We start from the raw sequence: 144,179 nt of genomic DNA, 5'->3' as shown, positions 1-144,179 counted from the left end.
GTTTTGTATTTGAAACAATGCAGGTATACAGGTAAGTAAAAAGAATAAAATGGTTATCTCTGTACTTATTTTATGCCAGATTGCTGTCCAGCAAAGACAATAGACATACATTTATTTTCTGCATAGAAAGTGAAAGAGACACAAAAATACCAGACCCTCAAAGTATTTAGGCACCTGTAGGAATTAGTCTCTTAAATACCTTTCAGGGTCTGGGCCTAAATTATTGTGTAAATTCAATTCCCACATGATAAAGCGACAAGTGCACAAGTTCTTACTCTCAATCCCTGTGCTTTCAGCACAAGGCCGAAGTACCTTGCACATTCTTCGAAAATACACTAGAAATGCAGTTTTATATACCAAGAAAAGTAAGGACTAAAACATATGAAAATGTTGACCCATACTTCTATTTTTCTGTTCTCCAGAGTGTGAAATTACTATTCCTACATCTTATTAATGTATAAACCATTTTTTCACTTCTGCGGTTGTCTGATTGGCATTTCCCAACTCTTCTTCTGAGATTTACTCTACTAAGCACAACCAATAGATAAAGTCAAGTGTCATAAATAATATATTCTTAACAGGTGGTCCTTTGGGCCTTGCTTAAAACTAATTAATGAAGACTGCCAGTTATGCTACATTGTCTTGGAGCCTTCAGAAAAATTGAAAGTCAAACACTAAAAAGCAATATTACAGTCCATTGTGGCCAGACAACTCTGACAAATGTCACTGCCTATTTCTTAGTTATTTAAGACACTGGGTAATCTGATTCATTCTGCAATGGGCGAAGGGGGGATGAGAAGAAGATTCTGAAATTACTGAAATGCTGCTGATGGGTAGAACTCCAAAAGATTTTACTTTGCAGTTTATGAAATTTAGGAATGAAGGACATCAAAAGTGTTAGGCCTGACCCTGCAAATCATCACTTGACCCCTCTTGAATGAAGCTGTTCATTTGTGGGTTCAGAGGTTCAGGATCCTTATCCTAAGATGGGGGCCCTGAAACTTCCACTCAATCTAATGGAAACTGTAGTTGCCATGCATCAGCATTCAGTCTTGTTATATAAGGCCCCAATTCATCAAGGTACTTAGATTGCAATAAAGTATTGAGTTCTCTTGCTTGATACAGAGAAACACCTCAGAATGTGCTTAAATCCAGATATGCATCTAGCCCAATTGACTTAAAGATAAGCATGTACCAAAGTGTTTTGCTAAATCACATCCAAACATTTCAAAAATAAATCTCTAAATTGCTCTTGCAACAACATTACATTGTTGGTGTTCAAGGTGTTTAACACTTCACAGAGCCAGCTTCTATATGGGAAATTCCATAAATGCATACACAAAAATATGCATTTCTGCATGTACGTAAGTGTATGGGATTTTATACACAGCATTTTTAGTGCTTGTGTACTTTGGCTCCGATTTTTCTTTCACATACTCTTTTGTGAAGTCTGCCAATGTCAGTGCAATTACTTCAACTTAACCCTGGTGTAATAAAGAGGAAAACCATGCCTATAGCATGTTCCTGACACACCACAGATCTTAAGCACATGTCTACTATTAAGCATATACTTATACAACGAAGTTAATCAGGCTCCACATAGGTGCAAGGGTCCACCCTTTCTGGTTTATACTGAAGAATTGGGGCTTATGAGCTAAATCCATCAGCACTGAAGTTAATGAGATTTATACCACTGACTTCAATGGAGTAGATCAAGCCCTTTATTTGCAGACACTATACAAATACTCAATTTGAATTGGCAGCCCTAAAAGATCAAAGATTTTGAGACTGAGTGATGCATAGAGAAATTACACACATCCAATAACTGCCCACATTCATCAGCTGAAATGCAACAAAGACTGGCATGTGCACTCAGTACCTTTCTCTTGATACAGGATAGTTGGAAGTTACTACAAGTGGAGGTCCACATTCCATCAGCTGTCCACTTAGTAATCAGACCTAGCAGAGAGAAGGTACAATATTTTCATACTCAGTTGGATCTGAAATCTACCTCACTACGTATGAATATTCATGTGAAAATGACTCAGCATAAAAAAACCCTCTTGTTCACTTTTAAATGCACAAATGTAAACATTTACAAATACAGCTCAGTTCTGTCACAAATACGATTTTTCTACCCAGCTATCACAGCAAAGTTGATTATAAGCATGCCTACTGCAAATAGAACAAGAACCTCAGCTCCAAAAAATATTTATGTTTTTAATAGTTACAACAACAAAGGCAGGATTTGAACCTGAGGGGAAGCAGTGTGGTTTAGTTCATGAAAGAGATGTCATTTGTTTTTCCCAAACAATTAACCTGGATGGACTACCATTGCACTACAGAAAAATACTAAAGTAACTCAAGATATTTTGTAAGGACTGTTATAGCTGGGCAGTAGCTATTGCAATTCATGTATTCGTTTGTTCAGTTGTTCACCTGTAAATAGCAATTTACTCTACCCTACTGAAAACACAGTTTGACTCCTACTGTGGTAGATTATGTCTGCTTTCCTAAAGTGCTAATTAAGAAGGAAATTGTAGTTTATAGAAGAACAAAATAATTGTAGGTAATTTTATTATTTATTTTGGGAACTTGATTAAGAAACACTGTCTTCTGTCCCAAAGAGTTAAACCAGAATTTCTTCCTGCAGCCACTTTCTAGTCACATCCCAGCTCCTTATCCAACAGGGCTTCCTCTTCAATTAAGCCTGGCCTCCCCACCAGCCTCTCTCTCCCCCTCCCTCCAATGCAGCCATGTAGCTTAATTAGTGTGTAAGGCCCACTTTAGCCTTTTACAATTTAAGTCATTAGGATGTGGAATGTAGTGTGCTAGCCAGGTAATGTCTTTATTCATACCTTTATGATGGGTCCCAAACTTGTACATGAAGTTAAGTTCCAAGGCTTCCCTGTGTATTTGGCTCGTGGAATTGGCCTGACACAACATGGTGACTTTGAGATCCATTAATAAGTGCTCTACCTGCTATCACACTACATTCCACATCCTAGTGGTTTAAAAAAAACAAACAGTAGGTACTTATGAACAATTTGCACCTTCTCTATCAGCTTCATGTGGCATGAACACTTTAATTGACTATTTCTTTCCCCCTTTTTCCTTCTTCCTCCCACATCTATTTATTTTGGAATTGGACCTTTATTAACTCCATTCATCTGAAGAAATGGTTTGTGCTCACAAAAGTTCATATTTCCATCTACATGTTTTGTTAGTCTTTAAGGTGCTGCTAGATTATTCATTGTTTAAGTTTAAACAAAACAAAGTTTTGATTCAAAATTTTGAATCATTCAATTTTTTCCCAGACAGCTCTACTATTGACATTGCCAACCCCACAGTCACATTGTAAGGATTATTTGTTTAATATCGGAACAGAGGAAATACAAAGCACTGTATAAATTATACATAATATTGAATAAAGCTCAGTTTCTTCACATAGAACTATTCCTTGTCTATACAGGTGTAACAGTGGTAGCCAACAAAATTACTTTTTTATTCCAATACCCTACTCAGCCAGCCACTAAATCTGTGAATCTGCCTCTATTTCTGGAATGCTGCTTCCAATGTCTGAAATAGGCTATGTGACTACCAGATTTTCATATCTGAATCTCAGTAACATTTTATATAATTAGATAAAAAAATCCTTGAATTCACTCTCTATTCATTCTACTATCCAAGCATATGAACTTTTACTATATCTATTGACTGTATCCCAAATCTTCCATTTTCATTATGCTGTCTCCCCTTATCTTTTACAATAATTGGCAATTAGTTACATTAGGCTTTATTTGGGATGTACTACTTCAGGTACAATGGTTAAATGATCTATATCGTAGAATCCTAGAACTGGAAGGTGTCAGCCGATGGTCAGGGAAGTGAGTGGTGTGTGTGTATTATACACCCGAGACTTCAACTGCTGAGACCGGGGTTCCTTTGCAGTGGGCAATCTGGAGAAGGTTGACGGGCGCCCCAAGAAGTTTACAGGGAGAGCTTATTACACCTCAGATTTCAGCTGCTAGGATACAGGATCCCTTCGCAGCGGGCAGTCTAGGGAAGACTGAGATATGCCCCAACGGTTCTGTCACCTGGGACTGACACAATCCAAAACGCCCAAGCTCTTCCTATGCCTGTGCTTTATGACCGGCTGAATTTCTTTTAAATTGTGCTTGGTTCTGTTACAGCAACTGAAGGAGTCAGGTTAAAGCTTAAAGAGTTACTATTTTATTGTTACAGGGTAAACTTAGCTGTTAAATGCTACTACTGTGTTACAGAAAACACAGCCACTACAAAGGACAGGACAGAAATTACACTAAGAAGTCACTTACAGGTACCATGAAACCCTTTTGGTTCTCTGAGCTCTTATTAAATGCATGCAAAATAGACACCAAGCAGGTATATATTCTCACCCCTGCGTTCCAGACTTGGCGTGGCCAGCGTCTTTCTCTCAATCCCTCGGGAAGAAGTAGGGCGAGGTTGGGCATCCCACAGACCTCGGGAGACAATCAATATCTGCCAGCAGGTGTAGATGATTGGAGCTCAAATGGGGTGGGCTACTAAACCCCTTGGGTCACGTAGGCTTCTTCCTGGTCTCAAGGGGCCAATTAGGAAAAATGGCTTTGAATGCCAAGTTTCCCATGAAGGATGCAAAGCATAATTCACACCTGGGAAAATGCAGACAATGGGCACCCCTGGTATGTGATGGGCGAAGATTCCTCTCCTGGGACAGTGCAGGCGTGTCAATTACTGGTACTATCCTTCAGGGCGGCGGGAGGCCCCGGGTCGTCAGCTAGCCCATTTACTGTCTGGTTTCTGTTTATGGTAGAGTCAGGGACGCGTTCCCAGGACATCAAAGGCTGACTACCTTTCTCTTGCTCTCTGGGGGGGGACGGACAAGATGGGGTTCATGTCTGGCTACAGAAGGGACCTCAAGAGATCATCCAGCCTAGTCCTCTGCCCTCACGTCATGGCAGGACCAAATAATGTCCTGGAAGTATATGTTTCCTGTTCTTTATTCTACCCTTGTTTCACTAATGCTCATTTATCTATTTTCTCACATAATATTTACAAAGTGTTTTAAATGTTATTATTCATCTCATCTTCACCTAGGCTGTGTCTACACTGGCATGAATTTCCACGATCGGGGCTTTTTTTCTGGAAAAGACTACTGGGCTGTCTACACTGGCCCTTTTCCGGAACAGTGTTCCGGAATAAGGACTTATGCCCGAGCGGGAGCAGCATAGTTTTTACGGAATAGCGGCTGATTTTTTACAGTAGATCATCATTGCTTTTCCGGAAATTCAAGGGCCAGTGTAGACAGCTCGCAGCTTATTCCGGAAAAGCGGCTGATTTTCTGGAATAAGTGGCCCAGTGTAGACACAGCCCTACTGTATATAAATAAGTAAAAGCCATGCCTGATTCCTGTTTACATTATGTTTACTCATTTGGTGTCAGTGTGAGTGAGAAAGTGTACAGATAGTTAGCCTTCTTTGGTAGCAAAAGTTATTTATGACACAACAACATGTGAAGGATCAGACTCAAAAGGTACAAATAAACTTCGACCCTAAAATTCCAAATCATGTCCCCTTAATCACAAGGTTGAGAGTCACAAGTGAAAATTTTAATAATGTACTCTGGCAAATTACTATTCATTGCAAGTAGGCCTCCCTTCTGATAATTTTGAAAGTCAAGTAATATTATATTTGTTCTCAGATTTATAGTGATTGGAGTAGAGAGGCTAATACTGCCATACCCTACATTAGGAACATTCCTTTGAACCAAAAGCTAAACCAACTGCAACAAAACTGGAGTAATTCTACATAATCATAGAATAAAGGGACCTCGAGAAATCATTGAGTCCAGTCCCCTGCCCTCATGGCAGGACCAAGCACTGGCTAGATCATCCCTGGCAGTTGCCTGTTTAACCTGCTCTTAAATAGCTCTAGTGATGGAGATTACACAACCTCCCTAGGCAATTTATTCGAGTGTTTAAGCACTATAACAGTTAGGAAGTTTTTCCTAATGTCCAACCTAAACCTCCCTTGCTGTAGTCTAAGCCCATTACATCTTGTCCTATCCTCAGAGGCCAAGGAGAACAATTTTTCTCCCTTCTCCTTGTAACACCCTTTTAAAGATACTTGAAAACCGCTATCATGTCCCCTCTCAGTCTTCTCTTTTCTAAACTAAACAAGCCCAGCTCTTTCAGTCATCCCTTATAGGTCATGTTTTCTATAGACCTTTTATCATTTTTGTTGCTCTTCTCTGGACCTTCTCTAATATCTCCACATCTTTCTTGAAATGTGGTGCCCAGAACTGGACACAATACTCCAACTGAGGCCTAATCAGTGCAGAGTAGAGTGGAAGAATGACTTCTCATTTCTTGCTCACAACATTCCTGCTAATGCATCCCAGAATCATGTTTGCTTTTTTTGTAAGTGTCACACACACTAATAGCAGAATAGGCTACATCTAGATTGCATCCCTTTTTCGTAAAAGGGATGCAAATTAGACGTATCGCGATTGCTAATGAAGCGGGGATTTAAATCTCCCCCGCTTCATTAGCATAAAAATAGCTGCTGCTTTTTTTCGGTACAGAGCTTTGCCGGAAAAAAGCGCCAGTCTAGATGCGGATCTTTCGGAAAATAAAGCCTTTTCCAAAAGATACCTTATCCCTTATTTTAAGAGGGAAAAGGAATCTTTCAGAAAAGGCTTTATTTTCTGAAAGATCTGCGTCCAGACTGGAGCTTTTTTCTGGCAAAGCTCCGTGCTGAAAAAAAGCGGCAGCCATTTTTATGCTAATGAAGCGGGGGAGATTTAAATCCCTGCTTCATTATTATTGCGATACGTCTAATTTGCATCCCTTTTACGAAAAAGGGATGCAATCTAGATGTAGCCATACAGTTTATAGATCTGCAAAGTAAAAACAATACTATAGTATTGGTAATATGTCCAAGTCCAAATGTGTTTAATTAAATGGAAGGAAAATGAAAGCAAAAGTACTGCAACTTGAATCTGAGGATTAAATATTTCATTATTAGGTGAATTCAAAGTCTTTTTGCAAATAGAATCTAATGCCGTTTAGGAGATTTACTGAACTTTAATCCCAACCATCACTATTAATAGACTGGTTGCACAGTCAGCTTAACTGAGACACATGAAGGAGATTGTATGTAAATGCTAGTGCCTTCTCTTCACTGATTTATTCCTCTTGTCAATAGACGTATTTTCACATAGTTTATCTCTTGCTGGAGTTTAAACATTTTATTTTGTTATAACCATAGCTGCATTACAAAGGGGTTTGAGGAAAGGATTGTTTTGTGTTTTCTGTATTATATACACAAGTTATCTTTCTGTAATGTTTTTGTTTCTGCCATGGAATAAACACCACTAACACCAACCTAACATACTTTTGTTCCTTATAAAGATAGCTCTGTCCTATCACTAGCTCCCCTTCCCCTACAGGAGAAAAGGGAAAAGCTAAAAGTGGCTAGCTATCCTCATCTCTGGAGGAAAGATTTTAATACAAAACAAATAAAATATCAAAATCTACACAAACTGTATAGTCTAAAATCAGGAAAATGAATCAGTAAGTCAAAGTCTTTCAGAAAAGAACCCAATTTTTTACATTTTTCATTCATCTGCATTTTTATATCAATGAAGATCATACATTCTGGACAATGCTAAACATCGTTTATAAAAATGTTGGTAATAATCACCTGGAATGTATCCCCCTCGGCCCCAAGTTCCATATACTCCCATGCTGTTGCTAACCTGGCTACAGTAGAAGTCTCCCTGATAACGTGAAATCCTTTCATATACATTTCTTCTATTGTCTCAATCCCTTCCTTTTACTATGTCCCATCACCAGGAGATGACACAATGCCACACCACAAAATCAGAGAGAGACCCATGACCCCAATCTCCAACATTGGTGAGACTGCCTCCCTATTGTGAGCTAGTTTACTGACTGTTTAAAAAGGAGCCAGGTAATCCTCTGAGAAAAGACTCATATTTTAATTATTCTTATCCTACATAAGAACATAAAAATGGCCGTACTGGGTCAGACCAAAGGTCCTTTTAGCCCAGTATCCTGTCTGACAACAGTGGCCAGACCAGGTGCCCCAGAAAGGGTGGACTGAAGACAATGATCAAGCGATTTGTCTCCTGCCATCTCTCTCCAGCCTCTGACCAACAGTGGCCAAGGACTCCATTTTATCCCCTGGGTAATAGCCTTTTATGGACCTAACCTCCATGAAATTATCTAGATTCTCTTTAAACTCTATTATAGTCCTAGCCTTCACAGTTCCTCTGGCAAGGAGTTCCACAGGTTGACTACACGCTGTGTGAAGAAGAACTTTCTTTTATTAGTTTTAAACCTGCTACCCATTAATTTCATTTGGTGTCCTCTAGTTCTTCTATTTAGGGAACTAATAAATAATTTTCTTTATCGGCCCTCTCCACACCGCTCATGATTTTATATACCTCTATCATATCCCCTCTTCTTTTCCAAACTGAAAAGTCCCAGTCGCTTTAACCTCTCCTCATATGGGACCCGTTCCAAACCCCTAATCATTTTACTTGCCCTTTTCTGAACCCTTTGCAAGGCCAAAATATCTTTTTTGAGGTGAGGAGACCACATCTGTACACAGTATTCAAGATGTGGGCATACCATAGTTTTATACGGGGGCAGTAAGATATTCTGGGTCTTATTTTCTATCCCTTTCTTAATAATTCCTAGCATCCTATTTGCCTTTTTGACCGCCGCTGCACACTGCGTGGAAGTTTTCAGAGAACTGTCCACGATAACTCCAAGATCTCTTTCCTGATTTGTCGTAGCCAAATTAGCCCCCATCATACTGTACGTATAGTTGGGGTTATTTTTCCCGATGTGCATTACTTTACACTTATCCACATTAAATTTCATTTGCCATTTTCGACGAGGAGTCCTGTGGCACCTTATAGACTAACTGAAGTGTAGGAGCATAAGCTTTCGTGGGCAAAGACCCACTTCGTCAGATGCATGTAGTGGAAATTTCCAGAGGCAGGAATAAATATGCAGGCCAGGATCAGGCTGGAGATGACCAGGTGGATCCAATCAAGGAGGATGAGGCCCACTTCTAGCAGCTGATCTGGAGGTGTGACTTCCAAGAGAGCAGAAGCTGCTTTTGTAGTTAGCAAGCCATTCACAGTCTTTGTTTAATCCAGAGTTGATTGTGTCAAACTGTTGGAGAGATTGACGATATTGCTGGGTGAGTTAGGGGTACCATTGTTGTGGCCCCATGTGGCAGGTAGGATTTTAGACAGCGTACAGTCCTTTTTCCTCTGTAGAGAAGTGAAGTGTGTAGTGTAGATCTCCTGTCTTGTTTTAGTAAAGTCCACTTGTGCAGAAGGTTGGTGTTTTATGAGAGACTCCAGATTGGAGAGCTCTTTTTTGATGTTTTCCTGTTTGCTGTACAGGATGCTGATCAGGTGGTTCCTCAGTTTTTTGGATAGTATATGGCATAATCTCTCACTGTAGTCTGTGCAGTATGTAGATAGCAATGGATTTTTCACCTTCAGTCCATTTGGTATAATGTCCATCCGTTTGCATTTGGAGAGAAAGATTATATCTGTTTGTACTTGTGCAAGTTTCTTCATGAGGTTGATAGATTTCCACTCCATACGGCTAAATGCAGTGCCTTGCATGGTGTCAAGTATCAGAGGGGTAGCCGTGTAGTCTACCCCTCTGATACTATTTGCCATTTTGTTGCCCAATCACTCAGTTTGGTGAGATCTTCTTGGAATCTCTCACAGTCTGCTTCTGTCTTGACTAACCTAAACAGTTTGGTATCATCTGCAAACTTCACTACCTCACTGCTTACCCCTTTCTCCAGATCATTTATGAATAAGTTGAAAAGGATTGGTCCCAGGACTGACCCTTGGGAGACACCACCTGTTACCCCTCTCCATTCTGAAAATTTACCATTTGTTCTTACCCTTTGCTTCCTGTCTTTTAACCAGTTCTCAATCCAAGAAAGAACCTTCTCACTTATCCCATGGCCATGTAATTTACACAAGAGCCTTTGGTGAGGGACCTTGTCGAAGGCTTTCTGATAATCCAAGTATACTATATCTACTGGATCCCCCTTATCCGCTTTTTTCTTAACCCCTTCAAAGAACTCTAACAGATTAGTAAGACAGGATTTCCCTTTACAGAAACCATGTTGACTTTTGTCCAACAAATTATGTTTTTCTACATGTTTCACAATTTTATTCTTTACTATTGTTTCGACTAATTTTCCCGGTACTGAAGTTAGACTTACCGGTCTATAATTGCCAGGATCGCCTCTAGAGCCGTTTTTAAATATTGGTGTCACTTTGGCTACTTTCCAGTCATTAGGTACGGAAGCCAATTTAAAGGATAGGTTACAAATCACAGATAATAGCTCAGCAATTTCCCATTTGAGTTCTTTTAGAACCCTTGGATGAATGTCATCCGGTCCCGGAGATTTGTTAACATTAAGTTTTTCTATTTGTCCCAAAACCTCCTCTAATGACACTTCAATCCGGGACAGTTCCTCAGATTCATCATCCACAAAGGACGGTGCAGATTTGGGAATCTCCCCAACGTCCTCAGCAGTGAAAACTGAAGCAAAGAAATCATTTAGTTTCTCCGCAATGGCTTTATCGTCCTTGATTGCTCCTTTTAAACTCGATCATCTAGGGAACCCACAGGTTTTTTATCAGGCTTCCTGCTTCTAATGTACTTAAAAAACATTTTGTTATTTCTTTTTGAGTTTTTGGTTAGCTGTTCCTCAAAATCTTTTTTTGCTTTTCTTATTACATTTTTACACTTGATTTGACAGTGTTTATGTTCCTTTCTATTTATCTCACTAGGATTGGACTTCCACTTCTTGAAAGATGCCTTTTTGTCCCTCACTGCTTCTTTTAAATGGTGGTTAAGCCACGGTGACACTTTTTTAGGTCTCTTGCTATGTTTTTTAATTTGGGGTATACATTTAAGTTGGGCCTCTATTATGGTGTCTTTAAAAATTTCCATGCAGCTTTCAGGGATTCGGATCTAGTCACTGTGCCTTTCAATGAAAAAAGTCTGATTTGTAATTCAGCCACTTGAAAAAGAATAGGTTGCACCTCTGAAAACAGGCACTATCTGGTCTTGCAGGACCGTAGAGATGCTCCTGGACCAGAGAGCCTGGGAGCTGGGGGCAGGGGCAGCAGGCCAGATCCCCAAAACAGTGAACCCTGGCAGTCCACAGCAATGTGGAACTGGAGAACTTTGGCCACCTACAGCAGCACAGGGCTGGGGGCTGAAGAATCCTGGCCGTCCATGGCAACAAGAAGTCAGGAGCTAGAGAAATCCAGCCACCTACAGCAGTACAGAGTTGGGGCTAGAGAATTCCAGCAGCATGCAGCAGCACAGAACTGGGGAAACTTAGCTTTCCATAGCAGCACAGGACCAGGGAATGACGGCAGCCCATATCAGTACAGGGCTGAGTGGGCAGTGGAAAACTCCAGATGCCAATGGCAGTCAGAGGCCAGGGGCCAATGGCAGCAAGGAGGACAGCCCGGCTACGGAGGGGCTAGAAGAGGTCAGAAAAAGGGGGCCGACTGGCTTGGAACCGGTGACAAGGGCACCTCCCCTGGTCCTGCAAATTCTCTCATTTGGGACTAATCAGGCCCCGATGTTTGCTGGATCAGGGAGGTCCAATCTGTAAATGGTTTATTATACATACAACCTACTCACAGAAAATACAGTACAGAAATTACATAAGAACACTTAGATTGCAACATTGCTTGATTAACTGTAGGTGTATTTTACAAAAAAAGGCACAAAGAAACAGTTTGGGTCTTTTTAGAAAACCAATTATATTTGCCTATAAGCAGACTGATTGCCTGTTTACTGGTATTTCCATGAACTTTCAGAAACCACAGGGTACTGTGTGGCTAATATTGTAGCTTTTGTGTTTGAAATCTAGCAGCATTCCATTTTAATGACTCTCCCCAGTAGAAGGTGGAAGAATTATGAGTGCTATTCTTACATAGCAGAAGAGAGTTCATGTTGCTATACATGAAACACTGACCAGTAAATTCCATAATTCACAGGTGTTTCATTGCACTCATTCATTTCAAGATTTTGGAGACTTAAATGACAATCCATTATTATTAGTTATTTGTCAAAAGTCAATTGTGTGCTGGCACAGGCCGAGATAATCTGGGTGTTACTTTAACTCTAAAAAAATAAGTCTAATTTATCTCTACAGAACTGAATGATACAATTTAAGACTCATTCAGTAGTGATGGAAAGAATGTTAATTCCTCCATCATCATGCAGGACAGGACTCCCTGCAGTGTCTTAAAAGTACTCTTCATATGAGAAAAGAGTGAAAGCAATATTGCCAAGGCATTCTGATAGCATGATAATAGGAGTGTACATCTACCTAGAGATACAGTTTCTGTAGTACTGTGGATGAATACTATACAGAGAGTCTTTATAGTTAAATGGCCTGTAGAAAAATGGAAGTTGCATTCTCCTTAAATCCTCCACTTAAACTTCACTACGGTCAGTTGATAAGTGAGAAACATATTCAGGAAAAACACAGGGGTATTAGGTCTGTACAAGAGGCAATACATTTTCCTAAGGTATTGCCTATTAAAAATAGCTAGGTTTACACAAAAGCTTTTTCCAATTTTTTTTTTTTTTTTGAAGAGGCTTTTCCGAAATTTGTCCTGTCTACCCTGGGCCAAATTTTGGAAAAATCCTCTTTCAGAAAGACAGGGCTTCCAAAAGAATGAATTTGCATTTCTGCAAAAAAAAAAAAAAAAAAAAAAAGAGAGCAGAAGAGCAAATGCATTCCCTAGACTCAGCAGAGTTTTTCTGGGATATTCCAGTATCCCAGAAAACCCCCACAGTGTAGACAAATGTATTTCTGACACACCTTCCTGAAGTACTGTCCCCAACAGTACGCATCCTTTAATGTTGAAGTTTCACAAGCTTGGCTATTGTGCCTGTAAGCACATTCTCCCATGGATGGAGATGCCACCCATCTCATGCAGATATTCTAAGGAATGTCCGTATTTCAGGAATACCTACAAGCAAATAGTATCTGAACAACAGCTGTCCAGGTCTCCTCTGTAAAATGACAGCAGAGCAGTAATGTAGTCACAAGCATGAAAAAAACCAAACATGCATAATAACACTTTTCATTTAAAAACCTGCTTTCTGCTTGAAACTGAGGAAGTCTTCATGGATGCTAAGGGCTCTGAAAGTATCAACTAATCTTTCCTCTCTGGCCAAATATATATTCATCTATTCTGCAGGCACAGATGGTTTTCATATCGCATTGACCTAGCATAATCATCTGTGCTGTATTTGTTTTGCTAAGTGTCTTTTCCAAGAGCCTTTGTTAAAGTCCAAGTCCTGCAGCTTTAACACATGTCACTCTCCATTTACATTAATCTAGTTTAAGTCAGGAGAGGAATGCATTCATTCCCATTAATATTTTTACTCTTCTGTTCATATGGCCAGAACCTCTCAGTCATTTTTTATTCACTAAGCAGTTCACAAACACTTGAAAATATAAACACTTAAATATTATAAAGATTATATGCACTCCCATAGCTGCATCAAAACTGTTTCCAAGTGCCTGGATGCCTACATGTATTACATTCCTCAAGCAAATGCAAATTCACTCTCTTCTAACCCATACAAATTCAAGAGAAGCAAAGATTCCGGTCTGGTTGACAAGACAGGGCACAGGTAGCCTCTTTTTGACCTTAGGTTAGTGATGTATCTATGGTGGATCACCCACTGGATATCCAAAGGCATAATAAAATCTATCATTTGGTTCCCTGATCTCTCAACATTAAGCAGAAATTTCTTAAAGATACATTGAATGGATTAAGAAAAAAAGCAGGAAAAACAAACAACTGCTAGTATATCCTCAAATGCCACAGGAAGTCATTGAGGCCAACAATTTAACAAGATTCAAAAGGGATGAGATGTATATAGATAATAATAGCCACAGTTGTTATAATTATGCAATAACATTTTGGAAAGGTTATTTAAGCACATGCTTCAGGGCTCAAACAAATCTCCAGCTACTAGAAACCAGGTCAAGACATAATGTACAGAGCATGTTATCCCACATCTGCCTTTTGCACGGCTCTTACAGCTTCCCCCCCAGGACAAAATCTTCATCCAGTTTTTTTAATTTAACTGCATACAGTTTTTTTTTAAATAAACCTAAGTAAAGTTAAATTTGAAATTGACAAGCTATTTTAAGGAATCAACTTGAGGTACTTATAATCTACTAAAATTATATAAATTAATTATAAAAAATATATTAAGCATTACACATTTGCTACCCAATTTTAAAGAAACTGAATCCACTGAAGTGGTGGAAGTCACTGATTAAGCACCTGGAATCAGAATCCCTTGATGTGCTAAACAGGTTTAACAGCAGTAGCCTGTTTTGCAGTTATTGGAATACTTACTTCATTTTAGTTTGTTCAATTACTTCTGTTCAATGACTAGTTAAGCAATCTATTCGGAGTTGAAAAAGCAGGAACACTTGATAATCTCTTCCAATCTGTGAATAAAAACTAGGGTGAGATCTACAACCTCTAAAAACATGATAGACATGGTGATCAGAAAGAATTAGCCCAATTAATTCTTTGATTTAAATCCACCTTGTTTCCTCAAACACCTACTACTAGCCACTTTCAGAGAGAGGCTACTTTTGGTCTCATCCAATATGGCTGTTCCTATGTTCCTTTCATAGATACTAAAAAAATTGGATGCTTTTTTGGTAAAAGCCCTCCTTCAGCACACATTATCTGGTCTTGAATAAATGACCAGTTCAGAAAAGTATTCCTAAAATAGCAAATAATCAGCCCTTCTATTGACTTATCCAAATTCCATTTAACTGCAATTTTTGTGAAAGGCAAAGGACAATTTTCTCCAAGTATTCTAGTTAACTGATTATAATAATATGATTCCCACTTTGACAGAGTATCTAGCTATGTTGTATGTATATATCTGTACATATAGATGCACACAAATTTATGTTTTGTGTGTGTGGATATAGATAACACTTCTTCATATTGCCATTAATCCCTTTATCTTACTACTCATTTTTGTCTCCAGTTTTGTTACTATGAGTTTACATTAATGCCATTAGTGCTCAACTCACATTTTTCCACTTAAGTGAAACCAATAGGATGCTTTGGAAGGATGTCATTATTGCTGTAATCCTTTTTGTTTTTCCATGTTCATAAGCAATAGTATCCCTGCTCCCAATTATCCAGAAAAAAGTCCTATTCACCCTCTATTTAAATTATAACAACAAGAATCCTCTTGAGCCAGAGGAAAGAAATGATTATTTTGCATATTGTAGAATAAGATCACAGTCCTTAAGATTAGACGGGCCTTTCAAAGCTTGAAAAGGAAACAATTCTGATGTTTGTTCCATTAAAAATTTAGATAACAGTTCTGAAACCACAGGTGTGCTAAGGTTATTTTGTGCAGAAAGTTTTCTTTGCTAATCCTGATTAAAATTACCATGTTTTAGCATATATAACACACGGGTTATGCAAAGTTTTACAACCCCCCCCCCCCCCCCATCCTCCACACCACTGGCTATACTCAGCCACGTGTTGTACAACGTTTTTTTTATTGAAATTACAGGAAGACAAAGCTGGCTCTCCCTGAGATGGGAGATACTCTGTTTAAGGACACAGCTCCTTTGCTCTGCTCCTGACTCTGATTGCCTGGGGCAGACAGCTCGCCCCCAGGGGAGTGCACAGCATGGGTGGAAGGCAGCTCTCCCAGCCGTGGGCAGATGGAGAGGGTTGGAGATGGTGTGAGGGGTAAGCCAGTCACCTTCCCTTCCCTTCCCATGCAGCCTCCCACGATACAGCCAGTCTGCTCTGCCAGACTGCAGCCATCTACTCTGTGCTTTGGCAGTTGTGCAATGATGTATCTGGAGCTCAAATGCTTCTGTGCAACAGGCTCAGACCCTTGTTATGGTTCATTAACAGTACCCACTGTTCATCTCCTGCGGGCTATACATGTGAGCGGATTATCTAAGACTTTTTTTACACAATCAGGAAAAATCGCGGGTTATACATGGGTGCAGGTAATACACGTGCTTGGGTTATATATGCTAATTTACGGTACATTACATATGAGCAGGATTCTCTCCTCAACCTTCTGAACAGCTAGAAGTGGGGGAAGAGGATGGAGAAATGCTCACCCTACTTGCCTGCTCATAAAACCTACTTTGCACGTACCTATAGAGCTTTAGCAATTTTGTTATGTGAAAACATTTACAACATTTCTTAGAGACAAGAGCTTTTGGAGAAAACATGGCGTTACCATAGTGATATTTTTCTACTCTGAAATGTTACCATGCTGACTTTTTTTTTCTCTTTAGGTTTCTGCAAATACCATTTCTGTTCATTCAAACTGTGAGTTAATCTCTTAACCCTTACTTCATGGTAAATTTTGTTTTGTGCTGGAAATTATTGGCTGCTATATGACTATTTCTAATGAGAGTGGATACAAAGAATTTTTCATTCTGCTACAACTAGGTTGCTCAAAGTTATGTCATGGATTTTCAACTTGATATCTTTATAAGAACAGTGGTCCCCAAATACTGGCATTTCCCTAGCTGTTACTAAGAATCAGGAGATCTAGGTTCTAGCACTGAACCTGCAGTAGATGTATTCTATAATCTTGAGGAAAATACCAAATGCATCTGTGGCATCACATTCATAAAGTGTAGACAAAGCACTTATTACTAGTTCCTCCTTTCTATGGATCTTGAAATCCTTTAAAATATAGGCATTCCCATCCTATCAGCCGCTTTTCCAATCAGCCGCTTTTCCGGAAAAACTTGCCAGCTGTCTACACTGGCCGCTTGAATTTCCACAAAAGCACCGACTTCCTACTATAAGAAATCAGTCCTTTTTGCAGAAATACTATGCTGCTCCTGTTCGGGCAAAAGTCCCTTTTGCACAAAAGAGCTAGAGTAGACAGCTGAGATTTGTTTTCCTCAAAAAAGCCCCGATCGCGAAAATGGGGCTTTTTTTGCGGAAAAGCGCGTCTAGATTGGCCACGGACGCTTTTCCGCAAAAAGTGCTTTTGCGGAAAAGCGTCCGTGCCAATCTAGATGCTCTTTTCCGAAAATGCTTTTAACGGAAAACTTTTTTTCAGATTGCTTTTTCAATGTGCTTTTGCTGTGTGGATGCTCTCTTTCGGAAGAAGTTTTTCCAGAAGATTTCTTCCGGAAAAGCTTCTTCCAAAAAAAGCCTGCAGTCTAGACATAGCCTAAGAGACTAACAAAAATATATAGAATCATGAGATCCAGATACAGATATACCATGCAAACAAAATATACTATTTTTATTAACAGCACTAAACAAATTAAACTGATCACTGGTACATATTTGTGTCTTCAGAAATCTTTAAAATAAAATATAGATTATCTGACGAATTATAATACATGTTCAGTATTACAACATTTCAAAATCTTACCCCTAGGAATAGTCTGAATAATCAAAAATTATTTCAAAGGAGCTGGCTCCAAGATGTTCCATCAGACAAGCCAAATGGTCCAGAAACATATGCCTCACTGTTTCCAGGCCCTCCAGCAACAGAGTCCTTATGGCACAAGTCTCATACCAACATACAGCAAAAGACAATGAAAAATCAATAAAGAAGCAGACTACAGGCAGTCCCCGGGTTACGTACAAGATAGGGACTGTAGGTTTGTTCTTAAGTTGAATCTGTATGTAAGTTGGAACTGGCGTCAGCCGCTGCTGAAACTGATCAGTTTCAACCGCGGCTGAATCTGGATGCCAGTTCTGACTTACATACAGATTCAACTTAAGAAACCCAGGCGTCCCCAAGTCAGCTGCTGCTGAAACTGATCAGCGGCTGATTCCAGGAAGCCTGGGGCAGAGCAGCTGGGGTGCTGCCCGGTTGGTCCGGAGCAGCGTTGCGGGACCAACCCGGCAGCCCCCAGCTGCTCTACCCCAGGGGTTGGCAAGAAAAGCCTGGTCTGCTGGGGGGGGCATTAGCTGCACTCCCCCCCAGCAGACCAGGGAGACGGGGGTGGCGGGACTGCCCAAGTCCTCCATGGCTTTGCTCTGTCTCCCTGGTTTGCTGACCTGGGAGACCCGGAGCAAAGCCGCAGAGCACACGGGCAGCGGGACAGTCCAGGCGCGCCGCGGCTGTCACACTGCTGGCATGCTCCGAGGCTTTGCTCCCCATCTCCCTGGTCTGCTGGTCAGACCAGGGAGACGGGGAGCAAAGACGCGGCGCACGCCCGCAGCGGGACAGCCCAAGCGCGCCCGGGCTGTCCCGCTGCTGGCGTGCTCCAAGGCTTTGTTCTCCGTCTCCCTGGTGTGCAGGGAGATGGGGAGCAAATCCTTGGAGCACGCCCGCAGAGGGTCAGCCTGGGCGCGCGTGGGCTGTCCCGCTGCGGGCGTTCTCTGCGGCTTTGCTCTCCATCTCCCTGGTCTGCAGGGAGACAGGGAGCAAAGCCTTGGAGCACACCTGCAGCGGGACAGCTCAGGTGGGCCCGGGCTGTCCCGCTGCGGGCGTGCTCCGCAGCTTTGCTCCTGTCCCCCTAGTCTGCTGGGGGGGTCCAGCAAAGCCGCTGGACCCCCCCCCCCAGCAGACCAGGGACACCAGAGCAAAGCCGCCGACTGGGCGGCTGGCTTTGTTCGAGTGTCCCTGGTCTGCTGGAGGGGTCCAGCGGCTTTGCTGGACCCCCCCCAGCAGACCAGGGAGACCAGGAGAAGCTTTTCTCACCCCAGAGGACACGGGTGGCGACCCGCCGCCCGTGAGCTCCGGGGCGAGAAAAGCCCCGTTCGTAAGTGCAGATCCGACATAAGTCGGATCCGCGTAAGTCGGGGACTGCCTGTAAACATCAAATTCCTTCAGTGTATTTACAGCTCTTCTTTCAATAGCCACAGCTTCTTCTGACATTGTTCCACTTGTAAGGATGAAAAGCGCTGAAAATTATTTCTTACTTGTGCTCTTGGCATGATCATTAACCTCTTTTTATACATTAACATCACTAGGTTTCAGTGATGAGAGTCCGTTTCACTCCCATTGGAAGGTTTTGCAACAAAAATAGCATGTTACTGCCCACGTTGCTGCCCTGGGAATATCTCAGCAAAATAAATGGAGTGATGAAGGCCTGGAAACTTTTTTTTTTTAATTTACTCTGGCAAAAGCTACAGATAAGATCTCAGAGTCCTGGGGCAACATGGCAGATTTAAGAACCAGTTGTGTCCCCTGGAAAAGTCCCATCCAGTGCTCTTCCTGGGCCTGATCCATAATCTTTAATGGGAGCTGTATTGGATAGTATATGGAGTAAGAATCGATGTAAGAAGTTTGGTTTTGAATTTCTGGGACTTTAGGAGGTCAGATAAGAAGCTTCTTACTACCACAACAGATAGATCGGTGTTTTAAGTTAGAAAAGGAATATCAACATTGGTATTGCTATAATGTTTTAATATGCATGACAATCAGCGGTGACGAGGAATCTAGCCAGTTTAGTTGATCCTGTCAAGCAATCCATACACGTGTTACTTCAGAAGCTCTACGGGAAAGAATTTTCAATAAAAGAATATGAAAAATATCATTTGAGCTTTGCTTCATAATTCAAAAATCAGAGATACTAGGTTTCTTGAAAGATTGAAGACCCATAGATCTAGTTTTTGTGTTGGGACAATGAAGGAACATTTTTAATCTCTTCTCAGTTTGGCAAACTAAGAAATTAATTTGGGAAGCTTGGTAGAGCTGGAGTTTGAATTTTGCAAGCACCAGTTCATCCATTGCTCAACAAAACTAAATCCTTTTTTCAATTCTTTTTTCCTTGACTAAGAAACCACACAAACCCATTCTAATTCTCTGCCAGTTCTGACTCTAACCTAAAACTTTCACAAATATATGTAATTAATTTGAATACCCTGGCTTGGAAAATAAAATAGAAATGGTAAATGTCCAAACAGACAGAAGTCACTGGTATTCTTGGATTTGCATGTGACTTTTTCATATATGGACTTTTGAAAAAAAAAGAGTTAGCTAAACATCGGCAGGGATTTGCCTGAGGTATTCAGAGTTATCAAGAGTTTAATGAAAACGTATTGTTGCCTCTGTTTCACAAATTAATAAAGTGAAGAGAATAGACACCTTTTTTCTACTATATCCTTTGCAAACGTGCATAGAGAATTCTGCCAGTTTCATTTTATTGTCAATATGGAATCACATTGAAGATCTGGATTAACAAATGTCCATGAATGTGTCAGTGACTTCAATAAAAAACCCTCAACTGTTCTGTGTTTTGAAAGCCAACATTTGGCAAACACCAAGAATTCCATTTACAAGAAGTCACTCTGATCAATGTCACTCTGACACTCATAATATGAACCAGGATGTTTATTAAAGAAGGATGTGATTATACTGTTGTATGTCATTTTTCTAAAAAGAGCCATTACAAAATACTTAGAGCTGTTTAACTTACTAAGCTCATTTGACATTTTAAATAAGCACTGACAGTAAATACAGAAATGAAAACAATGGCAGCTGAACTATAGTTTGAGTCATCCTTCAGATAGTTCACCTTTTATTAATTTAGCTGCATAAAGCTGTACAGGGCATGGCATAGCTCCAAAACTAGAAGAAAAACACAGTACAACAACTATTTATGGAATGCTATTGGAGAGCTTGATATGTTCATAAAAACGAAGTAAGTAGACTAAGGCAGGATATTGAAAGTATGGTGTACATTGCTGCCAGAATACTGAATAGTAATGGGGAATGTTCCAATTTTTTCATCCCTGTGCAGAATAAATGCACCAAGGCATGTGTAGATGTGTACCACCAATAGAAACATATGTTGCCATCTGTGGTCCCTGCAGGTACTCTGCTAAACACTTGGGTGGCATTTACATTTCTCCTTGGTAGCCACCCAAGGACTCGGGCACCGGATTGATTTCCTCTGCCCAACTAGAAGGACTGTCAAAATCAGATGGATCATCAAGGATCAATGCGATATAAAGTATTTCAACGATCCTTCTGGGTGGGCAGAGGAGATGATTCCTGTTCACAAGTTAAAGGCAAACATTTTCAAAGTTATAAAGTAAAGCTTATTTTCTTATAGCATGGAATATAGACATTACAAGTGTGATTAATACAAACATTTCATAGCATCTACACTTTAAATGCATTTTATATGTCTAATATCTATTTTAAGCAAAACTTACATACAGGTGACTTTGCCTGGTCTCCAGCTATGAGGCGGTCATGTTTTAACTATTGCCTGCAGTCTGGGCAAGAGCTGTCATTTGGCCTGCCCAGTAGTAGTGAATAAAACTAACTGAAGTTGAATTACTTCAAAACTTGCATCATTCATTGAAACAATGTAAAAAAAACCTCATTACTTGCAGGAAAAAAACCAACTTAAAACAGGATTAATAACTCCTGAATTAAAAAATTGTAAAAGAAAAAGGGAAATAAAACAGATTTTTATATTAATCTAAATACCCATCAAAAGGACATTTCTCAATTTATTCATGTCCATTTTTTAAATTAATACTATCACAGGTTTGAGTTTCACTCGTAAGTACACCAATTTTAAAGATTTTGCTTGTTTGGTGAACTTTCATTTGAAAGATAAGGTAGTGTACAATAGCTAAATGAGTTTTGCATCTTGTTCAACAAGCCCATTGTTTATCCCACTTCGTTGTTTACTAGAAGACCTACCCAGCATTGCTTGAGTCCATAACTCAACTACTTTTTTTTTAATCCTTCATTTATATGGCTCTGAGATGGGGATGGAGAAGGAGGGGTTAAGTAAGCTGGCTGCCCCAGGGACGGTGGACTACCTCAGTCCTCTCTCACCACATGAGCATGAGGCCAGGTGAGAAGTGCCTCTCCATGGGCACTGCTGCTCCCCTAGCAGGGGCTGCTCCAGGGGAGGGTGCATGTCCCTCAGTGGGGGCAAGTTCAGGTTCATCTGCCCCCTGCACTCCCGAGCCAGTGAGGAATGTAGCAAACTGTGTACTTTCCCCTCGCTCCCTGACAAAGAGGAATCGATAGCAACGTCTTAGTACAAATCAGAGGTAATGGAACAAGTTCAGCCACCTCCATTCTCCTTAAAGGGCACATAGGAGAATAGGAGGCTCGTGGCCGGGGAAGTCCCAGAGGGCATAGGGTTCCCCCAACCAGCATCTTTCAGCTACCTGGTGATTCTGTTTCTGTATGGTTTTATGTGAAGCAATCTTATTCCATACACATCCCATTTCCTTGGCACAAACAAACTTTACCTTGCTTTAAATTATGATAAGAGGAGGCTGAATGGTGAATTTGGTGGTCCTAGTTCTTACCGTTTAGGTGGAGCTCTTGAGCAAATGGGCTCACAGATGAATGGACAGACAGATTAACAATGTTTCTAAAGTATATAGTAAGAGCACGTCTACACAGCAGTGTTATTTGGGAATTTTATTCTGAAATAACATAGTCTGTGCCTATACTGCATTTGACATAATAATGTTGAGCTGGAGGACTTTACACTCCGGCTCCTGTAACCCTCATTTTATGAGTAAGAGAAGTTGGAGGAAGAGGGCTCTCTCTCGGACTTCTTGCTGTGTAGACAGTGCCAAAAGCCGAAATAAGCTATATCAATTTAAGCTACGCAATTGACGTAGCTCAAGTCATGTAGCTTTTTTCGGCTTTAGCCATGATGTGTAGACATGCCTTAAGATAATGGAGGGCCTCTCCCAATACAAACACATGAAACGTCTGAGATTACTAAAGAATTCAATTGCACCCCACTGCACCACTCTCTCAAGGCACATTGCACTCTGATTTTCCACGATTGTGGGAAGTAGAACACGATTGTGGGAAGTAGAAGCTTCCTGCCACTATGGAGAAGTGGGGCACAGTGGGCGGGGAAGGTGCCATGGCAGAGAAGAACAGACTGCTAGGCCGCTCCTGCTGCCGTTGTGAGTATGCAGGGAGTGGAGGCTGCCACCCTGTTCCAAGTCCTATAATCCCCCCGGCTGCATTGCTTGGGGAGGGGGCAGAAAAAGGGTGGGGTAGACGTGGGGCCAGTGACACAGGGGTTGCACTGGGCCCTGCTCCTGGGATACTTTGGGGGGTAGGGATTGCCCCAGGCTCTGTGTCTTAGGGATGACCCTGTATGAGCTCCCTTTATGAGCTAGGCCAAGCTATCTTGCCCTGCAGCTCGCAATCTGGTGCCAGGAGCACAAAGCACCATTTTTTTTAAAAAAAGGATACATACATCAACACTTTACATTAATTTCTAGTACAAGGAAAAGGGAGTGTACGTGAGACTACCCATGACTAAGTTGGCAGAAATGGTAATGGCCAAAATAGTGATAGCTGTGGCAGTTTTGGTGATGGCCACAGTACGCGGGTCAGTAAAAGATTAATGCCATGCCTGGTGAAAGCACTGATTAGTTTTAGCAAATCATAGGATCTGCTGTTGATCAAACTAATCAGCACCTTGCCAGCTCTGTCTGGCAAAAGGCAGTGTATAAAGTAAGAATGGGTACGGATTGTTAAAAAAGGAGGACATTCACAGAATCTGCTGAGGAAACCCTGACAAGGGTGGGAAAGTAACGAGATGCTTGAAAGATCTTAATCACTTGGCAAGGGGAGCTTGATGGAGAAATAAGTTCTACAGGATTCTGAGCTGTAGCTGTGTTAGTCTGTTCAGCAAAAACAACAAGGAGTCCAGTGACCCTTTAAAGACTAACAAACTAATGCCCTAATAAATTTGTTAGTCTTTAAAGTACCACTGGACTCCAAGTTGTAAAGGAGAAAGTGGTGACATCAAGGAACACGACTGTGCAGGGAGGTCTTAGAGCATATTGTGGAATGATAGAGTCACAGAACGCTAATGATCCTATGCCTTGGAAAGGGACAGCATGCCACAGTGGTACAAGTGGGTTACTCGGGATTGGAAATAACATTATTCTATAAAATGTTATTAGAATGCAAATGCTGTGAAAAAAATGCAATGCAAGCAGTGCCCTGCGTTCCCTTTTTCTCTTTTTGATGGAATTACAACAGGTCACCACTGAAAGATTTTAATTGCTTTAGTAATGGAAAAGGTGGAGTTAAAACCTTTCCAGATTCAGACTTTCTTCTCAGCTTGAATTTCAAAGAGATGAAGCGACAAAAATGAAATGAACAGTCATTTATATTCATTAGAGAACCTTACAATTAAATTGCATGCATCAGGGAGGACACTTATGGGAGCTTCTGATTATGCACTCGTGCTTCAGCATGGTTTCTCCTTGATGGGGTTACTGTGGTACTAATGGCAGCTCTGGAAGGTCTGATTGTGGTGGCGGTGGCAGTAGAGATGGTAGCTGTCCTGAGCTTGGTAGCTCCAGTGGTTGTGGCTTGCATGGTGGTAGCCATACTGGTGGGCCCAGCTGTAGTGGGCTTAGGGGCTGTACTGGTACCGGTGGATGTGGTAATGGTCCTGCCAGCTACGCAGGTGATGGCTGTTGAAGACATTAAATAAACATTTTAAAAATAGTAAATTTTAAGATGTTAGGATGTACAGCATCAGGCAAACCTTGGCAGAACACTGTCCTACTCATTCTTAGGGTATGTACAAGGGCATCATTTACAACTTGAGGAGATAACTTTCTGAAGAGCACAGGCACTGCTGAAGAGGGGGCTGACCACCCCAAGTACATACTCCTCCAAGATGTTAGGCACGCATTCAGGGTGGCTAGCACTTTCTGCCTTTTGCGCTGCTAAGGTTATACTCTACTTTTGGCATGCCAGCTCAATCAGCACTAGTGCAGGAATGTTTGTGTGATCTTGGAACTACACCCTCAGCCTGAAGTGCATTCACTTAAAGAGTAAACAAATAGGACTGCACAAAGATTACTATGAAATGTATATGGTTTAATAGATTGCATCCTTTCTAGAGATGATTATTATTTAAACTAGCTGATTGAAAATCAGATTTGCTACTATGGAATTCTATTACAGTTTATAGGAGGATTAAAAAAGATAACCAAAGCAAAGCTCTCATTTTTAATTAAATTCTATAGGACTTGTCTATGAGAGATCAATGCTGCTGTAGTTTTATATTGGAATACTCCATTCCAGGAAAGGTAGCAATGCAAACATAAGAGGGAAAATATTACATCATTTAAGAACCCAGGGCCTGATTCTGATCTCATAACAATATATCTTGAGTAATTCAATTGGTGCAATTGCTGTCTTGCTCAATTGCAAATGAGAGCAGAATCAGGATCTAAGACTTCACATGGAGCACTCTAGCTACTTTAATGTAACTGAAAATACAGGCAGTCCCCGGGTTACGCGAGTCCGACTTATGTCGGATCCGTATTTATGAACGGGGCTTTTCTTGCCCCGGAGGACGCGGGCAGCGGGACCGCCCAGACGCGCCGCAGTCCCACCGCCCACGTCCTCCGGGGCGAGAAAAGCTGCTCCACATCTCCCTGGTCTGCTGGGGGGGGGGGGGGGGGGGAGGCCAGCAGACCAGGGAGATACGGAGCAAAGCTGCGGAGGATGCAGGCGGCAGGACCGTGGCGCGTCTCTGTCCCGCCGCCCGCGTCTTCCTGGTCTGCTGGGGGGGAGGGCGCAACTAGTGCGCCCCCCACCCAGCAGACCAGGCTTTTCTCGTGGACGCCTTTAGTAGAGCAGCTGGGGCGCTGCCGGTTGGTCCCGCAGCGCCGCTCCTCGGCGCTACTGGACCAACCCAGCAGCACCCCAGCTGCTCTGCCCCAGGCGTCCTGATTCAGCCGTTGCTGGTCAGTTTTAGCAGCGGCTGAATCAGGACGCCTGGGGCAGAGCAGCTGGGGTGCTGCCGGGTTGGTCCAGTAGCGCCGCTCCTCAGCGCTACTGGACCAACCCAGCAGCACCCCAGCTGCTCTGCCCCAGGCGTCCCCAAGTCAGCCGCTGCTGAAACTGTCCAGCGGCTGACTACAGGAAGCCCGAGGCAGAGTTGCTCTGCCCCGGGCTTCCTGGAATCAGTCGCTGATCAGTTTCAGCAGCAGCTGACTTGGGGACACCTGGGGTAGAGCAGCTGGGGTGCTGCCGGGTTGGTCCCCACAGCTCCGAGGTGCGGCGCTGCGGGGACCTACCCGGCAGCGCCCCAGCTGCTCTGTCCCAGGCGTCCAGATTCAGCTGCTGTTGAAACTGATCAGCGGCTGATTCCAGGAAGCCCGGGGCAGAGAAACTCTGCCTCGGGCTTCCTGTAGTCAGCCGCTGGTCAGTTTCAGCAGCGGCTGAATCTGGACGCCAGTTCCGACTTACGTACAAATTCAACTTAAGAACAAACCTACAGTCCCTATCTTGTACGTAACCCGGGGACTGCCTGTAATCTTAAAAGGGTTCCTGTAAGCATTATTTTAAAACTAGTGAGGGAAAAGATATTGAGGAAGATCAGAAGGGGGCCATGTTGTCTTGTTTTGTTGGGGATCACTAAACAAAAATATATAAATATTTATGATATTTTTTAAATGTTACTTAAAAATGGGATATACTTTGGTAGTAAATGCCATTGTACTGTTGTAATGAGTAATATTGTTTGTCTTGGGTATTCTAAAATTACATATTTAATTCTGATTTAACCAGAGGAAGTAGAGAGGTCCAAAAACAACTTCGAATGCTTCATGATCTCTTTTTCGTTAGAATTTTGAAATAGAAATAAGAGGGCTATATTGAGAATCTACATTAATGCTCTTTTGTGAGAAAAATGCTTCTAGAAGAAACAGAAATTAATATTTTATCATGAAAGTGTTTCAAAACCACCTGATCAAAACAGATCAGGTGAAATCTTGAAAGCTGAAAAGGAATGTTATTGTTCTCAATAATGCTAAAGGGGGCATTTTCAAAAGCACACAAGGGATTTGGCAACACAAGACCCTTAGATCTTAATTAAGACAAACTCCTCAAACCTGTTCACACTTTTAAAAATCTCCACCTAAAATTCTTGAATGATTAAGAAACTGGCAAATATTTGGGTCTCATATGTAGAAGTTAGTGATTATTATAACTGTGATTCCAAGGATAAAAAAATCACACAAATTGCCTGAAATTTGAAGGAAACAAATGCTTTCATGATGCATTTATTTTATATTTCAGAGAAGTAGCCATATTAGTCTGTTCCAGTAAAAACAGCAAGCTGATGTGGTTAGGTCCTGCAATGGTGTCACGAGGGTAGATGTGTGGACAAAGTTGGCAATGGCATCTGTTGGATGGATGGATTCCTAGGGCTCTGTCTAGACTACAGAGTTTTCCAGGGAACTGTCTACTCTTCTGACATTTTTTGCGAGGAAGAAGGGCTCTTCCAAAAGAGGAGGTTTTTCTGAAATGTGGCCCAGTTTACACGGGCCAAATTTCAGAAAAGCCTCTTCCAAAAAAAAGCGTACCTTTTTCCAATAAAAAGCAGCAGTCTAGACGTAGCCTAGATTAGTTTTTCTGTTGTGGGGTGAGAAGTTGGTGAGTATGTGTGTCAGGTTGGGGGATTGTCTAGAAGCGAGGACTGGCCTGCCTCCCAAGGTCTGTGAAAGTGAGGAATTGTTATCTATAATAGGCTGTAGATCCTTGATGATGTGTAGGAGAGGTTTTAACGCGGGGGTGTGTGAGAGAGAGGTTACTTCTAGGTATCCGTCTGGCTTTACCAATCTGTTGCTTCACTTCTCCAGGTGGGAATTGTAGTATTAAAAACAAAGGACCTAACCACATCAGCTTTATCATCAAAGGCTACTTCATGTGCACATCTACTAATTCAATATATGCCAACAATGGCCCCCCTCCACCTCTGCCTTTTATAGTTGTGGACTTCAAAGTTGCAATTCTCAGGCAAAAAAAAAAAAAAATCAAACACAGATTGAAACAAGAAACTGCTGAGCTGGAATTCATATGCAAACTTGACACCCTGAACCAAGGTGTAAATAGACCCATGGAGTGGTTCACACATTACAATCGGTAATTTCCCATTCAAGTACTCTCCCCTTCTCACCACTGTTGGAGATGAGCCACATCCATTCTGATTTAATTGGCATTGTCACACACACCCATCTCTGTATCTTTTTTCCTTCAGAATCTGAAGAAGTAAGTTGTAGCTTACAGAAGCTTATGCCCTAATAAATGTTAGTCTTTAAGGTGCCACTGGATCCCCTGTTTTTATATTAAGGTTCTATTCATTAATGGTTTGTAAAGGGTTACTAGATGGCCAATGAACGTTATAAACAGATTAGAGGTGAGTAGCATATGTTCTGTATGTTTATAAATGCATCAACAGATGTTTTTATAGATGGTTACGACCCATTGTTATAAAAAAAACTATTGGACTCTATTTCTATATACAAAAACTGATTAAATCATCTGTTACATTTTTATTATTAATCTTTACTAAATTACGGATTGATGGAACACTAATACAAAAGAATAACAGTAGTAACTGAGTTACTGATCCTTGAAAGAAAGGAAAAACAGGAATTCTCCCTGAGTTGCTTGGTGCTCAGTAAGAGTAGAAAAGATTCTATCAAGTACATTCAAAAGATTCTATTAAGAGCCTATGTTAGATGCAGGAGAGTGAACAACTGGACATTTTTCTAAAGATGTGTAATAGCTCAAACAAAAGATATGGACTTAATGGAAAAAATCTTGAATGAGGTTTTATAGCCTGTATTATGGAGGAAGTCAGACCATGATGATCTCTTCTGACCCTAAACACTAATATATGAAATATACTCTCTCTAAAACCCATAAATCTTTCAAGAAAAAAAGAATAAATAACCTCTAAACCTTTGAAAGGGAATGCTTGCTCACTGTTGTATTGTCAAAAATGCTGCTATGCTAATCCCCAGTGCCACAGAACTACTGATAAACCAGAGCCATCAGTAGCAGGGACAGAGAAGGAGTGCACCTATACTAATGCTAGCATCATCACAACTATACTGCAAGTGTAGGTGCAGTAAAGGGGCACACCACTAATAGTTAATATAGCACACTCACATACATGTGGGAAGAAGGAAGGTACAACACCAAAGTAATGCAATTCCTATGCTCAGTGCATACATGTAGGCTCCCTCACGCCAGGACGTCACCGTGTTGACTGATTTTAGATACATTGCTAAAAAAGATAAAACAAAATGTGATGAAAAGAATATTTATGAAAGAAAATAAATGACACAAAAATTTATTGCTCATTTTTGTTTCCTGTATCCCTTGAAACATATTTGGTGACCACAGAGCCAGGTCACACTGTGTTATTTTCCAGGACACTGGCTTGTGTGAGGTGACATCAGTTTCCGGCATCAGCTACTATAATGTTCAGTACATATGGCATAAATGTGAAGTGATGCTAAGATTTTATATTCCGTGAAATATGATGTGTTTCATGCAGGGTGTTGATGTTTGTGTACTTCAAAATCAACTGTTTGACAAAACCTTGCCCAGAACTTTTAACTTATTGGAGTCTCCTCTGTCCTGTGCAACACCTTATAAGGTTCTTGAGGCAGGACTTTGTCATGTATAACTCTCCTTCCTTTTTGGTAGTAAATCTTCTCAGTGTATAGTGTATCTACTTTTATAGTGTATCTTGGGGGTATGTCTACATTGAAGCTGGGAGCCAAGGTAGACAAACATGCGCTAGCATGGTGGACAACGTAGCAGGGGCTGCATCACAGACTAGACATTTGAGTACAAGGCTACCAAACCCCTGGATCCAAGCTTGGGTGACTAGCTAGGGTTGCAGCATCCACTCTACTATTTTTGTGGACTAGCTTGATCAGCTCTATTGCATGTCTGTCTACCAGGGTTGAGAGGCATGTTCCCAGATGCAGTGTAGACATATCCTTGGAAAACAATGGTGGCACTTAAAGAGGATGAAGTGCTCTGCTTTCAAAAGTGCGATTGGAAGAAGATATGCAAATTCCTGGGGAATTTGCATATTTTCTTTCGACCATTCCTCATAGTCTAGATGAGCCCAAGCTGTTTAGTCTCACCTCCTCTGGCTGCGTCTCTTCATCTCTCACACATTCTTAGCAACCAGCAGTTGTTGCTATCCTAATTGTGACATCACAGTGAGAGTTCTTCCTGGAGAGGCTTGCAACAGTGAGATAGAAAAGGCAAGTAAGAGCAATTTAAAGCATAGCTAAATGAGCATGCATTACACTTTTATTCATGACATATGCAGCACATATTGTTCCAAAACTACACTGAATTTTTGGCTGATTATGGGCCTGATTTGGAAACACAATTAAAAAATTTGCACCCAGAAATAACTGTAGGTGCAATTCCATTTCAAATCTTTGCCCTTGCATATCACCGGGGCATAGAGATGTTAGAAGAGAATGTTTAGGAAGCAAGTCGAGGACAATAGATTACCATGCCCCATCAGAGCATTGATAAAGTAATCTAGATGTTGAACATTATTCTTGCCCAGCATCATCCATACTAAAGAATTTACACTTTGACAGAAGACTAGCCATTAGTATGTAGAAATCTGACCTATCATCATTTGAACAGACTCTTCCATATGTTAAAAGAGTACAGTACCTTTTTAACCTAACTTTACGCAGTCCAATATAATAAACTACTACCTCTACTGATACCTAGCTCTTAAACAACACTTTCCATCAATAGTGTTCAAAGTGGTTTACAAAAGAGGCCAGCAGCATTATCCCTATTTTACATATAGGGAAACTGAGGTACTGAGTGGTGCAATGAGTTGCCCAAGATCCCAGCAGAGCCTTGATTTGAACCCAGCTCTCGGGCATTCTAGTCCAGGGCTCAGTCTTCTAGACTACACTGCCAAAGAATTTGCTTCATCACCTGTTCTGGGTTGGGGGCTTCTAGGCATCAGTGAAATGATAAAAGCTGCTCAAGAACGGAGTTGTCATTTGAGTAACCAAGGGGTGTCATCAGGGTTCAATACCCCTTCCCCTAGTTTAATTAGTGTTAGAAAGATGCTCACCCTCCAACCACATTTGGTCGCTTCCTTTCCTCTCTCTTTATAAAATAGGAATCCATTCTGGCAGCTGTGCAAGGGTTACCACTGTCCTAAAGCTGCAGGAACTACAATGACCTCTACTTAGGAAAATTGCTCCATGGAGGGGAAGACTAGGAATAGGCTCCTTTTGTAAGTGCTCAAGTGATGAACATGATATAAATACCCAGATAAATGGACAGACTGATGTGAAGTTTCTCTTCCACAGTGACTCCATGTCTGAGGGGATCCTGTTTAAGCTTCTCTGAATCTAAGAGCTATACATCTTGGCTGCGTCTAGACTGGCCTCTTCAATTTCCGCAAGAACACTGACTTCCTACTGTCTGAAATCAATGCTTCTTGCGGAAATGCTATGCTGCTCTCATTCGGGCAAAAGCCCTCTTGCGCAAATGCTTTTGTGCAAGAGGGCCAGTGTAGACAACGCGGTATTGTTTTGCACAAAAAAGCCACGATGGCGAAAATGGCGATCGGGGCATTCTTGCGCAAAACCACGTCTAGATTGGCACAGACGCTTTTCCGCAAAAAGTGCTTTTGCGGAAAAGCATCTGTGCCAATCCAGACGCTCTTTTCCGCAAATGCTTTTAAAGGAAAACTTTTCCATTAAAAGCATTTGCGGAAAATCATGCCAGTCTAGACGTAGTCCTTGATTAACAACGGGTTCTGCATGACGTCACCTAACCCTGCATCACGCAAATGAATAGAGTTTTACCAATGAGTTCAGGGTTGCAGGATCTTGCCCCATCTCAGGATTACTTTGTCTAGAGTTCAATACATTTATCTGACTATATGAGGCATGAGTCTGTCTCAAGTCCATTAATTGGCAAAGTATCATTATTTTATAACTAGTACCTGTTTTCAGGGAAATAAGTAAAATATTGAAGAGGAAGAAGTGGTGCTTGATATCATGATCCTAAATAATATCCCATGGGACTGGAAAATAGGAATTCAGGAATTATTTCACAATTAAGGGGTTTTATCTTTGTAAATAGCAAGGAAAATATTTTACAACTACTCTTTGTCTGTGAAAGCATAGGCCATCAGATCACAAGCTGTATTCCTTTAATGGATTAACTATTGTCTTATGTTTCCCCAATTTCATCTTGTAAATGTCAAATTTCTTCTTATGCATCTGAGGGTCTGATTTTAAAAAGGTATTGTTCTAACGTCTGAGGAGACAAACATGTAACAACATAGAAGGGGAGTGCTATAAGAAATATACGAATAAAAATGGGGCTATTTTATATAGAAAAAAAAGTAAATCTGAGAAGTTTGCCCTGGATTGTGCAAAGACTGAAATAATATTCAGGGGGTAAGTCCAAAAGGAAATTTCCAGCAAAGACAGACACAAATGGTCTAGAATGCATGTGCTAGATGTAAATACAATGTAGGAAACAGAAATTACAGAATACAATGATACGTAAGCATCATGTGCTGAATAATTCTTTATACCCAAATGGAATACATGCATGTCTCACTGAAATCCTAGTTGATAGATTTTGAGACTTGTTGCATAATGATGAGTGTCATTTGTTGATAGAAGCGGAGAAAAGATTAAGCAGAGATTTCCAGGGTCAATCTATTTCCCATCCATTCAGATTTACTATAATATCAAAAGCTTTCTTTGCCAACACAGAGTCAGACACTGACAGTTAAGCTTTAAATATGTTAAGGGATTAGACAAAGTAATATCCTGTTGCTACTGGAGTAACCCCCTTCTTTATTTAGAGTATTTTTGTGCTATCAGTGAAAACTGCAGATATCAAGTATTGCCATTTTTGTATACCCAGCTCTCCCACTGAATGAATGAGTCTAATCAATTTAAAAGGAAATTCTACCACTTACAAGCTTGTTCACGAATAGTTTTTGTTTTTTTTATAGCTAAGCAGCCCAGAAAAGCACATAACTTTTGAAACACAATTTCCAAAGAGATTCATAGGGATCTCATTCACTTTTATTTCATTTAAGTTTGGTACCAAAGGGCTTCTGAAATATATAGATATAAAATTTACACATGCATGTGTGCAGTCAAGTCAGGTAACTGTGTACCCAAGATTCAATTTATGTGCAAATGAGAGGGTGGCACTTCTCATATGTGAAGGAGAATGTTTCAGATGCCCTTTGAAAAATTTAGCAAGCTAGAGAGAGAGAGAGAGAGAGAGAGACTGTTAATTCTGCTTTTGTGATGAATACATGCATTGGTGGAGTTGTAAACAAGTTATATAATGTACATGACGTCACCAAAGTCATTTGAATTGTTGTTGTGTTGGTCCCAGGATATTAGAAACACCAGGTGTGTGAGAGCCAGTAAAAGAGATTACTATATCTACCTTGTGTCTCATTGAAATCCAATAGCTGATGCGGTCAGCTTTTTTGTTTGGTTGTTTTTGTATTCTGAATAACCAAGAGTGGTAGTTGCAGCTACACCATTATTCCCCTACACTGCACCTTTAAGTTTCTAAGGTGTTTGGAGGCACTGTTATTTTCTGACACACAGTTGATATAACATGAAGAGACAAACCTGAGACAAACCATCTCAAAGACCTTTGTGATGTTTTACTGCATGCCCTATTTGAATTTTTATTTTAACTGAACCTAGATGCATGGCCATTGTGTATAGAAAATCATAACAGGTTAAAATAATATTAGGTGATAGAAACACCATCTATAAATCTACTAAGTTTTCACCAGAGTGCTATTATGGGAAATTAATGACTTAATATTTTGCATAGCAAAAATTCAGCTTTTTAAAAAGTGCAAATTAGTGCTGGCAAAAAATATTGGCTCTGTCCTGAGAAATAGCATCCTTGATTCATCACCAGCAGTGTGACAAAGCTTCTACACACACACACACACACACACACACACACACACACACACACACACCTACCTACCTCAGTGGCACTGTGGAGTAAACAGAGCACTTCATTTACCATGACCCATGCTGTTCTTGGCCTTTCTAATAAGACTGCCGGCTCACATAAAGTATTGTGGGGAGTTTATACCATGGGAGCTGGAAAAGAGACCAAAACGCATCTCATATAAATGACCTAAGTTCCATTATATGGAAACAACTTTTAATCCCGACCAGATGGGTTAGATTGTGGCTATGTCTACACTAGAAACCTTACTGCAGCAAGACTGTAAGGATACAGCTGCACAGCTACAAGATCTCTCATGCAGCTGCCTTATGACAACAAGAACTAACTGTCCTGTCAACAGCTGTAGCTATGTCAGTGGGAGAAGCACTGTGCACATTACCCCTTTTGCTGGCAAAACTTATGTAGTTTATGCTTATGCCTCTGTGCTACATACATTTTGCAGACACAAGTGGTAATGTAAGCATGGCCTTAGGCTGACAATCTAAAGACAAAAGGGTCTGAAGCTCATTAGCAATATCTTCACTGAAGATTTATGCTGCAAGGAGGGCTTCTCTCACCGGTGTGGATAAACACACACACCACCACACCAAGTGACATAAAGTCACTAGTTCAGACTCAGCTTCAATTTCCCATTCACTGCATGTTATTTTGTTTTCCAAATGACTTTTCTTCCAAGAGAACAATTGTTATTCTTAACAAATATTACACGTGTAAGTGCAATCAGCTCTCTATACTAAGGCACACATACTTTACAAATTTAGTTCTGAAGCATATCCCGATGGTCCATCGATCATTTCATAGTTTTTATCTACTTTGACTAATTGTTTCAAGGTTCCTTTTGTATTGAGGGATGAATCATACACCACACAGTACAGTGAACACAGATACCTCTTAGGTCTCTACCATTTTTTCCCCCTTCATTGCATTTTAATACTAAATCATTATGGCTAGATACACGGGTTTAAAATTTGATGGCTGCGTGCACATACAATACATTTTGACACTCAGACATATGGAGGTAGTTAATCCCTTTAGGAATTAGAAAATAACCCAGACTCACACCTACTTTTGAGACACATTTCTAACCAGGAATCAATTTGCATCTGTGTTCCCTTTCATTGTTTGCAGTCAGATATATTAAGCTAAAAAGCCTCTCTGGATCAGAGAATACAACTATACCAAAGCCTTGATTCTGATCCCATCTTCTTTTTAAAAAAATAAAGGCGCAAAAACTGGAAAAAAAAACAGTTCTGACATTTGAAATATAAAATATTATATATTTTTTAACATTTTTACTGGTCTTCTCTTTAGCTATAAAGTGTTTCCTGCTAAAACCCCATTTGGTAATCTTTTAGATGGCATGAAAGAGCATAAGTGTGTGTGGAGGGGGGAGGGAGAGGAGAGTCATGACTCACACAGACTCACCTGCTCATTCTTTGTTTTTCATTTCTAGCAAAAGGGAATCAGACAGTAAAAGAAGGGTGTGGGGAGGAACTAAAATAAGGGAAAGTGGTCCCCATATCTGGGCTTAATGTGTCACATCACTCAGCAACTGCACCCACACAGCTACTTCTCCTACCAAAGGTGGGGAGCCTAAGGCCTGGGAGATAGATGCAGCATCCAGCTTTCCTGGATCCGGCCCCTGAGGCTCAGTGTCCCCCAACCCCCGCCACCAGCATTGGGGAGCCCACTCTGGTGCTCCAGAACCTTTTCACCTCCCCATGGGGCTCGAACACACAAAATCTGCGAGCCTGCCCACCCCCCATACCTCCAAGCTCTAGTGTGCGAGGGGAATGTGGGAAGTATCTTTCTCCTTCTCAGTAAGAAGAATGGGCCACATCAGTGTGGAGTTTATTTTTTGTTTGTTTTGCTTCTCACTTGTGCGTAGCTCCCAACTGATTTTGCTGTGCGTCAGCAACGCCCGACCTAAGAAAGGGTCTCCACCTCTGTCCTACACAACTGAGGGCCAGATTTTCAAGACATCACACAAATGTAGGCACTAAGGTTGATCATAAATTACTGTGACCAGGAGCTGAGGAAATTCGGCAACCATCTAATGGCAGCTATAGTGCATAGGTTGGTCAGCTGTTCCCACTGGCCAAGCCCAGGACCCATGCCAACCATACTCTTGAAATCACCATAGCTCTATTCTACCCGAGACAGGCTACATCTAGACTGCAGGCTTCTTTCAGAAGAAACCTTTCCAGAAGAGATCTTCCAAAAAAAAAAAAAATCTTCCGAAAGAGAGCGTCCATACAGCAAAAGTGCATTGAAAAAGCAATCCTAACTAAATGGACACTTTCTCACATTTAAGCTGTTATTACTATGGGCACCAATGCTTTTTCCTCTTTCCTCTTCTTTTGAAAGAACTCCCTCCTCCCCGTCCACATATGCCTTTTTCCAAAATAGCTCTTTCAGAAAAAGGCTTCTGCCTTATCGGAAGGAGTTTTACCAATGCTGGAAAACCCCTCTGTACTTTTGATTTTTTGGAAAGAACGTGATTGCAGTGTGGACGCAAGTGAATTTTTTGGGGAAAAACGGACCTTTTTCTGAAAAAAAACCTCTGTAGAGTAGACATAGCCATAGTGGACAGGCCATGGAAAGGAGTGCAAATGTATGAGGGCAAATTGCTTGTTTGTGAGCGGACTTCCCATGTATTTCAGTGCTGCAATATATTTAAATTAACTCCTATGTGATTGCTATAAGGTTGCTGAAAAATAAATTTAATAGTGACTTATTCTTCTCGACAGCCATCATTGGTGTGCTTTGTTTGCAGATGTTACATTTGTGAAAGCAATTTCAGACTTAATTTAACCTTTACCTAAATAGCATGGAATGAAATATTCTTCTGAAAAACTGAAGTAACTTCTTTTTAATTGCCTCTTTAATCATCAGTACCTTGGTTACAGCAACTCTACTGGAGACAAGCTTCTTTCTCAATTCACAATGATTTATTAAAAATGAGAAAGGTATCACAATATGGATGTTTATGGTTTTTATTGGCACAGGAAAAACATTGTTTTTGTTTTAAAAATATTTAACGTGTACAGAATTTAACAATGAATTAGCAGGTGCAGGAAAGCAGGAACATGACAACATTCGTGGGTTAGGCAAGTGCTGAAGCTTGTGTGAACATAAACTTCGTGCCTCAGCTTCCTCATCTGTAAAATGGGAATGACCACATGGCAATGCTACATCTTTATAATGTACTCTACTCTCTTATCTCACTATATTGCTGCCTGCTCCTTTCATTCCATCACTGTGGGTAATTTCCACCTTAGCTTCTACCACAACCACCTTTTTGTCTTCTTTCACTATGCATGGCTTAGGTAAAGAATGGCCTCCTCAAATCAATTTACATAAGCATTAGTCTCTTCTTAAAATCCATGTTTACTGTGACATTCCCAAAAGCTGTCCAGTGACCATGACTAGACAGGTGGCCTCTCAATGTATCACCAACATCTCTTACTCACTCATCTTATTTAAAAAGAACAAGCAAGCAACAATACAAGATAACTATGAAGCCTTCAGATTGTTTTCCTGTTACTTCACCCCTCCCATCCCCTCTCCCTGCTGTCTAGTCATCTTGTCATATCATGTACCTATTTAGCTGGTAATCTCTATGAACCAGTGTTATGATCATGAGAGATGGGCAGCAGCCTGGGGACTAAGGGGTTAACTGTACCTAGCCAGATATCTGCTTAGCCAATAGAAATACAGATAGGGATTTCAAACTGGGACAAAGGAATTTTTGGTTTTTCCTCCTTTGTCCCAGGGCAGTTTCTCTACAGCTACTGAGTGGGACAGATAAAATGTCTCGCTCCAAGAAAAGACTCTTCACTATCTGTAAGTAGGGTAAAGTTTAGATAAATCCATTAGATTTCATTGTTTTATGGATTGGTAATGGGAATCTGATGTCTGTGCCTTTAAAAATGGGTTTTCCTCTCCTTTGTAACTAAGCTTTTGGCCCACAGGGGTCCCCCCATGAGTATATTAATTGGTGACTTTTCCATCTAGTCATTATGCTTATAACAGGAGTATTGTGGTGATAATAAAAGTTCTCTTTCCTTTCTATTAACTTGGTATTGGTTAATTTGTGCGTCCTAGTTTTACTTTAGGGTTGAGATTTCCCAAGTGATTTCTTCCTTGGTTTTCTAATCATTACTTGGGTGGTGGCAGCGGATTTTTATGCCCAGAAATCTAGGTTTTTAAGATTTTGCGGGGATGTTTTATACCAAAGCCTGGAAAGATAAAGTTTTAGGGTACTTTTGCAGACCCTCACTTCTGCATTTATCGTGACAAAGTGGGGAAAAAGCTTTGACAACCAGGGACTGACATACATTCATATACCACCCAGTACAATCCTGATGCAGACTTTAAGGGATATTCTAACATGAGCAAACAATAGCATTTGATAAGGGTATAAAAAGAACGAAGTTCAGCAAATTCAAACATAAGGAGGCACTCTCTCATCTAAAGTCAATGTTTATATCTCCATTGACATCAAGGAAATTAAGACAATTTAAACCAGCTGAGGATCTGTCTCAAGGTGTCCACAGAGACCTTAACTACTTCCTTGCACATACACTTTATTAGAGAGTCTCTGAATAGATGATCTCAAAATATGCTGCATTTCAGATTATGCAAAGTGGTTCAGTTTCAATTCATTCTGTAGTATTAATTCTAAACCATTGCTGGAGAATAGGCCCACTTGTATAACATATGCAAAACAGACATCCATATGATTGCTATAGATGCTGAATTTCATTTCTGATATATATCAATGTATAATTTTGCATGTTTCAAAGTATTTTTTTAAATCAGCTATTTTACTACTGTACTGTGGTTTTCATGGGGACTAGTGAAAATAAAGGCTTCCCCCCACTATAAAATAAATGATAAAGCATTTTTATTCACATTCACAAGGGTGGTACCTACCCTGGTAAGAAGTGTCAACAAACCTCAGAGTCTTCTGGAACAGAAGAAAGGTGAGCGTTAACATTGCCACAGAGGTTCTTTCCATCTTACGAGCTACTAGGAATGAGAGACTTTTTGGGCTGCTAGCTTATAAAAAGATCAAATATTTCTAAGAGCTGTAGCAATGGATAATTGTGGGCAGCAAAAAGTTTGGAGACAAACAGCTCCTTAAGGCTCTTTATAGCAAATTGGGGATGCCACCACTGTATATAGTATTAACTGTGATTTTTCACATACATTTTTTTAAACAAAAAAGACCATTCGCCTTCTCTCCTAGATTTTTTAATTTATTTGGTTCTTGCCAAGAAAACGTGAGTTACATACTGCCATACAAGTTTTTTAGCTGGATCTGTCTATAACTCTGCACATATATGTTAAAGAATTTAGAAATATGGATATGCTATACATTGGGGAAGGAGGGTGTTACTTTTGTAGCTGCTGCAAAGAAGGAGAGGAAGCACACTGTCCCTTACAGAAAAGTCAGACTTATAGATTCTATTCCATGATGCATGGAAGCCATCAGACATATTCTTAATTTAATAGAAGATGGACTGAGAAGATAAATTTTTGTTTTTAATTTTGCAAAAACTTATAGGAGTTGAAGCTAACAAGGGTAGTTTCAATCCATGCTCCTTCTGACATGAACCAGAGGATGAGTTTGAATACAAGGTTCCAAGTTCAAAACATGAGAGTTCAGAACAGAGTCTCAGTGAGGCAAATTTCTGAGGCAACTTAATGAAAGTTTAGGTGGCTTCAAAAGTTTCTTTTTAACTTACTACTGCTAATGCTTTATTTAACTCCCAGCCAAGAAAAAAAAAAAGCAAACAGCAAAAATTTACTTTCTCTCTTCTACTCCTCATCACTTTTCCAGCTAGAACACAACCCTTTCGCTCCTGCAGTGTGTAAATGGATCTAACTTTCTCTAGTTTATACCAGCATCTCAATTTAAAACTTGCACTATCACCATTTCAGTCATCTCTAAATTTGGCTTCTGCAAGCCTTCCTGATATTGAATAGAAAGATATTCTTCCAGTCAGGAAACAGAAGCATTACGATGTAACTTAGGTTACCAATCAGTTTGAGTTTCAAAATGTGTGTCCCATCAATACCTATAATAATAACAGGCAACATGCTGTTAGTAATCAATCAGAGGTAGGGAGTAGATTAAAAACTGTAAGTAAATGAGGTATAAACAAATAATTAACAAATTTGAAGAAATCACAATCTGCTCATGAATATTGTGAGCAAAGAGGTCACATTGGTTGAGTGAATTATTTGCTGTGAATTATTCACTTATCTCTAAAACTAATTGGATGTGAAGGCCACAGATGGCTAATATGCAGTACTAGCAAATACTTGAATAGTCATTTTTTAAAATCCTGACACTTATTGAAGGGGAAATCAAAAGTACTCTTTTTGTAATCTTGTTTGTGAGCTTCATTGTGTTATACCAGTATAATCTTTTTTATTTTCCCTCGAAGTTCTATACAGAAACACACAGAAGAGGTATATTAAAAGGAAATTAAATATTCTTAGATATCCATCAGCTACACCAGGAAGCTAAAATGAACAATGACTTTCCAGCATAATGAGAGGTTCATAGATGTAGCAGCCACTGGCTTGAAGTGGTTTCCATTATACACACCGGTTACAGTTTGAGTCAATGGTTCTTAGCACCGCCACTATAAAAATTGTTTCAGTGCCCCAAGTTCATAGCAGCAAAACAATCATTTTATTTCTGTAACACTGCAGGACTATGTACTAGCTCTGTTACAAATAAACATACACTCCCAGCAGTAGATTAAAATACAATATTCCTAGCTTCAAATACAAACATGATATGTGAATACAAATGGGATAATCATATTCAGAAAATTATAATCTTTCCAATGATATTTGACATGAGCCATCTTGCATAAAGTATCTCTCAGATATATCATTCATATCATAAGCACATTTTCATAAAGTATATGGAATGCCTTATCACACCATGCCTTTGTTATTTCAAGTCTGGACCACTGCAGTGGTCTCTAGTACCTGTGCTACTGCCAGGGTGGGAGAATTTGAGACTATATTCAAGTGTGGACATAGCTACTATACACTATGTGTGTACTCTTTTGTAGCTAGCCTGTCACTCAAGAAACATCAATCAGTATTCAACTTAGGATTTGTCTACCAAATGAGTTGGCCTACCTTCCTTGGCCGTAAGAAACTTAAAAACTGTACGAGGGGACCATATTAAGTAATTAGCTCACAATTTTTTTCCACAGGATTCATTCTGAGCACAGGATGGTCATCAAGTTTGTATAAGGAAAGAGTTTGCTGTAGGACCCCTTGATTAGAGATATCAGTGGTTAACCGGTCTTCCAGCAGAAGGGGGGCTCATCTGGTGGGGGAGGGGAGAGTCTCTCTAGCCTGGTTGGCACAGTCCCACACTTGCAGGATCCTGTTTAACTAGTGAACTGGTTAAATGTTATGTTTAACCGGATTACTGTTTACATAGGATTTTACATCCCTACCCCTGACCATAAGTATGACGTTTCTTAACTTCCTCCAAGTAAGAAGAACATTAAACTTGCAGGTGAGAGGTTTGGGTTTGTGGGCAAAGGTGGTAAAAATAATAAATGCTCTCTCTTTCTCTCATTTGTATTAGGACCACACTTTGAAGATATTACAGCTCTACATCTGTGCATCTGTTTATACATTTTATGTTAAGTATTTCTAAAGAACCTAATGCCACTATCTTTGAAGCATATATGTTTGTGTAAGTACTTTTACACACAGAGATACCACAATTCACATTCAAATCAGGCATTTGTATAAATAAATGCTTTTAAATCCAATTTCTGTGTTAAAATGCCTGGTGAATGCATCCAATTGTATCATTCCCATGGAGGCATTGAGGCACCTGAACTAGAACTTCTCTGAGGTATTGCCACAGCTCGTAAGTCTAACTGCATCAAAACATTTCAGCATTGAAGTTTTTTACAATTTTCTGTCACAAACAATTATTTTGATTTCCCTTTCTGATTTGGGATGAAAATAAGAGTTAAAATATTGGAATTTCCCATGGAATGGAAATTCTAATTTTCAACCAGTGTTACAGACCAGCCACTGTACTCAGAAAAGGTTTAGAACACTAGTAATTGAAACGTAAGGGGCCACCAGCATCTTCCCTGCACTTACTCTTTTGCTGCTGCTATCACTATGGAACTGTGTCAGTAGTAGAAACAGTAAAATTTGAGGGGGAAAAAGGCCAGCTGAACCCTCTAGCTTTGTCTATTATGTTGTACTGGGAACTGCATCTTCCAGGCCTGAACCATTCAGACAGAGTTTGAGCCGAGTGTGGTGAAGCTCTTGCAGTTATGCATAGGTAGTTGGAACAGGGAACATAATAAATCAGAGCACTTGCAAAACAGTTGAAACAGTGTGATCATTGAACATTAATATGCAAGAACACAGAACTATCTAATAAATTACACACTGAAATTTCTGGCATATCTAGTGAATAACAAACACTAGCAGCGCTGTTGCCATTGAAGTGGTACACTTGCAACACTGAATGTTGTTTATGTAACTAGAATTTGTTTTTAATGATGGGATCTGCTGTCTTCACAAAGGCGCCTTTAACTGTCCACAAGACACTGAGAAATTACAAATGCACAAAGAGTGTTTAGAAAAAGGGAACATCTATTCTCTTTGCATTGTAAGTTCTGTCAAAGTTACTGTTTGTCTTGCCATTTTACATTGTTGTTCATGTCAGTATCACTCATAGCTAATTTGCCTAAGGAAGGTGTGATGTGACACAGAAGAACAGATGTCAGAGCAGCTTTCAGTCTAAGGCCCAAACTCCATGTGAACAGTGATGATAATCCTGTTTAAAAACAATATTCTAAACTAGGAGTCCCCTGCCCAAAGGACAAAACTTGACAAATGTTCTTGTCCACATGAGTGGGAATAAAAGTGGGGAGAGAGGAAAGATAAAAACCATTCTATCAACAGAAACTAAAGTAATAACCATATCAGCTGTTCAAGAGTTTCAGATTTGATGGCTGCCCTACAAAGTGCCACCCATATAACTCCATCAACACGCATTCTTTCATAATTAATTATGACAACACAAACAAGTAGATAAGACAATAAAGGGATGTCTGGTCACCTCTTAACTTTTAAAATGAATGTTACATCTTCTGTTTAATCTGTCCCAACCTGTATTTTGCTCAGATGCCCTTCTCCCTTCCCTAGACCTGAAAGGCTTGTACATCTTCACAAAACAGAAATTGATCCAATAAAAAATATCTACTTTGTCCCCCTACATTGATAAATGCAGAACGGTTGTAGCTACATTTCCCCAGTACATTGATAAATAGCATTTAAAATAAGATACACCCAGTCTTAAACTAAAGCACCTACATTTCTTAACTGAGTAATGATGCCAGGCAACTATACTGGTAATAGAAGTATAATCAGAAATGGATGCCTCTTTAAACACAGTACGGTATTTAAGTTTTCTATATGGTACATAGTTTTCAAGTCATTTCTGTCTGGTTTGAAAAAGGCCTTTTCCTAGCAATCAAAATACTTGAATCTTTTTATGCTGAGCTGAAGAGATAGGTTAAAAATGCATAAGGAATATAACATCCTTGCTTCAGGGTTTAAGCAAATTCCTAATTGCCTGCCAAGAAGAAAAGAATTCCCTAGTTACTCTGCCGCAATATATTGTGCTGGCCAGTGCTGCACATAGAATGGGTGAACAGATGAATCACTAGTCTGATCTACTATGGCAATTCCGATGCACACATGAAAAACCCTGTGGTTCATGCAGCACACTAATGTAAAGTTTGCACACTGCATGTCTTCCTACAGCAGTTGTTTTTCTGTGTTCTTCTTTTACTATTCATTTTATATTACAGCAGCACTTGGAACTCATGAACCAGTAACTCTACTGTGCTTGTACAGAGTTGTAGACAGCCCCAACTCCAAAAAACTCACAACCTAAGTATAAAGTTGGGAAAAAAAAACCACCACCACAAGGAAACAAGGGCTTGGAATCGGGCAGCGTTATAAACTGTAGTTTCAGCCACTAATTGACTAGCCATTGTCAAGTAAGTATAAACATCCAAGAAGAGTTTTGAGGATGGTCTTGAGCGAGGTGACAGCGAACATTTTTAAAGGGCAATATGGGAGAGAGCATGACAATGCATGTTTGTAAGTTTGGACTGTTTACCTCAGCCAGTAACGTACAAGAAACAAACAGTATTGAACAGTAATGACAAAATAAAGTAGCATGGCCTCTGATGCAAACACCGTCTCAAGGCATGCAATGGACTACGTTTATCCTGAGCGCGCACTCAGGAATCTGTTTTCTAATAATTAAGGCTGTGTGTCTGTGACCTCTACTGGCCAATGTGGCTGGCTCCTAGCTGCTTTGGTTCCTACTGGGGCAATTTAGTGTGTGTGTGCGGGGGGAGGGGGGCTGGCTCCTAGCTGCTTTGGTTCCTACTGTGTATAAGAGAGGTGGTTGGCTCAGGACTAGGCCATAGGGTAGGGGTGCAGGGTGTAACTTGAGGGCTCTGAAGCAGCTGGCATGACCCTGTAGGTCCTCCCAGGAGCAAAGGCCAGGGATTTCCTGCACCAACCATCTCCACACCAAGCCCTGCTCCCACAACTCTCACTATCTGCAATTCTCAGCCCACAGGTGCGGCAGAGCCAGAGCGAGTAGCAGGGGCAGTTCAAGGAACCCCCGACTCACTCACCCCCAAGAGCTGCATGAGCATGTTGGCTGCTTCCAGGGAGCTGTGCCGGGCCAGGTATGTCTGCTAGCCCTTCCCACACCCTCTAGGCCACCTTCAGCCTCCCAACCCAAGTTTTAGGTATAGTACAAGTCATGGAAATGTCACAGGCCATTAATTTTGGTTTGCTGCCCATGACCTGTCTAAGACTTACTAAAAATACCCGTGACTAAAGTGTAGTCTTACTGAGCATGCATTTATTTTACTATGCTTCCCAAAATAACCTGCTTTTAGCCTTCTTTTGTTACAGCTTCTAAATGCCAGTCATGCGTGTGCTGCAAGTCAAGCTGTCCATGTGCCTCTAGGTTTCTGTTTGTGAAATTGCTTTAGGGTGTGTGATGCTCACTGAATGCTAGTTCAGCTGTGTGTTAAGTAAACTCCTTTCAGGCATGTAAATGATCTGTTATAAAGCTCTGAATTCTTAAAATGGCTTCTGTCTAAATATAAACTGGATTTAATGATAGCACAACCGGCAGCAATTATGATTTTGCATTTCATTATATTCAGCATTTCTGAAGAGCCTCTGATCATTATCTATACACTTGTATGGCAGGCACTGAAATGCACGTGGATTGTGGCTGAATGCAGTCATCCAGGCGTTTTATTTCTGAATGAGTTTTGCTTTCTAGCTTCCATCTTCTGCTTTCACAAAGAGGTCTGATTACTACATAAATTGTTCTTATTCAGATGCAAATGTTACTTGAATTTTCCAAAGCCATCAATAAAAACTTTGACACAGAGCTAATTTCATAGAGTGATGCACCATTAAAACTGGTGAGATCTTCTCCGGTTAATCAACCAATAAAATACAGTGAAAGTGTCTTGTGTTGCACCTTTCCTGCTAATAAACTTCTGTTGCACTTTGCTGTGCTGCCATCATTGTAAATTAGTGGTTTACAACCTCTGGCTCTGGGGAGCACACAGACTGGGCTCGTCTACACTGGCCCCTTTTCCGGAAGGGGCATGTTAATTTCAACTCTCATAGTAGGGAAATCCGCGGGGGATTTAAATATCCCCCGCGGCATTTAAATAAAAATGTCCGCCGCTTTTTTCCGGCTTTTAGAAAAGCCGGAAAAGAGCGTCTACATTGGCCCCGATCCTCCGGAAAAAGCGCCCTTTTCCAGAGGCTCTTATTCCTACTTCAAAGGAATACTTTGAAGTAGGAATAAGAGCCTCCGGAAAAGGGCGCTTTTTCCGGAGGATCGGGGCCAGTGTAGACGCTCTTTTCCGGCTTTTCTAAAAGCCGGAAAAAAGCGGCGGACATTTTTATTTAAATGCCACGGGGGATATTTAAATCCCCCGCGGATTTCCCTACTACGATAGTTGAAATTAACATGCCCCTTCCGGAAAAGGGGCCAGTGTAGACGTAGCCAAAATGTTTATGCGGGTGAGGGGTTGTAAAAGGTGACTGAAAGTTTCAGATCCCAGAAAAGCAAATCTGTTTTTCCTGATCAAAAATACATGTATACCCCCCACCCCCGGGTTAAAACACAGGGTATGTCTAGACTATATCCTTCTGTCGCCAGAGGGATGTAAATTAGGCATACTGACCTTGCAAATGAAGTGGGGATTTAAATCTCCCGCATTTCATTTGAATAAAAATGGCTGCCGCATTTTGCTAAGTCAGCAGTTTGTCGGCAAAAAGCGGCTGTCAAGACGGGGATCGGGCGACAAAGAAAGCCTTTGTCAGCTGATCTCTTATGCCTCATAAAATGAGGTTTACAGGATTGGACGACAAAGGCTTTCTTTGTCGCCTGATCCCCGTCTTGACGACAAACTGCTGACTCGGCAAAACGCTGCAGCCATTTTTATTCAAATGAAGCGTGGGAGATTTAAATCTCCACTTCATTTGCAATGTCAGTATGTCTAATTTACATCCCTCTGGTGACAGAGGGATGTAGTTTAGACATACTCACAGAAGTATTGTCATTATAATAGAACCCCACATTTTAATGTCCTTTCAAATGGGAAATGACTGTCTAGGAAGTATGCAATTTAGGAAATGACCATCTAGTACTATAAAAGAGTTCTAGGGGTCATATTAGACCACAAACTAAATATGAGTCAACAGTGAGACACTAGCAAAAAAATCAAATGCAATTCTGGGATGTATTAACAGGAGTGTTGCAAGCAAGACACAAGAAGTCTCAGAGGGGTAGCCATGTTAGTCTGTAACTGTAAAAACCATGGTGGAGCTACAGGACAACAAGGTGCCAAAAGGCCTCCTCATTGTTTCTAAACACAAGAAGTAATTCTTCCTCTCTTCTCTGTGCTCCAGTTCTGGACACCACATTTCAGGAAAGATGTGGGCAAACTGGAGAAGGTGCAGAGAAGAACAACAAAACTGATTAAAGGTCTAGAAAACATGACCTAGGAGGGAAAATTGAAAGAACTGGGTTTGTTTAGTTTGGAAAGGAGAAGACAGAGGGATATCACAGCTTTCGGGTAACTAAAAGGTTGTTACAAGGAGGAGAGAGAAAAATCTTAACTGTTGATGATAGGACAAGAAGCAATGGGCTTAAAATGCAGCAGGGGAGGTTTAGGTTGGACATCAGGAAAAACTTCCTGACAGAGTAGTGAAGCACTGGAATTAATTGCCTAGGGAGGTGATAATCTAGATTGTACTTGGTTTGTGAGGGGAGGAATGAGGGGACAAGGTGATGGTACTGAAACCTTAATAGAGCACATTGTGGCCTGTTTATGAATAAACTGTTAAAGTGATATGGAGTCTTTCAAGTCTCGCCTCAGCAAAACTGGACTCTTCACAACAGGTTATGTAGCATGGAAACACTGGAATACTAATGTTTGAGGAGGAATACTGGAGGTGTAGAATGTATACATTATTGGTTTTAACAATCTTAGTAGTAAAGCGTGTGTCTGTACAGCACTTTGGAGCAAGCAGAAACATTCACCCCTTCTCTCCCAGCCCAGCTTGACAGAGTTGGGATAGCAGGGCCCATGCTAGAATGCCAAAAAAGGGTTACACGGGCAGCACTTTAATATTGTGGGATAGGCTGGAACCCGGACTCTGAAGCCTCGAGAAGGCAGTGAGGGCTTCAAAACCTGAGACAAAAGGAACAAAGCTCAGATTAATCCAGGCATGAGAGAGGTTTGTCTTTTCCATTTTGGTGTTAAGCACTCTGAATTTGGTTCATGGAGACGTCACTTATTTGAACCAAATATTTTAGATATCCACTTAGTTTGGAGGCATTTTAGTCTGGTGCTTACAAGGACTAGAGATCTGCCTCAATATTCCTTTTAGGCTCTTTCTACTCTACTGAGTTTTGTTGCCCAAAATGCCTTTTGGGGACAAAAGTGAGAACATTCACATTGCAATGAGACTTTTTTGGGGAAAAAACACCTAGTTTTGGTGACAAAAATTTCCATCCCTACAAGAAACTTTTTTTCACTTCCCTTTCTTGTCAACAAAGAGCCAGTGTAGACCCTGCTGTTTGTTCTGTCAACAGAATTTGCTTCCATCAGTATCCCACAATGCCTGCCCTGATAGGTGTGCTCAGTGTTTTGTGATCTCTTCTGCCCTGCAGGTATGTACCCCTCCCTTGTCAGAGTTCTGGGAAGTATCTGACAGCTGAGTAAACTGCTTGGTTTGGGGAACAAATAAAGAACCATTGGAATGCTTCAGTTCTGCCCTGCATCAGGAGCACAGAAGCAGGTATACTGCTGCTGCAAGGATGTGGGGGGAAAGTGGGGAGACAGGCTGCTGTGCTGCTTTGACATTCCTCAGCACTGAGAGCTCACAGAACGGCTTATGCTACTGCTCCTAGCAGCTGAGAATGCTGTGGGAGAAATCTAAGTGAATCCCAAGAAATGCAGGGATCAGTACTGCCCTCCCACAACACTGTACTGTGGAATACATATCCACAGTGCATTGCTCCCACAGTTGATGATGGTGCCCCCAATGTGAACATGATCTGTTGGCAGAGAGAGAAAGAGTGAACATACTCTGGTGATTTTTGTTTTGTTGACTTTTAGGTATCAACATAAGTTTTGTTGACAAAACTTGGTAGTGTAGACATACCCCAAGGAAAGAATCTAGAAAAAAAAGAGCTTCGGAAATGGGATAAGGAGAAATATGAGCCCCTCCATAAATAAATGCATCTTATTTATGTAGTCAAGTATCAGAGGGGAAGCCGTGTTAGTCTGAATCTGCAAAAGTGACTAGGAGTCCTGTGGCACATTATAGACTAACAGATTTATTGGATGCATGCATCTGATGAAGTGGGTCTTTGTCCACGAAAGCTTATGCTCCAATAAATCTGTTAGTCTATAAGTTGCCACAGGACTCCTCGTCACTTTTATTTATGTAGGTTATATGCATAATTGGTTACCGCAAAGAGAGCCTTCATATAAGCAGCACTAAAGTGTATAAAGAGGAAAAGGGATATTATAAATAAATAAAATAGTGGAGAAAAAATGGGAGTTAAGCAGAAGAGGTGAGACTACCTGCCTCTTTCAAAAATATTTACTCAGATATATATTTTTATCCTGTCCCCACAAAAATGTAAGTAGGTTATATCTGAAATCAAAACCAGCAGGATTTTGTTGATTTTTTTAAAAGCTTTTTCATGCACCCCATGTGTCTGATACCGACATGAAAAAATTACAAGACTAGGTATTACCAGATCAATCTGGTAGAACTATCACTCATTTTATAAACACCTGTAAATCGAATGCTATCTCTTTTAAAGAATAAACCTTTAGCCTATAGCCAAAAAATCCCCAACAACAACAAAACCCTAAAGGCAGTTTTGAAAATGTCCTTCAAATATTCATTGTAGATCAACCCAAGGACCAACCCAAGGACTCTCTGGTGACAGCCTTGTCCTGCCCTTCTCTACTCCCCTTCAGTGCCTTCTGTTCCCTAGGTCACTTCCCCTGTGATTCTTTGCACCCTCCTAGCTCTTGTGGCAAGACTGCAGCCTGACATGTATCAGGCAGGAGCCTCCCTCTTCTAGCCCCCGTGAGCCTGCCCCATACTGCTCTCACAGAGGTGCTTCAATGGGAACCAGGTCCTTCACCTTCCCTGGTCAGGGCTTAACTGCCTCTCTTTGCTGGGCAGCTCCCCATTTTCATGGCTGCCCCAACAAGCACCCTAACTGATTGACCAGGGCTCTGGGCAGGCTCCTTCCAGACTGCATTTGCCCCCTCCGGCCAGTGAGAGTCAGTTGCGCCCCCACAGGGAGGAAGCCAGTGGCTAAGCAATTAAAGGAGTACTCTGCCTTTAGGGCCACCTGGCACACAACCTTTGGAGAGTTGATATATCCTCACCACTGATATATCCTCACCATTTAGGATGTCGCTAAGGGGGAATCGGACCTCAGCCACTCTCCTACAGTCTGGGTTTGGAGATGGGTGCTATTGGAAATGGTCCCAAGAACCAGTATGACAAGTCCAGGGTGGGGAAAACTGCTCGGTTTTTAGTAGGGTCAGAAGTATACTATCCGCACATGGGATTAATATGGGCAGAACCTAGGAATACCTGGGAGGATGGCCACAAGAATCACCACTTGTACAGTGCACAGAAATGGTATCCCCTCAGCACTGGATGGAACAAGGAAATAGAATTTGTTGGAAAGGATCAGCAATGCTCAATGGTCAGGCTGTGGAGGGTGGAAGATGCATGGAAAATTTGGGGTTTGGTTTGGGTAATTTCTCCCTGCAATTTGGAAACTCCACCTATTGGATTTATATACCAGCTGTGCAACCAATTAACCTGACTGGATTCCTGATGGCACCAACTAATTGGACTAAAACAGTACCTCAGCCTACCTGGATAAATTGGAACCCTTTGACATACCTGTTAAAGCAGCTTCAGGCTGAACAATGCCAAGTGCGAATCCTGGAAACCTGAGCCATCCAGGGGACTATTGCATTCCAATTAGGCAACAGAACTGCCTGCAGATTGTGCTTGGATTGATATAGCCTGTACCTTCGGACCGGCCTAAAGAACATAAGAATGGCCATACTGGGTCAGACCAAAGGTCCATCTAGCCCGGTTGCCTGTCTGCCAACAGTGGCTAGCACCAGGTGCCTTGGAGGGGGTGGACTGAAGACAATGATCAAGCGATTTGTCTCATGCCATCTGTCTCCAGCCTCTGACAAACAGAGGCCAAGGACACCATTCCTACCCCTTGGCTAATATCCTTTTATGGACCTAACATCAATGAATTTATCTACCTTCTCTTTAAACTCTGTTATAGTTCTAGCCTTCACAGCCTCCTCTGGCAAGCAGTTCTACAGGTTGACTATGTACTGTGTGAAGAAGAACTTTCACTTATTAGTTTTAAACCTGCTACCCATTAAGTTCATTTGGTGTCCTTTAGTTCTTCTATTATGGGAACTAATGAATAACTTTTCTTTATTCACCCTCTCCACACCACTCATGATTTTATATCCCCCCTCAGTCTCCTCTTTCCAAACTGAGAAGTCCCAGTTGCTTTAGCCTCTCCTCATATGGGACCCGTTCCAAACCCCTGATCATTTTAGTTGCCCTTTTCTGAACCCTTTCCAAGGCCAAAATATCTTTTTTGAGGTTAGGAGACCACATCTGTACACAGTATTCAAGATGTGAGCGTACCATAGTTTTATACAGGGGCAGTAAGATATTCTGGGTCTTATTTTCTATCCCTTTCTTAATAATTCCTAACATTCTATTTGCCTTTTTGACCACCGCAGCACACTGTGTGGACGTTTTCAGAGAGCTATCCATGATAATTCCAAGATCTCTTTCCTGATTTGTCGTAGCCAAATTAGCCCCCATCATATTATATGTATAGTTGGGGTTATTTTTTCCAACGTGAATTACTTTACACTTATCCACATTAAACTTCATTTGCCATTTTGTTGCCCAATCACTCAGTTTTGTGAGATCTTTTTGAAGTTCTTCACAGTCTGCCTCTGTCTTGACTGTCTTAAACAGTTTGGTATCATCCGTAAACTTTACTACCTCACTGCTTGCCCCTTTCTCTAGATCATTTAGGAATAAGTTGAATAGGATTGGTCCTAGGACTGATCTTTGGGGGACACCACTAGTTACCCCTCTCCATTCTGAAAATTTACCATTTATTCCTACCCTTTCTTTCCTGTCTTTTAACCAGTTCTCAATCCATGAAAGGATCTTCCCTCTTATCCCATGACAATGTAATTTACACAAGAGCCTTTGGTGAGGGACTTTGTCAAAGGCTTTCTGAAAATCTAAGTATACTATATCTACTGGATCCCTCTTGTCCATATGTTTGTTAACCCCGTCAAAGAACTCTAATAGATTAGTAAGACATGATTTCCCTTTACAGAAACCATGTTGATTTTTGCCCAACAAATTATGTTCTTCTACGTGCTTAACAATTTTATTCTTAACTATTGTTTCAACTAATTTGCCCGATATGTAAAATGAATAGTGGTAAGGAATTCAGCCACAGTAACCATTAGTCTTGAACATGCTCTTTCCCTTTGTTTTTGTAGCCTAGAAAAAATAGATAAGCATGCAGCTGCTCTTCTTTGTTGTCTCTTTTACCTACCCTCACTAGCTCTGTATAAATATTTCAGATTACTTTTCTTGTAATCTCTGTAACATGCTGATTCAGAAAGTTTGGAGCATAGGAAAATGTTGTTTTAATTAGTAATTCTGTAAATAGTAATTAAGGGCGGGTATAATTGTATTCATTATTACAATATGGGCGTTAACATTACTAAATAAGGTTTTAGGAAAAGTAGTGACAGATGTATGAATTAACATACTAAAATAGATAAAATGGTGTTATTAGTGCCGAATTGTGGCCATTCAGACGTTGTGTTGAATGTCCAAGGTAAACATGCATGGGTAATAAAGAAGTTCCGTTTACCCCATCTATACCTGGGTCGCCTGTTTTTTCTCTAACAATGAAAATGCTAGCAAAATGAAAAAGAACATACACATAAGCCCTGTGGCTTGTGATAATAAGAGGGTAAGGAGTTCTCTGCTCCCATCTGTTGGTCAGCAGGGGAAAGAACCTTCACAGAGTTGCTACATCTGCATAAGCTATTGATCTAGAGCAGGGATCCTCAAACTCCATTGCACCATAACATCCTTTCGGCAACAAAAATTACTTCACTACCAGGGTTCCCTCTAAGTTGTGTTCTTACACGGGCATGCAGAAAAGTTGTCCATCCCACCCCCTCCTACACAGAGCTGCACAGTTGCGTGGCAGGCAGCTGGGGCCAGAGGAACTGCGAGCCACATAGCAGGCAGCAGCTGGCTGCTCCAGTGGCTGGGAACAGAGGACTGCAAGTCATGTGGCAGGTGGCTGCTCCGATGGCCAGGGTCAGAGTTGCTGTGTGGAAACCCAGATGGGAAAGCAGCGAGGTAAATACTGTACCAGTGAGGGAGGCAGTGGGGCCAAGGACAGCAGGGATCCAGCCCAGAAGTTGGCTGGGTTTGGGGGTAAAGGCACTAGCTGGGAAGTAAATTCTGGGGAGCGGAGTAGAGAGGGTGAGGTGCGAGGTCAGACACAGGTCTCTGGGTGATGTGTGGGGGGGGAAGAACAGGTGAGATGTGGGACTGGGCACAGGTTTCTGGGAGTGGTGCTTGGGCTGTGGGTCCTAGGCCCAGGTACTGGCTGTTTGTGTTCGGGGGGCAGATAGAATGGCCCTAGTATATATACTGGTGGCATATGCAGGGCAAATTGCAAGGGTAGGCACAACTACAGGGTGTGTTTGTGGGGAGGCTATTAGCCAGGCCTATATAGGTACCAGCTGACTGTGTATGGTTCTAATGGGGGCACTGGCAGTGGGGCATGCACAGTATCTGTTGGGAGAAGGGGCAAGCTGGGTGGTTTCAGGGTGGGTGGGTGCAGAGTCATGCACCTTGTTAATTGTCTGGTTTTTAGTACTTTTTCCTTCTATAACAATATATATGTAATTTTATTAGTAACTGGTGGATGCCACAGCGGCACAAATCCAAACCAGCGCACATGACGTCAAGATAGGTGCACAAAACAAAACTAACTCTGCTCACGGATGGAAAAATCTTAGCAGGAACACTGTTCACAACCCCAGAATAGAGGACCAAAGCTTGAGCCCGCCCAAGCCCCACTTCCCCGTGGGGAGGGGGAAAAAGCTCAAATCCCACTGCTGTCGGCTGGGAGACAAAATTGAAGCTCAAGGATTTCATCCCCAGGCAGGGGGCTTGTAACCTAAGCCCTGCTATCCAGGGCTGAAGCCACTGGGCATTGAGTTCAGCCTTGGGCAGAGGGATTTGGGCTTCAGGCCCAGGCCCCAGGAAGTTTAAGCCAGCTCTGATGAGCTCATTAAGGGGGTTGCAACCCACATTGAGAACTACTATCTATGGTCTGGGATCCCAGATCTAGAACACAATATGATCAGAGACTCCAAAGAGGAAGGAACTCTGTGTCTTCATCTATTGACTAACACGGGGAAGTATGGATAAAGCTTGATTTGCAGAATGTCGCCAGTGACACTGTGTACAGTAATAGTGAATCAGAATTTGTTCATTGGGTGATAGATTTTTTCTTGATTGGGGTGAACTGAGGGCCCAAAAGTTTGAGAACCACTAGTAGGATCCCCTTCTTTCTGTGGACCACCAGCCAACCACCCATGATGATAAAATGCTTTCTCTAAATACCTTAAATACTAAATTACTCATAGTAGGCTACTGGAACATGAAAACTTAAATATGCAGCTATAACATAAGGCGTATAGATAACCAGTAAGAAAGGAAATATTAGTCATCAAAATCAAAATAATTAAACAAATGACCCACTTTAACTTTATTAGTTTACCAAGCTTCATTTTAAATCAAGTAAAAAACTGATTTGTGTCCAAAACAAAGGTTTCAACATTGTCCTTATTTACGGCAGGAGTGGGGAACCTTTTTTAGGTCGGGGGACACAGATCCTCAGAAAAGTCAGTCTGGTGCCACGCAAAAGAGAGAGACAAAATCTCCCCCAAAATAATCAACCCACCCCAACCTTCACTGATGTGGCCCCCAACTTAGACACCACACTCCCCTGGCACTCCAGCCCAGGCGATGAGAGGAAGGGGACAGGGAAGACCAAGGTTCAGGGCTTCCCACAAGGTTCAGGGCTTCTTCTGGGATCTCAGGATTAGTAGATTTTTGAGCACCCTTATGTTCTGGGGTGGGGCAAAAATGAGGGGTTCAGTACACAGGAGGGGGCTGACAGGGAGTGGGATAGGGATGAGGATGTAGGAGGGGGTAAGGGTAGAGGGTCTGAGTGGGAGGTTGAGTGCTGGAGTGGGCTGTAAGTGGGGATCTGGCTATGAGTTTGAATGCAGGAGGGGGTGAAGGTGCAAGATCTCATCAGGAGTCAGGATGGAGGAGTGGGCTCGGGGTGCGGGGGTATAAGCATGAGAGTTATGGGGGGCGCTTACCTGGCTGCACACCCCCTGCCATTCCCAACCGCTGCTCCTTGGCACTGTGTCCTAGGCACCACTTCCCATTGCCCCAGCCAATGGGCACAGTGGGGAAAGCCTCCAGGCAATGTGTTCCTGTGCTACCAGCCGCTTGCTCTCCCTCCCCTCCCCACATCCAGCTGCTAGGCTTGGGGCTTCCCCCCTCACCATATCCAAGAGGGAAACCAGCACTGGTGCTCCAACCTCGTGGGGCCACAGACCACAGTTTGAGAACCACTGTTCCACAGCAACACTTCACAGAAGACTCTTCGCCAGAAAGCCCCGATGATCAAGCACTAAACATGCAATTCACCCCTGTGCAGAACTCCAGCAAAAGCCAATGCAAACTAATGGGAACTCGAGCTTATTTGGTCCATAAATCTTGTGCTGGCCTGCACAGGGGTAATTTTTACCCTAAGTCCAATTATTTGTACTGGAAATGTACTGATATAAAGAAATACTAGTTTTGCTAATGAGTAAGACGTTGGCCAATACCTTTCATTTTTAGAAGAATGATGCCTACATGACAGGAACACTTAGACCAACTTTTTACTCAAGTTTCAATGTATGCAAGAGATTATAAAAGCCTTTCAAGTCAGCCAACAGCAGGTGGGTTTCTTCATGCCAAGAACAACTTTTCCTTAATGAAAGATGCATGCGGTAGTGCAGAGAAGGCATGAAAACTAATCAAAGTGAAGTAGCTTGAAAAATGTTAGATCAAAAACCCTGGCAGCATTTTGGAGAAAAGGAGAAGGCATTGTGAAAGCCTATTTAACATGCAATTCAAATGGAATGATCAAGGAAAACATATCTGAACTTGATTCTACAACTACACATGCAATGTGTGAACTGCTCACCATCCTGGGTAAGACACAACAATAGAGTGTCCTTAGCATGAAATGGTGATTGACAACTGTTCTATTAGGCTATGTCTAGACGGCCGCTTTTTATCGGAAAAAGCTATGCAAATTGCGCGCCACAATTTGCATATCTTTTTCCGATACTTTTGTCAGAAGAGACTTTTCTGAAATTTGGCCCATCTCCACTGGACAAAATTTCGGAAAAACTTCCTCTTTCGGGAGAGTACTTCTTCCTCATGTCCTTCCGAAACAGTGCATTTGCTCTTCTGCAAAAAATGTTGGAAAAGCAGACACATTCCCTGGACACAGCGAAGTTTTCCATAGCCTAGACATAGCCTTAGATACCCTTTATTTGTACAGCTATCTTGGGGGAAAAATCTGTCCAACCTTGCATCTTAAACATCTCCACTTATCTAAAGGTATGAATGCTGAGGAATAAAATGTGAACTGTTCAGGGTGTAGCAGGAAGGCATAAGAAAGTGAGTGCATGAAACTGCTTAGTAAAAACAGAGTGAACCTCAGGAACGTTTCCCCCCCCCTCCTTATTACAATGTGCCTGAATAAACAGTGATATAGGGGCAATAGATTAGTTCAGTGTCCATGCCTGTTTGATTGTTTTAATAGGGAATAATCTCTTGACATTAGCTGTGGGAGTTCCACCCTTGAAAATATGAAAAAATTACACACAGTAAGACAGTGAAAACATTTGCCATGAATACAGTAGGGTCACATTTGCATACTACAATGAAAATGGAGTAAATAATATTGGAGCTGGAGATCAAGTAGTGTACATCTGATACTTCTGTTCTTTGATATTTATGTTTCAGAAGTGTCCAGAAAGCCCAAACAGAAGCATACTTAGGCTACAACTTTATAAATACATACAAGAATGTGGTCCCTGCTGATAACACATATGAGAGTTTTGAAAAACTTGATGTAGAGTTGGATTGAGATACAAGATATCAGACCATTAAGACACTGATTATAAGAAGTTACTGGTAAAATCTGAGATCAAATTCATATAGAGCATTGATACAGTATAATCACTTACACACACATTACCCAAATACAATAATGCAATTAGCACACAATCCCAATGCTTAAAGCAGTATTAAGCACCTCAATCAGTATTTTTTTGCCAGCAATATAGGAGACAGTTTGGCTAAAGCCAAAATAAGCTACGCAACTTGAGCTACGTCAGTTGCGTAGCTTAAATCGAAATAGGTTATTTCAGCTTTTGGTGCTGTCTACACAGCAGGAAGTCTGAGAAAGAGCACTCTTCTTTCGACTTCCTTTACTCCTTGTAAAATGAGGGTTACAGGAGTCAGAATAAGAAGCCCTCCAGCTCGACATTTTGACATTATATCGATATAACAGCTTCCTGTGTAGACACGGACTATATTAGGGTATGTCTACACTGCAGCATTTTTCCAGAATAATGGCCGTTATTCCAGAAAAACAATACTTGCATTCAGCTATCGTGTTCTTTCAACTAAAAGTTGAAAGAATGGAGGGTTTTTTCTGACAGCAGTAAACCTCTTTCTATGAGGAAGAATGCCTTTTTCAAAAAAAGGCACGTGTGGACACAGAAGAGGGAGTTATATCGAAAAAAGCAGTAACACAGGTGCCCTGGTGGTCACTCTGTCAAAATTAATCGGAATTCTATAGTTCCTGTCTTCTGCCAGCTCTTAACGCTGCAGGCACCCAGGACAAGCCTTGTGGCAGGAAACTGGCCCAGAGAGTTGCACCTTATTGCACAGCTCTGACTGCTACCCAACTTTGGACCCATGGCCCAGCCACCAGCCCCCTGAAACCTCCCTGGCCATCACAGAGAGCATGACCAGGGCTCCCAGGACCCAGCCAGGGGCCAGAAGAGGCAAGCGCCGTTGTGGTCCAGGGCAGAAATCCTGTCTCTCCTGGAGATGTGGAGTGAGGAGGAGACTGCAGGATCTCTGCTCCCGGCAGCGCAACGCCGACATATATGGCTGGACAGCCAAGGCTCTGGCCACAAAAGGTCACCATCCTCAGACTCTAGAACAAGTCAGGAGCAAAGTGAAAGAGCTCCAGCAGGGCTACGCCAGGGCAAGGGAGTGCGGCTCTCACTATGGGGCAGGACCCCACTCCTGCCCTTATTACAACAAGCTGCACCGAATCCTGGGAGGAGGTGCAGCCCCCTTCCCCATCCCTGGTGGTGGACTCAGGTCTAAAGATGCCCATCATCACCCACTCGGGGCTCCCTGGTGACGAGGAGGAGAACAAGGATGAGCTGCAGGAGGAGGAGGAGGAGGAAATGGCCAGCATGGTCACCCTCACCGTGGACCCGGTACTCCAAGGCCTGGATATCTCCCAGGCATCCTCAGGGGGGTGGGTGGGGAATCATCAGGTGAGTGCTCTCCATTATTCACACATGCAGGGTGGGGGACGTGGGTACAGAGGGGACGGGGTGCGATCGTTGCTCGGCCTTCTTGGCATGGACATTGTACTGCACTCCGTGCATGTGGAAGCATATACAGCACCAGTCTGCACCACTCAGACTTAAGAGGCAGCCCCGGAACACCCCCGGCCTCTTGCTGACAGGCTCCGGGGAGCCACACACACGTCTGACCCCGGGGGAGCAGGAGGATGCCTTCCCACCACTATCCATCGTTGGAAGCAGGCTGGGCACACACACGGTCGCACATAGACTGAGGTGTGCCACACACGGGCATGCCTGCACATGCGAGGCATCACCCGCTCCCGTGGACAGCGCTCCCAGGTGCAGGTGTATGTGCAGCTCCCATGGAAGGCCAGGCTGCTCCAGCCCCTCTCCCATCCATGGGATCCCAGTATGGACGGACACTTTCTTTGCCTGCTTGTTTATGGAATGGGGGGCGGGAGCAGGAAGCATGGTCCCCGGCCACCTCGAGGCTCCACTGTGCAGCCCACACATGGCCTTACTCCCAGGGCATCACTGTTCTCTGGCCCAAGGACTGTGAGCTGCAAGCACCAGAGGAGGGGAAGGCCTCAGGGACAGAGTCTGCATGGATGACTGACTTCCTCTCCCTCTTTATTCTTCTACGCTACTGGCCAGAAAGGTAGCACCATGTAACAGGATAATTCTGAAGCCTCAGAATGATAGGTAGGACCATAGGAAATAGGGTGCCAAGGCCCCTGTGGGAATCTGTTTTATTACAATTACAGTAAATTTAAAAAGTATAAAAGTTTGGCTCCAAAAAATCCATAGAGGCTTCAATGGAAAGGAAGATCTTGAGGAAAAGTCTGATTTCTTGGACATCTAAATTTAGGATGCAAAATATAGATACAATAGTTTTCTTATACAGCCTAACTAAGTCACCTAGAATTTCAAACCTTTGCTGCATGAAGGGGGAAAAAAATCTTACTGTATTTTAGAAGTGTTACAGCTTGAATACTTGCAGTTTCTAGCTGCTACTGTAAAATAAACTAGATCATTACATAGACACAAGAGAGGCTTCAAGCTGGTCCAGTAATGAATAAATGCATAGGATGAATATTTGTTGAATAATGTAGCCTGATTTTTTTCTGACTCTCTATAACTTATTCAGCAAAAATATAAATGGTAGTTCAACAAATTATTCATAATTAATTTGACCACCACTGCACACAGTCATGAAGCATAGAATACTAGAACTGGAAAGGAACTCAAAAACTCAAGTACCATCTAGATCATCCCTGATCGATGTTTATCTAACCTGCTCTTAAAATATCTCCAGTGATGGAGATTCCAAACCTCCCTAGACAGTTTATTCCAGTATTTAACCACCTTTACAGTTAGGAAGTTTTTCCTAATGTCCAACTTAAACCTCCCTTGCTGCTGGTTAAGCCCATTGCCTCTTGTCCTGTCCTCAGAGGCCAAGGAGAACAATTTTTCCTCACTCCTCCTTGACACACCCTTTTAGATACCTGAAAACTGCTATCATGTCCCCTCACAAATCTTCACTTCCCATTCTTTATGTGAGAGACTGATTGTTCTTTCCTAAGTGGAGTACTTTGCATTTCTCCTTATTAAACTTTATCTTATTTACTTCAGATCATTTCTACAGTTTGTCCAGAGCATTTTGAATTATGACCGTATCCTCCAAAGCAGTTGCAAACCTTCCCAGCTTGGTATCATCTACAAACTTAATGGCTGTATCTACACTGGCATCCCTTCCGGAAAAGGGATGCTAATGTAGCACTTTGGAATAGGCAAATCCGCGGGGGATTTAAATATCCCCCGCGGTATTTGCATTAACATGGCTGCCGCTTTTTTGCGGCTTGGAGATAAGCTGGAGAAAAGTGCCAGTCTAGACGTGATTCTCCAGAAAATAAAGCCATTTCCGGAGGATCTCTTATTCCTACTTGAAAGGCTTTATTTTCCGGAGAATCACGTCTAGACTGGCGCTTTTCTCCGGCTTATCTCCAAGCTGGCAAAAAGCGGCAACCATGTTAATGCAAATACCGCGGGGGATATTTAAATCCCCCGCGGATTTGCCTATTCCAGATTGCTACATTAGCATCCCTTCTCCGGAAGGGATGCCAGTGTAGACTCAGCCCTTAAGTATACTCTCTATGCCAATATCTAAATTGTTGATGAAGATATTGAACAGAACCAGGCCCAAAACAGACCCCTGCCGAACCCCACTTGTTATGCCCTTCCAGCATGACTGTGAACCATTAATAAATACTCTGTGAGAATGGTTATCGAGGCAGTTATGGACCCACTTTATAATAACCCCATCTAGGTTGTATTTCCCTAGTTTACAGATAAGGCGGTCATGTGAGACCATATCAAATGCTTTTCTAAAGTCTAGGCATACCACATCCATTGCTTCTGTCCATCCACAAGACTTGTTATTCTATCAGAGAAAGCTATCAGATGGGTTTGATATGATTTGTTCTTTACAAATCCATGCTGACAGAGATATCCATCATCTTGTCTTCCAGATGTTTGCAGATGAATTCCTTAATTATTTTCTCTGTTATCTTTCTGGGCACAGACGTTAAGCTGACTGGTCTATACTTTCCTAGGTTGTGCCTATTTCCCTTTTTTAGGTAAGCACTATATTTGCCATTCTCCAGTCTTCTGGAATCTCTCCTGGCTTCCATGACTTTTCATGAATATAAGTACTGAAACTAATGTAACAAAAAAAAAATCTTCTGTTGGTTTGTGAATTTTAAAATTCAAGTAAAGCTTTAACTTATAGTAAAAAGAACGAGTCCTGTGGCACCTTAAAGGCTATCAATTTAATAGTTACATTATTTTCCTTTATAAATTAAGAGATTGATATATGAAAGGCAGTATTAAATTGTGCGCCAATGGTTCCCATATACTACTGATGAGCACTTGTGCTATGATGAGTTTTTAGTAAGAATTACATTAGCCTGAAATCAAATGTTCTATGTTTATGCTATTTGTTTTCCTCCCTGTAATATAAAGTAGAGCATTACATTTATTGGCAAAGGCAGTTTCCTTCATAGAAATTAAATGTGGGTGTTTATGCTAAGCTCCTTGGAAATTTATCCAAGAGATTTTTTTGCAAGGAATGTGAATTTTTCCCCATACAGTACTGATTCTATTTACCGTTTTCTAATGCTTGGATGGACTTTTATATAAAATGCCAGTTAAAGTGTCATAAATTTTCATGCTTGCTTTCTTTAGAACCGCCTAGTATATGTTAACAGGATGCAATTTTCTGTCTATTTTATAGGGACGCTTTCAACTCAAACCCACATGCATTTCCTTATCTATGTTACCACCACCACCGATTACTGAAAAATTTCAAAATCTATTTTATTTGTAGCTGTGTGACTCATCTGTGACTGCAAATAGCAAATATCTCCAACAGCCAGAGATAGGATACTAGATAGGGAGGGTTCTGAGTTACTACAGAGAATTCTTTCCCAGGTATCTAGCTTGCCCTCATGCTCAGGGTCTTCCATACGTGGGTTCAAGAAGAAATTTCCCCCATGTCAGATTGGCACTTGTGGTTTTTTTTGGTTTTGGCCTTTCTCTATAGCACAGATCACAGGTTCCTTGCTGTTTTAAACTAGAGTAAATGGAGAATTTTTTAAATTTTGAAGTCTTTCAATCATGATTTCAGGACTTCAATAACTCAGCCAGAGGTTATGGGTTTGTTAAAGAAGTGAGTGGGTAATGTTCTATTGCCCACTATGTGTAGGAGATCAGACTAGATAATCATAATGGACTTTTCTGGTCTTAAAGTCTAGGAGCCTAACCATTTATACTAGCTGTTTACTTATGCACTGAGGAGGGAAAGCACTCAAGACAGAATTAGGGCCTTGTTGTGCTGGGCATTATAATAAATATGTTGGAAAAACACATGGCTCCTAGACTGCAGTACAAAACAGAACCAGTTAAAATTATTTTGTAATTAGTTGTATTTTTCTTTCTGCTATTGTGTTTGCATTGCTAATACTACAGAAGATTATATTTCTTTAAAACCAACCATTTCCACGTGAGTTCTTAAAGAAACATAAAAACTAGTATTTTCATCTTAAATTTTGTAGAAGCAATAGCTAGCTGACAAAAAGTTGAAATTAATGAGAGAATTGAAGTCTCATGGTACTTTTGTTCATTCATAGTTTGCTTCTATTCATAAAAGCAGGATTTAATATAAATTGGATGCAGTATTTTTCTCCATGCACTTGTAAAAACAAAATAAAATACAGTGTTATTCCAGCTCAATACTGCCTTGTTTACAATAATGCCTTGTCACAACAAATAGTATTGATGGGGTTTGTAACAGTCACACTCTCAGATGAAAGATTAAAAAATTAATATGTTATATTGCAAGCGAATGGTGAGTTAAAATTTGGAGTAATTTTTTTGAAAGCTGGCAAGGTTGTTCCCCACTCTGGCACTTGGAGTGCAGAAAGTGGGACCCGCAAAAGACCAAGATAACCTGCCACTAATGGTTTCTGCCACTAATACTTTCTGTTTAAAAACTCCAAGATTACAAATTCCCTGAACTTGCATTTGGATTGTGGCAGTTTGCCAGCAAAAAGAACCCAGGAAGATGCATTCAGGAATTTCTTCCTGTGAGGTATCCTCAAACTCTTTAACCTTCCAGAGAGAGAGCTTAAAAAACAGCCTGTAACTTTACAGTTTTAGGCACATGCACACACAGAATCTCCTGCGTTTTAAGAGATAATAAAAAATTACTGAAGACCATGAATTGATTCCTAAGGGTAAGTCTAGACGACATGGCTCCATCGAAGGAGCCATGTAGATTTGTTTGTTCGGCAAAGGGAAATGAAGCAGCGATTTAAATAATCGCAGCTTCATTTAAATTTAAATGGCTGCCCCGCTCTGCCGATCAGCTGTTTGTCGGCAGATCGGGGCAGTCTGGACGCTCCCCTGTCGACACGAAAGCCCTTTATCAACCTACCCGGTAAACCTCATCCTACAAGGCATAATGGGGAGGTCGATAAAGGGCTTTCAGGTCGGCATGGGAGCGTCCAGACTAACGTGCTGAGCCGACAAACAGCTGATCAGCGCGACAGCCATTTAAATTTAAATGAAGCTGCGATTATTTAAATTGTGGCTTCATTTCCCTCTGCCAATCAGCCTAATCTACATGGCTCCATCAACGGAGCCATGTAGTTTAGACACACCCTAACAAAACAAAGAAAACTTACTTGGTAAATGTACCTGGTTGCTTGGTGTTACAGAGCAATTTAAAAAGAAAGATTGCTTCTCTAAGATTCAGTTTAAAAGTTAGTGTACAGGGTGGGGCAAGGATCACATACGTTCAGCTCAGAGAAGTCTGAATAACCCAAAAATAATTTTTTTAAAAAGCTAATTGTGTCTAACTAAGTATTCCCTGTTCTACTCACATATCTGTTATTCCAAGGTTTAGTCCTTCCCTAGGCATGGATATTGCTGCATATTACCAGCCTTGTTCCTGGGTCAATACACATTTTCCACCTCTGCTCTGGTCACACAAAGACTACAGCAGGAAGATCACTGCTTCCCATTAAAAAACCCACACATTGTTTTCATTGGCTTTCCTGACTTCCTGCCAATACTTCCTGCTTCTCTAGCATTTCTGGAGTCTCTCTAGGACCCACTACCTGTGAGTTTAACCCTTACAAGCAATTTAGTTAACTGAATGGCTGGGATGTCCAGAAAAGGATAATACCCCTCCCATTCATTACAAAAGTAACAAACAAAAAGAGAGCCAAAAGGAAAGAATTAGGAACATGTAAGCCAAACTAGGGTGTGCTACAGTGACTCCAAAAAGAAGAGGCTGGAGAAACACCTAGGAAAATGAAAAAAGAGAAAGTAGCTGGGCCAGTGATGTATACTAGTGGATGCAGCAAAGTCAGAAGGAAGGGAATGTAGCAAGCAACTTACACGCTTGTATAGTAATAACATTACAAAAGGGAAAATGTTGGATGAATGGCATAAAAAGCTTTGTGGTGCCCATTTTTAAACTAGCAGAATATGATATCTCCTCTATGTTATCATCCACTTAATCTGAAATCACATATTATGAAAGTGACTGAAATGCTTATGGAAAAGCAGTTGTATGGAGTAGCTGAAATTTGGAAGGATTAGTATGGATTTGTGCCAGGAAAGACTACAATTGATGCTACATTGGTATTTGCAAATTTCAAGAGACTGGAAAGAAGGACTGCAGTGATCATAAATGGAAGATTAACAAGTGTGTGTTGGGGAGAAATGAATGACTCAATACATGGACTGAGTATCACTGAACCTCAGGAAGACCAAATCTGCACAATGAGCTTTGGATGAAAGCTATAGAATTCACTGACCCCCAAAAAGAGAAATGGTCAGAAAGAAGACAATTTCTTCTGTTTGAAATAGGATTTGAGAGTATATAAAAACAAAGCTTAACAGACCTATCCAATTGACAAACAAAGGATACCACAGGGAATTCTGTGGAATCATCTTTCATGATGAAAACCCAGTTTTACTTTAATTGGGAAACCAGTACTGGAAAAGGAATAGCCAATCAAAAACTGTATACAGAGCGATATGGACAGACAGAGAACATTTAGACTTCGGGGAAAAATAAATATAAATACGAATGTGTTTCCCCAAATATTTTATATTTAGAGTGGCCTCCTAGTTACTATTCTTCAGTTTTATTTTAGTAAAATTAATGACATTTTAAAGTAATTTTCTGTGGGGAGCTAGGAAGCCAAGATTGGCTCAGGGTAAATTACAATTTCAATTTCCCCAATCTGTAGCCCTATGCCCCCAGAACAGGAATGGAGAACCTGCATGTGGCCCATTAGGGTTCTGTTTGTCCCACAAGACATTTTGTTTACCATTGCCCAAGCACAAGGTTGCCAGAATCTGCTGGGTTTTGTCCACTTAGTTTTTTTTCTCTATACTGGTACAGGTTGAATCTCTCTACTTGGGCACTTTCCAGCAACATCCATGGTCCAGCATGATTTTACTTAGCTGGATGTCCACTTTTCATGACCAAGTTTCCTTTGGTCCCATCAATTTTGTTTACAGCCACCAGTCCTGGCTCTCAGCATTCTGTGCTGTTATTTAGCTCTAATTTACCCCTAAATGTCTTCTAGATGCCCAATAAGCAGTGAAAGTTTTGGTAATACTGACCTCCCAAGGTTTGGCAAATTGTCTGGTGCGGCACTGGTCAGATCCTAACAGTGCCAGAATACAGAGGTTCAACCTGTATTACAAAAGTGACACACGCTTAAAGGAAGGGCATGTGAAGTGAGGTGCGTGCTGACTGTACATAACATTATAAGAGCCATGCACTCTCTCTCCATCCAAACAGCTGTTTCTGTTCAATTATCACACCCCACAAATTCTACTTACACAAGCACAGTTATCAAAACTACCCTATCCTAGGAGATTGTCTGAGTTGCAACAATCTCACAGCCCATTCAGATGAAGGGCCACTCATGCGGTCTACTCACCAGCCTAGGTTGCCCTTCACTACTCCAGAACATAACAGGACTGATGCTTTTCTGGCTTCTGGTGGAACAGGCATCTCCTTCCGTTCTCAGGAATACTGGATTCAGACTATTACCATTTGGATCATAAAATGTCCTATAAAATGTTGGTTAAGAGATATTGGTTATAAAATATAGTTATTATAGCTTCTCACACATTTGGAGCAAGCCTGTATTGAAAACTGACAATAATGAGAAGAGAGGATGCACAAGGAGATAATTTGGATCTCTCAGTTGATTCCGGAAGACCAGTTTCTGTAAGTAAACACTCAAACAGTACAGCCTATCCAAGCTAGCTGCATGGCATTAGCTTCAGGTTAAGTATCTCTTGAAGGACATATTTGGAGCTGATACAGTTGGAGGGCCACATACACTATAATTGTTGTTGATGTAGAAAGTACTCCATAGCTGTAGCCTATTATGATGCCATGGTCCAAATGATCTTCCTAAATATTGACTGCCTATACCAGGCCAAAAATAGTGTGTGTATATCCTTGAATAGTAAGCAAAGGTGAAGTGCCTTGCCAAAAATAAAAAATTCTACTACAATTTTGTGGCTACGAGTGAGTCAGCATAGGTTACAATGGACCTAGGCAGGGACCTTCTCAAAGCAAACTGCTGTTAGAAGTATGGGTCTCTCCAGAGTCTCTCTGGCCTGTGGGTTTTTGGACTGCCCAAGAATCCAATCCCTTTGTCCAGACAGACAGAAAGAGTATCATATTACTGGACACCCCCTTTAAGATTACTGCCCAGGATTGTGTTATGGGATGTATTCATCTGCTTGGAAAGGTTCCCTCTCATGTATAGCTTCATTCTCTAGAGCAGTGCTTGTAGCCAAACACCACATTCAATAGAGGGCAGAAGGTTGGCACAGCTTAAGCGACCTGGCAGCTGAAGAATGGGTAATATTTTGGAGAAGAGACACCTCAGACAATTTTGAAGAGATTTGGCTGGTTATTTTTGAAATCTTTGATTAATTCCTAATGAGTGTAAGCAACATGTCACTCTCCTGTCTTCTTCCTACCCACTTTCTTCCTTTCCATTCCTTTACTTTTTTTGTTCTTTTTGTCCTTTTTTCCCCTCCCACTGGGCGGGGGGGAGGGGGGAGGGAAATCAAAGGATAAAGTTAAAAAGGTAGTGGGCTAATTATTAAAGAGATTTCTGAAGTATTTAGATAAGAAGTGTCTTTTCACACTAGTCTCTTCAAATTATCTATTATTTGAACTCTCACATGCAAGTTGGATACACAAAGATTTCTACTGCAGTCTCCTTGGATATCACAGGACATGCTAACTCAGGGATTCCCTCAAGATACCTTCAGGTGAGAAAAGATATTGGGTCTATTAATGGTTTTCCCCAGCAGTAACTTCACTTTACTGAATAATTCATGTTGCATAATTATCTTCCAGGTTCCTGTCAGGAAAACTAATCACCATGTTATTACAGTGCCAGAAAGGGTAATTAAAAATTGATTGCCATAGCTGTCAAATTTCCTCCAAAGCAATGACAAAAGATTTAGAATCAAGTACTTAATTTTTTTTCTGGTGTTAGACCTGAAATTCATGAAAATAAACTATACAACATTCTGAAACTGTATCGAGCTTTTTAAAGATCCAACATGGATCTCATTTATGGTAGAATTGGTATGCTAACTTAGTTTGTTAAATGGAGGTGTTATTTTCCTTCTAAAACAAGGACTGAAAGCAGCATTTCATTTAAAAAGGCAATAAGAATGCCTACATTGCCTGAGGCATGTGCAGGCTATGAAATCTCTGCTGCTTCAATTACAAAATCCTTCCCAGGCTTATGGAAATATCACTCAGCCATTTGATTAAGGGTCATGCACAGTAATCTGTTTCTTATCAGTTTACTTTTCATGATCACTAAAAGGATGTTATATTCATTTGGTTTCTTTCCCTGCAGCTAGTGGAGCACAAAGTACAGGATGGCTTTACATTCAACATATGTGACTAAACATATGTATACATATGTGTTAAACATTATCGAATAGCTGAGAAATCGGTAAGAAGATTTCTTGCAAGAATATTGCAATGCCTTTAGTCTGAGGCAAATGGAACCAAGGATGTTACTGTCTATTGTGCATTATGCTTCCTTGTCACATGTCCCAACACAAATTCTCATCTTAATTTTGGTCCTAATGAAATTGATAAGCTAATTGAACTGGCTAGCATTTTCTGAAAGGAAATAAAGGATTCTTAAAAGCTTACTTTTAAGGACCATCCCCCTCACTGGTTCCTTCACGCAACAAAATTATTTACATAGTCCATTTGCATGATTGAAAAATGTGATCAGATAAACAGCATGTTTTTACACAATCATCCTTAATTGACTAGAAGTCATAGAATCATAGAATACTAGGACTGGAAGGGACCTCGAGAGGTCATCGAGTCCAGTCCCCTACCCTCATGGCAGGACCCAGTACTGTCTAAACCATCCCTGATAGACATTTATCTAACCCACTCTTAGATATCTCCAGAGATGGAGATTCCACAACCTCCCTGGGCAATTTATTCCGGTGTTTAACCACCCTGACAGTTAGGAACTTTTTCCTAATGTCCAACCTAAACATCCCTTGCTGCAGTTTAAGCCCATTGCTTGTTCTATCCTCAGAGGCCAAGATGAACAAGTTTTCTCCCTCCTCCCTATGACACCCTTTTAGATACCTGAAAACTGCTATCATGTCCTCAATCTTCTCTTTTCTAAACTAAACAACCCCAATTCTTTCAGCCTTCCTTTATAGATCATGTTCTCTAGACCTTGAATCATTCTTGTTGCTGGACCCTTTTCAATTTCTCCACATCTTTCTTGAAATGCAGTGCCCAGAACTGGACACAATACTCCAACTAAGGCTTAATCAGCACAGAGTCAAGCAGAAGAATGACTTCTCAGGTCTTGCTCACAATACACCTGTTAATGCATTCCAGAATCATGTTACTTTTTTTGCAACATCACACTGCTGACTCATATTCAGCTTGTGGTCCACTATAACCCCTAGATCTGTCGTACTCCTTCCTAGACAGTCGCTTCCCATTCTGTATGAGTGAAACTGATTGTTCCTTCCTAATTGGAGCACTTTGCATTTGTCTTTATTAAACTTCATCCTATTTACCTCAGACCATTTTTCCAATTTGTCCAGATCATTTTGAATTATGACTCTATCCTCCAAAGCAGTCACAACCCCTCCCAGCTTGGTATAATCTGCAAACTTAATAAGCATACTTTCAATGAAAATATCTAAATCATTGATGAAGATATTGAACAGAGCTGGTCCCAAAACATACTCCTATGGAACCCCACTTGTTAGACTTTCAGGCATCTAAGTTTTCTACGTGATTTTTAACTTGTTCTTGTCATGGAACTTTATGCAACAAACAAAGGACTTCCTCCTAAAGGCAGGAGATGTGTTTAAGGTAAAGCCACATATTGCATACTGACAGTATAGAAAGCTTCTCTGCTTGACTCAGAACCATAATTTGCAGTACAGGGCTTGCAGAGAACAGAGTTAGAACTGTGTCATGTGACATGTATTTTGGACTGTACTACCCATTAACTTAAAACAATGGCATGACGTCATTTCCTGCCAAAGAGATGTGAACCTGGACCTTCTGAAGTGGGAGCCCAGTATACTTTATGTTGTACAATTTTGGTGTTGAGTAGCACTTAAAATGTTGACAAACTAATATGGCAAAACAAGTATGAAGTTCAGCAGGCCAAATTCAGCTTTGCAATAAAGTATATTAGACTTAGGACAATTGCAGCAGAGATTAATTTGGCACATTATGAGATAATATATTTCAATATTTAATATGATCTTTTTATAAACTGTAATGACTGTTGGAAAAAAATCAAATCTAGATGTTTCATCTAAGTCTTATGGTCTAAAAGTAAGAAAATAATAGATCAAAAAGGAAATCCATATTTCTCATCATCCAGATTTGACATCAAGAAATAGATTTAAAGAGCATCATAGTAAAATTGCTTTTCAGCAACATATTAAATTGCAAATCATAATATTTAATAAAATTATGGTTTGAAATTGAGTAAAACTAAGTAAAATTCCTAAGCTAAAGCACATTATCTAAGGGAATGTAAGGTAGAGAATATGACAGTTTTGCGGTCAGAAACCAAACTGAGTATTATATGATTTTTTGTTGGATTTGATGTATGTTTATTATAGGTCTGCTGCAAGCTGTGCCAGTGAAAGTTAGTGGCTACAAATGCATGACAGATGTTCATCTCTGTTTCTCTCCTGTTATTTACAGTTCTCCTTTGCAAGGACCTGGGGCATCATGCCAGCTTTTGTATTATTATTTATTAACAACAGAGCACAAAGATAATATGTTTCTTTCAGACGGGTATGTCATTTATAAATAGTTGACAGATGCCTTTATTAAAGGAATATCATATGGTTAGTTAATATGACATTTATTTACTATGGAATTAAAGACATTTGAAAATAGAATAGAAATCTGCAAAAATTTGCTGCAGATGAAGGTATCAATTTAATTTTTTGAATCGGTCTAATCCTACAAGAAGAATCTAAATTTATTTTCAGCTCTAGAAAAACTGCAGTCCTTATTATGGAAGTAAATCTCAATAGACTACTCTCAGGACTAGGATCCTAGGTTATTCATACAAGTAAGTACAGAAGAAGACTAGCAAAGTCACTTTTAGTGTTTAACTGTTTTAGAGTTTGGCTTGATTCAGTTCAGCACCAAAAAGTCCAGATGGTTTCCTATATGAAAAAAGTGTTAAATTTTGTAGAGATAAAATCAACTGACCTCTACATAAATTGCTCAAAAATATATAGAAATGGGGAGAATTAAGTTTTCTGTAGAAACTTAAAAAAATCCTTGAAATGTGACAGAATCCTCTATTAAATTGTAGGGAACTTTTGTATTGGAATCTCCTGAATATTTTGGACCTCTCTCACAAGGAGGTTCTCTCATCAGTTTTCTGATGCTGCCTATTTGTATCAAAACCAGAAGTACCACAAATATGGTTTTCCGGTAGCATCTCTGAAATTTTGTTTCTCTCCTGACTGGAGCTCAGAAAAGGCAGTTGTGTATAAATGAGGAATTAACAGACCAACCAATAAGTTTGGAGTTTTGAAAAAAGATCCTTAATATTAATACTTTAGCTGAATTAAAAGGACACAGAAGTGTTGGAATGTAGGTGTAGAAGACAAGATGATTAAACCATGCTATTGATACAAAATCCTGAAACCAAAAGTGACAGCTAAAAGATACTTGATCATTTACTGACTTGCTGCCAAGTACATTAATGTAGCATATAGGCATTTTTAAATCCTTTGAACAACTTGTCTGAACTAGGCTCCCAGGAGACAATATCTATTTACAATGTGACATATATAAAGAAGGAAAGCCATTACATTGTCATGTATTTTAAGGACCAGCACAACCATAGACTTTGCTGTCAGTGATGATTTTAGAACTCATTACTCAGCGAGATTCCATGTGGCTTGCTCGGGGTATGAATTAAATGAACGCTATCTTGATTGTATATATATAAAATGTTGATGTTAAATGAGGTTACCAAGGATATGCATGCATTAGAATTAAAGAAATATTTCTCTTATTTCTACTGTTTAGAAAATTAGTTAGCTGATTAATTTAAATTCACAAGCACATGGTTATATTGATCTCACCGAGTGTATGTATACAAGCCCTGACAATGCTCGGTTTCAAATGATTTGATAAAAGAAATAAGAAAAACACATGGTAAAAACAAGGCTCAAGTTTCATTTCAGCCACTCCGTTAGCTGCTACATGTTCATACTTTTCTATCTACTAGATGGTATAATTTTTCCTGGCTTAATTTTGAGAAGGTGAAGATCCTTATTGCAAACCAAATGGACACACCGAGGCACGTGCTGATGAATGAACCTATTATTGAAGAACAATTCAGTACAGATATAGTTGAATTCTCCCCTGACTGCTAATGTGATCTTCTCATAATCTTGCTTGGTTTCAGTTAGCACCAGTTCATTGTGTTACTACTTCATTTATGTTACCAATTCATTATGTTTCCTTGTTCAATCTATAAAAAAATTCTTTACACCATATTAATTTTTAGTCAGGTTTCTAATCAGTCACTGAACAAGTCTCCAAAGGTTTCAAAATCATACTAAGGGCCCTGATCCAGCCACACAGATAAGCACATATACATCTCAAATCACTAAATTAGTCCATTGACTTCAAAGACGCAACAAACGTACTTAAGTGCTTTGTTGGAGGTTACTTAATTTCTTTCCACATATAAGCCTACTTCTCTCCCTTTCCTCTGATATATGCGTATAGATAGTGTACCTCAATCTTCCCTACTCCTAGTGATATTTTACTGTCAGTTTTCTATAAAATAATCTTTTTCTTCTTTCTGTGGCTGGTAAATTTATTTTGATGTGGCATTTCATCAAATGCCAAAGGAACATACATAGTGTCATAATCTATGCTAAGCCTGCATACAACACTTACTGACATTAACTTAATGTGACTTCTACTACAGCAAGAACAAAACTGGGTCCTTTGTTTTCTCTGGCAAAAACAATGGTCAAGAATCTCAACAAGTTAAGCAAGAGCCCACCATAAGCTTCCCTGTCCTATCTAGGTTAACAAACCTGAGGAGGCAGCAACAATGTACAGCTAAATAAAGCAAACAGAGCAGTAGATGATGTTTCCCTGAAAAATAAAATAGATGGTGGAAAGAATGAGGATAACAAGTAGGATATATAGGATAAAAATTGAGCAACATTGCAAAGGATGAATAAGCATAAAGTAGGCTTAGGCCTGGGCAACAGATCTACAAACTCTGGGGAGTTCCAATTCTAACTCCACAACTCAGGCTCGCTTCTAGTTATTTAGAAGCAGAGCTTAGTAAGACCTATCAGGTTTGTTATGCCAAGAACAAAGCATTTATAAGATCAAGAGAAGAAGGTTTTAGCACCCTTCTTTTCCTCTAATAACTCCGGTCATCTGAACAAGTGGGCTGTGCCCACAAAAGCTCATGATACCATCTACATGTTTTGTTCGTCTATAAAGTGCTATCAGACCATTTGCTTGCTGTTTTTTCCCTGTAACGGACTAACTCGGCTATCCCCTGTTGCTCCCCTCAGTCAGTCCCATACAGAAATCCCAGTCCCATAAAGAAACTCAAGTCCATAGGATACCGTAAGAGGCACAGGAGGAGAGAACAAAGGTTGGTGGATGGTTCTATCTGGCTCTTTGGGTAGTCTCTCCTCTTTGCTCAGATAGGGTATGTCTGCATTATAGCACTAATTCGAACTAACTTAATTCGAATTAGTTAATTCGAACTAAGCTAATTCGAACTAGTACATCTAGACCTAAAAACTAGTTCGAATTAGCGTTTTGCTAATTTGAACTAGCATGTCCACATTGAGTGGACCCTGAACCGAGGTTAAGGATGACCGGAAGCAGTGCTGGCAGGGCATCAGAGGAGGACTTAGAGTGTGGAGCTGCTGTCTCAGGCTAGCCGAGGGCTGTGCTTAAAGGGACCCGACCCCCACCCCGGACAGACAGCTCTCAGGGGTTCCCCACTCACTTGTCTAACTTGATGAGGGACAGCAAAGCAGTCCTGGCTTGGAGTGCCCTGAATGCCCACACTCGGCATATCACAGGACTCGGCCATCAGCCCAGCTGCACTTGCCGCAGGCTGCCATCCGGGGGAGTGGGGTCAATCGGGGGGGCTGCAGGAGAGCTTCCACCCTGAGGAGCCCGCAGAGCCACCCCAGTCCTCCCCATCGGGGGCTCGTACCCCATTCCTCCCTCACCTCCTTCCACTTACCCCTCCCTAGCCCCCCTTCCTGATGTACAAAATAAAGGACACGTGTGTTCAAAAATAGAAACTCTCTTTATTGAACAAAACTCGGGGAGACTGAGAAAAGGAGATGGGAGAGGGAAAGAGAGAGGGTGGGAGAGGGGAGGGCAACTAAAATGATCAGGGGTTTGGAACAGCTCCCATATGAAGAGAGGCTAAAGAGACTGGGACATCTCAGCTTAGAAAAGAGGAGACCGAGGGGGGATATGATAGAGGTCTATAAAAGCATGAATGGTGTGGAGAGGGTGCATAAAGAAAAGTTCTTCATTAGTTCCCATAATAGAAGGACTAGAGGACACCAAATGAAATGAATGGGTAGCAGGCTTAAAACTAATAACAGAAAGTTCTTCTTCACAAAGCAAATAGTCAACCTGTAGAACTCCTTGCTGCAGGAGGCTGTGATGGATAGAACTAAAACAGAGTTTAAAGAGAAGTTAGATAAAGTCATTGAGGTTGGGTCCATTGAGTGCTATTAGCCAGGGGGGTAGAAATGGTGTCCCTGGCCTCTGTTTGTGGAAGGCTGGAGATGGATGGCATGAAACAAATGGCTTGGTCATTGTTTCAGTCCATCCCTTCCAGAGTCCCTAGTGTCGGCCGCTGTCGGCAGACAGGCTACTGGGCTAGATAGACCTTTGGTCTGACCCAGGACGGCCATTGTAAGCTCAGGGCTCAGGGTCAGGGGGTCTCACTGGACCACCCTGATTTTCATGCAAACCTGCTCCTGGGTGGCCAGGCTGGCAGCTATCCTGCCCTAGATGGCCACTTTCCTGTGCCTAGTGCGGAGGTCGTGGATGAGGTCCACGATCTCCGCACTAAACTTGGTGGGTGCCCACCTCTTGGGACCTGGGCAGGCTCCCGGGAGCCACCAGCCTGGTCCCGGGAAGAGGCGGAGGGCTGGGTGGCAGCGGGTGGCTGGTTTGTGCCGTGCCAAGTGCAGGGTCTGCTGGCTGGGTGCTGGCAGGCTTGCACCTGGCACAGGCACCATAGCCAGCCCGTGCCCCTTTAAGGGCTCCGGGGCCGGGAGGGGGGCAGACGAGTTTCCCTGCTGGTGCCCAGAGTGGCCACCAGGGAAAGCTGGGGAGGGCTAGCCTCCCACTAGTTCAAATTAAGTGGCTACACAGCCCTTAATTCGAACTACCTAATTCGAACTAGGCGTTAGTCCTCGTAGAATGAGGTTTACCTAGTTCGAATTAAGTGCTCTGCTAGTTCGAATTAAGTGCGAACTAGTGGTTTGCCTGTGTAGCGCCTATCAAAGTTAATTCGAACTAACGTCTGTTAGTTCGAATTAACTTTGTAGTGTAGACATACCCATATTCTGTTGCTGGCCCCAGATTAGACCATCTGACTTTGAATCAATCATAGACTAAATCTATTTCAGTCTGGTTTCAGGCCTGGTTTTGGAAAAGAAACTGTCTTGGTCACCTTGGTAGTCTTCCTACACTGGGAGATGGATGTGGCAGTGAATCCCTGTTGATTCTCTTCGACCTTTCTGCAGCTTCCTATACCATCGACCATGGCATCCTTCTGAAGCACCTGGTGGAGTTGGGTAGCAGAGGTGGTTCTGGTCTCACCTGTCGGAACACTTTCAGAAGGTGGAGCTAGGGGGCTGCTGCTTGACCACATGGCAATTGTGCTATGGAATCCCTCAAGGTTTTGTCTTATCCCCTATGCAGTTTAACATCTACATGAAATCTCTGGGAGAAGTCGTAAGGAGATTTGGAGGACAGTGCCATTAATATGCAGACGACACCCAACTCTATATGGGTACGTCTACACTACAGCGTTAATTCGAACTAAGCTAATTCGAACTAACGCGTCTAGAACTAAAAACTAGTTTGAATTAGTGTTTTGCTAATTCGAACTAGCATGTCCACATTGAGTGGACCCTGAACAGGGCTTAAGGATGGCCGGAAGCAGTGCCGGCAGGGCATCAGAGGAGGACTTAGAGCGTGGAGATGCTGTCTCAGGCTAGCTGAGGGCTGCGCTTAAAGGGACCCAACCCCCACCCCGGACAGACAGTTCTCAGGGGTGCTCTGCTTGAAAACCAGTCCTGGAGTGCCCACATTGTGCACATCACACCACTCGGCCATCAGACCGGCTGCACTTGCCGCAGGCTGCCATCTGGGGAGAGGGGGCAATTGGGGGGCTGCAGGAGAGCTTCCACCCCCAGAAGCCTGCAGAGCCAGCCCAGTCCTCCCCATCAGGGGCTCGTACCCCATTCCTCCCTCACCTCCTTCCACTTACCCTTCCCTAGCCTCCCTTCCTGATGTACAAAATAAAGATAACATTTCTTCCAACATTGACTCTGTCTTTATTGAACAAAACTGGGGGAGACTGGGAAAAGGAGGTGGGAGAGGGGAAGAGAAAGGCTGGGAGAGGGGAGGGCAACTAACACGATCAGGGGTTGGGAACAGGTCCCAGATGAAGAAAGGCTACAGAGACTGGGACTGTTCAGCTTAGAAAAGAAGAGATGGAGCGGGGACAGGATAGAGGTCTCTAAAAGCAGTGGTTGGGTGGAGAGGGTGCAGTCAGAAAAGTTCTTCGTGAGTTCCCATAAAGAAGGACTAGAGGACACCAAAGGAAAGGAATGGGTAGCAGGCTTGAAACTAGTAAGAGAAAGTTGTTCTTCAGAAAGCAAATAGTTAACCTGTGGAACTCCTTGCTGCAGGAGGCTGTGAAGGCTACAACTAGAACAGAGTTGAAAGGGAAGTGAGATCAAGTCATGGAGGTTGGGTCCATGGAATAGTCTTAGCCAGCGAGTAGGAGTGGTGTCCCTGCCCAAAGTTTGTGGAAGACTGGAGAGGGATGGCACGAGACAAATGGCTTGGTCACTGTCTTCGGTCCATCCCATCCAGGGTCCCTAGGGTTGGTCGCTGTCAGCAGACAGGCTACTGGGCTAGATAGACCTTTGGTCTGACCCAGGACGGCCATTGTAAGCTCAGGGCTCAGGGTCGGGGGTCTCAGTGGACCCCCTTGATTTTCATGCACACCTGCTCCTGGGTGGCCAGGCTGGCAGCTCTCCTGCCCTAGACAGCCACTTTCCTGTGCCTAGTGCGGAGATCGTGGACGAGGTCCACAATATCTGCACTAGCCCAGGAAGGTGCCCGCCTCTTGCGGTCCCGGGCAAGCTCCCGGGAGCCGCCAGCCTGGTCCCGGGAAGAGGGGGTGGGCTAGGGGACATCGGGTGGGTGGCTCTGTGCCAAGTCAGGTGCAGGGTCTGCTGGCTGGGTGCTGGCAGGCTTGCACCTGGCACAGGCACCGTAGCCAGCCCGTGCCCCTTTAAGGGGTCCGGGGCCGGGAGGGGGGCAATAGAGTTTCCCTGGTGTTGGCCAGAGTGGCCACCAGGGAAACCTGGGGAGGGCTAACCTCCCACTAGTTCGAATTAAGGGACTACACACCCCTTAATTCGAACTAGTAAATTCGAACTAGGCTTAATCCTCGTAAAATGAGGTTTTCCTAGTTCGAACTAAGCGCTCCGCTAGTTCAATTCAAATTCGAACTAGCGAAGCGCTAGTGTAGCGCCTATGAATGTTAGTTCGAACTAACATCCGTTAGTTCGAACTAACATTGTAGTGTAGACATACCCTATCTCTGTGACATTGGATCTAGGGGTGGCAGCAACTAATCTGAACCGGTGTCAGGAGGCAGTAATGGACAGGATGAGGTTGAATAAGTTAAAGCTGAATCTGGAAAAAAGACTGGGGTCCTGTAGATCAGGGAGCCATCTGTCTGGGTATGTGGTGTGTTACTTCTTTCAGACAGGGTCACACTCCCCCTGAAGAAACAAGTACATAGCTTGGGAGACCTCCTGGACCCTTTTCTAACATTTGAGAATCAGATTTCCTCAGTGGCCAGGAGTGCTTTTGGGCAGCTTCAGCTGATTCGCCAGCTGTGACCCTTCCTGAGTCAGAATGACCTGGCTACAGTGATTCATGCTCTTGTCACATCCCATATGAACCTACCCGGGGATTAAGGTCAGCTGGGGAGGCTCTGCTCTGTGTTCCTCCTCTTATGGGGATAAGGCTGACATCCATGTGGAGCAGGGCCTTGTCAGCATTTGCTCCCAGGCTATGGAATTCTCTTCCCCAGGACATTCGTTTGGAGCCAACGCTGGCACTGTTTTGGCACCAGGCTAAAACCACTCTTTTTACCTTTGCTTTTATTGGTGCTTGTGTGTGGTGTGTGTGGGGGGGAGGGAGGGGAGGGAGTGTGTGTGGGGGGGTGTCCCCCTCCTCTCAAGGTGTCTTAGCAGGTTTATGCCCCCCACTGGGGTTTTATTACAGTATGTTTTTCATAGTTACAGTATGTTTTAATTTAATACAAATATGCAGAAATCAACTTCCTTACCTCAGTGCCCTTATTCTTATATTCTTCCTAGTTATTTATGATGCACCATATTCTGTAATGTTAACTCTGGGAACACTCCCATTTACTTCAGTTGAAGCTTTGCTAGAATCAAGGACTACTGAGTTTGTCTGCATTTTTTTTTAATAAATTTGTGTATTATGCATGATCTTGTTCTCTTTCCTTGTTAAAGTTATGAAGAGGAAATATAAGTTTCACCCACTCCTATAGACTTTACAAGTTAATAAACTAAGCTAGAAAGCTGTCATCAAATCCAATTACACTTTTGTTTCTAGCAGATGGATGAGGACAGTGTCGCTAGAGACAAACGGGCTGTGAGGTGGGTGAAAAAAAAAGAAGCTTATATTTCTTTGGCAGCATTTTAGACATAATGGTCATGGGCTTCCCTCCCACTCAACACACTAGTCCTCATATAAGGAAATGTCAAAATAAGAATATAATACTTAACAGAACTAGATGGACCCAATTAAGACACATTGCTTTATTCTCTTCTAATGTGCTCCAGGAACGGTAAGTGATGAAGAACAGGGAAAGTAGAATGTTCAGAGGTCACACTATGAATATGAAAACACTGAATTATTTCAGCACAAAACACAATACAATGAAAATTGTGTTTCTATTTTCTGGTGTAATTTAAAGGTACAGTAAATGTTGTATTTGTTTTACTTGGAAATTATTTTGGATATGAACAATAAATCTATACAGTGGTTGCTACTAGAAAGTAGGTATTTGCCAGCTTACCACATAGTGGAATCGGAAATACCACAATTCCCCCACAACTTGGAAGAAATAAGTTTTGATACCTCAGACTTAACTGGATGGTGTTGGTGTCTGTTAGCAAACACCTTGCATAGAACTTAAAGGGAGGAGCAGAAGCTGCAAGACAAAAGCTTTTGGAGGAGACACCAGACACTAAGTCAGTAAGTGCATGTGGATAGAATGCTACTTGCAATATCTCTGTGTATCAGAGGGGACAAACTATGGCTGGAGGGGGTGGGAGAGGCGCCACTTCTGGCCCACTGAACCTTTCAGTCTGGCCCCAAGCTCCCACTGGAGAGTGGGGATCAGGTAGAGCCAGCCCAACTCAGGTAGTGCAGCAAGTAGAGGCAGCTAGCCCCTCCCTTCTGTCCCTCTTTCCTCTGGCCCCAATGCTTTGGGGATCCTGGGAGCTGAATAAGGGGTAAGAGCCAGGCCACGTCCTCCCCAACCTTCCCTACCTGGCACGCCATATAATTTCCATATCCAATGTAGTCCTCATGCCAAAAGGTTTGCACACCCCAGCTGTAAATAGATTTTTTTAAATAAGGAATCAGTTTAGTTGTAGAAGCATGGAGGAAGTATGTCACAACCCAGCATGCAGTACAAGGACAGTCACATAAAATTTGTTTCTCCTTTTCTCCATGGAATGCTGTACAAAATGGGAGAGGCTCAGTACCACCTCTCCAACCTTACTCTCCTCTCCCTATTAAGCATAGTGCTGGACTTTTTTAAACAATGCAGTAAGATAAATATATATGAATGCATTTAAATAACAAAACCCCCAAACTGGTTACTGAACACTCACTGTATTCACAGGCTGCCTTCTTGACAGAGAACTGTTAGGAAGTGTCAGCTACATTATTCATTTCCGTTGTGTGTGATCAAGACCTATTAGGCTTTTATGATGGCACAGAAGATGATTTTTCTAAATGCTGAAGACCATTAAATTCTTTCCTGCTGCCCATTCTGTCCATGATTAATGCAGGATACATGCCAAAGCAGATGTGTGAATACAGGGCCTCCAATGTAAAATTATCTGTGGTGATCCAGCTGGTAAAACATCTCTAGCTAGAAGTGGCAGCTGTACAAAGTGGCAGACTTCCTCATGCACACTTCAGCGACTGTTGCAGCAACGGAAGCTAACAAAGGCATTAAAAGCGACACGTAAAAATCCAATTTATATTCAAAACGGATTCTTATTACTGCTGCATGACAAACATAAGAAGTATGTGCACATGCTGGCCAATGTTTCAGCACACTGCAGTGCCGTGAAGCAGAGCTAGGCTGTTTCCTGCCGTAACTGCTGAACTGCAACTGCACTTTCATGGGGATGATTGATTCTTTGTATAGTTCAATTTTAAATGAGGCTGGTTGTCTAAAGTGAAGGAATTTAATTTACTGTAGGCTTCAAATTTCAAAAGAATATTCCTTCTGGAAAATGTCACACAAGAGAGAAAAATTAATGATCCAAAGCCAGAGAGGAGCTCAATCCTCCAAAATAAAGATGAGTTTGAGAGGTGCAACATATCCTCCACTTGGGCTCATTTGGGATTTCAGTTATATACCACTGACTATTCAATGCATATCAACTAAAATGTCAAAAAAATGGGATTTTTCCCTCCACCTTTGTTATTGTTGAAAAACATTGGAACATTTCCAACCAGCTCCAATATTCAATCCCCTTGTCCTGGAAATCATGCTGTTAATTTTGCAACTCTGGGCTCTCTCATGAGATTCCCAGTGACATACATCATGGCACACTAGCCTTTTCCCCAACATTGAAAGGACTTTCAGTTCTAACAAAGACCAGAAAATGCAGACGTGTGGAAGGGGCAGCAGAGTAAATAGCTAACTTTTCCATTTCAAATGGAATTCAGACTCTGGTCCTATATACATTTAAACTCAAGGAAAGGAGCTGGATTGACTGACTGAGACACAGCTGTGGCACAGGTGATAGCAAACCCATTCTGATCCTCCATGGGCCTCAAAATTTGTTCTGACAACAACTTCTAGCAATTTGAGACTGAATCTGACTGCACAGACTTCAGTAGGAGCTAGAAGTGCTTGGCACCATGTAGATTTGGCTCTTTATTTATTTAACCCTTAGGTTTTCCACTGAGTTAACCAAACAAGGTGCCACCTCTGATCTGTGATGGTGGTTTTCCCTCACTCTCCTCCCAATGAGCCCATGAACTGGAATGAGACATCTAACCTATTTTGCACAGACTACAAAACATTTAACTGGTGGTAACTGCATGGCAACTGTTCCTGGATAGTTCTATCTATAGACTTTCATTCTATGTGGGTCAGCTGGCCCTTCCAGTGGGTATTAGAAATATAGCTGACATCTCTTAGTTTACCTTATTCTCATCCAGCCTCACAAATTCCTAGATGCACCAACATCTTTGTCACATCATCTGACATGGCTGCACCATCCACACAGAGCTTCTGACAGTGGCACTATCAAATATATAGTAGCCAAATGTCTGTGACTCTGTAATGCTGTAGCATTATGAGTCACCTCTGGGGGGCGCTGTTGCCTCACACCATGGTGCTCTGCTGAGTTCTGCATCACTCAGCCAAGCCACCGCAGGAGAGCAAGTAGCGCAAGCGGCCGTTTGGGTACCGCACTCCCAATGCAGCACCCCACTTCACCTCACACCATGGCAGCCTGGCTGAGTTCTGCACCGCTCAGCTGGGCCGCCGCAGGGGAGCCCAAACGGCCGCTTGCGCCACTTGATCCCCCACAGCAGCCTGGCTGAGCGAGCGGCACAGAACTCAGCTGAGTGCCATGGCGGGAGGAGAAGGAGGGTGGGGCGGTGACGTAAATGGCCAGGGGTGGGGCCCGGCCTTGTATGTCACCGCCCCGCCCCCTTCGCCTCCTGCCATGGTGCTTGGCTAAGTTCTGCGTTGCTCAGCTGGGCCGCCACAGGGGAGCAAGCGGCTGTTTAGGCTCCGTGGTCCCTGTGCTGCTTAGGGAGCGTGGAGCCCAAACAGCTGTTTGGGCTCCGTGGTCCCCCAAGTGAGAGGCAGGGTGGGGAGGAGAAGAGAAAGGGAGAGTGAGATGCAGGAGGGGGAGAAGAGAAAGAGAGATGGGGGAGGCAGGAGAAGGAGGAGGAGAGAGAGAGAGAGAGAGAGAGAGAGAGGGACATGGAGGAGAGACCCGAAAAATCCCATTTTATAACAAGCTATTGGCTAGTTTCTAAGAACAGCTTCTCTTGATCCTCAGCATGCAGGGTGCACACCACTAGAGTACATTACAGGCAAGCATCTAGAACTCAAATCTAGAACCCATTTGGTCCATCATTACTGTGCACTGGAATTGGGCAGGATTTCAGCTACACAAGAGCCTAGAAGAAAAAACTTGACAAAGGAGATGGCATAAAAACCTGGATTACACTACCCAGTGTAAGAGTTAATGGGAGAAAGAAAAGTCACTCAGATCCACACCTTTGTCCTATAATTTCCACTTTAAATGATTGGGCTAACATAGCAGCTACTGCTCTCAACCCTCTACAGAGGAGAATTTAGGTCGTTGGACTCATCTATGTGTAAACCATGTGATCTTTCCTTCCAACTGACTGCGGTACTACCCTCTGAAGAAGAACACACAGAGCCAGCACAGAACCCCTTCTTTGACATGAAAAGAGCAAAACGGGTACCACTCCTGGCCATTGCCAAAACTATCCCATTCAAGGGGACTGTAGGACTTCACAGTGCAGAGAGCTTTGCACAAACTGTTTTCTAATGACTGGTTTTCACCTCTGCTTAATTTGATCTGGATGAACTAACCTGAGTGCATTCGGCTTAACGGTTCAAAATTCACTGATTATTCAGTTCATGGCATCCTGGGAGAATGACTAAGGAATGAAAGCTTAAGTCTGTATTCTGTGTGGTCAGACTGCTAGCTCCTACATATCATACAACACAGTACTCTGTGCCACTAGTGCACAGTACTCTAGTGATGTCAATTCTTTTGTTTATATCTTCTTGTAAAATCAGGGGGAAACAACTGGCCTGTCAGTTAATAAGTCAATCAGAGGATTCACATGGAAAGTTTACAAAGGTGAAAGAGTCCATTCCCAGGAATAGGTAGCACAGGCTAGCTGCATTTTATAACAACAAGGAGGATTAATATTTGGCAAAAGTATTTTTCCTGAGATCAGCAGTCTTTCAGTGATTGAAGGGATTGTGACTTCTGAAGACATAATCACTAATCTAATCTAGAACTTACTTTTGTTAACCTTGTTTTGCTTTAAAAAAAAAGCAATAATTATGGTTCCTTTCTCCACTACTGAAATCACACAGTGTAGAACAGTTCTAGCAAGGAATACTAAATGGAACACACAATGAGATGATGAAATCTTACCTTTTCCTCAGAGAGATGTGACTGCAAGTAAGAGCTGGGTGTTAAGACTGACTTTGCCTAAAGAGGAAGAACATGCCATTTTTGCAGACATTACAACTTTAGATAACACGGGCATAAATTAGCACAGTCACAGGGAACATTTATAGTAACCCGTTTAGAGGTTATAGATTTAGTCTCACCTCTGCCACTAACTTGCTACCTGAAGCCCTGTGTGCCTCAGTTTACTCATTTGTGAAGTGGACTTGTTATTTGCTGGCACCTGACCCTCAGAAGGTAGAAAGGATGGAGCTGAGCACAACCACAGGACAGAAAAGTGGGGCACAACTGAGGGATGGTTAACCATTTCTTCCTCTGGAACCAGCATGGTTGACACCTATATTTGAGGGCAATCTCCACATATATGTCGGCATATGAAACTCACTGCCCCCATTTCTCACCAAATGGGTTGAATGAGGAAGAAATTCCTGAGTTAGCCCAAGAGCAAGAAAAAGAGCAGACAAGCACAAACATGTGGCGCACTCATTCAGAGCTCTCCCACAGGTGGGCATCAGAACTCAGTCTTTCACTTGTGATACCTGACATGCTAGCTCTGCTGACTAGCTGATTTGAGGGGAGAAGTTGGAACATTCTCCCCACTGCAGCCTCACAACCCTTGTACCTCTCCACCGTACCCTCTTCTTATCACTCCTTCTCCACTCAGTATGGCCTTTCCCTCCCCTCTTGCCACACTACTATTAATTCAGCCCCTTTGCCATCCCTCCATGACTTTCCATAATAATACAAAATTTCTTGTGAAGCAGTTCTATTTGCCACACAAATATGCCTCTCACAAACCCACAGCAATAAAGAAATGAAAAATTAACTCCCCTAGCAGTGCATATCCTCTATTCCTTCACCAACAAGCACACCCTGTACCATTACTTAGCTATTGAACACCACAGACCACACCTCGTACATCTAACTCTGCCCTTTTGTTACCCTCCACACACAAATATTTCCCCATAACCCTTCAAATCCAACCTAGTACTTGGTTGTGTCTACATGAGTTTACATTTCTCAGGGAATTAGGTGAATGCTCTGTGGTAATACACTATACAACACCACCAAAAAGGGGAAACAACACTTGTTAACCAGGGCACGTGTAAGTGGGGTGATGGCTAAGATAGCTGAATACTGTCCTAGCAAAATGGATTCTGTTCCTGCCACCAGCACAGAATTCCTGTGGGATGCTGAGTAAATCACTTAAGCCAAACGCTTGACAACTTATTATGAAATGTGTGTTCCTCATTTTACGGCTGGCCAATCTGAGAACCTCGAGTGTGATTTGCATAGATGCTGAGCACTCACATCTGCAATTAAAGTCAATGGAAGCTGTGCACTGAGCATGTAGAGTACTCTAAAATATCAGGTCCTAAAAGTCTCAAATTGGACATGGGAAATGAGTGAATACTTCTGACCTAGAGCTTTATGCCTCAATTCAGTTCCCCTTTTGTAAAGTGTGGCTACTACTACAAGGGTTTTGTGAATATAAATTCATTTATGAAGCACACAGATGCTACAGTGATAGATCCCACAGAAAAGCTCATGAGAAAAATGCATATGTTTATCTTCAAAGCAGCAGTTGATTCGTGCAGTAAATAAGGTATTGGACCATACACTGAACAATGAGGAAAAACTAACAAGCAGCTTTGCAATATTTTAAATGCACTGAATGGGGACCAAAATCTTGTGGATTATGTAATAACACTATCATAATGCAAACGCAGAAGGGGACTGAATTAAGGGTTCACAGGCAACCCTAATTCTGGCATTGCCCGAGTGCTTCAATTTGCAGCCTCAATTAATGTTTTTTAATGTAGTTTTCAGCCCATCAGTTAGCACAGTATTACAAACAATGCTCTTGATAATTGTTGGGCCATCTCATTGATGATAACAGTTCTTTTTACAAGAGAAATGTGAGGGTTGACCTTGATGTATTTTCACCCTTTAACCAACGACCCAATATTTTGAGCTTCCACATAGACCTTTGGGATCTCATTTTAAAAAGGGCCTCAAAAGGGTGTTTAATTTGCCAAATTTTTCAATCAACAGAATTCTGAATACAATCAACAGAAGGTACAAATGACAGTTAAAATTTCTAACTTCATTGTAGATATATGCATTGGCTGCTCAACTTGGTAGTATATGAATCATTGCATGGGACCATATGTAAAATCAGATTCTGTTCCTGAAAAATGGACCCTTGGGGATAATTTTTCCTTCAAATGTCGAAGTTTAATTAACTTTAATGGTAGCAAGAGGCTTGCACCAAAGAGACAAGAGTGTGTGCAGTGATTTTTAGTATGAATATATTTGTTTATAAAAAAAACAGCAGCATCTGGAATGTAGGCATGAACAACAGAAGTTTTCCTGTAGGTCATAGACTTTATCCTATATGAAATGGTCCTTACAGACTGCCTTGATTGACCATTTAATCCTAGTGCATAGTATGCTTGGTTATGCATGCATGCAAATAGTTACTCTTTATGGGTGGAAAAATTGACAACAATTATTATTACCTCGCTGTGGACCCTAACAATTCTACTGGTTCATCATTATTTATGCTCAATTTTATGTACTTTACAAAAGAAAAAAATTAGGCAATATTGAATTTAAGTTACAGCACATTGACAGATGAGCCAATATCTTGGAAGACACACAAATGCCCCAAAGATAAGGCAGAACCAGGTCCAGGATTTTGGAATAACTAAACCGATGGCCCCCAAACAACCATTCCAGAACATACAGTTAGGTTCTTTTCAACATTGTGTGATGACTCATACAGTGTTGGTATGGTAAATAAAAGCAATTCTGTATCTCATCATGTAATATTAATAATTTTCCTGAAGGATATCCCAATAATGAAGACCAAAGGGTTACTATCCCTTTTCAAGATACTTCTAGTATGGTAACAAAACTATACTGAAGTTTCTGTTCCACTTTCACCAGCACCTCATTTTCTTAGGACATGCCCTTCCCTGCAGTAAGGAGTGAAATTCCTAGTCTGGGTAAACAGATTTGTGCTTGGATCTTACACTAATGCATTAAAAATAACAGTGTAGACATTGTGGCTCAGGCTTTCAAGCCTAAGGGGCAGAACAAAATATTACTTTTTGGAGGTGATTTAGTGAAGGTTGTCCTTCTGGTTTCCCTGCTCCATGACTAACAAGAGTTTTGTGTAATTCTGTTCAGTAAACACGATTAGCCTCCCTTACTCCAAGGCCCTTTTAGGGGCTTCCTCTACTTTATAAATTAAAAATTGCTTCCTTTGTGTTGCATAACTACTATAAAAGGCAACAGATGCCAAGTAGAACAAGCCTGTGATTTAATTAGCATGATTAAGAACATAAACCAGTATGCAGTCAGGTACATCCTATTTTGCTAGACATTTAATCTGAGGTAAGTCTGCCAATGGAACATATTTATTCCTGTTGTAACTGCCCCCACTTCAGCAAAGTTATTTGTACAATATCTCCTTTGGTCTTAATACAAGTGCTGCTTCCTCAATACACATTTTTAAGTGCATTAATATAAAAAGATATTTTACAATCATTTTAGTGTTCTCTGAACTATGTATTTGGAGATGAGTAAAAACAAATTTTTATTAAAAAATTGTTTTGGTGGCTTACAGTACTATTTTATGGCTGCATATGTTCAGTAATAAATTATTAAAAATGCCATCACAGACTTTACTAGAAACAGTAAGAACAATGCCAATTACTGAATATCAGTAGCTTTGTGCAAACTTAGAGGAATGGATGCCTTTAATTACAGTGATATATTGGGTACCTCAGAACAAATATAAAAGGAATTTCAGACAAAATGAATCATGTGCCAATAAAAAAAAAAAAAAAAGACATTTCTCGAGGAGTCCAAAGATTTAGGAAAGCTGAGTGTCTTTTTTACTGCAGGCCAATGCATACAGAAAAAAACCTGCCGCATTATGAATCATACCTCAGCAAAATGGCAAGGTCCCGATCTCAGTTACACCCATGTCATTGCATCACACATCAGAGGGCATTAATGTACATAATATACAGTATGTACAAGCAAAATTTGGCCTGAACTGGGACACCGTACTCAAAATTTGATTAAATTGAATGTACAGCTCATCTCCAATGCATAACATTACAAGGGCTGAAAACACTTTCCTTAAAAATAGTCAAGTACATTTTGGCTCATTTTTCTCTTAACTACTGCCAAGTGTTGTAAGGAGATTGTGTTTGTGTCTGTGTCTGCTAAAAAGGCTCCAGGAAGGAATTACAGCAGAGATGGATTTCACCATGTCAGCATTCTCCAAATGAATTTTACAAAGGACAAAAAACAAAACAAAAAAAAGTCTACAATTAAATCCATATATATAGTTTCTCTTTTTCCTTTGTTCTTCATAAAATTTACCAGCAAAATGTTGCATTGTGAATTCTCTCTTCACTGGACGCTAGAGCACTTTTAGTTAGATGGGTAGACGTAAGTGTTAAGGTTCTATGCATCCTTTGTCTGTGTAGGGCTTTATTCTGCTTCCAGTAACACTTCCACTAGATTTACTTCTGCAGATTCAAGCCCTTCTTTGTGTTTCAGGTGGCACAAATTGCTCAAGTCTGAGCTGCAACACTTAATCAGTCTTTTCTCCCTCCACCAGTGTTCCCTATAAGCTGGGTGCTTGTGCTGCTACTCCGGAGATTTAAATGCTTCCCAGCTGATTAGCAGAGAACCCACAGCAAGGTTTTGTTTCTATTGTTGGTGCACAGATGCACATGCCTCCTTGCACATAAAATTTATTCCATCCATAAGTGGAAGAAATCTGCACACGGAAGCAGAAGATTAGAAAGAATATTGGCCTCCACCCATGAAATTAAACCCATCGAAGAGATTGGAAAGGATATGTAAAGCTTCAATGTGAGTTCCAAAATCTTGAGAAGTTCAAGGATAAAATAGTCATGGTTTGAGCCCAAGCATAGTGTATATCCCTCCATTCCCCCTCTCACTGACCACCAAATTTTAGTGAAGGGAAATGGTTGGATTATACATAACTGTCATGTGTCCAAGAGCTTTCTAGATGTACTGAAACTTAGACTTAGGGATAGTCCTACTGCTGAGAGTTGAAGTCTAAGCAGGTTACTTTCTTAGATATACATAGGCTTTTTCACATCTAAGTGCTTTGGCAAAATGCCGAGGAAGCAGCAGGGTGTTATGGAATATATAAGTATTTACAAATAGAACAGGGCCATAAATGTTTGCCAGTAGAAAGGTACAACCCTACACATGGAAGTTCGCAGATGCCTCTGGTCATTGAAGGTATGTCTACACTATGGGACAAAGTCTAATTAGGATACTCAACGTCAGCTATGTTAATTGTGTAGCTGAAGTCGAAGTAGCTTAACTTGGCTTTTGGAGTTGTCTACACTTCAGGAAGTCAAAAGGAGAACACTCTACCTTCGACTTTCCTTACTCCTCGTGAAAGTAGGACTACTGGCATTGCACAGAGCACCCCTCTCAGTGCGAATTAGCTGTCTAACAACACCTGCTAATTTGAACCCTGGAAGATCAACAGCAGCTTTCATCTTCCTCTGGACTGTAAACATACCCTGATTTGGGTCCTTGTGCTTTTCCAAGAATTTTAGCTTTCTGTGTATAAAACTACAGTTTTTACATTTTTTCTATGACTGGTCCTTATACGCAGAAACCACACATTTTGGATGTCACATACTCACTCAAGTAAAGAAAAATTTCGTTTGAGACTAGCCTTAGGCACTGGATGCTTCAGCCTACCCAAATGCTTTCCAAAAATAAATACATTAAACATGTATGTGACATACATAGCTTTATATACAAAGTATGTATTAACTGTATAATCAAACTATTTCTCAAGGTTCTTCAGAGTCATTAGTACTTTCTGCTTGGCTAAATCAGGGCACTGAATGAAGGCTAACTGGTTGCAACTCAATGCTAATGAGATGAAAGGGATGTGTGCAGGAGAACTGTCTAAAAGGAGCGATGTCAGCATCCTTACTGGGGGCATGTGAGTGCCTTTTACCAAAATGGCTTGCAATCTAGATTCCTTAATGGATTCATCACTACTCTTTAACATGGAAGAAAGCAAGTGGATCCAAGAGGCCCCCAAATCTGTAATCTGGGCTCTAGTCAACTCCAAGATACAACACTTCAAATTTTAAAAGCATTGTCCTTGGTTTTAGCTCTACATGTGAATCCAGAGAGATTCTGGAGGCCTAAGCATTATATCCAACATACTCCCATGGAATCTGTAGAGAGCCACAAAAAGAATACATATCTTTTGACTGACTTGTTAAAGGAAGAGGGTGAATGGGTTGGTTGGTTAGTTAGTTGGTTGGTTGGTTGGTTGGTTAGTTGGGGAGGGTGTTTTCAGACTACAGATACTTTATGCCGCCATAAAAGCTAGACAGACAGAACAGACAGAACCAGAAAAGACAGACTGGTAGGAAATAACACTGACAACACACAAGACATTATACAAACTTTTTTTTAAACTACACAGTAGGTTTGGTTTTGAGCCAGCTTTAATTCTGGCCAAGGTTCCAATTATTTTTCCACCTCATCTATTTCACACATCCTGAGTTCTGAAATATTTTCCTTTGTGCCTGAATTACATGTGATGTGCATTTGTAAGGATAAAAGTGCTGCTAAAGCCCTCAATCTCAGTAGTCAGAAGACTGATTGTTGATTTCAATTGATTTGTGGCATTGCCAGGGTCATATGTACCCCTTACTCCATATTAGAAATATATTCTATTACTTGGCACGCAAGATTTAAATGAAATGCTAATATTTATTATGGTCCCCTTTTGAGCACAAGAGGTTCTTACTTAAGTTCCATGTGAAATGTTGATTTATGACAGTATGTAAGCTGTATTTCCCCATTTTCATAACACTGTTCTGGCAAATACACTTCACAGGTCCCTCAAGGACAAGCTAAGAAAACATAGCAAGGCAATGGATCATGATCTATTGAACTGAAGTTCAAATCCTCCAGCACTCAAGATATGCCACATAGAACACAATATTATCAATTATCCGGTAGTCTCTGGTGGAGTCTACTAAAGAAGCCTAATGTACCTAATTGTGCAACATTTCAGAATAAATCAGGCTTGGTGAGAGCAGGGAAAATTCTACTCGACATCAGCTGGTAGATCAGTACAAGGCTGGATAGTCCTTGAAATTCATTTCTGCTATAGCTGCAGGAGTTATGACTATTTATATAAATATCTAATTTCCTAGGAATATAGTTTTCCAGATTCCTTTTAACTCATGTAAGCTCAGGTATACAGTAGTCATGGTTATTTCACATGATATCCTTTACTACTTTTGGTTTTCTTCACCAGCTGATGCCACATGAAATGAGCTGCATCTGTATAATCCAGTAGCTTCTTAACATCTACATTGCATCGAAGCAATGTACAGCAATCACCTGTACAAAAACATTCATTACTATTGGTTAGATGCACTTATTTGCTTCATTAATATTCCATTGTAGTGAGCTCTGTGAAGGGATGAATACTTCTGCCAATATTTTTAAAAAATGGGTACCCAATGTTAGGCTCTTGAATGGCTTAATTTTCAAAATTGCTGAACATGCACCAGATGCTAGAGGCTCAGCACTTTTGAATATTAGGATGCTAATGATGTAGAAGACCAACTTTTCATGCTGTTAAAAGTCTTAGCCAAAATATTTAACCTATTTTAAATTCGCTACTACTTTTAATTTCATTGAAAACTCTGCTGTTAAGATGAAGTTAAAAAAACCCACACCCCCAAATGGCCTTACATCTCTCTCCTCCTCTTTATCAACTAAAACAATCAGACCTTCTCCCTCCCCCCCCCCCCCCCCCCTCGTATTTGGTGAGAAGCTTTTACAATCACCTAGTAGCAGTTTCCCCTGAATATCTTAAAAAATAGGATGTAAGCTGAGTTAATCTTCCCCTGACAATCCTCAGATCAGGTAACCACAAAAATGACAGTCAGCTTTGCCCCCCTTCTCCACTGATTGGAGCACTGACACAGATAAGAATCTGTCAGACTGCCAGGTACAGGCAAGAAAGAAACCTAGCTTTGTATTTATTGCTACTGGAGTGCCATCTGCTGTTACTTTCCCTCATCTTTCTTTTTTTTATTTTTATTTTTTAAACACATCTTGAGTTTTATTTTGGTAGGAAGTGTTAATTTGACAGCCCAAATTTTTCCCATAATATTTAAATTAATAATAATTTAGCCAAATGCAAAAAGTTAGTTCAACTATCAAAATGTGAGCCACTTACAATGGAAATTCAAATTCCACATCTGGGTAAGTCAATTGTCCCCAGTTTGCAGAGTGACCTGTTGAGTCCTTAGAGTGGAATTTGGATGCTCTACAAAGAACACAGGATCGAAAGCTGCTCCCACATTTAGTACAAAAGAAGAGTTATATTGGTTATACAATGGTTAATACAATCATTGTGATGATGCAAGATTAAACTGATCAGTGCTAATCTACATTTAAAATTAAAACATTTAATTTCTTGTCCAAAGTGGCATTTAAGACAGTTCAGTGCAACTGTTTACTCCACATCCATAACTGCTTTGCACTACTGACTGCTATGTTTATACAAGATAAAATTCCTTTTATTTTTTTAAATTAAAAAGACAGAATAAAAACCAACCACCCAATGTACAAGATCATTGCAAAATAAGCCCTCCTGCCAGATTCCATCTTCAGGCTAGTAAGCAACGTTAGCCTTAATGGGAATGAGGTAAGGGCAGGGCTGGATTACCCAATAGGCAGACTAAGCATGTGTTTAGGGCACCAGCAAAGCAGAGGCACAAAAAAAAGATTTTTTTGAAAAAATTTGATATTTGATATTTCAAAAAAAAGCATCGAAGTAGTCAACATGGGAAAAATCAGAACTTTGTTAGACTTCCTTACACTCCACTACACTCTTCCCCTGTTTTTCTGTTCTTGGGATTGTTGGAGCTTGTGGCTCAGTTTGACCCATTTTTAGCAGGCCATCTCTCAAAATACGGGAATGCAGGCAAAGGTAACCCATCATACTTATCCAAGACAATATGTGATGAACTCATTGGTCTAATGAGTGACAAAGTTCGTTCAGCTATTGTGGATCTAATAAGTACTGCTGGGTACTTCGGTTTATCTGTCAGCTCTACACCTGATCTTTCACATATTGATCAATTGAGTATTGTTCTAAGATATGTATCTCCCACACATGGAAAACCAGTTGAACGATTTATAACATTCTTCAATTTGAAAAGCCACACTAGTGAAGAAATGACAAATCAAGTACTACATTATCTGTGCCAAGTTTGCAAAATAAATTTCTCAAAGTGCAGAGGTCAATCTTATGACAACGCTGTCAACGTGTCAGGGCATTATCAAGGAATGCAGAAGAAGCTTTTAGAATAGAACAAATATGCCATATTTATACCATGTGCTGCACACTCTCTCAGTCGTGTTGGCCGCAGTGCTGTTGATTATTGTCTGGTGGCAATAAGTTTTCTCCTCAACAGTCCAGTTACTTTATACATTTTTCTCTGCCTCAACACACCGACGGGCAGTTCTTAAAACATATTTGGGCAACAATCGTGTGTTGAAATCTCTTTCTAATACTCGCTAGGAGGCACATGCAGTGGCAACAAATGCAATTCTGGAGTCCTACTCAAAGATTGTGAATGCATTAGAAAGTATAGCTGAAGACCAATCACAAAAGGGAGAAACTATACGAGAGGCAGAAAACATTGCAAACAAGATGCACGAACTAGAGTTTGTATTCATGTTGACCATGTGGAATACAATTTTACAACACTTTTGCCAAACAAGTCAAGCTCTCCAAGAAAAAGAACTGGATTTGAAAACATGTGCAGACCTCTGTCGATCATTAGCAGACCACTTACACACTTTGAGGAATGATTTCAAAAGATTTGAAGACATATCAAAAGATATTTTGCCTGATACTAACTACAAAGAAGCCCAGTCCTGCAAACGAATCTGGAAAAAACAAGCAAATGATAGCAGCGAACAGAAACAGCATTGAATCTTAGTGACAAATTTTGTGTATTTACTTACTACGCTATAATTGATGCCTTTGAAGCTCATATGAAGAGGAGATGAGAAGTGTGCAAAGAAGTATCAAGTAGATTTTCTTTTCTAAACAATATTGACTTATCTGACGAACAATATCCACAAGGTTCCCAAAAGCTAGTTGACTCATACCCTGTTGATTTGAACATGAATCTCTGGAGAAGTACTACAGTTCCACTGTTGTATGCACGCAAAGTTTAATGAAACAGGAAAAATGAAATTCAGTCACATTGATCTTCATGACACAATATTGAAAGACGGAATACAGTGTGTATTTCCAAATGTAGAGATCGCACTATGTATTTTTCTAGCATTGATGATTACTAACTGCTCCGCAGAACACTCTTTTTCTCAGCTGAAAAGAATAAAAAACCTTCAGAGAACAACGTGTCAGGACAGACTTGATTCACTTTCCCTATTGTGTATGGAAGCGGGCATGCTTCATCGAGTCAGCTTCGATGAACTTATCCAGAATTTTGCAATCAGAAAATCTAGAAAGAAGCTAATTTAATTTCAGCATACATGTAAGTTTTGTGTCATTTCGAAAAATAAAATTATATTTTACAGTATAGTATTGGTTTTTTTTCCTTTGAATTACATATGGGGGGGCACCATAATCTTTTCAGTGCTTAGGGCCTCTAAAGGTCTTAATTTGGCCCTGGGTAAGGGTGCTTAAGATCAATGTACTCCCTGATAAGTATATGTACCTCCCCAACTGTATATTCAAACTATTAGTTAATTAAGTAAAGATGTTAAGTTTCATGCCCAGGGTAATTCATTATCTGGCAGGGACAGTGAGGCTAAAAATCAATGTTTGGGTGGTACTTTCATGGTATGATGAATGTCAAAGAAAAGCCAACAAATAAGTTCCTGGTGCATCTCGGAAACCAAATAACACTATGAGACCAAAGTCATAGACACTTGTGGTTGTCACTGACAGACAAGGCCTGAAGTTTCAGTAGCATCATCAGGTGTCTAAGTCTAAACAATGCAAAGTTAACAGTCAACCGTCTACTAGAGAACCCCAAAGTCTTAGGCTACGTCTAGACTGCAAGCCTCTTTCGAAAGAGGCTTTTTCGAAAGATACTTTCGAAAAAGCCTCTTTCGAAAAAGAGCATCTAGACTGCAAGCAGTACTTTCGGAAAAGCCCTGTTTGCATTCCTTGTGAAATGAGGTTTTCCGCCGTTGAAAAAAAAGCCGCGTTTTCGATTTAATTTAGAAAGAACGCAGCTGTAGTCTAGACACAGGTGAAATTCTCAAAAAAAGTCTACTTTTTTCGAAAAAACCCTTGAGTCTAGACACAGCCTTTGGGATTACTTCATCGATTTCCCTGTTTCACACGTGTTGCATATTCCACTAATATTTAACAGAGGTACACTAAAACAGCTGTGTTCTTTGCTGACACTTAGTGGCTACATACAGAACAACAAGGTGGAAGAGTTTAAATAACTGATGTTTTTTAACAAAATACAGGACTATGTAGCACTTTAAAGACTAACAAGATGGTTTATTAGATGATGAGCTTTCGTGGGCCAGACCCACTTCCTCAGATCAAATAATGGAAGAAAATAGTCACAACCATATATACCAAAGGATACAATTTAAAAAAAAATGAACACACATGAAAAGGACAAATCACATTACAGAACAGAAGGGGGATGTGGGGGGGGGGGGGGGAAGGAAGGTGAATGTCAGTGAGTTAATGATATTAGAGGTGGGGAAGGGGAAATGTCTGTGAGTTAATAGTATTAGAGGTGATAATTGGGGAAGCTATCTTTGTAATGGGTGAGATAATTGGAGTCTTTGTTAATTCCCCTGCGGAGAGTGTCGAATTTTAGCATGAATGCCAGTTCAGAGGATTCCCTTTCAAGTGCAGATTTGAATGTCTTCTGAAGTAGGATGCAGGTTAGCAGGTCATTCAGACAGTGTCCTTTCTGGTTGAAATGACAAGCAACTGTTTTTTCTTTGTGATCCTGTCTAATGTCTGTTTTGTGGGCATTGATTCTTTGGCGAAGTGTCTGAGACGTTTGTCCAATGTACATAGCAGACGGACACTTTCAGCACATGATAGCATAGATTATATTTCTGGAGGCGCAGGAATATGTATTCTTGATCTTATAACTCACTTTGTTAGGCCCAATAATGGTGTCAGCAGAGTGAATATGTGGACAAAGCTGGCAGCGGGGTTTGTTGCAAGGGAAAATACCAGGGTTGGTATTAGTGTGGTATGTCCTGTGGTTGTTGGTAAGAATCATCTTGAGGTTAGGTGGTTGTCTATAGGAGACTATGGGTCTGTCTCCCAGAGCTTCTTGGAGTTTAGTGTCCTGTTCCAGTATAGGCTGTAATCTATTGATAATGTGTTGGACAGGTATAAGTTGGGAGCTGTAGGTGATGACAAGTGATGTTCTATTGTTGGTTTTCTTGAGTCTGTCTTGTAGTAGATGGTTTCTAGGTATTTATTTGGCTCTTTCAATTTGCTTTTTTATTTCTCCAGGTGGGTAGTTGAGGTTTATAAATGCTTGGTAGAGATCCTGAAGTTTCTGGTCTCTGTCAGTGGGATTAGAGCAGATGCGGTCGTATCGAAGGGCTTGGCTATAGATGATGGATCGTATGGTGTGTGCTGGATGGGAGCTGGAAGCATGTAGGTAACTGTATGAGTCAGTGGGTTTTCTGTAGAGGATGGTGTCTAATTTTCCATTGTTGATTTGTACTGTGGTGTCCAGGAAATGGATCTCTTGTGTGGAATGGTCCAGGCTGAGATTAATGGTGGGGTGTAGGTTGTTGAAATCTCTGTGGAATGTCTTCAGTGTTTCTTGGCCATGCGTCCAGATCATAAAGATGTCATCGATGTAGCGTAAGTAGAGAAGGGGTAAAAGGGGACGGGAGTTGAGGAAACATTGTTCTAGGTCAGCCATAAAGATATTAGCATACTGTGGGGCCATGCGTGTACCCATGGCTGTGCCGCTGATCTGGAGATATAAGTTGTTCTCAAACTGGAAATAATTGTGGGTGAGAACGAAGTTACATAGGTCTGCTACCAGGTTGGCAGTGGTGTCCTCTGGGATAGTGTTTCTAATAGCTTGTAATCCGTCTTCATGTGGGATGTTGGTGTATAGTGCTTCTACATCCATGGTGGCAAGGATGGTGTTAAGCAAAATACAGGACTATGTAGCACTTTAAAGACTAACAAGATGGTTTATTAGATGATGAGCTTTCGTGGGCCAGACCCACTTCCTCAGATCAAATAGTGGAAGAAAATAGACACAACCATATATACCAAAGGATACAATTTAAAAAAAATGAACACATATGAAAAGGACAAATCACATTTCAGAACAGGAGGGGGATGCAGGGAGGGGGGGAAGGAAGGAAGGTAAGTGTCTGTGAATTAATTATATTAGAGGTGGGGAGAGTTAGATATCTGTGAGCTAATGGTATTAGAGGTGATAATTGGGGAAGCTATCTTGGTAATGCGTAAGATAGTTAGAGTCTTTGTTCATTCCTTCTCGGAGAGTGTCGAATTTTAACATGAATGACAGTTCAGAGGATTCCCTTTCAAGTGCAGATGTAAAAGGTCTTTGTAGCAGAATGCAGGTGGTTTGTGAAACCTAGGCCAATTGACATATTAAAATAAAGGAAGAGAATTAAACTTGAAGTCTTAGTGATTCATTTGGATTGTTCAGTGATGACAAAAATTCTTTCAAGCTAAGATTCTTGGTTCATCGTTACTCAGCCAGATCTTCTGTGGCCTTTGTGAAATGAGTTTGCTAGCTTCACTGAAGTTTGTAGCAAAAGTCCACATTTTAGACACTGTAATTAGAACTAAATTTCTTCTTGTTTTACCAGAGAGGCCTAGTATGGATCTAACCAATATTCTCACCCCTGTAAGTAGTTCCCCAGGATATTACTGAAGCTACATTAGCAGAGAAGTGTGAGAAAGTTTATACTACTGACTCCTACACTGTATTTTTTCTGAGGATTAAGAGATTAAATCTTTTCACCTCTCTAATTCAGCATCTCTTTTGAATTCAAGTTTCAGAACCAAACCAAAAAATAAACAAAGAACCAGTTTGGTTTTCACCTGCCTCATTAGTGAAATGCAATTCCAAATTAGCCAACATTCAGACCACCACTTCTAGTGCAAGCAGAATTCATGGAGAAGGTGTTTTTAATATGCAGTGTAAAAGTAATACTGTGGGATCTATAATGCCATCTATCATGATCTTGAGAAACTACCATATTTGTCATCTGTGATTTCTAGGTAGATTTTACAGGTAACATCCATTATATTTCCCTATATCCAGCACATTTGAACATGAGCATATTTCCACTAAATTTATAAAGGAATACAGCAAGCCTAATTCAGGGAAAGTCAGGTTTAATGGAGGACTGAGGTCTCAAAGAACATTAAAATTAAACAAGTATTTGGAAAATATTATAGGCTGGAAATCTATGCAATACCACATCAAAGAGTGAGTGTGTGTGTGTGCGCGCACACACACACACACACACACACACACACACACACACACCTCTTCTGTGCTGATTTTTCTGGCTAAACATTAACAGATCTTTGAGCATACATTCCCATTCATGAGCTATGGGAGAGAAATTTGTTTGACATTTATTGGACTTAAGACTCACTACAAGAAGAAAAGATACTTATGAATGAAAAAGTTAACCTAAGACTCTAAGTATGTTAAACAATAAAAAACAAGTGGGCTGTTGTAGGCAACATAACAATAATACAGACCACTCTGAAATAAATTGACCAGGACAATCATGAGAAATGTAGTAATAATCCAGTAAAGATACCCAGTGCAAGCGGGCTGTATATCGAGTATCCTTTGAAGATTACACAATAAAGGTAAACAGTAAATCAGTAAAGTTGGTAAAGAAATTAAAACTCCTTCTGGATGAAATGTGATCTACATAAGAGAACACATTCATCTAAAAACTAGGTGAATATTTCATTTATGGTATATGTTTCATTTACGTTCAGTAGACCAGGGTCTGGATGCTCCAGGAAGATGCTCAGGTGGCTCGGGGAGTGCCTATTACTAACCTGTAGAGAAAGAGCAGGATCTTCAAAATGATAAAGGAGTGTCTGTGCCACCCACAGCAGATGGAGTCGGGGAGCTGATCCATGACAGGCACAAACAAGGCATCCTCACACTAAGGGCAGGTGGTAGTGAGGTGCCTTACAAGCCCCTGAGAAGCAACATGCCATTAAAGAGAAGTCGACACAAGTCATGCTCAGTCAAGGGAGCCAACTATGGAATGTCTTCCAGAGGAGATCAGTCAAATCCAGAATATTACTATCTTTTAGGTTTTGTAACATTTCCTCTTAGAGAAAGCCTTTCCGCCAGAAGAGATGCTCACACAAACACTCCCTCTATTCCCACATATCAACTAGCTCCCCCAAAACAAAGCATAAGCCACCACAAGCAGAGTTTTGACTCCAAAAAGGGAAAGATGCTACAGACTCCATGAGAACATAAGAACATAAGAACGGCCGTACTGGGTCAGACCAAAGGTACTTTTAGCCCAGTATCCTGTCTACCGACAGTGGCCAGCACCAGGTTCCCAAGAGAGGGTGGACCGAAGACAATGATCAAGCGATTTGTCTCCTGCCATCTCTCTCCAGCCTCTGAAAAACAGAGGCCAAGGACACCATTTTATCCCCTGGCTAATAGCCTTTTATGGACCTAACCTCCATGAAATTATCTAGCTTCTCTTTAAACTCTATTATAGTCCTAGCCTTCACAGCCTCCTCTGGCAAGGAGTTCCACAGGTTGACTACACGCTGTGTGAAGAAGAACTTTCTTTTATTCGTTTTAAACCTGCTACCCATTAATTTCATTTGGTGTCCTTTAGTTCTTCTATTTAGGGAACTAATAAATAACTTTTCTTTATTGGCCCTCTCCACACCACTCATGATTTTATATACCTCTATCATATCCCCCCTCAGTCTCCTCTTTTCTAAACTGAAAAGTCCCAGTCGCTTTAACCTCTCCTCATACGGGACCCGTTCCAAACCCCTAATCATTTTAGTTGCCCTTTTCTGAACCCTTTGCAAGGCCAAAATATCTTTTTTGAGGTGAGGAGACCACATCTGTACACAGTATTCAAGATGTGGGCGTACCATAGTTTTATACAGGGGCAGTAAGATATTCTGTGTCTTATTTTCTATCCCTTTCCTAATAATTCCTAGCAACCTATTTGCCTTTTTGACCGCCGCTGCACACTGTGTGGAAGTTTTCAGAGAACTGTCCACGATAACTCCAAGATCCCTTTCCTGATTTGTCATAGCCAAATTAGCCCCCATCATACTGTACATATAGTTGGGGTTATTTTTCCCAATGTGCATTACTTTACACTTATCCACATTAAATTTCATTTGCCATTTTGCTGCCCAATCACTGAGTTTGGTGAGATCTTCTTGGAGTCCCTCACAGTCTGCTTCTGTCTTGACTATCCTAAACAGTTTGGTATCATCCGCAAACTTTACTACCTCACTGATTATCCCTTTCTCCAGATCATTTATGAATAAGTTGAAAAGGATTGGTCCCAGGACTGACCCTTGGGGTACACCACCTGTTACCCCTCTCCAATCTGAAAATTTACCATTTATTCCTACCCTTTGTTTCCTGTCTTTTAACCAGTTCGCAATCCAAGAAAGGACCTTCCCTCCTATCCCATGGACATGTAATTTACACAAGAGCCTTTGGTGAGGGACCTTGTCAAAGGCTTTCTGAAAATCCAAGTATACTATATCTACTGAATCCCCCTTATCCACATGCTTGTTAACCCCTTCAAAGAACTCTAAGGGTACGTCTAACCTACATGCCTCCGTCGACGGAGGCATGTAGATTAGCCAGATCGGCAGAGGGAAATGAAGCCGCGATTAAAATAATCGCGGCTTCATTTAAATTTAAATGGCTGCCCCGCTCTGCCGATCAGCTGTTTGTCGGCAGATCGGGGCAGTCTGGACGCGACGCGCCGACAAAGAAGCCTTTCTTGATCGGCTCAGGTAAACCTGGTTTTACGAGGCATACCTGTGCCGATCAAGAAAGGCTTCTTTGTCGGCGCGTCGCGTCCAGACTGCCCCGATCTGCCGACAAACAGCTGATCGGCAGAGCGGGGCAGCCATTTAAATTTAAATGAAGCCGCAATTATTTTAATCGCAGCTTCATTTCCCTCTGCCGATCTGGTTAATCTACATGCCTCCGTCGACGGAGGCATGTAGTCTAGACACACCCTAACAGATTAGTAAGACAGGATTTCCCTTTACAGAAACCATGTTGACTTTTGTCCAACAAATTATGTTCTTCTACATGCTTCACAATTTTATTCTTTACTATTGTTTCGACTAATTTGCCCGGTACTGAAGTTAGACTTACCAGTCTGTAATTGCGAGGATCGCTTCTAGAGCCCTTTTTAAATATTGGTGTCACGTTGGCTACCTTCCAGTCATTAGGTACGGAAGCCGATTTAAAGGATAGGTTACAAACCACAGATAATAGCTCAGCAATTTCCCATTTGAGTTCTTTTAGAACCTTTGGATGAATGCCATCCGGTCCTGGAGATTTGTTAACATTAAGTTTTTCTATTTGTTCCAAAACCTCCTCTAATGACACTTCAATCCGGGACAGTTCCTCAGATTCATCACCCACAAAGGACGGTGCAGATTCGGGAATCTCCCCAACGTCCTCAGCCGTGAAGACTGAAGCAAAGAAATCATTTAGTTTCTCCGCAATGGCTTTATCATCCTTGATTGTTCCTTTTATAGCTCAATCATCTAGGGGACCCACAGGTTTTTTAGCAGGCTTCCTGCTTCTAATGTACTTAAAAAACATTTTGTTATTTCTTTTTGAGTTTTTGGCTAGCTGTTCCTCAAAACCTTTTTTTGCTTTTCTTATTACATTTTTACACTTGATTTGACAGCGTTTATGTTCCTTTCTATTTATCTCACTAGGATTGGACTTCCTATTCCTAAAAAATACCTTTTTGTCCCTCACTGCTTCTTTTACATGGCGGTTAAGCCACAGTGACACTGTTTTAGGTCTCTTGCTATGTTTTTTAATTTGGGGTATACATTTAAGTTTGGCCTCTATTATGGTGTCTTTAAAAAGTTTCCATGCAGCTTTCAGAGATTTGGCTCTAGTCACTGTGCCTTTTAATTTCTGTACAACTAACCTCCTCATTTTTGTGTAATTCCCCTTTTCGAAATTAAATGCCAGGGTGCTGGACTGCTGAGGTGTTCTTCCCACCACAGGAATGTTGAATGTTATTATATTATGGTCACTATTCCCAAGCGGTCCTGTAACGGTTATTTCCTGGACCTGATCCTGCACTCCACTCAGGACTAAATCGAGAATTGCCTCTCCCCTTGTGGGTTCCTGCACCAGATGCTCCAAGAAGAAGTCATTTAAGCCATTGAGAAATTTTATCTCCGCTTCTCTTCCTGAGGTGAAATGTATCCAGTCAATATGGGGGTAATTAAAATCCCCCATTATTATAGAGTTCTCTATTTTGGTAGCCTCTCTAATCTCCCTCAGCATTTCAATGTCAGTATCGCTGTCCTGGTCAGGTGATCGGTAATATATCCCTACTTCTAATTTCTTATTATTGGAGCATGGAATTACTATCCATAGCGATTCTAGGGAACATGTTGATTCATTTAATATTTTTATTTCATTTGATTCTACTTTATCTTTCACATACAGTGCCACTCTGCCACCCACCCGGCCTGCTCTATCCTTTCGATATATTTTATATCCCGGTATGATTGTGTCCCACAGATTTTCCTCATTCCACCAGGTTTCAGTGATGCCCATTATGTCAATCTCTTCATTTAATACGAGGTACTCCAGTTCACCCATCTTATTAGTCAGACTGCTAGCATTTGTGTAGAAGCACTTTAAAAATTTGCCACTGCTTATTTGTCTGCCCTTCCCTGATGCATTGGATTCCTTAAAATGCGGTTGTTTGTCTGCTCTGGCCCATGGTTTGTCCTCTCCCCTCCTCTCTTTCTGACTACAGCTTAGAGAATCTCTATCAATGGATTCTCCTCTAAGAGAAGTCTCCCTCCAATTTACGTGCATCTCCGCACCAATCGGCTTTCCCCCATCTCTTAGTTTAAAAACTGCTCTAAGGCCTTTTTAAATGTTTAGTGCTAGCAGTCTGGTTCCACCCTGGTTTAGGTGGAGCCCATCCTTCCTGTATAGGCTCCCCCTCTCCCAGAAGTGTCCCCAGTTCCTAATAAATCTAAACCCCTCTTCCCTACACCATCGTCTCATCCACACATTGAGACTCTGAAGCTCTGCCTGCCTACCTGGCCCTGCACGTGGAACTGGAAGCATTTCCGAGAATGCCACCATAGAGGTCCTGGATTTCAGTCTCTTTCCTAGCAGCCTAAATTTAGCCTCCAGGACATCTCTCCTACCCTTCCCTATGTCATTGGTACCAACATGTACCACGACCAGGTAGACTACTAGATAGTCTAGCGTTGCTGTTCACTTCATCTCCCTCTTCTACCTGCCCAGTTCCTCCCCTCCCTTTCTGCTAGGTCATGCTGTTCCCTTGCACATACATCCCATCCACTTGGTTCTTTTCCCTCGGGGGCATTTCTGTCTCTTTTCATGGCTGGAAACTCCAGACCCCATATCTTTGCCAGTAGAAGCAGCAGGAAAGAAAGAAAGAGCTAGCATTATGCGACCATTTTTCTACAGAACCAGTAAGTACTCCATGGACCACACATTGGGAACCACTAAATTCAGTTGATATGCCCATGGTCATGCATTGAATCACTAACAGAGCAGAACATATACGTGAGATCCCCCAGCCACCAGCTTTCAGAACTCCACTAAAGACAACCTGTGGGATCACAGATTTCAGAGTGAAGACTTAACTAGAATTAAGTTGGTTAAATTTTTGGTGTAAAACCATGGAGAAGACAGTCGGGGATGAAGATGATGCAACAGAGGAAAGGGCTAGTTAGATCTAAGGCTTAGTAGTATTTCTATTTTACTCAACATTGTCTCATCATCTCCTTTCCCCCCAGACAATAAGATAACCTGCAGAATGTACAGCAAAGAAGTCAGAAGCAATCACCCTATAAAAACCTGAAACAGCACACAAATGTAGAGAGCATATGACGCAGCATCACACAGTGACAAAGGGAGAGTCAATTGATGTGTCAGCTACTTGGAGAAGGAAAAATCTGTGCAACAGTAAGGGTACGTCTACACTGCACACCTATTTTGGGATACCTCTGGTATGCTGAAATAGCTATCCCATGTCTACACAAGCCACCCATTATTTTGAAACATGTTTTGAAATAACTGGTGCGTTATTTCACCACCCTGGTAAACTTCATTGCACGGGTTATTTTGAAATTTGGTGCTAGGTAGACACGCCAAATTTCAAAATAGATTCAAAATAAGACATGCAATTTCATATTTTATCTCATGTTTAGGGTGCTGTGTAGATTCACCAAATGTGAAGCCCTATTAATAAAACTGCAAACACAACAGAAGTTCTAGGCAAGAGGAGACTTGAGGCTTCTAGTTTCTTTAGTAGGAGTCTGTCTTCCTCTCCTACTAAAGGGCTGCTTCAGACCCATTTGTCCAGATCCCTTAGATCTGTAACCATTGATGCCAAATTCTGGGTCTGCTCTGCCATTACTGGTCTTTCTCCTCCACAGCCACAGCTCATAATGTGAAAACATCCCAGCTGCGTAAAGATAATGCTAGGCATTCTACTCCAGTCTCTTTGAATTCCTTGGTCTATCAAGAAAATGGGGCACGGTAACCTTATCCACAGAGTTCTCCAGCCACACCATGAAGCAGCCTGGCAGAGCAGAGAACAAATTACTAGAACTATATGGAGCAGGGAACACCTCGCCCTACTCCCTACACTTGCCATTTTCCTGGGTGATTTAGAGTTCTGACCATGAGCAAGAACTACATCTCCTGAGGAAAACAGGAGAGACTTAATGGAGCTGGAGATGTAGATTATTCACTAGGGCCACAAACTTGTCATCTTGTGAGAGAAATGACCTCCACATCTTAATACCATCTGCCTGAACATGCAACCCTTGCTGGAGGAGACATGGATAATAAAACTAGTTCTGAAATTAATCTGTTCTATGAAAGGATTCAACTGTTTGAGAAACTTTTTTTCAGGGTTTTTTTGTTTCTTTGTTTTGAGCAATCAAATATTTTGCTCAAAACCCACAAAACTTTCATCTTTCATTTTTTAAAATTTAAACCTCTGAAACAAAAATGTTGCTCTACAGGTCCTGTGTGCATGAGAAAGATGGTCAGGTGAGGGAAAGAAGAGTTCTACTTCCAAAGAGCTTTGGGGTACAGGGACTCCAGAGCCCCATATCCAGTTTTGTGGAGAGTCATTCAGGAACCTCCTGTTTTCCGCACTCTATTTGGCAGGGTGCGTATAAGTCCTCTGACCCTCTTGATTGTCTCTAAACACAAAGTGGTCAGCCAAGAAGGGTGTGCTTTGGTCTACCATATCAATCTTAAATCCAGTCTTCAAGGTGAGACATCGAGGGACTTACTCATTGCCAGGAGTTGTCTTATTGCCATGTATAGGGGGGCAGAGCAACACCAGTGCTGGGAAAAGGATGTCACTTTATATGATATAATATCTTTGGGAATGGATTCTCCTATCTAAAATGTGAGAGAAGCTTCTAAAGCAATTAGATTAAAGTACTTCATCCCAGTGACACAGAACAAAATCAGATGTCATTCCAACTTAAAATGCAAAGCTGACCAAAAGCTGATTTTACAAATCTTTCTGCTTTTCAATTAATTGATTAGCGATCTAAAGGCTGGGGAAAGAGCTATACAATCCTCATTACTAAATCTGATTTAAAAGGTATAAGAAAGAAAGTAATTTTGTTGCCTTTAAAAAGACATTCCTGTTAAATACCGTTAGGCATGGCAAACGGTGCTGCTGGAAGAGATGCTGAAAAATGATGCAGTTGGATATACTGTGTAAAATAGAGGGAAAATGTTCTCCCTTTCCTTTCACTGCCGTCCTGTAATATCTGGCACTGCCTAGAAATGTAATGGCTTCTGGGAAGATTTGTTTGTGCTGGGAACCTGAGTCACAACTGTTTAGTCAGTGTTCTTTCAGAGAGATTGCTAACAAGGGAGGAAAAAAGAGCTGAGTGTTCTGTCAAGTATTGTCAGCTCAGAAGCAGTCATCTTCCTGGAGTACCAATTCATATATTATAATTTCAGGAATCAGACAAGAGGGAAGTAGGTGTTTGCTGAAACCCACCCAGGATTCAGTAAATTCACATGATGGTCTGCTGGTATTTACTACTCGGTTTTCAGTAAACATGAAGGATGTGTTCAATTTAAAAAAAAAAAAAAAGGTTAGTAGACGCAATGACTAATGGTGAGCAAAATTTCAACACATAAAGATGAAGTTACATATTTGTGAGAGGAGTATAGGTAGCAAGGACCGAATGTTCCAAGGGATTCGTGATGGGATGCAGAGTCTCTCACTTCCATATCACAGCCCCAGTTTAACCCCAAATTCATAGTGAATGGCAATCAACAGTTGTTAATGATACGACAGGCTTTCTGGCTGCCTACGTGAAATGAGTTCATTCATCTCCCAGGTAATTGTATTACAAGAGACACCATGGCAACTGGAGGTGCAACCACTCTCCCCACTAGTAAGGCCGAGTCGCTTAATCATTTAATTACAGCCTCATCCCTTCAGATTGTTTCATCAAACATTCCCTCTCAGAATCCCCTGAGTGTGACTTAGCAACAGGAGTGTCATGTACAATTAAACCCCAGATACTTCATTAAGGGTTCATAGCCTGTTATTTGCCCCTGCCCTCTTGAGCACTATAAGGACAGCATTTGCTAGCTGTGATCTGGCTAGCCCCCTTCTCTCGGTCTTTCCCTACCTCTCTGTCCCTCCATGAAGTGCATGGCAGCTTGTGATTGTGCCTTGCAATCCAAAGTATGGGCTTTCCCAAGCAAGGAATTCCTTGTTTCATGCAGCAGTCCTATTTCAGATGATTCATTCTCTGGTGGTGTCCTGCTGTAGTGGAGAGCACAGGTCTGCCTCCATCCACCAATCACACTGCTATCCTGCAATGACTCCCTTTTAGATCTGTGCTTCAACTGGAGCATTCCCAATTGGCCTGCTTGGGCAGGGCTACCTGAAAGAAAAGTTGTTCCCCTCTAGTCCCATATTTGGGAGAGCCATCTCATCACAGGACTAAAGACCCATCAGGCAGGCCTATATCAGAGACATGTCCATATAAAAGATGCTGAAGCTGAGTAGCCAGGCATGAACCCCATCTTGTTCCCCCCCACCCCCAGAGAGCAAGAGAAAGGCAGTCAGCCTTTGATACTCTGGGAACGCAGGTGTGCTGCCTGTCCCTGACTCTACCATAAACAGAAACCAGACAGTAAATGGGCTAGCTGACGACCCGGGGCCTCCCGCCGCCCTGATAGCTAGTACCAGTAGTTGACACGCCAGCACTGTCCCAGGAGAGGAATCTTCGCCCATCACATACCAGGGGTGCCCATTGTCTGCATTTTCCCAGGTGTGAATTATGCTTTGCACCCTTCGTGGGAAACTTGGCATTCAAAGCCATTTTTCCTAATTGGCCACTTGAGACCAGGAAGAAGCCTACGTGACCCAAGGGGTTTAGTAGCCCACCCCATTTGAGCTCCAATCATCTACACCTGCTGGCAGATATTGATTGTCTCCCGAGGTCTGTGGGACGCCCAACCTCGCTCTACTTCTTCCCAAGGGATTGAGAGAAAGATGCTGGCCACGCCAAGTCTGGAACGCAGGGGTGAGAATATATACCTGCTTGGTGTCTATTTCGCATGCATTTAATAAGAGCTCAGAGAACCAAAAGGGTTTCATGGTGCCTGTAAGTGACTTGTTAGTGTAATTTCTGTCCTGTCATTTGTAGTGGCTGTGTTATCTGTAACACAGTAGTAGCATTTAACAGCTAAGTTTACCCTGTAACAATAAAATAGTAACTGTTTAAGCTTTAACCTGACTCCTTCAGTTGCTGTAACAGAACCAAGCACAATTTAAAAGAACTTCAGCTGGTCATAAGGGACAGGTATAGGAAGAGCTTGGGCGTTTTGGATCGTGTCACTCCCAGGTGACAGATCCGTTAGAGCATCTCTCAGTCTTCCCTAGACTGTCCGCTGCGAAGGGATCCTGTATCCTAGCAGCTGAAATCTGGGATGTAATAAGCTCTTCCTATAAACTCTGGGGCGTCTGTCAGCCTGTTGGCTGCCCTCCGCGATGGGACCCCGGTCCTAGAGGTAAAGTCACGGATGTTAAACCTATTCCCGGTAACACACACACACACACACACACACACACACACACACACACACACTGCCCTGACCGTCGGCTGACAAGCTGCTCTTGCAGAAAGCAACAGCTTATAAAAATTCTGAAATAGCATCTGTAAATCAGGCACAGGAGGGAATGGGGGAAATGGGAAGACCAGTGATGTCACATAACATTTACAATAGATGTTTTTATATTACTTTTTTTTTTTAGAATGAACTTTCCTAGACTGTAAATAAGATGTCGCCTTCCCCTGCTATCTTTTTCTCTGCCTTCTTATGGCAGGATTCCAAAATCTCCTTTTCCATTTTTCTTATAGATTTTGTTTATTTTTGCTTTAATTTCTCTGGCAGAAAGGGGATTGCTGCAAGGAAATGAAGATGTACCTTTATGTCTGAAAAAGAAAGAGGGGGAACTATAGCTAGGCTGGTGGGAATGAATGGGTGCTTCTAGGGGTTCTGACCTAGGGCAAACATGTGGCTTGCCAGTATTCTCTCCTCCCATTTACAAACTGCTAGCACTGGAGAAACAAATCTGAGGTACAAGCGTGCCCTCCTATTTTGAAGTGTTCACTCTTAGGGTACATCTACACTGCAACACTATTTCGAAATAACTAGCATTACTCCAAAATAACTTTGTCAGAATCTACGCAGCAGGCAGTTATTTCAGAATAGTGTTAAAATACTGTCAAGTTGGAGGACTTCTTACTCCGACTCCTGTAATCCTCATTGTACGAGGAGTAAGGGAAGTCGGAGGAAGAGTGCTCGGTTTCGAAATAAGTGCTGAGTCGACGCTTCCTACTTCAAAATAAGCTATTTTGAAATAAGCTATGCAATTGATGTAGCTCAATTTGCATAGCTTATTTCGAGTTAAGCCCTGCAGTGCAGATGCACCCCTAGAGACATATAGGGTCTCTTATTTTCCAGAAGTGCTCTCATTCCCTTCTAGTATCAGTATCTCAGAAAAGTCAGTTCTCAACTGCCTTAACTTGGACACACAAAGTTAGTAGACACTTTAGAAAACATGGGTCTGTATAAAATGTATGTAACTAATTAGAGTACAATTAAATCATGTTCACAGTGCTTTGAAAGAGCAAAATACTAGAAAAGCATGATGCATTTTTGTTTTAAACACCACAAGCTACAGCTATCAAATGTTAAAAGAATCCTAAAACTCCATGGGTCAAAGCCTGTGAAATACTGAGTATATGCAACTTTAGTGACATCAGCTCCTTTGACTAGTAGAAATCTGTACTCCCAGTTCACAATCAAGGCCTCCCTGATGCTTCAAGTCGCACCCAGACTAGAAAAAAAAATTGAAGCAACAGAGAATCCCAGGAGTTTGTTTAGCGAAAATGGACAATCTCTTTGAAGACAGCCTTTTAGTTTTTTGTGTAACAGTCTCTCCACTGGATGGCAGAAGAATACCACTGTTAATTTCGTCATGTGTTGTAAGTTTTACCGGGGCTCTCATAAAATAAAACAGACTGCATTTAAAATGTAGTGTACTTTTTTCTTACATACATACAAATGGATACTAATTTTACCCAAGCAAAGCAGATAAATCCAGAATATAAATCCACAAGTTTCAACTGTTCAGACTTTTTTTTTTAATATAAAAAAAAGCATGGGCACTTGTCATTGTTAATGATATTTAGAGTACAGAGGGTTTGAAGGAAAAAGCAGCTAAATATTTGAAGAAATAGGTCATAGAACGTCCAAAAAACTCTAATATCTACACTGGCTTTCCAAAGAGTCATGGTAGGTGAAGGGTGTGATTTGATGTTGTGGCTGACTTGATGGGACATAATATGCCGTGCTTCTCGGCACTTGGTGAAGACTGAAATAGAGAAGAAGGTTGCTTGCCAGTGACTTCCATGTGCTGTATGTACTGTTCATTGTGATGTGACTTGATGGTGCTTTAGCTACATAACTTCTCTATATTACAAAGACCAAAACAGTTCAGCAGCAATGTTCCAGACACCCTCTAGTATTAACATTTGCACACATGAAAAAGTGTCTGAAAATAAACATTTAGGAATGGATCTTAAAAGAAAAAAAATAATCACATCTCTCAATGTCATTGAAGAAAACATTTGTCTCTTTTCAATTCTTTAGGTGGTTTATATAAAAGCAGGACAGGCCCTGGGTTTCATGAAGCTCTGCATGAAATAACTTGATTTGATTGGGGCCCTGATCAATCAGACGTGCTCACCACAATGGTTAAGTTGCACCATTTTCATGTAACCACAATAATTCCTTGCTTACTCCTCAATGCTTACAAACCTATCAAGCTGAGGTTACAATCCAGACTTTGACAAAACCCATATGCGGTCTGGAAATCCAGCAGATGGAGCCAGAGAGCAACACTCAAAAGTAGGGAGCAGAGAAAGCAGTCCAATGCCACAGTGAGATGTAATTATCAATGGGAAGACAGGACAGTGCTTCGGCTGGTAACTCAGCAGAAGGCAAAGAGTATGGGGGAAGAGAGATAAAAGTATCTAGTATACATCTAAGTTCAGGGAACCATGACAAATCTTATTAAAGCTAATGTTAAAACATATGTAGAATACCCTGTTTGTATACAGGTTAAAGAAAAGGAGATTCTGTACATTTGGGTGTCATGCTTGGATTATCTACAGCTAAAAGTTTGCTTAAAAGTCATATGATCCATGTAGTAAACATTCAGCAATAACCCAAATTCACTTATGTAAATTTAACAATAGTTTAGATATTTGAATTAATTATTTGGGTACTTTGCTAGTGGAAATTTTTTACAGAGAATAGGTTGTGGGAAGTTAATATATCAATGAGTGGAGACTGTCCCTCAGTAAATTAGAATTTAAGGTAGGTTGTCCATTGGAAAATACAATTCAGCAAAAAAGTATCCAAGTTATTTCCCTGACTCCAATTCTTTATAAGAATTCCATAAAGTAGAATGGGGCACACAATTCTGATAAATTGGGAATGGGCTGGAGATAGCTACAAAGATAATTATCCCATTAGTCCAGAAAGTAGAAGGCACAGGAAAAAAGTCTGGAGGAGGGGACAGAAGAAGGGGAAAAGACTGGCAAGCTTTACACAGTCAAAAGTCCACAAAAATCTATCAAAAGGAAGATGCCTTCGGTTTCTCCACCTCCTTGTCTGCTAAGGATCATATGCTCTGGAAAATACAGAGTTGCAAAGGTGATGGGGAAGGATGTTGGGCGAATTGCAAAGGTGTTTGACCAGTTGGTGGTCTCCAAGAAGTTTGCAGCTAGAAGAGAGACACGGTAGGATGATATCCCATCACATAATTGTAGCCACTATTTAGTCCTAGTCTTTGTACTCTGGCCTTGAACACATATGCACAGGCTATCTTTTCATGTGCCACTAACGGTGTGTCTAATGGCCGTTATTCCGAAATAACAATGCAAGTGTCTACACAGCAATTCTGTTATTTTGAAATAATTTTGAAATAACAGATGGCTTATTCCAACTTCTGTTAGGCATTATTCTTTGAAAAATGAGGTTATTCCAAAATAGCTATTTTGAAATAAGGCACGTGTAGATGCTCCACTTCTACTATTTCGAAATTGCCCCTCACCAGGGCCATTCTCAGTTATTCCTCCTGGGAGTCTAAATAAAGATAGCAGGTCTACATTAGGGAAGCCTACGTCAGACTAATTTTGAGGCTTCCCTGAAGTATAGATGTGCTATTTTGAAATAAGCTATTTCGGAAAAATAGCTTATTCTTAAATAACTGTGCAGTGACAGAGATATGAGTCTGGCAGGTGTTAAGTTGCAGAAGGTTGGTGAGGAGATGACAGACCATGTAGCCTATTGATAGAAATTCATTCTTGCATTTGCTTAAAACTGAGGCATGTGTTATCAGATTTTTAAAAGATGTTTAGTTCTCCTGATAGCTGCAGTTTCAGGTACCAGGCTGGGACCTGTTTGTGGATGTGCACAAAGGAAGCGAAAACAAAAGTACCAGTTTCCTCACTCGGTTCCGCCAGTCTTCATTTGCTGGATACATAGGTAACAGCCCAAGAGCAAGGTCTCCATTCCCATGCAGGTGTCAGCTACAATTAAGATTGCAAAGTAGGGTGCTAGTTAGGTAGCTGATAGTGCTATTTCAGCCTACTGGAAGTTGGTCTGAACAGGGTCACATCACCTAGCCCAACAAAGAGCTGGTTGATAAAAGTATCTGTCCCAGGTGGGACTTTAAAATGATGACAGATGAAAGTCTCTATCATGTCTATTATTAATACTGTGAGCCTTCCACCACAGTTCCCTATTGGATACTCTTGTCCTGATTCAGCATCCTTTGAAAAAGAAAATCTACTGGTAACATTCCTGTTAACTTCAGTGGGATCAGAAATGGGCTATACTTTGGAAGTAGCATTGGACACAGCCCAAATAACCTCTTTCCTACCATCATTATAACTTCCATCTGCCATAGAGAAATAAAGTGCTTGAAGAGACTTCACAGATTTTCAAGGGAGGCTGGAATAAACATAGAACTAACTATTTTATAAATTAAAAAAAAAAAACAACAAATGATCTGGTAGCACTTTACAGATTAACAAAACATGTAGATGGTATCATGAGCTTTCGTGGGCACAACCCACTTCTTTAGATGACTGGAGTTATGAGTTTAGGATGTGCAGACCCAAAATAAATAGGAAAGCGGAAGGGGGGAGGGAAGGTGAAAAAAGGGAAGGGGAGTGGGAAACAGGGAGCTAGATGGAATCAATAAGTATCTGAAGATTGGGTAGTTATTGGTAAGTAGCCACACCCACCCATCCAACCTTAACACTTCTGCCTAAAATGTATTAAAAGAAAATAACAAGCCATTAAGATTTGGGAAATGGCTCTCTAGAATGCAAAATGGAATTTTAACATTACAGGCTGCTTTGAGAAGGGAAAAGCATGGTCAGAGATGGCAAGATTACCTTAATGCTTTTGTGTGTCTTAGCTTTTTCTTCCCTGCATGTGGGCACATACTCTGTCCAGAGAGTTTGGAGGGCATGGAAGAGTACAGTCAAGATTTCTCCCTTTCCCACTCTGTATCCTACCTGCTAACAGTAGTTTATGTAGGATGAGTAATCCATCTGCTTTACCTTAACAGGCCTTATTCACCTGAGCAGGGGAATAAAGCAGTGAGGGAATGAAGTTAGTCTCTTATTTGGTCTAGTACAAGGTTCCAAACTACCAATTAGATGTGTTGCATGCTTTACTGCCCAGTGTTAAGGAAGAGTGAACAGCTAAAACAGATTAGGTGAAATGGGATAAGAAAGGAATATTGGGGGTGAGCAAAGGATTACTGGCAATTTCCAAAAATGCTAGCTAGCTTTGTTTTGGAAGGTACATAAACATGTCAATAATTGCATTGTTTTGAAGTGCTGGCTGGACTCCAGTGAAACACACTTTCCACCATCTGTCCATTTTTAAATGAGGAGTTTTACCTGTGGCAGAGGTACATATTTTAATCAATATCTGTCAAACCACTGTATAAGAAATTTACAGGGCCTATTACAATGTAGGCCATGTGAAATAGTTTGTTCTTATAATGAAAGAGAGAAGATACTTGCCTTATTTTGTTTCCTCTGGGCATGGTGTTTGTAATAATGCTGTTCGGGTACATAGTGTAGCTGCAGGATTTAAACTAGAATAGGTAGAGATTGAATTTCTCTCAGATGCAACAGTCAAACCCATTACAAGCACTTCTTGGGTATCACTGAGACCCAGTGATTAGGTGGGCAGAAAGTGTATTTGCCCCGAAGGACTCAATATTAAGTTCCAAAAGTAGTTGGAGCTATGAGAATCTCAGAACAAATAGACACATGAGCTGGAACTTTTTCCTCTCTGAATAAAAGTTAAATTTTATCTAAGTAACTCACTAGAGACAGAGAGTACTCTCCACCTTGTACCAGAAAAGTCAATATAAAGAGGGGGGCACTGTGCCTTGAAGGACTAGCTTCCCAGACAGTCTGGGTAGAGAGCTGTGGAGTTCTTACTGTCAAGCACAGTCAAGTGCAACTGGACACAGATCATGACCACCACAAAACACCACTTGTTTGGAAATGGTAAGAATCAGATGAAAGACAAGAATACTGACTGTTTTACTTCATGCTTTTGCAGTTAAATAGAACTGGGTTACTCCATATTCAGCTGCATAAGCATACAGTGGGAGTAACATCTTGGCCTTTACAATTGTTATTCCTCATTCACAATGTTGTTGCTAAGAGCAGGGTAAATTGGTGGATATAATATTACTTGACAACTATTTTACATAGAGCTAATCCACTCATTGCCACAAACAGCAGATTGGCCTAGGTTACGTTATCCAATCACGCATATTCAAAGCTTGAATGTTTTCAAAAGTCCCACATGGGTGGTGGTGGTGAAGCCATTCATATCTGGGATGTGTGGGGACGGATATAGTGAAAGATTCTAGCTCATTTCTGGTTAGGGGATAGTTTCCTTTACAGAATTTGACAACTTCAGTCAGATGCTAGATGCAAAATACCACCCATCACCCATACAGCTGTTACATCTTTGTAAGAAGCTAGCAGTGTCACTCTGGTCAGCAGCAATGGGGAAACTAAGAAGCTCTCTCTTCTGGCCCTATATTTGGCATAATTGTTGAACACTCTAAATGTTGGACCACTGTTTAATCTGCACACAGCTAATGGCAGATAAAGCAGTTCATTGTAGCTCAATTATCTTTTAAAAAAATGCTGTTTACAGAAAAAGTCCAATCTGAATAATTTTCTTACTATGATATCTATACTGACATAGGGATATTAAAAGTCTCCTTTCAAAAAGCACAACTAGTACCCTTCTATTTGGAGAAGCCAACAGCCTCTCTGGGCCCATGGGCAAGGTGGCGGGGGGGGGGGGGGAGGGCAGCTCTACTGGAACAGGCAGGGCCTTGGGGGGCAGGGCTAGGGACAGCTAGTCCTTAGTGCTTCCTGGACCGTGGTGCACCTTCCCCTAGCCCTCAGAGCTGCCTGGTCACGATGCAGCCCCAGAGAAAAAAGTGTCCACTACCCCATCAGTAGACCTGCTTGTATTTAAAATTGCCCACACTACAACAATGTTGAGAGAATGGAGAAAGCTATGGTGCTTTGGGCTTGCCAACACAATTTGTGTACTGATTTTAACTATGCTTACTGGAAACCAAGATTGGGGAGTTGATGCAAGCACCTGGATGAAGGTATATTGATACAAGCATCTTTTAAAAAAAAAAAAAAAAGACAGTAGACCTCATTTCTGTATGTTTACAAGTGATTAATGAGAATAATAATGGATGAACAGTAAATTAGACCTATGTTTTAGGAGACAGTGGAATAATCTTCCAGCTATATATTACAGCAAGGTAAATAGATTTTAACATCCTTAAGAAAAAAGTTAGAATCTCAGGTATGAAAGACAAAGAGGAGTAATCTGACACAGACCAATCAGTTTACGGATTCAAAGACTCTAGTCCTGCATATTTAGATACCAATACTGGGGTAAATAACTAAAGGAGTCCATAAAAGTTCGAGAGAAAAATCTGTTGTAGCAAACAGATTTTACTACTTTAAACAATATACTGCACTGTCAGAGGCATACTGTTCATCAAATGGTGCTCAGACTAATAAAGGAGAGAGTAAATTTTGCTTTTTCAGATTCCTCCTTTCTGGACTCCCCGGAGACACACTAATGTGCAAACCTCGTCAGGTATTATGTTGTGAGTCTGTGAAGCAGTCACTGTGTGTCACTCAGAGCACCAGCTGTTGCTGTACAATAGCATTCATTCCTTTGAACAATAAGTTGAATCTCCCCCAACTACTCGCTGTAGTCTGCTGTGGCTTACTATGATTTAAACACATGTTACTGCACACACTGTCTGCATTCAGCAGCTCAAAGCTGCTAATAACAAGCACATGGAATCACACTTGACAGTCTTGTAAACCGTTCACTGTGAGTACTCTCTAATATTACACTCATATGTTTCCTTCCAGGTGAATGAGATTACAGGTAGATCATGAACGAAGAAGGAAAAAAGACCTAGGGAGATATTTCTTCTGTCACATTGTTGCTGATGCCATGGCTATTCTCCAGTATTTCCTGATTAGCAGCTCTGCTGTGTCTGCTTTGGCAGTCTGTGTTTTACTGGAGCCCTACTGATAAGGCAGCCATCATGGGGGAGGGAGGTGGTGAGAGGGAAGAGTTAGTGAAGGAAATAAATGTTTTCATTCATTTAAATACTGAAGATATTTATCTGCATTAAAGACAGTGTGACATTCAGCTTAGAAATCAGGCTCCTGAACCCTGGCTGGATTTCAAGGTACCTGAAGTGATAAAGCAATGTTACACATTAGAGGCCTGGATAGTCAGCTATTGCTAAAGATTTGCTTAAGATTGCTAACGTTTTGGGTGCCTGCCTTTCCCCTCTAGTTGTCTGAACCAGCCATAAACATCTTTCAGGGGACATCAACTTTCACTGGTGTAGCTATAGGTAAAGACCCACTGCCGCCTGAACCAATAGACTGGGGCTCCTGGGCCTGCATCACAGACATTCAGGTTAAGGTTCCAGCCAAGCGGTGGGGTCTTCCCACCTCACAGGATTCTGGAGCCCAAGCTCCAGCCAAAGCTCAAATGTCTACACTCCAACTCAACTGCTACTTAGTGTGAGCCCCCCTGAGCCTGCATGTTAGCTGGCATGGACCAGCTGGGGATGCCGAATTGCAGTGCAGAAATCCCGAAAGAGGCCTAACAAAGCTCAGTTCCTTCTCCTTGACCGAAGCAGGCCCCCTAATCTCAGACTGGCCCTCAGCCTCCTAGTCATACTCTCCAGCCCCCACTAAACTCTTTAACCCCAACTAAGATATGTAATTTGCATATCTTATTTCAAAACTATTTCAAAATAGTTTATTTTGAAATTTGGCACGTCTACACAGTGCCAAATTTCAAAATAACATGCTATTTCGAGCCATCCCTTATCCCTCGTGCAACGAGATTTACCAGGATGGTGAAATAGTGCACCCATTATTTCAAAAAATATTTCAAAATAATGGGTGGCTTGTGTAGATGCAGGGTAGCTATTTTGGGATATCTCTAGTATCCTGAAAGAGCTGTGCAGTTAGACGTACTCTCAGTCATGTTCTGCTATGTTCAATTGTTGTGTGCAGTAAAGAGTCCCATGTGTAGAAACTTTTCATATTGCCTTGCCTCTCAGAGCCCCTCTGAAATTTGAAGACAAAAAGGTAACCAGACTGGAACAGGAAAGATTGTTGCTAACAAAAAATGGATTTCAAGAAAGACAGGAGATTGGAAGGTACAATAGGTTCTAGTTAATTTTTTGTTCAAAATTTGGAGGTTCAGATTTGTTCTCCCTCCTCCTTTTTGGAATTGGACTGCCGGTCTCTAAAGAAAAAAAGAAAATGGCATTGGATGCTATGTTTACAGTTAGGGACCATGAGCTCTCCCAAATACTCTCCAGACCAACTACGTTCAGCATCATTACTAAAAGTTTCAACAAAATACTGTAGTCAAATCTTTGAGATTCACAAGCTCTATTAACTAACATTTGTATCCCTCAGCCATACAACATACACAGTAAGAAGAATAATTCTGATCAGTTTCAACCCAATGAAAACAGTCCAAGAAAACTCATAAGAAAGTCTCAAAATGGGTCACCAGCCATGCCTTACAGCTTTAAGAGAGCTGAACAAAACAACACAAGAAGAACAAAATACAAAGCCATGAACTAATGGGTTCAGTCAAAAAAACGAGCAAAGTATTTTCTGTCATAAAATGGGATTTTGTTGAAATCAAAGTTGTCTTCAAAGATGACAGATTTCAATAGAATTGTGACCAGAAGACAAACAAAATAAAACATAGATTAAAAAAAATCCAGACTTTCATTACACACCATTTTCACATCAATGCAATTCAAAGCAAAATCAAAAAAAGGAGCAAAATATCAGCATTTCCCAGTGGGTGTTTGTTTGATCAGCACTGCAAACTAACAGCCAGTGTGAACTACAAACTGAGTGTGATCATCTTTGCAAGAGGTGATCTCCCTGCTCACACACTCCTGCCCACAAGTCAAGTTGCATCACCAATTTGGAATTGCAAGCAACCTTCTAAGTCTCTCATCCAATAATTCAGGTTTTCAAACAGAACAGTCCTCCTTTGTATGGCACGTAAAATTGTTTTCTGGCACCATCCCAAACAATAACAAAGATGTGGGAATAATTAAGGTGACTGCTAAAAATGTACGAGACTATCATGTGTCACTGAGTGATCATGCCTGGACCTGCTTGAAAAATTCAGTAACACATTTTGTTGGAAAACGCCACTTTATCAAAACTGATTTTTAAGTAATACATCAGTTTTTACATAAATAGTGCAAAGACAGACACACACCAAAGCATAGTTAATTGCTTGGCAGTTAGGGAATCCACCAAGAGATGTGGAAGAGGCAAGTTCAAGCCCTTACTCCAAATCAGGCACAGTAGGGACTTGAACCTGAGTCTCCTGTATCCTAGCTTTGTGGCCTATTTGTGGGGGTATTGCTTGTTCTAGAGTATGTCGTGCTTTCTTGAAAAATTTCAAATGCCTAAGTTTTGCCCCACTTGGGAATGAAAGTTTCAAAACCTCAATTTTTCACAAAACAGAATTTTTTTTTTCTGACCAGCTTTATGCCTGAAATCTTAAGTCTTCATCAATACGAACCAAGACAAAAAGATCATTAGTATGTATAGACAATAAAATGATGGCTTTCCAAGACTTCAACTTGAATTTGTGAAAACCACTATGATTACTGCTAGATAGGTCTGTTAGGAAAATGCCCACCAACAAATTAGCTGGCTCCTCTAGTTAATAAATATTGCAACATAAGCCTGTCTTTGATAGGAGATAAAAGTAGTCAGATACATGGTTCTGTTGTTTCAAGCCACCTAAGAATGTTTAAAAAAACATCCACTTTTCAAAGTTCCTATTTTTTATATTTAAATTAACTGTCACCTGTGCAGGTTAATTTTTGACCACTGTGATAGGAAGCTAGCCTCAACAAGGAGAAAACTGTTTCTGGGGATTGTTGTATATCTGCTGGACATTTTCATCATGGTAGTTTGAAAAAAAAAAACCCACCTTATTCCCAGTTCCTGTTAGAAAAATAACTGTGTAATATGATGTATAAGTATATTTTGATAAAATGGAGGTTCATGAGCTTTGGAGCCTCTTTTCAGGAGCTTCCTGTCCCCCTTCTACTCATGTCCTGCTCACACTCCATCCCTGCTCTGTCCCCTGCCTGCCGGCCCTCTCTCCTCCTCCTGCCACCCCAACACACATCCATCCTCTCCTCCCAAACCCTCCATCACTTTCAGGCACATGGCCAGTGGCCTCATAAGGTTGGAAGAAAGGAGAGGAGAGGAGGGACACACCAGGCAGTGATGGGTTGTGGGACCTCAGGAAAGCATGGAGCAAGTATGGGAAGAGGAGCTGAACTCAGTGACCTTCTGAGGTCTCTTCCAGTCCTAGGAGGCAGAAAGTAGTGTGGACAACTGGGCAGGGGTGGCCTCAGTATCTGGCAACAGCAGATGCACCGGGGAGGTGTAGCCTCTCCTAGATTATATCTGCTCTATGCACCTTTTAAATATTATTTCATAGAAACCAGAAAAGTGTGCTCTTCCATGTAAAATTAGGTTGGTTTGTACTGCAGGCTTCTCTTTTTTCAAGACACCTTAATGTTTGTAATTATTCTTTGCAACATTCAGAAGGTAGTTAAGTTGTTATCCTCCACTATTCAGACAGGGCAAGGGTTCAGGTAAGGTAAGTCGGTAGCATGAGGCAAAGGTAGGCAATGTCAGAACCATGGTAAGAATTCCTGGCATTATCCCATTAGGCCTTCATCTTGGACTTCAGTTAATTATTGTACACCAGATCAGCAAGTGCTCAGTGTCTCTCTGAATTGCATTGCTATGTATAGCTGTAAATCAAACAACAGAGCAAGAACCACCTAAGTAATACTGGCCAGAGAACAACACGTCATCAGCAGATGCGCACTCCTCTCTTTCTAGAAGCCCCTCTTCAGAGGTGGTGATGTGCATGACAACAAGAGATACTCAGAAGCACATTGTCAACTCTCACTGAAGATACACCTCCTACACAGAGTTGTTATACGCTCCACTGCTTGATGCATTTTAAACTAGCACTGTCAAATGTACTGTAGAGAACACTCCAGCACTGGCAGGGACTAAATGACCTGACAGGAGGCAGAGGTGAGGAAGATATGTGATTCTGTGTGAGTAAACACAAGTTATAGTGTTGTCCTATGTAAGTGAGAAGCAAAGAAAAGTGGAAAGAGGAACCTAAGGGCTCAAGGTTTTTTCAAACTAGATCCACTTGAATTAATCCATTTTGAAGATGTTTATGGAAACACGATGCAACCCATCATCATGCACTAACTCCACACTTATCAGGAACTCTGGAATCCTCTTGCAAGGACTATGTTTGGTCTTTTGTTCACTTCACAAGTACAAGAGAACAGAAAGAAACAACTCTTGGATGCTATCCTGAGTGAAAATGCCTCTGAAAATTTTGAGGTGAGGCACTTATCCCAGGATCCACGTGGACAAGAAAAGCCAGAGGCAAGGAATACACTTGCCCTTAACTCCCATCTCCTGATCCCCTCTTGCCTCCACCTCCACCCCTGTTTTGTTCTACTTGGAGCACTGTTGCTATTATATTTTGAGGTTTGTTTGCACTGTTGCAGTAATTAAATGTTTGTCTATAATTGGTTATTTAAGGCGGCTGCATTTGGAAATACATGCAATGAATCAAAGACATTTTCCCAATGTTTTTATTGAAGCTTTTTTTTTAATTATTCTGTCATAATGAACCTGTTTACAATACTTCCTTTATGAGTCTTCATTGCATTTATTTAAAGGTTTCTTTGTGTTAAAACTGATAACATTTTCACAGGAGTTTTGGCAAAAGTACATAAGGAACATTCAACTTCAACCACTCACACAATGCTCCAGTGCTCTCATTGTCTGCTCCCACATCCTCCACACAGGCTAACATGATTAGGCATGCAACTCAAAATGTGAACAGTAAGCATCCCTGACAGCATTCCCCCAGCTGTTTGGTTTTTCGGTGGGACACCTTGCTGGCTGCTCAAACCCTCCGAGCAAGTCTCTGAACATTGGCCTCCCACCCATTGGTAAGGCTTCCAACTTGCTATCATAAATACTGTGCAAGACAACCTGCGGCTAAAAAGGTTGGAACACTTTTTCTGTTGCTTCCAATCTACAGGTTGCACCTCTATAAACTGGGACTCTCTGGTCCAGCAATATCCATCTGGCAAGATGTATATGGCTCCATTAAACCAGGGCACCAACAAAAAAAATCTGGATCTCCCAAAATAACTGGACCAACCTCCGTACCATAAGTGTCCCCAGTGTTCCTAGAAGCAAACAGTTCTCTCTCCATTCATTTAAATAGCACCATGTTCAAAAGATCTGAGCATTGTGGAGCCTCCTGCCTTCCCCTGTGCCAGTAAGACTGCTATGGTGGGCCAGCAATTCTTGGGGCACAGTGCAGAAAATCCCTTTTATTTATAAGTTGTGGCCTGCCAACAGCAGGGAGCATGCAAACAATAGGCAGATGTTTCCATGAACTGTTGCCAGCAAATTTTGGGAATCCAGTGTGGGCAGATCCATCAATATTCTGAGCATTACCCAGCTTTATGAGCCAATTACACAGCACTGTATCAATGAAATAGCAGATCTGCATGGGAATGGCCCCAATAGATCTCCCCCCATGTTGAACTGGTTGACTATAGACCAGTAACATTTCCTCAGTAGAGCCACATTCATACAGCTCAGTAACATATAGTGCAAGCACCTTGTGCATATTTCCACTCGCCATTAGATCAGCATGGAGCATTGTTGGGTCACAATGCCTGATAGCAGTTTGGAAGTTGTAAACCACCCCAGAAGAACAAGGGGCAGAGACAGCAGAAACATAGGATTTGACAACAAACAGAATTTCAGAGCCATCTGCCTCTCCACAACTCATAGCTTAAACATTCTCTGGTTACACTCTGCTTTGCCGCACTGTAAGGGACAATGGGATACTGCCCAGAGAATGTTATCCCCTGAGTCTGCAGCAAACTGCTGCTGTCTTCACAAGGTAGAAAACTGAAAATCATGCAACTAATATAGTACAAGTTGGCCAATGAGTATTACAAATTTTTATATTAAAGCCTCCCATTTCTGTAGACATAGATAAGTTTGCCAGAGTAAGAAGAGGACAATAGATCAGATGGACTTTTGAACCAGACACTTGCATATGCAGAAATAAGTCTGAATATGGCAAATTTGATTTGCATAGAGGGGGTTAGAATTTTGTACTGCACTGAAGATTCATGACAATATCTCATCATGATCTTACACTGAAACCAGCCATCATCACATTCAGCTAAGGTAGATGGAATGGTCTGGCTGCTTTCATGCAGTGACTAAGAAGAACCTTGCATTCCAGAAATCAATCCCTTGAGTTTAGGGAGAAATATGAATAGTGCTCACGACTTCTCCATGGCTGGTTTAGAAAAAGCTACGTACTTTGGCACAGGGCCTAACTAGCCTGTGGAATTTATTGCCACAAAATATCACTAAGTACAAGAGCTTAGTAGGACTCTAAATGGATTATATTTTGGGAAAAACAAATAGAAATTATATAAACATTCCTGCTTCTGGGCATAAACCAACCATTGGCTGAAGGGATTAGGAAGATTCTTTCCCTTCAGACAGGAATTTTCATAATTGACCACTCTAGGACTTCATTCACGCCCTCTTAAATATCTGGTACTGGTCACTGTTGGAGTCAGGATAATGGGCTGGATAAATCAGGATGAGAATTCACCTTGATATTGTCCTTCAGATTCATATGATTAACTTTAACCAATGGGATTACTCACCAGGCTAAAATTAAGAACATGCCCAAGTATTTCCAGGAACTAGGTTTTCAAGTTCTCAGGCAAAACAGTCAATGGGCCCCCACATGGTCCACCTGACATTTGGGCAGTTCTGTGCTGGCTGGTACTCAGCAAACTGCACTGGCTAGATATGCTCTTCCAGCATAGCTAGGGCTTCCACAGGCCCACCCGGCTACCTTTGCACCCACTGGTATCACTCCATATGCCCCTAGGAGCCCTGCAGCGTGCCTGAGATATTTAAGCGGGCATAGGAATACTTCTACCACAGTAGTGACCAAAGGCCCCTAGGCAGCCCTTTTAATGCTCCTGAAAATTTGTCCCTTCCCTTTCAGCAGGTCTGACCATTAATCTCTCTCAGGCATAGTCCATTTTCCAGTGTTGGTCAGTGTTAGCTTCAGCCTAGCCTTTTCTGGGCCCTGCTGTGTCTTTAGCTTTCATAGGCCCAAATAAATACAACCCAAACAGTTTGATTATACCATAATAGTAGTTTGAAGCCACTCACCACATTAACAAATTGAGCCCCTAATCCCAGAAGCGCAAGTGGAAAAGAGAATACCATTCCTGGCAAGAAATGAGAGCCTTTCCATCTAAGAGAAAGAATACTACATATAAAGTAATTCAAACTAAGGGCTGGCCCACGTTGGGCCTTTTCCATCTGGATGGAGCTATGCCAGTGTAAAACCACTGAAACAATGTAAAACAACATTTGTGCTAGGGAAAAATTGCATCAATGCCTGCCCTCCTTTCCAAGTATCTAATGTCAGTGGTTTTCAAACTATTGGTCGCAACCCAGTACTGGATTGTGGAATGTCAGGCACTGGGTCGCATTGCTGCAGGGGGATCAGGTGACCAGTGGGGGAGCTAAGGCAGGCTACCTGCCTGTCCTGGCACTATGCTGTGCCCCAGAACAGCCAGCAACAGGCCCAGCTCCTGGGGGGAGGTGTGGGGAGGCAGAAGGGAGGAGAGCACACAGAGCTCCATGCACTGCCCCTATCCTGAGCACTAAATCCTCACTCCCATTGTCTGGAAACCTGCTGCTGGCTGCTTCTGGGGAACAACATGGTTTGCAGTGCCAGAAGAGACAGGAACTAGGGCTGTCGCGCGATTAAAAAATTTAATCGCGCGATTAATCGCATGCAACTCCCCTTTGAAATACTACAGAGGCATTTGAATGGGGGCAGCGCTGCATGGAGCCCAGGATCAGCTGGAGTTCCCAGCTGACCCCAGGCTCCAAGCAGCGCTGCTCCTTGGAAGCACCACAGTGGCATTTCCAAAGGGCAGTGCAAGCAGAGCCGGGGATCAGCAGGAGTCCCCAGCTGATCCCCAGCTCCACTGTTGCAAAGCCCCTTTGAAGTGCTGTTTTGGCACTTTAAAGGGGCAGCGCATTAGAAGGTGGGGACTCCAGCTGATCCCTGGCTCTGCTGTTGCAAAGCCGTTTGCAACACGATGCCAGGGATCAGCTGGGGACTGATCCCCAGCTCCACTTGGGCTCCCCCTTTAAGTGCCAAAGCAGCACTTCAAAGAGGCAGCGCAGCATTAACACCTGTGATTAACACGTTAATCCTGTCCTGCATTAATCATAGGCATTAACGCAGGTCAATTGACAGATCTAGCAGGAACCCTTCCTTAGCACTCCTCCCCACACTGCACTACTGACCAAGTGTCACTCGAGGTAAGCCCCTCCTGCCTCAGCCCTGGCTGGTGCCTCCTCTTAAACCCCTAAGCTCTCATCTTGAGACCCACTTCTGAGCCCACGCTCTAGTCAATTTATGTTGGGTCATGGGCATCAACAATTTTTTTCTCCTCATGACCCAGTTGAAGAAAAGTTTGAAAACCGATCTAAGCTCTATGGAAAGGAACCAGTCGGGGGAAGGGGGGGGGGAAGGGAAATGTGGAATCTCACAATATAAGCTCTAAAATGTAAAGTGTCCTTGTGTTTTGAGAGCTACAGAACAGCAAGAGATGATCTCTTTTGATTGTAAGCTCTATAGGTTGTAGAATGTGAAGCAGCTACCCACTTTTCTTCTTCACCTCTACTGCACGCTAAGCAGAGCTACCATGCTAACATATCTTTATTGATCAATGTGGGATCAAAGGTTTGTAATGTGAGCATTCTCCCTGCTTCATAAATTGAAGTTCTACACTTGTATAAAAATGACTTGATCACTGCCCGAATTCTCTGTGCCTATTACATTCAAGAGACAGCCTGCACTGAATTACAGCAGATACCACATGCACAGCTACATAATTAATACACTTGAAAATTAATTAACCTAGTGCTCACTGAAGAGATTTCTTCTCGGTAACATGATTCTGAATAATCACTTATCTCTTGCATTCAGTTACCAAGCAGTCTGCAAGCATCAGCAGCTATTGCAGGCACTTACATCACTGATATGTCATTCTTTCATGCCCATACCATATGGACAATAATAACTTAAGTGGATGCTAGCAGATGTTAAGCACATAGCGCCTGGCTTGGAATGCACGGTTAGGCCCAGACTGTTTGGATAATGCATTAATTGAGATGTTTTATGCTAAACATTCTGTCCTACCATGAAGAGATATATAGATATAGATGCTGTGTTTAGACACAAAGCAGGGGAACAGATGGCAACTGCACCACAGTTTCAGGGAGTTAATTGATTTTTCTCAGACTAACAGTACAACCATTAAGGAGAAGGCAGAGAAATTATGGAATGTACTTTTCATTTCAGTGCTATTAATGAGAACTTTTTTTTTAACTACACAAAAAATTTAGACTCTCCTTCTTTGCTGCAGATGCTCCATTAATTATATGTTCAGTGCAATTCTTGTTTAATTGTTAGGTCATTTGGAAAGGCTCCATTTTATAGTGGCGATACTCAGGATAAATTACCCAGAATCAATTTTCAGTTCTCCATGTGGCTGCCAATTGAGCCCCCTTTTTAAGAATCCTTCCCTCCCCCCCAAAAAAATGAACCAGAACAAGAGAAAAATCTGGTACTGGTCTTCACTAATTCTCTTAAACAAAGGAATTAGTGCCCCCAAAGACTGATTTGTTAAATTCATAAGCCCCAGAGAAATGAAAAGATCACTATCAGGCTTACCTCCTGAATATTGGGTTAAAAAACAAAACAGTGGAAGTCATAGATGTATCTGGGGTAAAAGTCTCCAAATCCAAGTATTTCATCAGTACATACTTGATTACAGGAATAATCTACTGTGGTGATTAGTGGGAGAAAGATGTGTTAGGTAAGTGATGTAACCCCTCACTTCCTTGCCTTGTGAAAAGGTACCGTTGTCTCAAGTAAAGGAGAGTATTTCTCCTGTGAAGCGGGTATGGAGTAGGTGGAGAACTAATCCTCTACTACTGTGGTTCCCTACCTTTTCAAGCATATGGACCCATTTTCAATCTATTGAAATTTCACAGACTCTCCTCCCCCCATGATTGGTTTTTGCTAGCCCAACTAAACCCTTCTAACAGCTTTTGAATGGATAGAGCAGGGTGATGTATTTAAATAAAAAACAGAAAAAAATGGTAAAAAGTGACTGACCCGTTTATAAGCCGACTCCAGAGGGCAGTCGCAGCTTGTCAGCTTCAGCGTGGGCTGAGGGACATGCAGACCACAGGGGGCTGAGCTTCTCAGCTCCCATTGGCTGTTCACAAGCGCTGCTTCCTCGGCTCCTGTCCCCTCCCCATCCACAGAGTGAGGGGGTTCTCAAGGCCAAAGGGAGTTCTGGAGCTGCCAGCTCCTCAAGGGCAAAATTTCGGGAGGGTAGGGGACAAGGGCGGAACTTCAGGAGCATGGGACGGTGGGCTGTAGCAGCCACGTGCTCCGGGTTATGGCTTGCTCTTGATCCCATTTTCAGGACATTAAGGGAGCAAGGGCAAAGTGCTTGCATCCTGTGCATGCCTCACACACTAGCCAGGTAAGCATAAGGAGGAGACAAGACCACTTTACTATGTAGACTCCAGGAGGAATGGAGGAGAAAAGGAAAAGTAAAGTAAGGATAGATCCTTGCTTTCAAAAAACTTTCCACGGACCCCCTGCAGTGCCCTTGCGGACCCCCCTCCAATAAAGACTTTCAGCGCAAAAAGGTGCTGATAGCACTGGAGTTAGCACTATGTCCCCAGAGAACTTGGAAGCCCCTTCCCTGACTAACTTAAGTTTTGGACTCTCTTGGGAATTTTTGTTAAAACTTCGGCATCAAACAGAACATCTGAGATGCAACTGAAGACAGTTTAAGGATTGCATCCCCTCTTCCTCCTGAACTGAAGAGTTCCACGTGCAGAGTCAGGTCTTGTTATACAACGTGATTGCTACCTTTGTAACCGGTGAACTCCATTTGAGCTCAATAGCAAGTTCAAGGGTTTCCCCACCCACTCAGCACACATACGGCAAGGAGTAGGATCATTTTTTAATATTGACATGAACCTGAGTGCAGCCAAAGAAGCTACAATATATTGATATGCAGAATGAACTGTAAAGATTACTGCTACAAATCCAGGGACAGAGATCCCTGCTTCTGTTGAACTCAGAAACTCTTATAGTCAAGTAAAAATGACAATTTGCTTCCTTAGGCAAATTGCAGCGTTGGTTCATGCGAATTCCTCTTAGAGAAGTTCAACAAGGGGAAGAACGTTACTGCATTGTGACTGTTGTAGTGCCTAATATTAGTCTCTTTCTATGAGGAAATTGAAGGTCCTTGAGGTAGTGGCAAAAAGCAGTAGCCTTACCTGTCCCCATCATCAATACCGCATTGCAACATTGCAGGCAGGGGTTACCCCACTCATGATTATTTTCTGTGGATTTGGGGTCAGGACAGATAGGTTCCTTACCATGCCCTAAATACTAGAGATGAGTGAGGCTGCCACTCTGTAAGACAGATGTACAGGCCCATGCACATATCTGGTAAGTGAAAAGGTACCTGAAACCTGCTGTGGGCAAGATATGCTGGACTGGTGTGTTGAATTGTGGATCTGAATATCATGTAATCCAAATATCAGCCTCTTTGCCCCTTAAAAACAGTGCAAGATTAATAGTACAAGTAAGCCAGGCTTTGTTTTTTGCAGAAATGGCACAGCAGTTCAGGGTTACCAGCTCTCATGATTTCATGGAGAACTTCACAGTATGGCATTTGTCTAAAAGTGCCAGTTCCTGGAGTCATAGGATTATATGACAAGCTTCAAGTTTCATTAAAGAGAGTTTAAGTGTCTATCCATCAGTTTTGTGGAGAACAGCTTAAGAACATGAGCCATAAATGCTCTGACACTAAAAAGCAATTTAAAAAAAAAAGATTTTGGCCCCTGATTTAATTTTTGGACACACAAAATTGGTTGTATCTCCCAGCATTGTCAATATACAGACTTTGTACCAGCAAAGTGGAAACAACCCAACACACATGTACACATAAAGACATGCAAGAAAATTGCCTAAAATGTGAAAAACAGTGCTTCAATGTAAACCAGTGCCATATAATGCAGCCAAATTTCACATACGAGCTTCCACAATCCATCGTGTGTGTGTGTGTGTGTGTGTGTGTGTGTGTGTGTGTGTGTGTGTGTGTGTGTAAAAAAAATAAAACAATAGACCAAAGATGTTCACAGTCAGCTTTTGCATAGAGGGCAGTACCCAATGGCAGATCTCATGTCCCGGACTGAAGAAGGAAAGAATACCATGGAGTGACCTTTCTCTTGGGTAAGCCAAGAGAAAAGATAAAAGGTTGAAGCAGAAGTTACCTCTTATCCATATACTCATGTTTTCAGTATTCACAGGAAAATGAGTCTGGGCACAGTGTGTGTCAGGAATCCACCCCCCAGGTAGGGGTATGGAGAACAGTAGAAAAGCCTCCTTCATTGGGAGTGCATGAGAAAAGGTGGGGGATTACCCAGAGGGTTGTTGGGGAAGCACCCAAGATGCCATGGTCCCAATCTTCAGTTTGCCCAATTCTTCCCCAAGTGACTTACAGTGAAGTCTTTTTGAATGGTCCAGATACTCTCCCCTCAAGGCACTTTCTGAAATGACCCATTCATTGTCCCCATCTTCATTCTTTAGTAGGATCAGCAGTCAACGATCTGAAAGACAGAGTGACCATCACACTAATGACATTTTCTAAAATGATACTAAATAGGGAAGCTGAAAACACTCACAAAGCCAGGGAAATACCACAAAGGAACTTAAACACAACTAAAACTTGAGCATAAAATAAAACAAAACTTGACTTGGGAAAAAAAGCAAACCACTACATCTGTGAAGGAGAGAGAATAATCCAAAGCATGTGTACTTCATCACTACTGGACTGAGAGAAAGAGAATTAAAACAAATGAAATCTTGTTTTTCATGTAACCTGGTCACAGATTGCTATCCAGATAGAGTTCTGAAGGACAGTAGAAAAGGTTTTGTTAATTAAGGGTTCATTTGTGACTTTAATCATCAGCCTTATATTAAGAGAATTACAAAGATCCACTGCCCCTGTGGGAGCTCTGTGAGGCCTTGTGCCTCATGAAGACACAAGCCCAGATGTTCAAAAAAGTTCAGAGTGTTGCATATTAGACTACTCTGTGGAAAAAATCTGACTATGATTGTCACTGTTTGAATTGTTGAGCTCTTTTGCAAATAACCTGCAACCACCCTGAAAGCTGCCAAGCGTGCATGTGCGGTGGAAAGGAGGAGACAAGACCACCTTGCTATGTAGGCTGCTCTCCTTTTACACAGGGCTAACGGAAGAGAGGAGAGACTGGATTTTCCAGAAAAAGATTCATTGTTGCAAATTGCTGAGGAGTCTCAATTCTCATCAGCATCAAATGAAGAATGGTAAGACCTTGTTAAATCTGGAGTGCCCAGCACTTCATAGAATCAAGCCTCAATTGTAAACCAATTCCAACTGGTCTATGCTATGTATGTTCAACTCAGAAGGCCGTAAATGTTCTAAACTGTGTGAAAAGTGTTATTAAAAGAATTATGCTTACTATGACAATATACAGTAGCACCATCTGGACCATGCTTTTGATTTTTGGGGGTGGGGGGGGGGAGAATAACTAGTTCTACCCTGTTTTTAGCAGGCACATACTACCTTAGTAATTGGGTGAAACTCAGAGCTAACTGAAGCAGTCCTAATATTAAAAAAATAGGACAAGTTTAAGATCTAAGTATGATGTTTTCAATGGCATGAACTAAGACGTTTTCCCCCTGCTCTAACAGAGCTCACATTATCCACCTTGCAATATTCTTTGTTTGACATTTTCTAAATGTTTAGTACGTTTTTAAACTGGGCAAAGATTTTGGCTCAAAGCAGTTGGGATCAGCTATTCTAGCTAAAAGTGAAACATTCCAAGAGACTTGACTTAGAGCTGACTACTTGAAAAAATTCTAGGAAGTTTCCTGGCAGTGGGGAACTGAAAGGGAAATTCAGATCTCTCTTTACTCAGAAAGTGGCAGCCTGCACTAGGACATCTAAATACCATGAAAACTCATTGCATTAAAGCATACTACTTTTGTGTTATTGTAAACTAGAGATGTTAAAATGATTAACTGATTAAATGTTAGCACTTAACTAGTTAACTACGTAATATAAGGCCTGCTGTGGGATCCTGCCACCCAGACCAGGCCGCTCTGGTATGGTGTGGCTGGCCAACCTGGTATGGTGTGGCTGGCCACCTCCAAAGTTCACCAGCAAGGGCAAGTTAACTGGCAAGCCTTATACTTGCTAGTTAACATCCCTACCATACACAAATCAGTACCTCTTCCTAAGTTCTTGATCAAATCCCATACCTCTTTGGAGAACACAGAACTCTAGTTTCCAGTTTGGAAACCAATTGTACTTTTCCCATGCAATAAATCCAGAAGTTATTTGCAGTGCTGTGGTAGCCACATTGGTCCCAAGGTATGAGAAATTAAAAAGGTAGGTGGAGGTAAATCTCTTTCATGAAACCAGCTTCTCTTGGTGAAGAGCTCCAGTTCCAGAGCTTGTAACAATCACCAACCGAAGCTGGCCCACTTAGAGAGACTCCCTATAAGAGAGACAAAGTTGGTGAGGTAAAGTGTGGCATTTACTAGTTGTATTACAGTACCCGATAGGTTCCATGAGGTCAGGGCCGCACTATGGCAGGCACTGTACAAGTCTGACATTCGCACATTTGGCTGCCACAATAGGGATTGAGCTGGGCCTCCAAAAGCTAACAGCACAAGCACCTAGGCTACGTCTACACTGGCATGATTTTCCAGAAATGCTTAAAACGGAACAGTTTTCCATTATAAGTATTTCCATAAAAAGCGCGTCTACATTGGCAGGATGCTTTTCCAGAAAAGCACTTTTTCCGGAAAAGCGTCTGTGCCAATGTAGACACGCTTTTACGCAAAAAAGCCCCGATTGTCATTTTCGCGATCGGGGCTTTTATGCGGAAAAGAAATCTGTGCTGTCTACACTTGCCCTTTTCCGGAACAGTTTTCTGGAAAAGGACTTTTGCCCGAACGGGAGCAGCATAGTTTTTTCAGAAAAGCACTGATGATTTTACAGTAGATTGTCAGTGCTTTTCCGGAAATTCAAGGGGCCAGTGTAGACAGCTGGCAAGTTATTCCGGAAAAGCGGCTGATTTTCCGGAATAAGTGGCCAGTGTAGACACAGCCCTACAGTTTGTGACAGAGCTCTGTAGCTAGTGATCATAAAACAGACTCCCACTCTTTGTAGACTGACACAAAGGAGGACTTGGAGCACACATCCATCAGCAGAGCACACAGACACAGCAAGGCAACAGAGCCTGCCGCAGAGAGCTTAAGTATTTCGCCACTGACCCAAACAGGAAATGGTACAGAGCCACCTTGCCCCCAAGGAGCTCAGGGAAATGATCGTCACAGGATATGCAATCCTTTATTCTGGGGGGCATATAGCATGCAATCTTCAAGCACTAGAGTTTCTAGCATAAAACATACATTTGAGGAGCTGCAGGAAGCTTCAGGAAACTCATCCCCTTCCTCTCCCCACACATACTTATAGGTGCCCATTATAGCCGACCCCTCAATAAGTAAAAAAAGCTAGAAACAAACCCTTTCCATAAGGGTCAATGTGAATCCACTGAAAAACCTGGGCACACCCAGCAAGATGAAATTTACAGAACCCCAGGTAAAATTATACCCATTCCACCCTTTTAAGAGCCAAACATAAATAGATTATACCCATTCCGCCATCACAGTCCAAAAAGCAAGTTTTTAAGAGCAGATGTATACCACTACAGTACCTAGAGCAACAATATCCAGCAAAAATCACCTGCTTGACTTCATGAGGAAGAAAAGGATTGGGAGGGAAAACAACTAGCTCCCTTTTCATCCTTATCAACCTTCTATAAGCCTATATGTGCTTTGATTCAGACAAAAAGACTCAACTTACAGCTTCCTTTAGTATATCCCTTTTATTTCCCACAGCTGGGTCAGTCCTGCTGCCTTGCAAATTCCTGCACTCAGTACAAGCATCTGTGATCCTCCTTACCTGAAGGAGAATTAACTTCTTCTTTGCTATGCCCTATACATGCTCTGTCTGTTCCACTACACCGAGGATATCCCCACCTCAATATCCAAAGTCTCTGACCCTGCAGTGAGGTTTGCATGGGCACAAAACTCTGAACACGTGGGGCTCACTGCAAGTTTGGGCAAATGGTATCTGCCTTCCCTCACATAATTCAAATTATGCAAACTGACTAGCATGCTGTGCTCATTATTTATTTCAGGAACCAGAATAAGCATTGCCAACAAAGTGTAAAAGACATACCTATTGGTCATATAGTGTTACCTTTCTCATTGCTGATACTGTATTTTTGCAGTAAAATGTGTGTGGGAGGGAGGCTAGGGGAAAGTAGGGGCATTCAGATGAGTACATTCACACATTTTAAGACCAAAAGGGGAAGGTTGGATTGGAATACCAGTGGTGATAGAATTTCCTTCAGTACTTTTTCTATTGAGTCCAATATTTTTGGTTCACTAAAGCTAAGCTCTGGAAAGGTATGCAGTATTGGTATCTGAAGATTTCAAGAGATGGAGGATCCACCACAAATTAAAAGATCCAAAGATAACATATTGTGGGATGGCTGGGTTAGGATCTGAGCTCTTACCTTTTATAATCAAAGAAAATGGCTTGTCTCCACACACCAAATAAAAAGCCCCTTCATGACTCACTAAACATAGATTTTTCTGATATTTAACTCACTCCTCTGTAGCATCAAAATACTTGGGATAGTATGTTTATCAAAGATATTAATAGGGGAAATGTGTGTATGAAGCCCTTTGCTACACTGCCTCATTGCTACACTATATTCCAATCTGCTCTAAGGAGGCAATAAAGTGAGACTTGGCAATTGAATAAGGAGTAGTGTAGGAGGAGAAACTCCCTGTCTTATTTCATGTAAAGAGGTAAGAAAGACTGTTTTTAAAGTGCTACACCAAATTGAAGCCTGGCATTCATTTCAATTAAGAAAGTAAACTGATTCCAATGCTTTGTGCATAATTACTTTTAAAATAGCTTGTGTCTTAGAACATCCTCACACTGGAGTTACTTCACCGAACAGATTATGATGCCCAGGCTGATGTGCAGCAGCTGGGGGACAGAAAGGAGAGTTTTTAAAAAAGATTCAGCTACTTTTTGAACTGAGTGTTACTCTGGCAATTTGCCTGTCTAAAGAAAAACAATGCTATGTTGTGTCAAATTATTTTTAATATTGTACATAGACCCGAATTTTCTGGCAGGGCAGTCAAATAGGAATAGAGCCTGTTAATTAACATGTATTGTATAGTAATCATAATAATAATTAATAATACCTCTGAGGATTGGAAAAATGAGGTTTTGAGGCCTATAAATGCCCTTTCTGGAGTCTGAAGCTCCACTTTTAGATCTGATTCTTTTCTTGCACTTGCTCTTAGACCTAAATCTTGCAAACTCATAAGCATATGTGTGACCTTATGCATACGAAAAGTTCCATTGCATGCAGTGGGACCGTAGCCAGACATATTCACAAACCTAAGTATTTGCAAGCCTGAGATCACTGAGTGTGAGTCCTGCTTTAGCTGAAGAGGACTCCTTTTCACAAACACACCACACCATAAACGTGTAAGCCCACTATGCTAGTAGTCTACATTTAAGCAAAGCAATCTCTATTTTACTTTTATGAAAACTTCCCTGTATACAACATATTTTCTAAGCGCACATCTAAACTACGTTTTTTTTTCGAAAGAGGATATGCAAATTCTGTGGGAATTTGCATATCAACTTCCGATCTCACTTTTGAAAGAGGATCTTTCGAAAGTGAAAGTAGTCTGGATGTGTTTTTTTGCAGAAAAACCTCTTTTTCGAAAAAAACGCATGAACTTCCTTTTTTAAGGAAGAACAGTTTTTTTTCCAAAAAAGGGTTTTTCCCCCCAAAAAAACCCGCATCCAGATTACTTTCACTTTTGAAAGATCCTCTTTTGAAAGGGAGATAGGAAAAAGATGCGCAAATTCCATAGGATTTGCTTATCCTCTTTCGAAAATTCTACATAGTCTAGACATAGCCTAAGAGTAAAAGATGTGTCTTTATATTTCTCCTCAGATGCCATATATAAATAGTTCCACTTTTGGCAGATGTGGTCACTTCAGAGATCAAAATAACCAACTGGATCACTGAGTGCAATGGATTTTTATTCACTGTGAAAAAGAAAACAAAAAATATTTCGTCTGGAAAAGGGGGACCTTTCTTTTAACTAAATGTTTCAAATTAGAAAATCAGTCTATATTTGTGCAGAGCTATGAAAACAAAATATTGTTAGAAGTGTGAAGTATTATTTCTACAATATAGAACTTGACAAGCAGTAAAGAGGATAGATTAGTTTTACCCCACAGCTTAGTTCATGCCACGGAGTTCATCTCTTTATCAGTGAAGCAGAGCTCTAAAACCACACACAAATGGTTCATTCAGCAATGTGTTACACAATTATGATAGCAACAGAAGAGCCTCAAGAGTGTTAAAGTGAAGTTCAGATTCACTTGTCCTGTATTGCTTATCAGAAACTCTTCCAAACGTCTTCAGCCTACAAAGGATGAAAATTGTTGAAAATGCAATGCACATATCCTCTGTTGTGTTATTTCTTTTCCTTCCTGCTTCTGGTTAGACCAGAAATACCACAAGAACAACATTTTTCACTGGCAGACCGGCCATATTTTCTGCTTTTCCCAGTAATCAACTACTTTTATGCCTTTAATACGGGCTTACTGGGAAACCCTACCAATTAACTATTTCTAGTGCCAGGCTGTAAGCTTAGTCAGCAGGGGTTGAAGTTTGGGGGATTTGATATGAAATCAGATAGTGATTGGCATGTGATAAGAAACAGCCTAAAAAGCAGTAAAATATTTAAAGGGGCACAGTCATTTCAAAACTGGTCAACTTTACCAGAAAGAATCAGTTTGATTTTGCTAAAATTAAACTGCTTCTTTTTTCCCCACTGCAAATTTTTATCTGTCTGTGAGGGTTCCGGGTGCGATCACCCCCTCTCAGCCCGAGAGGGGGGGTCTGCGGACCCTTCCGGCCTCCTTTGGTCCTTGGCTGTGCCCTGGGTCCTCGCCTTGGGACCCGCACCTTCGGATGCGATCACCCCCTCCCGGGCAGAAGGGGGGGGTCGGCAAACCCTAAAAATAGTTACCCGTCCCTGCGGGAGGGGGCCGACACCCCGAGTTCGAGCCTTCCCCTCGGCGAGGGGTACGACTTGCCCTTCGTCTTTGCTATAATTATCGTTATTAGGCACGGGGTGCTCCCCCAGGAGTGGGAGGGGGACCCGGTCCCACCCTCTCTCCGGGTCCCAGCCCGGGGCCCTAAGCATCAGGGTCTGCTAGTGCCCCAACGTGGCGGAGGGGGGATCACTCCCTCCGTAACCCGTCCACCCACGGTCGCCAAAAGCGCCCTGCCCTGGGCTCCTTGCTCCCTTCGGGTGCCTCCTGCGGGTGGTGCCCCGCGTTGCCGTTCCTACCCTGGTTCGGCGGGCCGAGGCGCCCGATGTCTGGGTGAAGTCTCCGGGGGAGGTTCCCTGGGCCCGGTCCGCTCCCGGTTGTCCCGTTCCCTTCTGGTCCGGCGCGGCGGGGCTCGCCCGTCGTCCGAGGAGGGGCTGACGGACCTCCAGGGGCAGTGGCTGTCCCGGAGGCCCCGGGACCAGCGCCGGGCCGACAGCCGCGTGGCGTGGCGCTCGGAATCCATCCTGTGGTGGGGGCTACTCCTCCGCCACTGCGAGAAGTCTGCCCCCTGCCCCGCCGGTGGCGGGCCCTTTTGAATCGGCCCGCTGCGCCGGCCGCCGGCCGGGGCCCCGCCCCTTCCAGGCACGTCCCGGCGTGCGTCCCTACCGGACGGCCACCTCCCTCCGCCCTGCCCTCGCCGTGCAGGGCCTCGGGAGAAGGGCCGTATTCGCGCTGCCGGTGCAGGCGCGGTGGTAGCGCGCCGGTCCTCCGCCCCCTCCGGCCTGCACTGGGGGAGTGCTGGGGGATTCGGGCCCAGCCGCCAGCCCCCTGCTGGCAGGGGCTCCAACTGTCTCACCCCTGGATCAGTGACGGCCCGTCACACTGTCTATTAAGCACATTTTACTGCTTTAGGGATTTCTTTTAAAAATATTTTGTCTCCTCTTTTGGCTATGCAAAAAAAAACCATGACAAGGGACAAGTGACTAGGTCAGTGTTTCTCAAAGTGTTCCACAGGCCTGGTTTGGGAAAGCTGCTGATGGGCCTCTGCTTCTTTGTTTTCCTAAGGGGTCCATAGCCACAGAGGCTTGCAGTTCCCATTGGCTCCGGTTAACCATTTCCAGGCAAGAGAAGTCACAGGAAGTGATAGCCTAGGCCACACCACTTCCTGTGGCTCCCCTTGCCTGGAAACGATGAACCAGAGCCAACAGGAGCTGCGAAGCTCCATGGTTACTGACCCTCTAGGTAAACAAAATGGCAAGGGGACATCAGCAGCTTTCCCAAAGCGGGTTCATGGAACACTTTGAGAAACACTGGACTAGGTCATCACACTGGGGAACTGATCATTTACAAGTGCTGCCAAATACTCAAAGGGCCTGACTCTCCCCCTTCCTTAGATCCTTGTGTCAGTAGTACCTTGAATTCTTAATGCCATCTGACAGTCTTTAATTTGGGGCTTTCATGACATGGAAAATGTCTTGAAATTCCTTTAAAATATGGTATTACTGCTTTATGCTACCTCCGAAAATACATGTGTAACCCTTCTGCCAGGTAGGCCCGGCAGCAACCAGGGCTGGGTTCAATATTTAGGGGTCCATCTCACACAGAACTGGCTCGAGCCCCCACCCAGTAACCTGGGAAATTCACACACCCCTGGGTGCCTCTGAGAGGCAATGCTTCCCCACTCACAAGCACAGAGTCTGAGTGTAGGAAAGAAACATTTAATGAAACAGAGAGAAGTCATATGGCATTAACTTGGGAAAATACCACAAACAGAGTTCATAGCCCAAACCACGAGCTGAGCCCCCCCCCCAGCCAAGAATCACCCGAAGTCCCAAAGTCCGACACCCCAAAAGTCTCTGTCCCTTGTCAGTGCTGCCCAGAGTCCAAAAGTTCACCTGCCAAGTTTATCTCCCAACCTGGGTGGAAAGAGGGGCAGGGGGATTGATAGGGGCACCTTACATGGTCCGAGGCTGATGGCCCCACCTCTCCGTAGGGTTCTGCTGCAGTTTTTAACATGAACCACTTCGCCACGCTCCATCAGCTGTCTCATTCCACTCCTCTAGATGCTTCGCTGGTCGCCTGCCGCCGCTCCTACTGGCCACTTGTCCCCACTGGCTGCTTCGTGGGTAGCCCCTACTGGCTGCGCCGTGCTGCTGGTCGCCTGCCGCCGCTCCTACCGGCCACCTGCCAGTCATTCCCACCAGCCACTCCGCTGGCCGCCGCCGCTCCTACCGGCCGCCTGCCAGTCATTCCTGCCAGCCGCTTTGCAGGCTGCGACAGGTCTGGTTCCCAGCCAAACCAGTGATTTCAGCTCTTAGTGATTTCATCGCCTAGACTGGCAAAATATTCCAGCTTCCACTGGACTAGCAAAAAGACTCCTCGTGGAGTTTGCTTTAGGTCTGTCCTTAAAACAGAGGGGGAAAGGGGCAGGTTGAGCCAGTATGACTCCAGTGCTTGCAGGAGAGACACCATCCTTATAAGAGGTCTCCGGGAGAGGCATAAGGATCTTGCACAAAAGGGTTTTTTTTGTACAAAACAGACGTGGCTACTCTTTTCACCTTCATATTCAGATTATATATTTCTCCCCATGTCCTGACCCACATACACACAGAATCTTTATCTAATTTTATCAGTGGTAACCTGTGCATTTATTCAGATTAAACTGGAAATTACTACTCCTTTATCCAAATTTAAACCTGGCAGTAAATGTAAATAAAAAGTATTTTGATACAAAGGATTCACACAGCACAGTCCTATGTTTGGGAGGGTGTGAGATAGGAATAGCTTTGAAAGGAGTCCAGCATAAAATCTCTTCTATATGATATTGTGTGACCTGGCCAATATAAACTGGGTATAGGACCATAGCCTCAACCCTACCCTCTCCTCCTGTCTCTTTGGAGCAAAGATTCTATATGCACTAGCTGTGGACTGTTCCTTATCTCCCTAAGAACCAGCCCCGTCCTTGTGCCCAGTACTTGTTCTAAGGCTAAAGAGGGAACTAAGAAAATGGAAGATATTTTGCACCTTTTGCACCCTCTTGAATATCCAGAGAAAGTTGGATACCATCTTCCTCTGCATACACTTTTAAAGGTCTTGCAGAGCAAAGGAAAACAGAGAAGCTTTCTACAAGCAAAGATGTACAGGTAGAAAACTACTTACTACATTGTGGGTTTGTCCTTAACTTTATCAGCAATTATTCCTTGGATGGAGAACTAACCACATAGGATATGTCTACACATCAAAGTTAATCATATAGGGTATGTCTACACTACAGCGCTAATTCAAACTAACTTAGTTCGAATTAGTTAATTCAAACTAAGCTAATTCGAACTAACGCATCCAGACTAAAAAACTAGTTCGAATTAGCGTTTTGCTAATTTGAACTAGCATGTCCACATTAAGTGGACCCTGAACAGGGCTTAAGGATGGCCGGAAGCAGTGCCGGCAGGGCATCAGATGAGGACTTAGAGCGTGGAGCTGCTGCCTCAGGCTAGCTGAGGGCTGTGCTTAAAGGGACCCGACCCCCACCCTGGACAGACAGTTCTCAAGGGTGCCCCGCTTGCAAAGCAGTCCTGTCTTGGAGTGCCCTGAGTGCCCACACTGGGCACATCACAGAACTTGGCCATCAGACCGGCTGCACTTGCCGCAGGCTGCCATCTGGGGAGAGGGGGCAATTGGGGGGCTGCAGGAGAACTTCCACCCCCAGAAGCCCGCAGAGCCAGCCCAGTCCTCCCCATCGGGGGCTCATACCCCATTCCTCCCTCACCTCCTTCCACTTACCCTTCCCTAGCCCCCCTTCCTGATGTACAAAATAAAGAAAACGTGTGTTCAAAAATAGAATCTCTCTTTATTGAACAAAACTGGGGGAGACTGGGAAAAGGAGGTGGGAGAGGGGAAGAGAGAGCGTGGGAGAGGGGAGGGCAACTAAAATGATCAGAGGTTTGGAACAGGTCCCATATGAAGAGAGGCTAAAGAGACTGGGACTTTTCAGTTTAGAAAAGAGGAGACTGAGGGGGGATAGGATAGAGGTCTATAAAAGCATGAATGGGGTGGAGAGGGTGCATCAAGAAAAGTTCTTCATTAGTTCCCATAATAGAAGGACTAGAGGACACCAAAGGAAAGGAATGGGTAGCAGGCTTCAAACTAGTAACAGAAAGTTGTTCTTCACAAAGCAAAGAGTCAACCTGTGGAACTCCTTGCTGCAGGAGGCTGTGAAGGTTAGAACTAGAACAGAGTTTAAAGAGAAGTGAGATCAAGTCATGGAGGTTGGGTCCATGGAGTGGTATTAGCCAGTGGGTAGCAGTGGTGTCCCTGCCCAAAGTTTGTGGAAGGCTGGAGAGGGATGGCACGAGACAAATGGCTTGGTCACTGTCTTCAGTCCATCCCCTCCAGGGTCCCTAGGGTTGGCCGCTGTCGGCAGACAGGCTACTGGGCTAGATGGACCTTTGGTCTGACCCAGTACGGCCATTGTAAGCTCAGGGCTCAGGGGCTCAGTGGACCACCTTGATTTTCATGCACACCTGCTCCTGGGTGGCCAGGATGGCAGCTCTCCTGCCCTAGATGGCCACTTTCCTGTGCCTAGTGCAGAGGTCATGGACGAGGTCCACGATGTCCGCACTAGACCAGGCGGGTGCTCGCCTCTTGCGGTCTCGGGCAAGCTCCCGGGAGCCGCCAGCCTGGTTCCAGGAAGAAGGGGAGGGTTGGGGGGCATCGGGTGGCTGGCTCGAGTCGTGCCAGGTGCAGGGTCTGCTAGCTGGGTGCTGGCAGGCTTGCACCTGGCACGGGCACCGTAGCCAGCCCATGTCCCTTTAAGGAGTCCGGGGCTGGGAGGGGGGCAATAGAGTTTCCCTGGTGTTGGCCAGAGTGGCCACCAGGGAAAGCTGAGGAGGGCTAGCCTCCCACTAGTTCGAATTAAGGGGCTACACACCCCTTAATTCGAACTAGTAAGTTCGAACTAGGCTTAGTCCTCGTACAATGTGGTTTACCTAGTTCGAACTAAGCGCTCCGCTAGTTCGAATTAAGTTCGAACTAGCGGATCGCTAGTGTAGCGCCTATCAAAATTAATTCGAACTAACGTCCGTTAGTTCGAATTAACTTTGTAGTGTAGACATACATATATAGTAGCCCAGTGTCTGAGAGTCTGTAACGCCGAAATGCTGGCTGTTCCCTCTGGGAGGCCTATGCTGCATGGGAAGTGCGGGGCCCAAACGGCCGCTTGTGCTGCTTGCTCCCCTGCAGCGGCCCGGCTGAGCAGTGCAGAAGTCAGCTGAGTGCCACGGTTGGAGGTGAAGGGGGGGCGGGCGGTGACGTTCGGCATGACAGCAGCTCTAGGCTCCACTCCCTATCTGTGAATGTCACCGCCCCGCCCCCCTTCGCCTCCCACCATGGCGCTCTGCTGACTTCTGCGCTGCTCAGCCAGGCCATCATGTGGGAGCAAGAGGCGCAAGCGACCGTTTGGGCTCCACACCCCCCATGCAGCATGGGGAGTGCAGAGCCCAAACGGCCATTTGCGCTCTGCAGTCCCCCGAGTGAGAGGCAGGAGGAGGAGGAGAAGTGAAAGAGAGAGACAGAGAGAAAGGCAGGAGGCAGAGGAGAGCTGAGGGGGAGGGAGGCAGTAGGAGGAGGAAGAGAGAGAGAGAGAGACGGAGCGAGAGACCGGAGGCTCAGGAGAGAAGACCGACATCGAGGAGAGACCTGAAAATCCTGTCTTATGATGGGCTAATTGGCTAGTTTGAAATAACAGCCATTATTTCGAATTAACTTTCCTAGCGTCTACACAGCCAAACCACTATTTCGAAATAAATTTGAAACAGCCGAGCACTTATTTCGAATTTGGTAAACCTCATTCTATGAGGAAAAGCACCAAATTAGAAATAGCTCATTCGAAATAAGCGCTGTGTAGACGCTTATTTCAAAATAGGGGGCCTCCAGCCCTTCCCAGTGTGCCCTGGTGGCCACTCTGGGCCAAACCAGGAAAACTCATCTCCTCTTCCCCAGTCCTGGAGCCCTTTGAGGGGCAGACTCTGGCCACACTGCATGTGCCAGCCCCAGGCCTGCCAGTGGTCGCTGCCCCTGACCCAGTGGCCCCACAATTAGCCGGGCAGCCAGTGCCAGCCAGCTAGCCATCCACTGCTTCCCGGGCCCAGTCAAAATTAATTTTAAAAATGCCCAGCAGGTAGATTAGTTTTTTAAAATAAAAAGATGGAAATTCAGTAAAGATGAGAGAAGGACATAGCTGGATGATCTATAACCAGGGAGACAGTAAGGAGCCAAGAAAGTCTTTCCCCATCTCTGCTCCCAGGACCAGAGCTGGTTAACAACTGGAGGGTCATCGCTGAGAGGAAAAGGTGCAGCATCAGAAACTCAAGGGACCACCACCTACAATGTGTTCTTGGGAGCTGTTATAAACTTCCTTCTCCCCATCTCTCCTGAATAAGCAGGTGCACACACATTTTTGCTACCACTGGAAAGTAATTAATTGCATGGTCCCTTCTTGGGGGAATCAGGATTTGCAAAGTTCAAAGAAGACAGAGAGCTCCTCTGTGCTCCCACATGATTGCAGCTGTCTGTGCAATACCCCGTCTGTGGACAAGCAGAGGATTTCAGTCACCAATATGTTCACGCCATGAGCATTAAATTCATTTTTTATTTTAAATAATCTAGATGACGTATGGAAAGTCAATGGAAACTTCATCGAAGGATCTAAGGCTTAGTCTACTCTGCAGGGCTTTTGCACAAAAGCCGTTTGCAGAAAAGTTTGTGCGCAAAAACTTCTTGAGCAAAGCTCATCCAGACCTCTTGGATGCTCTTGCGCAAGAAAGTTCTGATGGCCATTCACTGTAGATTCTCTTGCACAAAAACGCACTTGAGCTGTGGATGCTTTGCGGGTTTTTGCGCATAATGTAGTGTAGATATAGCCATGAAGTTTCTGTCTTTAAGGAAAATCAGAGGGCTAAAGCCTGATATTCAGTATTAAATGGCTTTAAAGGTATGCAAAATCTTAACACGCACCTATGGTGCCAAAGTACTGGATGTTTGTATTTTAATTGGCTATGACAAAGTTTTACTGTTTGCCTAATGTAATATATTTTGATAATGCTGCCTCTCTGGTCAATGAAGTTATTTGTGCACTCCTACAGCATACCGAGCAGCTTCCCGATGAATCACTTTCCCGCCTTCCTCTGAGACACCGAGAAATGATTATGACAGCAGCAAGTAGGTGATGAATTCAATTTGTCCTTCATGCTCGAGGCTGCACAGTAAATCATGGTACAGTTAGTCACCAGTGCGCAGAGCCGGGAAGTACATTAAGGTTCCCTGCAATTACTGTCTCTCTTTCATTGTATTGCATATTCTCTGGGTTTCAATTTACCCATCTTTACAGATGCTATCACTCCCTTTTCCAGCATTTCCATCACTTCCTCTTCTTTTCATTATCCTAGAAATGTTGAAACTGTAATTTGCACTGGATTTTTGTGTTTAGCTACTTATAAATCTCTCTTTATACTAAACAACCTTAAATGATCTGAGTCTCCTATAAATTGGGAAGTGAGACGAGGCTTTTAATTTTTATTTGCCAGCAGTTATGCTGGTGAATTAACCATGTCAATAAATTATGACCATTATTCCCAGCAATTGCTTCATACACCACCCAATGGTACATTAGTCTCCTGTAATGAACTATTTAGAAGCCTCGCCTCCCTCTTCCTTCTACACTCATCAGCTTCTGTGTATCAACCTTTACCAGGAAGCATGCTAGGTTACAAATTCCAGCCTAGGATTCAGAGCAACCCAGTATCCAGGGCAGGTGGCAGTAAACACGAATAAATGAGAACCAACTGACACCAGTTAATATGACCAGGACCTAGAATAGTCTTAGAATCTGTGCAGTTGCCCCAGAAAAGATAAAAATCTCTAGATTAGGAGAATAAATCCACACAAACTTTCAAGTATCAGTTATCAGAGGATGCAAATAATCCAAATACTAATGCATAGAAATACAAGCTACTCATATATGGTCCTTCAGTACAGGCAACACTATGTGCAGTGATTATTGATTTTGGAATATGCCGCTGGACTTCCCAGCTGAACTTTCAGCTTTTGCTGCTGTGCTGTCAATTAAAGTTTAACTGAACAGAAGACTCAGTGCAGTGACCTTGTGCAGAAACAGAACATCCCGTCACCAAGAATCCCTGCTGTGCATAACGGATTGTTACTGTAAGCAGCCGAAGAAGACAATGTTGCATCATGTTCATAATGGAATAGTACAGCCTGAAAATAAAGTATTAACACTAGACTCCAGTCCAAAATAGAAATTTGAATTTTGGTAGAGCAGCAAAATCAAGTTAAAGAGTCAATATTGAAAGGTAAGGTACCATTGTGTGCACGCACGCATGTGCACACACACACACACACACACACACACACACACACACACACACACATCTTGTAAATATTTCCAAAAGTTTGTTTGATTGTTTGTTTGTCCCGAAAGATCTCTGAAATGGTAAGAGCTAGAAACACCAAATTTTGAACAGATACTACTTATTTCCTAACTCAAATAACTGGATTGGTTATATCTCAAAATTGGGTCCCCCAGTTCCCCCAGACCTCCAAATGGGCCCCCTGATAATTAGCTTTTAAGTAGAGCCTGATCATAGAAACACAAAATTTTGCACGTCTAC

At 42.0% G+C, this 144,179-nt stretch overlaps 1 long non-coding RNA gene across 3 annotated transcripts; it reads right to left on the bottom strand.

Moving 5' to 3' along the window:
* Positions 1-24,233: 24,233 nt before the first annotated feature.
* On the bottom strand, positions 24,234-137,621 carry LOC112547268 (uncharacterized). 3 transcript variants are annotated; one of them, XR_012904734.1, is made up of 7 exons: positions 137,455-137,621; positions 128,780-128,887; positions 38,876-38,909; positions 33,950-34,068; positions 30,055-30,154; positions 29,067-29,180; positions 24,234-24,561 (listed from the first exon to the last, which is right to left on the bottom strand). It is a non-coding gene; the product is annotated as an uncharacterized LOC112547268 (long non-coding RNA). The 3 variants fall into 3 exon arrangements; XR_012904735.1 differs by lacking the exon at positions 33,950-34,068; XR_003091005.2 differs by lacking the exons at positions 33,950-34,068; positions 38,876-38,909.
* Between the last annotated feature and the right edge of the window lie 6,558 nt (positions 137,622-144,179).

The sequence above is a fragment of the Pelodiscus sinensis genome, chromosome 6, assembly GCF_049634645.1.
Source record: "Pelodiscus sinensis isolate JC-2024 chromosome 6, ASM4963464v1, whole genome shotgun sequence".
Lineage (NCBI taxonomy): Eukaryota > Metazoa > Chordata > Testudines > Trionychidae > Pelodiscus > Pelodiscus sinensis.
Note: the sequence above shows the minus strand (reverse complement) of the source record. Positions and strands in the feature narration are given on the sequence as shown.